We start from the raw sequence: 144,179 nt of genomic DNA, 5'->3' as shown, positions 1-144,179 counted from the left end.
CAGGGGACTGGTGTTGAGGAGGAGGAGGAGAAGAGACTAACAGCATATTAACAACACTAAGAGTAGGTGGGAAGAAGCTTACTGCCTATTTTACAGCAATTAAACACCGCAGTGGTTTCAGCCTAAAGTCTGCCGCACCTCCCCCCTCGCTCTTTGTGTCTCCTTTTCTCTTCATCTCTGTGTCTACCACTTCTCCCTTGTCTCTTTCTTTACTTGCTCGAATTTTCTCTTTCTGTGAATCAACGTTTCGTCTTTGTCTTCCTTCTCTCTCTGTGTTAACGTCTCCCTCACTCCCTACACTTTCTGGCTTTTAGCAGTGATGAATGGAGTTTTGATTTTAAGCTACATGATGATGGATGGGGATTCTTTCTTTTTCTTTGCGCTAAGATGTTGCTCCTATCAACATTTCTATGCCCTGCAGAACATAAGTTGTGTTGAAAAAAATAAAATAAAAATATCAAATGTATGACCTTCATTTTTTTGTTTTGAAATGCATTTTACTGGATTTTTCAATTACAGTTCTGTCTCTCACTGTTCATATAAACCTACCATTGAAATAGACTGACCATTTCTTTGTTAGAAGGCAAACTAACAAAATCAGATGGGGTTCAAATAATTTTTTCCCTGACTGTGTGTTGTTCATGTTATTACTTTAATGACATCTGCCACTGTGTGTAGACTATTGTTGTCACCGAATTTGTTTTTCTAACTCAACGTTTGCTGACGTTTAGCATTTAAATTCATGCACTAACTTTATATGTATCCCTGTGTGATATAATCTCTGGGAGGGCTGCGTCAGAAAGGGCGCGTGGCATAAAAACATGCTAACTAACATAAGCTGTGGCGACTCCTTGTGAATAACAGAGCAGCTAGTAGATGCTTTTGGTTTAACAAATAAAAATTATGGTAACGAGAGAATCTGTAACTATAGCCAATTAATATGGTTGAAGCAGCGACCTGGGCCAGAACTGGTTAAGATGTGACTGGAAAAACTGAACCATGGCTGATGTTGATGTTGTTTCCATGTATACTACAATTTTAATCCAATGACATTTGATTAACAAATAATTCGGTCACTAATTAGTAAACAGGAAGCCGCACAATATCTTCTCTAGTTTTTTTGACCTACTTATTAAGATAAGATAAGATAAGATAAGATAACCTTTATTAGTCCCACACGTGGGAAATTTGTTTTGTCACAGCAGGAAGTGGACAGTGCAAAAGTTATGACGCAAAAATTAGAATACAATAAGAATAAATACAGTACACAACTGTACAGAATAGAATAAAATAAAATACTATATACAGTAGAATAAAATAAAATAAATATACAATAAGATAAAAATAGAATACAAATACAAATACTATATACAACTGAGTAAAAATACAACGATGACAGAAAGGATTATTGCACTTAGTATTATTGCATATGTATGGATGTGTGTGCTTGATCAGTTAAAGTCTTTATTATGGAGTCTGACAGCAGTGGGGAGGAAAGACCTGCGAAATCTCTCCGTCCCACACCGTGGGTGCCGCAGTCTCCCACTGAAGGAGCTGCTCAGTGCTGTCACAGTCTGCTGCATGGGGTGGGAGATGTTGTCCATCAGGGATGACAGCTTAGCCGCCGTTCTCCTGTCACTCACCACCTCCACTGGGTCCAGAGGGCATCCTAGAACAGAGTTGTGTGTGAAACAATTTTTTAATATACCGGTAACCTTTTATTTTCGTGGAAAGTTGAACATGTTTAAGAAATGCTGAAGTTAAGAGATAGCAGTGAATGAAATCTAGAGATCAATACTTTTTGGAACAATTTCTTATAACTCAGATGTCGAGAAAAGACGACCAACGGACCATTATTTAATGCTTAAATGTTTGCTGAATACAAAAACTACAATTACACAATTATATATAATATTATGATATTATATATAATGCATTATTATTATTATTATTATTATTATTATGTACATATACGCAGATGACACATTCGGTTATCAATGCTAGCAAAGCTAGCACTCATTGTTTGCAACATTAGTGTGTGAAACCAAACCAAATTGCTTGTAGATAGTTTTTAACATCATTCAGTATTAATCCAAGCATTTAGTGACAAAATGGAAAGTAGAGAATCTTCCACAGGATATAAAATTTGGTTTGACCTGTTTATCTGAGCCCATATGTTGTATATTAAATATTGTCTCATATTTTAATTTTATTTACTATGTGCCAGACTTCAAAAGTCATTCCAGTGGCTCTGTCATTGCTCCTTACTGCTGATGCTACACCCAAAAATCTCTGAGTCACCACAAAGTCACAAGCTGTGCAGATTTTAGTGGAATTTGATTGATGAATCTACAAAGCAAATGAAATCCTGCAACAACAAAGAGGAAGCTACTTATGACTCACAGGAGTTGGAAGCAGGTGATTCTCATAAAGTTTTTTATTTTGCCTTTTGTCTAAGTTATTTTTTAGTTTGGCATGAGGAGAAGACAAAACTAGCTGTGGAATTTAACATTTTACATACATCATCATTTTAATCTCATATATCATTTAATCTCCTATAAAAGCTCCGTATTGATGATAATTATTGATTCACACAACAAACAAATAAAATTCAGTGCCATACCATATGCTGGTAGTCCAAACAGTAAGTCCAAAGGTCTACAAACACATGTTAATGTACTTTCTGCCACTTATCAAATCATTGCCATTTTGATGCATTTTTTGTCCATCCATCCATCCGCTTCCGCTTATCCTTTTCAGGGTCGCGCCAGTCTGTCGCAGGGCCAACACACAGGGACCGACAACCATTCACACTCACATTCACTCACACATAGTGGCAATTTGGATTATCCAATTAACCTATCCCCACAAGCTGCATGTCTTTTGGACGGTGGGAGGAAGCCGGAGTACCCGGAGGGAACCCACACAAACATGGGGAGAACATGCAAACTCCACACAGAAAGACCCCGGCCTGATGTTGGAATTGAACTCAGGACCTTCTTGCTGTGAGGCAACAGTGCTAACCACCGTACCACCGTGCTGCATTTTTTGTGATCGCATTAAATTAACACACATTGAAATTTGGCTGGATGACATCAAATGAACCAGGTAATCGACCAGCTTCTCTTTGTCCATGCAACACATATGCCTGGGTGATATTTTTTTTTACCATATATCAGTCTAAAATCCAGTTGCGAGTTGGATCCACTTGTGAACTGGATTTTAGCTTAGCAGCTGTGTTGGGGAATAATTCGTAAGATGTTTAAGTGCATTTGTCACGGTTTGCGGGGCAAGCCGTGTGTGAATTATTAAAGGACCCAAGATACAGGCAGCTTCTGAAGTGAGCGAAGTGAGCCTTCTTTTTTAATATGAAGGGCGAAACAAACAGGAATGTAGTGGACAAAAACCAACACCTAACAATAACCTAAACTGGGAAAAGCTAAGCAAAAACAAACCTGAAACCTTGAGACATGAAACAGAGATGCAGGGAGACGTAGAAAGATACAGGAGAAACCACACAGGATGACAGAGGGCGTTACGCAGATGAACCAGCAACTAGCAGAGGCAAACACAAGGCTTAAATACAGAGAGGGATAATGAGGGAATGAGACACAGAAGGAGAACACAGCTGGGAGTAATTGACAAGACGAGACAGGGGAAGCAAAACTCAATGCATTTACATAGGACACAGACTTTCAAAGTAAAACAGGAAACATAACAGACACGGACTTGACTAGGAGGGAACAGCAACCATGGAACACAGAAACAGAAACCAAAAGACTAGAAAAGATAAACAATGACAAAATTTGCCTCATAACAAAGCTACATAGAGCAATTCAAGAATTACTATATATAATGATAAGAATTGGAGAAGGTAAGAATTAAGAATTTCATTACAAGAGTAGCATGCATATTAACAAACTATATGCATGTTTGTAAGTGTGAGTGTGTGTTTTCCAACACTTGATTGTGCCACCGAGACGGCCCAGTGATTCAGTCGTTTCTCACTGTCAGGGAGCCAGACTTTGCACTGATCCAGCATTCCCATCTCTCAAAATCACAAACAGATGAAACACAACACCAGGGGAAATTCCTTAAAGCAGCACCACATGTACATTTTATTAATATGGTATATTAAATTACAGAACAAAACAAGAGAAATTCAATCTGTGCTGCCTGCAATGACTCTGCAGATCAACTTTTTGTGCTCTCTGTTGAGTCAGTTTCCCATACACTGACAATGACGCTTTTCCAGAAAATTAGTCATTTGATGGATTACTGTGCGCAGCTTCTAAATGTTGGCGTCCCCAAACCTTTAAGTACCATGATTTCAGTGGTGAAGGCAAATAAGAAAATGTTCTTTGCAGTAATATCTTAATAATTTATTCATTTGCACTGTTTGGATATCTTGTTGTAAAGCCTAAGGCATGATTCAGTGCTCACAATAGCTGAGGGATGGAGCTGCTGTCTCTCTAAAATGAACTGACAGTTTAGATCATGAAAAATATGGATGCAGTCAAACTCAGTGTGCTTCGCAGTGGGGTAATTTGCAGCCCTGTGTGTTGCCAGACTTGATTGATTGTTTCCATGGTGTTTCTTGATGCACATTCAAGCATGAAACAGCAAAATGCAAAATATCACAAGTTGCTGAATGACATTGATTGCTGCAACTGCTTAATGCTGCAGTTAAAGAGAAAATAACATGTCACGAAAGCATGCGGCTCTTGGTTTATGATGGCTTTTCAATTCACGACTGCCCTCAAAGAGCAAAACTAATTTTTTTTTAAATAAAATATTTTTTATGCTATGTTTTTAAATGTAAATATTTGATTTCATTGATTATGCATACACATTAGGGACAGAGTGTTTCTGGTAGAATTAATGAGCACTCTTTATTTGCACAGCACTTTCGACACATTACTAAAAGCCTTTGCTTTCCAAAATTGATTTTCTCAATGAACAACCAAGTGTTTCTATAAACACTGTATACATAACTATATACTGCAATTATGCGTGTGTACACATAAGAAAGATAATCACTCTACTGAAGCACTAAACTTCACATTAGGCCCAATTATTTTCCACCATGTTGATATTAAACAAAACTGTGTAATGTACAGTAGAGGGCTGCTCATGTTCATGGATGGATTTACGTCAAGCTTTAAATTCACATGATTCTGTATATACTGAAAAAAATGTTCCCTGGGCATTTTAAGGATAATAATAACATTTCCATCAATAGCGAGCTGTAATTATGGCTGTGAAAGGTACAGAAAAGAGAGTTCAATATAGAGTGCTATATTGAACGAGGACTGTATATTTAAACCTCGTATCACTATTCCACAATTACATCTGAATAATACTGCTAATTTCAAGCATTTATAGTATTTTTAGCACTTCATCCTTTAACATTATGTATCTTAGGTAGTATGATCTCCAAAAGTTGATTCTGTTCATCTGGACGTAGCGTTTTGTGGGAGAAACGTTTCATCACTCATCCAAGTGACTTCTTCAGTCTCAGCTGACTGCAGGTTTTCCCAGTCTTATAAACAGTACATTTGCATAATGACTGAAACCAGCCCACTGAAGGAACAATGGAAGGAAGGTGGTCAGTTCCTTAATCTTAATTATGCAAATTCTCATGACCATTGATCAACAACCACTGACCAAAACCCACTGATCAAAGACCACTGATCAATGGCTATGGCTACATTCACAGAGAGTTGGGATGATGTTCTTTGGAGAAAATTTAGCCCAAATGTTTTCTATTCAGTTGTTAGTGTAGGGGCAGTACATCAACGTGCAAGAGTGTGAAGTAAGATTATGGCAGACTCTGACTTGAACTTTGATTTATGAGCTCGAAAAGCTCTGTGACTAATCGGCTCTAGCTAACATGTTAGTTAGCTTGCTAGCTTTAGCCACTGCTGCTCGTAATATGTCACCATTAGGGTTGCCAACCGTCCCTTAAAAAACGGAATCGTCCCGTATTTAGAAACAAAAGTTCACGTCCCGTATTGAGCTAATAAGGGACGCGCTTTGTCCCGTAATACAGTGAGAATCAAAAGTAGTCTATAACTTTTAATGGAATTAACACTTTGTTTGAAAACATAATTCCCAGCCCCTCTCCTGCTTTGTGACCAATGAGCTGACAGCACACTTATGACAATTCGAGTATGACAAGTTAGATTATCGCTTATCTCATTGGTCGAGGAAAGGTCGCTTACGAAGAAAATACCGGCCAACAGGGAAACAAACGCCGACACTGCGGTGCAAGTCTCGGACGGCACACTGTGCCTCCATAAAATGAAGGTTATAACAGAAAATCTGTCGCGCTCTCTCTGTCTGTCTTTCACTCACACAGACACACCACCACCATCAACTTTGCTAAATTGCTAATGAAAAACATTGATCAGGCAGCTGTGATTGAGCAGCATGTAAATCCAACTGTTTTCACGGTTGTTGTGGTCGTGATCATTTTGTGAGGCCACATCGAAAAGGCTCGGATGAGCTTTCCAAAGTTCTACAAGTTGTGCCTCCATCGCTTGTGTCCAGATCACACGCTGCACAGCCGTGCTGCTCCGTCTTTTTCATCGACGTTTACGTGTTTGCGCGCGAGCAGTGTGAGCGCCTGTGGTGACACCCTCACGAGCGATTGATGATCGGGAGCTGGTCGTGAGGTGTTAATCGCTTCTCGTTACCCCACGTATACTACACGATGCACGATGAAGGCCAAAATCGGGCCGATCACCAAATCGGTCGCACGACTCAAAAATCGGCTCAAAATGGGCCAAAAATCGCACAGTGTAAGCCCAGCATTAGAGCAGCAATGTTTGTTCGCTCAGAGAAAGAAAAAAAAGGCTGCAAAAGTACAGGGAGGAATGGGAAAAGGAAAACACCTGGCTGGAAAAGTGCACTATAAAGCGCACTGCACTGTGTGCTGGCGCACTTTTTCCATAGGCATGCTTCTAATGGTGGGCACATGAAGAACACGAGGGGCGTGAAAGCTCGGGGAACCCTTAACCAATTTCTTGTCCACCAGGCATGGCAGAAGCAGATATGGTATGTAAACACTGGTTTGTTGTTTAAACCCTCTGGTTAAGGTTAATATGGGCATGTGCGGTGAATATCAGCGCTATGTGGCCAGAAGTGTGATAATATAATTTATTTTGTGTAATAAACAACTGTAAGGATAGATGATTACAACAAATACATGACTAATACATAAAAGTAATACATAGATGAATAATGATGATGAGTTAAGATGCGTAATCATGGGAACAAGCGGGTTTACAAACAGGAGCAGCTGCTTAGCATTAGAAAAGCTGAAATAATACCTCAGCTGAAGCCAATTGTACTAAATGCACTATATGTGCACTGTTACAAGAATATTTTTGTTCTATTGCTTTCTATTAATTTATATAATTTTAAGTTAAGCAGGACAGAGTTCTTTTAAAGAAAGATTTACTTATATTCTCAAAAGTTAAGCATGACAGGCTTCTGTTTAAGAAAGAGACCTGTTTTACTGTGTTAATGTTGTCATTTTGAGCTAGAAATAAATGGCTAAATGATCATTTGTTTCACATATAGTCATATCACAAAGAATATGCATCTGCTTAAATCAAGTTCAAGTCAAATGGTTAAAAAATTATTTCACACACAAAAAAAGAGCTACCACACTGGGAAGGGTGAAGACAACTGGGTTGCCCAGCCCTGGCCACGAGGTGTCCCTTATTTATTTTTCAGGGAGTTGGCAACCCTAGTCACCATCATCATCATCATCATCAATGATTTCACAAGGTACATGCTTTAGTTTCGCCATGATCCTGTGATAAAAAGAAACAATGCAAAGAAAATTCAACTATAATTCATTTTTTATCTACTCCGTTTTTTGCAAAGACTAGTCAGACAGTAAAGAAAAAAACAAACAATTTTACATTGGTAAATGTTGACACTGACTTGTCAAATAGTCCAGTACTCTGAATAATTCAGTGCTATCTACCAGGATAAATAATTAATTCTTATACTTACAAACCTGTCCGTTTTTGTGGGAGAACAAAATGTCATAATATTGAGGCTTGAATTCATTGAGATGAAATGGTAAATGGTAAATGGCCTGTATTTATATAGCGCTTTACTAGTCCCTAAGGACCCCAAAGCGCTTTACATATCCAGTCATCCACCCATTCACACACACATTCCCACACTGGTGATGGCAAGCTACATTGTAGCCACAGCCGCCCTGGGGCGCACTGACAGAGGCGAGGCTGCCGGACACTGGCGCCACCGGGCCCTCTGACCACCACCAGTAGGCAACGGGTGAAGTGTCTTGCCCAAGGACACAACGACCGAGATTGTCCAAGCCGGGGCTCGAACCGGCAACCTTCCAATTACAAGGCGAACTCCCAACTCTTGAGCCACAAGATGAAATGTAGCGAGGGCCACGTGGGCATGAGCTGATAACATACCGAGCACATGGTTTGGCTCTTTGTCTGACCCATCTGGATACGCTACATATGTCACAGTGGGGCAATGCTCCTGTAAGTATGAGTATATCCTATTTTTATTTAATTACACAACGGCCAAATCGGCCAGTGTATTCTTAAGCCTTTTGTCATCGTGACCTGAGTCATGATGACGATGTTTCTTTTTTTGTTGATGATTATGAGACCGATTATTGTTATAGTGACAATGCTAAATTACACTGATCACTGCCTTTGCTGCCACAGTGTATGGCTGATAATGATAAAATATTCGGTGCTCTTAGACACAGAAAGAGAGAACGAGAGATGAAAAGATACAGGCTGAGAGGGGAGGCTGACTCACCCGAAGGTAAGGAGGTAAGGGAGATGACAAGTGGACAGCTGGTGACTGGTGTCTGGTGGCTGTCATATTAATGACTACGGAGACTCAGAGATACTGGGACGTTCCACCTGCAGTCTTCGTACAGGGGTGTTTGCAAAGCACGACTGTGCACAAGCCATTTCACTTTGGCAGGCACAGCTACAGTGTAACAGAAAGTTACAAACACAGATAATATTAAAAGGAAGCTGTGACTCGCTGTTAAAGTCCAGGGGAATTCAGCCTCGGGTCCTGTAACAGCTCCTCCTGTGAAAGGATGCTGCTGATGCAACTGTCTGCACCTCACTGCGTATTTTTTTGTATCACAGTCTCCAGTCACACTGAACTGCCAGCTATACTGAGTAATATTCAGTAACTACAGTTTTAAGTAAAGCAAAACTATAGTTAAATATAATTAATTAAGTGCATGTGTACTAAATGCATCTTGAATAAAAATTATTTTATGTTTACCAGATGAATATTTTTTCATGCTGATTTGCCTTAAAGGCTAAATGCCACATGGTGAACTTGTTGGTGCTACTTTAAAGTACAAATAAGTACAGGTAAGGTTAAGCGCCCCCCGCGACCCTGAAAAGGATAAGCGGAAGCGAATGGATGGATAAGGGTTAAAAAAGTACACCCTACTCAATTTAGTCCTTAGTCTTAAAAATGGATAAATAGATCCTCAGATGATCAAAAACATAGAACATATTCCACGTTGTCATTACTTATTTAACAAAAACTAGGTATGCTGTTTTCCTAAATATGGTTCAGTCGCTTGCAGCTCAAAGTAATTGTTTTCAGTATGACTTGATCAGCCTGTCACACTGTTGTGGAGGAATTGTGTCCCAGTCTTCGTAACACCTGATTTCATTGAGGTTTATAGGCATCTATACATCGCTTCTCTTAAGACACAATAATATTTCAATGAGGTTGAGGTCTGGAATTTAACTGGGCCATTGCAACACTTTGTTATATTTCTTTTTCACCTTTCTCTGTTGTAGATTTGCAACAGGTCCTGTTGCACAAACCAATTTTGACCAAGTTTTAGCTGTGAGACAGATGGCTACACATTTGATTATAGAATACTTAAGCATAGAGATTTCATGACTGCAAGGCTCCCAGGCCCTCTGGCTGCAAAACAAACCCAAATCATCACCCAAAGATTTTCTCCTGGCAACACTTCCAGACAAACCGCACTCACTGTCTTACTTTTACTTGTCATGATCTTTAACATTTAATGTGCTAACTGAGGTCTACTCTGAAGTGTATCTCTTGTATGTATATATATATATATATATATATATATATAGTGCTGTCAATAGATTAAAAAAAATTAACTAACTAATCTCACAATTTTCTGTTATTAATTGCGATTAATCTCAATTACTTTATTAATAGCCTGGCTCCAATTACATTTTTTTATTCTTTATATTTTAAGTAATTATCGTTGTTCACCGAAGTCCAGTGGTCTCCGGTGAGAGCGACATTCCTTACTTGCACAAGCTTGCTGGACTGCTGAGCCCTCTGGTCCCCATACAAAGTGTGCAGTCTCGACACAATGGTTCCTCTCGAGGGCAGATTGTAACACTCATCTCCTGATGCAGCACAAATGACTTCTCTCAGTCCATCATCTTCTACTATGCTAACTGGTCGGCAGTTTTTAGCTATCCAAACAACCAAGGAATTGGTTACCTTTTCTCTCACATTTTTTGTTATTCGTCCACAAGCACCATACTCCTGAAGCGTAGACTGGCGAGGTCCCGTAGAGGTGGATTCAGTTGGGTGTTTTGCTCTCAGGTGATACGCCAGTGATGAACTGCTTCTGTGGTACTTGAATTCAGCGTTGCAAATTGTGCATCTTACTCTCGTTTTGTCCAACAAGCCATCAGGCAACTTCTTAAAGAGAAACTTTCCACCCAAAAGTCCGCCCTCGTCCATGCTTGCGTGTGTTAGCTAGTGTTAGCTAGATAGTAGCATGGTGTCACTTCTTCTTCTTCTTCTAATCATTTCTGTCAGGCCAAATGCCAGCATAGCACACTGTTGCCCCCTCCTCCAGAGGTGCTCATGAATTTAAAGGTCTTAGATTACAGGAAATTAATAAAAAAAACAAAATCAGCGTTAAATTTTTTTAATGCATTAAACATTTCGTGTTGATCTTAACAATTAACGCGATAATTTTGACAGCACTAATATATATATATATATATATATATATATATATATATATATATATATATATATATATATATATATATATATATATATCCATCTTCATCCGCTTTATCCGGGGCCGGGTCGCGGGGGCAGCAGAGAGGCCCAGACCTCCCTCTCCCCAGCCACCTCCTCCAGCTTATCCGGGGGAATACCAAGGCGTTCCCAGGCCAGCCGAGAGATATAATCTCTCCAGCGTGTCCTGGGTCTGCCCCGGGGCTTCCTCCCGGTGGGACATGCCTGGAACACCTCACCCAGGAGGCACCCAGGGGGCATCCTTGTCAGATGCCCGAACCACCTCAGCTGGCTCCTTTCGATGTGGAGCAGCAGCTGCTCTACTCTGAGCCCCTCCCGGATGGCCGAACTTCTCACCCTATCTCTAAGGGAGAGGCCAGCCACCCTTCGGAGGAAGCTCATTTCTGCCGCTTGTATCCGCGATCTCGTTCTTTCGGTCACTACCCACAGCTCGTGGCCATAGGTGAGGGTAGGGACGTAGATCGACCAGTAAATTGAGAGCTTCGCTTTTACACTCAGCTCCCTCTTCACCACGACGGACCGGTGCAGCGTCCGCATTACTGCAGCTGCAGCCCCAATCCGTCTGTCGATCTCCGGCTCCCTTCTCCCATCACTCGCGAACAAGACCCCGAGATACTTGAACTCCTCCACTTGGGGCAGGAACTCATCCCCGACCCGGAGTGGGCACTCCACCCTTTTCCGGGTGAGAACCATGGCCTCAGATTTGGAGGTGCTGATCCTCATTCCCGCTGCTTCACACTCGGCTGCGAACCGTTCCAGTGCGAGCTGGAGGCCCTCACCCGATGAAGCCAACAGAACCACATCATCTGCAAAAATCAGAAATGAGATTCTGAGGCCACCAAAGTGAAAGCCCTCCGCCACTTGGCTGCGCCTAGAAATTCTGTCCATAAAAATTATGAACAGAACCGGAGACAAAGGGCAGCCCTGGCGGAGCCCATCACCCACCGGGAACGAGTCCGACTTATTGCCGGCAATGCGAACCAAGCTCCTGCAACGGTTGTATAGGGATCGAATGGCCCGTAGCAATGGGCCAGACACCCCATATTCCCGCAATACCTCCCACAGGACACCCCGAGGGACACGGTCGAATGCCTTCTCCAAGTCCACAAAACACATGTAGACTGGTTGGGCAAACTCCCATGCACCCTCAAGTATCCTGGAGAGGATAAAGAGCTGGTCCAGTGTTCCGCGACCAGGACGAAAACCGCATTGTTCCTCCTGTATCCGAGGTTCGACTAACGGATGAACTCTCCTTTCCAGCACCCTGGCATAGACTTTCCCAGGGAGGCTGAGGAGTGTGATCCCCCTGTAGTTGGAACACACCCTCCGGTCCCCCTTCTTAAAGATGGGGACCACCACCCCGGTCTGCCAGTCCACAGGTACTGCCCCTGATCTCCACGCAACATTGCAGAGGCGTGTCAACCAGGACAGCCCTACAACGTCCAGAGCCTTCAGGAACTCGGGGCGGACCTCATCAACACCAGGGACTCTGCCACCAAGGAGTTGTTAAACTGCCTCAGTGACCTCGCCCCCGAAAATTGGCGGGTCATTCCCCTCATCCCCAGACTCTGCTTCCTCCTCGGAAGACGTGTCAGTGGGATTAAGGAGGTCCTCGAAGTATTCCTTCCACCGCCTGACAATTTTCTCAGTCGACGTCAGCAGCGCTCCGCCAGCACTATACACAGTGCAGGTAGAGCACCGCTTTCCCCTCCTGAGACGTCTGACGGTTTGCCAGAATCTCTTCGAGGCAGTCCGAAAGTCTTTTTCCATGGCCTCTCCGAACTCCTCCCACACCCGAGTTTTTGCTTCAGCCACTGCCCGAGCCGCATTCCGCTTGGCCTGTCGATACCTGTCGGCTGCCTCCGGAGTCCCACAGGCTAACCAAGCCTGATAGGACTCCTTCTTCAGCCTGGTGGCTCCCTTCACCTCTGGTGTCCACCATTTGGTTTGGGGATTACCACCACGGCAGGCACCAACCACCGATAACCCTATCCCGGGCAGGGTAAACTGTTCCCTCGGTGTCCTTTTCATAAGGGTCTTATGAATCGCTCCTTGTCTGGTCCCTCACCCAGGGCCAGTTTGCCATGGGAGACCCTACCAGGGGGCAAAAGCCCCCAGACAACATAGCCCCTGGGATCCCTGGGACACACAAACCCCTCCACCACGATAAGGTACATTAAGGTACAAGGAGGGGTATATATATATATATATATATATATATATATATATATAATTTTTTTTTTTTTTTTTTTTTTGGAGGGGGGGGGGGGGTCTCTGAGTATTGCACAGTAGCACACCTGAATGCCTTCAACCAGCTTCTGCTTTTGTTCTTTGCACAGTTGCTGATGATAACTGAAATCCCTTTTCGTAAGCCTGCATAGTCCTGTGATAACTTAGGGCTTCTCTCCACCAGAGATGGGCAGTAACGCGTTACTTGTAACGCGTTACTGTAATCTGATTACTTTTTTCAAGTAACGAGTAAAGTAAGGGATTACTATTGCAAAATCGGTAATTAGATTACCGTTACTTTCCCGTAGGAACGCTGCGTTACTGCGTTACTAAAACCGTGATTTTTTTTGCGAGAATGTCTCATGACAGTGACGTAAGCAAGTGCGACGTTGGTGACAGCAGCTGTGTGCAGATCAACAATGGATAATATATCGAGTGCGGGAGAGAGTATGAGCGTGCAGCGTTTAAAGTGTGGAAGTACTGACCTTACTTTGAGTTTGATTCCATAAAAAGTGACAAAAACATTAGCGTCCATCGTGCGTGGGAAGAAAACTTCTTTTTACAGCGAAAAAAACCCCTAAACTTCCGAGCAAGCACCGAGTAGCTACGACGTGATGGGAAACTCACAGAGACACTCGCGCGGATTCTTCAACTGACCGCAGCACACCTACACCAGGGTAACCCTCCGCCTACCCTGCTCCTGCTTTACAGGTGAAAATAGAGCAAAAGGACCGCTGAGTCTTTGACTTTATTTATTTTCTGCTGTGTTTTACTTGCATCTGTTTGAAAGAGTGAGTGAAAACACAAAAAATATTTTATTTTATGTGCTGGAATGTGTAGAAAATAGGTTTAAATGTTAAACTAATTTATTCAAGTCAGAGAATGTTGCATATAATTAAATGTTTTGCTTGATGCATAAAGTTAAAAGATTAAAACTGATAAAACAAGTTAAAAAAAGAGACTTTTCCATTTGATTACATTTTGTATGATGGATTATGTAGAAAAAGTAGAATTGGGCTGAAAGATCTATCACTTTATCACCTCTTCAGGTTGTAAATCGTGTTTTTAAAAAGTAACGAAGTAACTAAGTAACTAAGTAATTAATTACTTTTGAAAATAAGTAATCAGTAAAGTAACGGGATTACTTTTTGGGGGGAGTAATCAGTAATTAGTTACTGATTACTTTTTTCAAGTAACTTGACCAACACTGCTCTCCACATTTTCATACTTTACTTGAGCGTCACTCTGGATCTGAGGGTGTGTAGCTGCTAGATTTGTGTTAGGATCATAGACAGTGTGTAAAATAGCATGTCTTTTGCAGGTGCTTGTAGATCTTCGATGTTGTGTCCACAGCAGTGAACTATGGATTCTGGACTGAGTAAATGTGCTTTTTATTTGCATATTCTTCTCCCCTTATGGTTGAGAAGTTATCAATAAGTGTCTCACTTGAACTAAAGTCAAGTGGTGGTTGTCTCAGTGTCCATAAAAAGGCAAGCTGAAATATTTATTGTCTATCCATTCATTTGTGCACACATTTGAAGAATATATTTAGCACTGTCAGTTGATGCCAACCATGTGCTTTGATTTTTTTTTTACAGCTCTGCAGGACTATGGTATATTCCAGGGGTCGGCAACCTGCAGCTCCGGAGCCGCTTGCGGCTCTTTAGTCCTTTTAATGCGGCGGTGGTTTGGGAAAATAAATTAGAAGTATTTAGCTGAAGTGTATTTATTTGTGTTTAGTTCTTTTTTTAACTTGTAGTTCTAAATTGGAAGATTATTGTGATTTTGAAATATAAAAATAAAATTATATCTTATTATTTTTTCATCGCTCAAAATAAGCGTCACACTCGCAGAAGCCGGTATACCCGCCGAAACGCCGTGCAATTAATCGAGACTTTCGACCACAGGTAGGCCAATTATGGATCTTCGGATCCACAGTATGTCGGCAGCTCCACTTAGCTGCTGCAGCTGAACTTAAAAACAAACACCGCTCACGCCCCACAGATGACAGCTTACAGTCCCGCGTAAAGATGAAAGCCCCAATTTGCAGACGCTGTGCGCAGAGGTTCGGGACCATAAGTCTTATTGTAAACATATCACGGCAGACCCGACGATGTTTCCATGAACACGCTTTTCAGCATCTCTTTATTGACCACTTTTCACACACGGTTGCTGTACGCACACAGCCGGCTGTAGCTTTTCAGCTCACAGTCTGACAACACAACAGCATAGATAGCACAGACTTTAAGGCGGTGAGGCATGATTGCGGGTGCCGCTCAGGTGCGTCCAACTCCCCTGCAGCGGTGCTGCAGACCACGCCCTGCCACACACATTAACCAGGTAAAATACATATTTAGGCAGAATTTTGCAAATATCTATTTTTTTTTAGCGCCATAGTGCTTTTTTCCAATTATTTTTTAAAAGTCAGGTCAAAGCTCCAAAAGCCCAAAGGCAATATAAGAGTGGCGGCTCACAACAGTTTTTGTTTGCTACTTGGATCATTTTAGTTCAGCTGGGTGCCTTTCCTTTTTTTATATTTCTTTAAGAGTTCAAAATGTGTTAATTACATAAATAAAATGTAATTTTCTCTGTAGCACTTCTTGGATTTCATAAGCAACACACTTTAGTTGCTCTGTGGATTCTTTTAAAAAGCAGTTAAAAACTTTTCTGTTCAAACAAGCCTTTTGTTGATCTACGTATTTTATATTCTTTACATTATTTACATTTGATCTTTTACATTGTGTATAATGTCTATTGATTGCATTGTTTATTTTAATATTTGTGTACAGCGCTTTGTGAATGCATGTCTGTGAAAAGCGCTTAATAAGTAAACTTTACTTACTTACTTTAGTTGTTCACACAAAGCATAAAGGTAAAAAAAACCAAACAAAAAAAAAACAATATATGCAATGTTTTTTTCATTTTAGATGTCAAAAAGTATTTGCGGCTCACAGTGTTTTCTTTTGCGTGGAAACCGGGTCCAAATGGCTCTTTGGGTGTAAAAGGTTGCAGACCCCTGGTATATTCTATCCTGTCCCTTATATGTAATTTTTTTTTCCTATTTAATAATACACTTTGAATTAAACAAAAATGAAATAAATTCCATCTCTAATTCATATTCAGTCAGTAAGATGTAAGATGTCACTGGTACCACCTAGACTGAGTTTGATTATCTGTTATTCATCATGAATAACTACACACCTTCACATTGCCTTCTGCTAGCTTATTCTGCAGCTGCAGCTAAATGTTCCCTGTCTCAGTGCCTCATATCCAGCCATTTCAATACACATTTCCTGATTCACCATTTTGTCTTCCACAGAATAATATGAATATGCTAACATACGTCCACATAGCAGTGGTTTTGGAGATGATGAATTTAGCAAAATACAAAAACATGCAATCTGCCTCACAAAAGAAAGTAATTACAAGTTTAGTGGCTTGTTGCCTGCGGCCATGTTGGTTATGAGACAATCTGAAAACATACAAAGACATCCACTTCATGGTGCTACAGTTTGTCTCTCCTTATCTTTAATTGGTATGCCAGTGGCCTCGACTTTCTGAAACCCCCTACTGGAGCTTTTACAAGTCTTTCTCGTGTGTGTCCTGTATGACTCAGCCACTCTGTAAAAATGTTTTGAAGTGCCTCTTGTAGGTTCATACTCGAGCCCTGATGAATATCAGTGATGAGGTTTTATTTCTGCATATTTTCTCTTTTAACCTCTTGATGTGCAGATGACTATTACCTCAAAACGTGTAATGTGACTCTTCCAGGGTCCCTTTTGAGTGTCAAATTGTGGTCATGACTAGTACTAAAATGTTGCCCAGGTTCGTCCATATTGCTGCTTTGTGTGCAGTCTGTCTCTCCATTTTTATAGTCTAACAAACAGACATAATAAGGCTTTGCTTTACTCACAGCCTCAGTCCTCAGCTTAGAGTCCTTGATATTACTTATTTATCTTCCTTCAGGGAGAATCATGAGAGCTGGCAGCTGTATACAACAAGGACAAACATATAGAACCCTATAAAGAAGGCTCAAAATTAACTTGAGACAAATTCCATCTGATTTTATGTCAGTGTGGTCTCAAATCTAAAAATAATTTGACTTTTAAAATAAGAAATATTAAACATTTCATATCGAAAAATTCAAGACCATAAATCTTTACCCACTGAAAGCCTACCAGGAGTAAAGCTTGAAGCTCTTTTGTTAACTGAGTGTTTTCTGTCATATTTCAGGCCAAAATATCCATCAGAAGTTAGTGAGGGTGGTTTCTGCCTATGCAGCTACCCTTTGAAAAATCCGAAGTTATTCTAATGGTCAGCAAACCATGTCTTTATTGATATCTAATGAAGTATCAAATCTCATCATTAAGGATACTGGAGAGGTTGTCAAATGTTATCTATATGGGGGAAAGACAAAATTTTGTAATCACAACTTTAAGATAATATAATGCACAAAGAAATGCAAGAAGAGAATGCAAAAAAAATACCATTTGTGCTTCCTGTCCTTTATTGTTTTAAATAAGCTTGCAGACTCCTGCACCTTGTAGCACTCTATGTGGAAATTTTCACCTTTCTGCACTCCTTCCTGGCTGAAGAGCTGTAAAATATCATTACTTCTTCAGGTGAATAAATATCTATTATATTACCAAAACAATTTTAGTGGTGGAAGACTATTTAAAACATTCCTACAGGAAAAGAAAACAACATGAAGACACTGAAATATAACTATATTATTGTAAAAAGTGTCAAAAGTAAAACTAAATAATTAATGATGATTACAAATTATTCTGCAGAGAAAAATGTTTACCATTAATGTTAAATAAATTAATATTTGTGCTGCATATCCTTTCAGGCAGAGCTAATTTTGAATGCTTTATACTTTTATACAGCATCAAGTTATATAAATCATATCACAGGCTTGTTGTACTGTCCTGTGAGGACACCATATCTCTGAAATAGAAAGTTGTTCATTAACTCAGAAACACAGGCCAAAATCTTGATTTTAAAAAGTCAGACATTAATTAGCAAAATAATCAGCTAAATCCCCTCCGTGAATCACCACCTTATCACGGTGGAGGGATTTATGTGTTTCAGTAATCTCAGGAGCTTTGTTGTTTGGGGCAGTTTACCTCTGGTAGGGCTCCTGAGGCAAATTGGTCCTGGGCGAGCAGTCAGAGCGTAAAAGTTGTTAGATACATTTACCAGTCAGTCTGTGTTCTTACCCTCACCTGTGGTCACAAGCTTTGGGTAGTCACCGAAAGACTGAGGTTGCAGATGCAAGTAATGAAAATTAGTTTCCTTTAAAGGGTAGCTGGGCTCTCCATTAGAGATGAGAGAAGCTTGGTCATTTAAGAGCAACTAAGAGTAGAGACACTGTTTTTCCACATCGAGAGGAGCCAGTTCTGCTGGTTTGCGCGTCTGATTTGGACACCTCACAGGAGAGGTGTTTCGGGCATGTCCTTCAGAGAGGAGACTCTGGGGCAAGCCCAGAACTTGTCAGAGAGATTATATACCTCAGGTGGCTTGGAACGACTCAGTTTCCTCCCAGAAAATGAGCTGGAAGGGCTGAGTCTGGGCTTCTGCGCTCATCTGCTGCTGCCACGGCCCAAATGAGTGGCAGAAAATGGATGGATCGATGGATCAGCTTAAGCATTGTGCCACAAAGTTAACTGTCAATTTCTTCAGAGAGATTCAAAATATTACTGAAAAATGTAAGTGGAGTGCTAGAAAAACAGACAATTAAATGTATTGTATTTATTCAACTGAGTCATTTCTCATAGTTGCTGATTTGAAAGTGCTGTTGAGCCTGCATCTGGTGAGCTTTTCTGTTTTATTAGACCAGTCAGACATGGTCAGAGCTATCATCCCTTCTCCATCATCGTCAGAGCGTTCTTTCCTAATGTGCTAAAGAAGTTCTAAACAAGTTTTCCAAACCCCACCTTCTCTACATTGCACATGTTGGACAAGGTGAAACACATCTGTCACAATGACAAATCACTGGATCTTGTCTGGTTGAGAGCTGGTTCTCTATTAATCAGAAGGTTGGTAGCTTGGCTGCTCAAGTCTGCATGTCAAAGTACACTAGGGTGATGCCTCTGATGCATTCATCAGTGCGTGTGGTCGTTAGGTAAAGCACTTAGGGACAGAATAACAGTTCTATATAAATGTGTGTAAATGAGATGTGTCGTAAATAAACATACTGAGTGCTCAATTAGAGTAGAAAAGTGCTTTATAACTATTATCCATTTGCATACTGTCACTTGAGCAGAACCCATGTATGGACTGGGTATTAGTCCTGAAACTAAATAAAGCAGAGTCTACACATGAATTTAAAAGTGGTCTAACATAATACTCTAACCCTAGTGCCCTGTATAAAAATCCACTATTTGTCACTTTCACATCCAAATGTGAAGCTTTTGCTTCTTTGCCAAGAGAAAGCCATTCTGTTTCTGTCTTTCTGTAAGAAAATATTTTTCCCATTCAACCTTATTGTATATTGCATGTCCGATTTTGCCAAATAGTTATTCAGTCAGTGTTACTAGGCAGGTAATAACAATTACCCTTTTAGATTAGTATCTTCTACCATAGAGGTAGGATTAACTTGTACAGGTTAGCTAAGAAGGTTGCTAACAGCTAAAACTAACTAAGCATTATATATAAAAATGCATCTGGTGCTGTGCAAATTGGAGTTCCTGCTTTCCATAGTATTTCAATACGAAATGGCAATTGGTGGAATTGTCAGCCAGTACTGTATACAATAAATAAAACTGAATCTAACTGAACTGAACTTACCACCAGTCATTTGTTACAAGGTCAAAATAGAGATTAGAGGACGTGGTTTAAGTTAAGGACAGTTGGCCACTCTTTCTGTCTCTCACACACACTTAAGTTTATAAAGTATGCCACAAAGTTATTGAAAATTAAACTGCATGGCTTAATTGTTCTTAATCATTACATCTGTAATATGACATCTACACACACATATACACATCACATGCAAGATAACTCCAGAAAACTGCATGGCAAGAAATTCTCTCCCTATAGAGGAGATAATCTGATTAGATTTTGGATCACCCTGATGCCTGCATTTGCATATTAATGAGAAAAATTTCCTTCAAAACTACCATACTGATGATGGCTCCATAAGACCAAAGTGGGTTAAATGAAGACAAGAGTGGAAAGATAGAAAGACAGATTTGCTCATTTATATCATTTAATTACCATAGTTTGTTTTGGTTAATAATAATAGTAATTATGTTTTCAAGCACCCATGTTTTTCTCACTCCTCAAGCAAGACAGGTAGGGAAAAAGTCAACTGCATAAACTCACACCAGCAGATGTAAACAGATGTGGAAGGCTCTCTCTAAAAGCAGATATTTTGTGTTTGTCTTTAATGGTACAAATGGTTCTTTTCTATGAAAGAAAGCATTTTACGCTGCACATTGGTAAAGGAAATAAAGCGAGGGTGACCAATTTACCAACACACTTAATTGTTTACTTAAAAGCCACATTTGGAAAATATAAGAAAACCACAAACTCAGCTGTCATTTCAGCATTCACAGAATCTTTCTGCATCTTACTCTTTTCTCCATCCCATTAGCATTGTTGGGTATGATAATATAGCAGCTAGCTTATGTAATCATAACAGACAGAGGAGTGGGTTTACAGCCTCCTAATGGCCTCATCACTGTTAATCTCTTGGATAATAATGAGATGAAATGTGGGTACATGCACAAGCTAATGCACTGCACTGAGAAGAAAATAATTAACGCACATAACTTAATACTTAGACTAGTTTGCTAACATGGACTCATGTACTCTATAGTCTATAATTTGGTTGTAGGTGTCATTTTGGTGTTAATACCCACAAAACTGCTGTGGTGGTTTCATTTTGGTATAGCTGTGTATAGAGGTTGAGCAGTTAAAAAGACAATCTGTTATACTAGCACAGCTTTAATTGTAATTTAAGTGAACTTAATTGGTTCTGCTTTTTTCTAACATTTGTAAAGGTTACAGTTACAGTAACGGAAACTCATATTAAACATGGCTAAATTTCCACTAATGGGGTCACAATATGTACAAGTAATACCTGTAAGCCAAATGCCCAAGTTTGAGATTTCTCTAAACACTCGATTTTAAGTGATTTTTGTTTCATCTCTTGTGCCTGGATGATGCCAACTGGAGGTAATTCACTGTGCTGGTGGAGCACTTCGACCCTCCTGTTAATGTTCAATCAGATTTGGAAATATTTATGCTCTACTTATGAGTACTATTCAAGATTTGGAGGATAACCAAAAAATGTTTGTGGAGTAAATTGAACTTAGTCAGTGGGGATTACAAGCAGGTGCACTTCTAATGTTGGTCCCAAACCAAGATAAATAGGAAGGGTTGCATTAAGAAGGGCAATTGGTATAAAATATTTGAATAAACAACTTTGCAGATTATCTTTTCATACTAGATGGGTGGCGGCTGGAGTTAACAATCACAGCCACAGGTATGACTGACCAGCAGGTTATTGGTGGAAACTCTGCTACTGATAACCAGAAACATTTGGCAATGATAAAGATAATTGACAGGGCTATTACATCAATATAAGACAATACTGAGAGGTCCAAACAAGGATGAGCAATGGTGATACTATGCAGTCACAAAGTAACAGCACTAGCTACGTGCTACATTATCTTCCGAATTTCCTGATAGAAGTTGTGTACTTCGGTCAGCATTTTAGCACATTATTTTCCATGCATAAACTTATTGACTAAGACATGCAGTATACTGACAAAATACAGTTTTTGACTAAAAAGATTACATCCATTGTTATGTCCTTTGCAGATAATGAAAGTAGCATTTACCAGACATGATCATGCAGTAATCATTTTTGCTGTAGGTGTTTTTTTTTTACTGTTTTCCAGTGTCACTCAGCTTTTTTTCCACTAGTACCTACTCAGCTTGACTCAACTTGGTTTCAGTTGTAGGTCACGTAGGTCACTTGACATTACTTGTATGCAAAAGAAACAACGCAACAATAGAAGACATTGAAGCGATGCTATACCTGCCACCTCATCAGTGGACAACACAGGGAAATGGTTTGTCTGCAGCCATTTAACTCATTCCTCGGTTTCAAAAATGGCGGTTTTAATTTTAGTAAAAGAGTCCCTCTCATGTCTCATCGAGTGATGCCACTGACTGGCCAATCAATGGCATGCAGTCTATTGACGTCACATTTTCAGAATGACTCATCCCACGTGGAACCACAGCTGAGCAGGTAAAAAAGTACCTGGTAACAGGTCCTACCAGCTAATGGAAAATGGGTACAAATGGAAACCAATTTACTTCTCTCAAAAAACTATCGGTCTTCTTCCAAAATGTGAAAATTAGTATCACTAAAAGAGTGCAGATGTGTAGCTCAGTCTTGTTCTGGTGAGACGGCTCTGTTTTGTTGTGAAGTGCGCTTGGAGTTGTTTGGTCTCTCCTATGTAGAGTCTAAGCACTCCTCAGTGCGCTCACAGCCTCTGGAATGAGAGGTGAAATGGCTTCACAAACCCAAACCATTTCAAACCCTCAAGAATTCACATGACACATATGTTCTGTTCGAGGTTTAGATTCTGACCTAAGAATGGTCTAGTAATAAAAACCGAGGAAGAGGCTGAGGTATTTATACTGGAATCCTCAGAATTCGGACATCAGAGTTCCAGAAAAAATGAGGAAAACAGGATTTGTATTGGTCCTTACCAAAGTACAGACATTCAGATTACACAATACAAGACAATTACTTTTTTCAAACACTGCTGCATCACAGTTATGGATAGAGCCATGGTAATGCCCTGCATATGCCCAGGCTCTGTCCATGCCAAAGTGCATTTACTCCATCATAAACAAGCAACAATGGCAGTAGAGATGAAAGGTTTTATAGTTTTACTACTGTTTGCATTCAGCATTGTAATCTTGGATTGTTAACTCTGATTACTATCTGTTACACGGCACTAAGTTGGCAGTTTTAGCAACAGTTAACTTCAATGTTTAACCTAATTGAACCTATTTTAGAACTAGTATTTTACTATCAACACAAGAGACAAAAATGTTTATGAGTATGCCAAATTTAATCATTAGCATTAATAACCATTCATTTAAAAATACCTATTAAAAAAACTATGAAAGATTTGTGGACCTGTGACTATTGCTCATGTATAGATATAGACATAAATGCATTACCAAGTCCAGCTCCTCTTAAACAATATGGTGGCTGCTTTGACACATCACTCAAAGGTATAGCAGCGACCAGTGTGCCATCTGTGTGTATATACCTTTGTAACATAAGATAGCTACAAGAAGCTCCACTTAGGGGGGTGGTGCAAAGAACACCAGCTGTTTCAGAATCTGAGAGTGTGCTGCACAGTTCTATAAAGTGCTGTTGTGTTTGTGTGCATGCACATAGTTTGATCATGCAGTTGACCCCACTTTTTCACTTGATGCCGTTTTTGTAGGAGCAACGACTGACATGTGCCATAATGCACCATAATATGCATATTTATGGTGTGTATTGTTCATGTCAGTTTGTATGCAAAGAGAAATATTGCAGTCAGTTGTACACCCCCACTGCTGGAACAATGCGCAGCCTGCATTATTTTTCATATGTTTATGTGAAACTGTTGTATCCAATTAGTGGCAGTGTGGTAATAAGGTTTTTTTCTTTAACAACAACAAAATTAAATATTGTTTAAAAAAATAATTTTCAGAGGAAATAACAACAGCTGATTTTCATATTGCAGACAAAATGAGGATCCCTAAAACTGCCATAGCATGCTCACTATGTGGTGGCAGTGCATGTGCAGATGTGCCACATCTGTTAGCTCAGGAATCAGAATAGCAGACACACCACATCACGTCTGGACGCTCTCATACAATGTTTCGCTTTATGGATATCGTAGACATACAGTGCTGCATACAATACACTTACAACTGGAAGTATACACACTCACGAAATGTCTCAAACACACAACAAACTGTCTGTGGATACGAGCATGAGTGCTTTGTCTCGCTTCTGTCATTCTCCCTGACCGACACACAGGCAGAAGTACAGAACACGACATCAACTGATGCACTCTTGACACAGCTACGTGAAAATGCACATGGATAATAATGTGCACATTAACATAACTGGATGGTACACGTTCTGTCTTATGTTCTTTAAAATGCAGCATAGAAAGATGTTGATATCTGTGCCTGAGCCGCAGCACTTCTTTTGCAACAGAATGTCACAGAGATGCAGTGTGACTGAAATTAAGGCTTTAGAAAAACACTTCACATTTTTGAGTGGCATCTAGCAGCGGCATCCTCCTCAAAGAAGGCTACTTAGCTTAACATGCGGCTCATGAAGCTAAAATAGGTTAATGATACAATTTGTTACACAAGCATAGTGGTTAAAATCGGTTTCCGAGCTGCAAGTTACTCCACATGGCGGCATGTAAATGGGGCAGTGAAGAATATGGCTGCAGCGAGCTCAGCCTTGACTGCAGGGCTTCTTTGTGTACCTGTCAATCATACAGCCTGTCGATATGAGCCCCGGCGCCCATTAGCCTTGCCTTATGGTGCCAGTAACTGCAGGAATCTGCTGTATGCACTTATCTTGTGTGTTGAGTACAACACTGATATATATCTGTAGATAGAATGATAGATAGTTATGCTGTAGGCATAACACATATGCCTACAGCATGCCTACAACATGTCTACTAGCTATGTAGACATGTTTCTAAAACAGAAGGAATTTTCTTTGTTTTCCAGTTGTAGTTCACTGATTTGCCGTTCTGTTTTTAATCATATATGCATTGTTTTGCGGATTGTTTTTCTTCTGAGTGTGTCTGTGTGTTCTTCCGTGTTTGCAGTGTATTCATTTCTTTTTGGCCCTCCTTTTGCTTACTTCCAAAAGGGTTAGTTTCTTATGTGGTTTTCTGTGTTTTACTTCCCTCCTTTGTTGTTTTCCCACCCACATTAGTGTCTGTTCCTTGTGTCTCTACACTTCCTAATGTGTGTATTTAATGTGCATTCTCACTCAGTCTTTGTCAAGTTGCTGTCACTGCATCTCCCTCATGTGAATCCACATTATTTCATCTCCTCTGTCCTTTGTCTGTCTCCTTCTTCTTGCCAAAGGAACTATTATCGAGGGTGCATAAGATGTATCCTTTGCTGATGAGTTTGTTGAGTTTTTTATTATCTTCAGAATGCAAAAGAGCACACCGTTGGAATATACAAACTATGGCAGGAGGAGGCCTCTTTAAATGGCTTTTTATTCATAAGCTGGTTTATTTATTTAAGTTAATCAGACTTTGTACTGTTCCGTGATTCTGCATGTGCGAAATGTAACAGTAATAAACCGCTGTTGTGAATGTTGTCAGTTTTACATTATTATGTTTCAGATCACAAAATACAGCTATAGGTGGGCAACAAGCATAAATGTTTATGATGCAGTTTTGTCAAATGTCATGTTTACAATGATGGACCCCCTCATGCCTCTTCTCCATCTGCTCACTTCTCTGTGGGAGGGACTAAGATGCCAGGAAATGAAGGTGAGCTTTCATGGTTCTTGGATGGTTACTGTTCGACGTTGGATTCTTTTATTGAATTGTCATTGGATTTTCCTCTCTCTGTCTATAGTTAAGGCCACAAGTCCAATATTTTTAACAAAACTGCCGGTCTCTGTTGTCTACAACTTGGCTTTTCTTGAGGTAATATACCCAGTGTTGGTCAAGTTACTTGAAAAAAGTAATCAGTAACTAATTACTGATTACTTCCCCCAAAAAGTAATCCTGTTACTTTACTGATTACTTATTTTCAAAAGTAATTAATTACTTAGTTACTCCGTTACTTTTTAAAAACACGATTTACAACCTGAATAGGTGATAAAGCAATAGATTTTTCAGCCCAATTCTACTTTTTCTGCATAATCCATCATACAAAATGTAATCAAATGGAAAAGTCTCTTTTTAAAACTTGTTTTATTAGTTTTAATCTTTTAACTTTATGCATCAAGCAAAAATTTTATTAAATGCAACATTCTCTGACTGGAAGAAATTTGTTTAATATTTAAACCTATCTTCTGCACATTCCAGCACATAAATTTTTTTTTTTGTGTTTGTGTTTACACTCAGTCTTTCAAATAGATGCAAGTAAAACACAGCAGAAAATAAATAAAGTCAAAGACTAGCGGTCCTGTCGCTCTACTTTCACCTGTAAAGCAGGAGCAGGGTAGGCGGAGGTTTACCCTGGTGCAGGTGTGCCGCAGCGGTCAGTTGAAGAATCCGCGAGTTTCTCTGTGAGTTTCCCATTACGTCGTTGCGCACTCGGTACTTGCTTGGAAGTTTAGGGGGGTTTTTCGCTGTAAAAAGAAGTTTTCTTCCCACGCACAACGGACACTAATGTTTTTGTCACTTTTTATGGAATCAAACTCAAAGTAAGGTCAGTACTTCCACGCTTTAAACGCTGCACGCTCATACTCTCTCCCGCACTCGATATATGATCCACTGTTGATCTGCACACAGCTGTTGTCACGAACGTCGCACTCGCTTACGTCACTGTCATGAGACACTCTTGCAAGAAAATCACGGTTTTTGTAACGCAGTAACGCAGCGTTCCTACGGGTAAGTAACGGTAATCGAATTACCGTTTTTGCAATAGTAATCCCTTACTTTACTCGTTACTTGAAAAAAGTAATCGAATTACAGTAACGCGTTACAAGTAACGCATTACTGCCCATCTCTGAATATACCAATACGGCACAATTGTGTACATCACAGAAAAAAAAATTGTTTTAAAAAAGTCTTCAAAGCTACACAGAATTGTAACCCATTTTAACACATATGGTTAGGAAAGTTTCACAATTGCTTGCAGACATTTAGGCACACATGACTTCATAAGCAAACATGATTAGATTGGTGAATGTGAAATTGGAAATACGTTCAATACTGACATTTATTCAAGTTGTTAAGTACTTTTTTATGGGAATGGCAGGAAAGTTTAATGGACCCAAATGCAGGAATGATCTTTAAACAAGCTTTAGTTCTTTGTGGTCCAAAAATCCAAAATCCCAAACATAGCAAAGACTCCTAACACCCAGAATATGGTTGTCCTTATATGAGGTCCTTGTCAAAACTATTTCACAGACTAAACTTAAGTCTGGTGGCAACAGAGCCTTCTCTGTGGCAGGTCCCAGACTCTGGAATAGCCTTCCTCTTAATATTAGATCTGCACAAACACTCGAACATTTTAAATTATTACTAAAGACACATTTTTAAGGTCTGGCTTTAAACACACTGATAGGTTTGTAGCTTGAACCTATTCGCTGGAACGTTGAAGACAATATAATTACACAGCAAGCAAGACACGAAGTAGGCAAAGTTCTTCATGTTTCTCGTGCACAGGAGAGAACCGGACAAACGCCGTTCCTTCGCTTGACCCCAGTTGCTCTCGTCCGCTCCCCCGTAACGCTGCTGTTTTATTGAGGTTACATGAATATGCATAGGTTCATTAACATACGACGTCTACATACAAACAAAGAGTACCTTGCCTGTGTGTGTGCGTGGTGGTGGTGGTGGTGGGGGGGGGGGGGGGGGGGTCAGAGTGTGACCCCATAAATGACTTCCCTAAACCTGCTGGTCTGGAAGTCCAACAGTTCATCTAAACAAAAGGCACTTAGCCTAAAACAGATATAGATACGTTTATCCTACCATAAAACAATAAAACAAGGTACGACCTCTTCCCATGCTCCCAGGCTGTAGGTGTGCAGAATGCACACCAAGCCTTTGCGGCCTGCTAAAGATCACACATCCTATCACTACACAATTGATTATACACCTCTAAGCATATATGGTTAAATATTTCTAAGCATAAATGACAATCAACAATACAAAACACAAATCTAATTAAGCATGCACTCAGTACCCTAAGAATTATTATGGTAGTTAAACACAGTGATAGTTGTATATCATATTATATCACTTCAAACAGAGGTGACCCAGTAATGCTGCACTAATGAATTAGACTAACTATTCACTTTAGCTAAAGTTATTAAGTTAGCTAAAGAGTTGGGATGCTGTGTAAGACATAAATAAAGCTAAAATACAAAGGTTTGGACACCGTTTTGCATGTTTCCCTACTGTAGGGGTCTCTGCAAGCATACAGAGGGGGTACTCTGAGAGGGTACAAGATGACAACTTTGGAATTCTACTAGAAACAGTCGATCATATTTGTTTGTCAAAGCTGAATCCAGGGCAAACAACGCTAAATTAGCGTTTTTAGCTAACAGCTACAATAAGCATAAAAGTTACCTTACGGCTATCATTTGTTAACATTGACGCTTGTTCTTATACATGTAATACATTTATTACCAACCTGAGAGTTTATCCGCTGGTCATTCGACATGACGAATGACTTCTGAAGTCTTAATTCAGCTCAAGACGCTGTAGATTCCCGTCGGTAACACTTTCGGTCCGCTAGTAAAACGTAGTTCTATTAATCTGCGCTTGAACCGGAACCGGATGTAAGTTCCAAAAAACTGAATTTTGGAACTGAAACTGAATGGTGAGAAGTGAAACTGAAATTATTTGAGAGCTGAATTTTTAAAGGATAAAATGTAGTTTCAAAGAAAATAAATTCATTTTCAAAATTTAAAATGCAATTTGAATTTAGTGATGATCATTTTCAAACCATAAATTCAATTTCAAATTAGACTAATTCAAATTCAGTTTTCAAAAGCATTTATTCAAGTTACAATTCAGATTTAATCTGAGCAATTCAAATTCAAATTTAACTTATTCAAATTCAGTTTCTGATGGCACAGATTTCTGCCCATACTCAAGTAATAAGAGAAATTATGAAGTCTAATATGTATATACAAGGTCTGAATGATGTCAGTTAGTGTGGTGTGGGCTAGGCTCATTTCCCAGTCCATTGTGATTGCATGTGGATGACGATCGATACCTCCTCTCACAGGCATAACTAACTGACTTCATCCATAGCTGAGCATGTGCATCAATCCATAGGTGGCACATAGTTGTGGTGACTGATGTATTTGGGTAAATGAATTGGAATGAGTGTTTTCAAATGGTTGAAGAAAAAAACCCTTCAGTCAAAATGCTGCCTTCATCTTTGCATTCGTCTCTGCTTAAGATGTAAAAGGAGGATGGAGCTGCGGACGCTGGGAGCTTTTTCCTTTTAACCACCATAAAAGTAAACAGCTTTGCTCTAAATAATGTTTGCCTATGTGTTCTCAGCACCATACTGTATCTTACATTCATGGATAATCCCTTTCACTTTCTCGTTCTTAAACAAAAATATATGGTTTTATTGTCTCCTTTTTACATAGTTTGACTATACTTCAGTGTTGTAGTGTTGTCACAGCTTTACGCCTCTGAAAACTATTCATATTTATTATCTTTAAATAATTTATATTAGTAATAATGAGGCATTTGCAATAAATAAGAATTAGATTAGAAAATTTCTTCCAATCCACCCTGGAAGGCTGCTCTTCATTTAGAGAGGAGGTGAACCCTTAGCTGGGCACAGATGTCAAGCCAGCTGTAGAAATACTCCTGCTCAAGACTTTTTATTCAGGCACATGCACACTCTGGTCACCTTCCTTCATGGTTTGGTGGGTATTCATTCAATCAGACCACCTTCCCTCTTCCAAACACACACACATAGTCATTCACACTGTACACATTAGCATGTCTCACCCCAGCAATTAAACCCAGCCTACTGTAACATATAGGCAAAGCTTGGTCATTAACAACTGATTAAAATATGCTTACATGAATTAATACAAGCAGTTACATATCAATGTGAGAATCAGTATTTTAAGGATAAAGCAACACTGAGGACATAATACTATGTTCAAGTGGTCTATGTTCAAAAGAGTGCCTACACAACTGAGATAATTGAGACAACAGGTTGGGTCATTAGAAATATGGTCAAATATATGAGATTAAAATTATATCTAATGGATAAAATTGTCAACTGTCATGTAGTCCAATTTTTATGCCTATTTATAATCACTGTATTCAGTTCTGTCTGAGTAGTCTCGCAAGCAGAATCTGATCAGTGAAGGATAAAGGTATGTGAGAGTTTGGTGAATCATTAAACAATATATGAAACCCTCTTCACAGCTCACATCTTGGACTTTGATGGACAGTGTCTGGTTTTTAAACCTGCTGGAATAAGACCACATATGACATTAAGTCAGGTGCAGCATGAAAAGGAGCAGCTAGGATGGAGGTTGGTTGCAAAGCAGCTTGCAGATGCACAGCAACTGTAGACAGCCCAAAGCAGTTTAATAGCATGTTTCTATACATTTATTCAAGGTGTGACAATTGGATGTGCAAAGGGGTATTAGCTTAGCTAATGTTGGCTTTGGTGAGATCAGCTGTTCTATAGGGATTGAGACTGAGTTACACTTTGTGGTTTGCCACAAGTTAACACTATGGCATTTATCCACCTATCAGTCTGACGTCATTAGCCGTTTCTGGGTCCAAACTCCTCATCAGGTCCCAAAGTGAAACAAACACTGCAGTATCACTGAGAGTTACAAAGTGTCTAAATTCTTTAATCTTTAATAAAATGATCAGTGTGGCTGCTCTACCAGGTGAGTTTAACATCCAGGCATCCATGAGAAAGGGAATTTGTGAAATTTAACTGATTAATAAGTTCGCAGGGAGTTAGCTTGCTAGTTTCCATTTTAAGATAATATAACATATTCTGACTGAGGGATTTCTGTAAAAATTAAAATGTACAGCTCTGCTATTATATAAACACATTAGCTCAGTGAAGCTGGAGGATGAACGCTAACTTGATAAAAATTAACATGAGGGTTCTCGATGGTTAGGGACAAATGCGATCGCCAGGATCCTGTAAATGGACCAAACTTCAGACAGGAGAACAAGTGAGATAATGCATCCACAATACGAGGTTAGTCAGTAAAATACTGCTGCATGCTCTGGACTGTAGTTACAGCGTAAGGTTTTAAAAACTGAGCTTTAAAACATGCTGCTGATGAATATTGGTAATAAAAACCGAGAGATCACTGACCAATGATCACTGACTTTTTTTTAAGGGCTTGTTCCGATTAAATACAATAAGACAAAAACTGAACAGCCTTAATAAATGCAGAGTAGTTTGGACCCGGAAGCAGGGTTCATACACATCACTTAAAGATAATAGATAAGGAAATTTCTCCCCAATTCTGCTCCATAAGTAGCATTAAATGCAGGCATAATGTCCAGGCTCAAAATGGTAGCAGGATCTGGCAAATCTGTCATATCAATCACACTGTAACTGCTGAAGAGCAGCATCTTCCTGAACTGACTGTGGTGAAAGTGAGGATGAATGGACAGCAATTTGACCAACTGCAGGAGAGATGACAGCTCACAGCGAGGCAGACAGTCGCTTAGCCACTGAGTCCTAACCTCTGTCTTTTTCTTTGGCTGTCTTTCTACCGCTCTCTTTCTGCTCATCTGTTTGTTCCTTGCATCACCAAATCATGACTGCTCTCCTTGTTCCCGTTTTATCACACATTTGATTCCTATACTTAAAAAATATCTCCTGAAGAGGCATCATTGATTCAGTCTACAACCCTTCGAGGCATCCCTCTCCCATTCCTTTCCTCTATTCATCAGTATCTTTTCCTCTTCCTTTTCATCCCTCCTTTCATTCCCACACTTCCTTCTACTCCCATTCTCCCTCATCCTTCTTTCCTTCCTTCTTTCCTTCCTTCATCTCCTTCTTAAAACCTCAAACTCGCAGAGAGGATGTAGTGAGGCGAGACCTCGGCGTCGATGGGAAAAAAAAGGGAGAGACCATCAGCTCGCAGACGGAGGGATGCAGAAAAGGTATAGGTTGGAAGGTAGTAGTATAGGCCTTCTAAGTCCTCCCTCACCCCTCCCCTCCCTCTGTGCATCCCATCAGCCCCCCCCCCCCCCCCCCCTTTCCTGTGCCAGGGTGGTATGACCTGCTGGATTACAAAACAGCCCTCCCATGTGTCTGCCTGTTCTCTGTGCCAGCCGAGAGACAAGCGATACCAAGCTCCTGGAGCACTGATGAGGGCGACAGAGAGGAGGAGAAGAAGAGCGGGAGGAAAAAAGAAGGAGATGAGTAAAGAAGAAAGTGAGTGAGAAAGTGAATAAAGAGTTTCCAAATGGAAAGTAAGAGAGTAAGAGAAAGATGAGAAGAAAGAAGAGGAACGTAGTAGAAAAAGAGGCAGGAAGTATGAAGATATAGCACGGGAAGATAAACACTATAGAAACAAAAAAGAGTGTTCAGGAAGCAGAGGAGGGAGTTTTGAGTGATAGCGAACATACTGTAGATGAAAGCTGTCGGAGGAGTGGGACGCTGAGAAGCGTCAGCATTGTCAGAGCATGTTCAGCCCTCAGGGACAGCCAGGGGTAAGTCACACACTACTCTGCTGCACATGCATGCATTCGATATCCACCGCTCTACACGCACGCACACACACACACACACACTTTCACTCAGGCGTTTACACACTACAGCATCTCAGTGTATGGATATGCTCCCCTTTCGGAAAGGCCTAAAGGCTACATTTCATACCTAGTGGACACTTGACAATCTTTCAACAAAGTCTTAAATGCTGTTCCAGTCAGGTTAAACGGTTTTCCAGTCGGTAGGAACATTCTTCTGATGTGGCCAACCCTGCAGGTTAGAAGCTTTATCGCGCGTTTAGCGATAAAGCTTCTAACCTGCTTCTAACCTACTTTTCTTTGTCTTTGTTAGGATACTGTAGCATGTTATCACATAATAGGATTGATCAAGAGCGGAGTCATCAGGGGACAATGGTGTAGAGAGAGTGAGGGGAGCTTTGGCTGCATGGAATCAATTTCATATGATGTCTGACAGGCTGTCATGGAATCATTATGCAACCCCCCGACACAAAGAGATGCTTTAAAAAGCTGTGTGTGTGTGTGTTTGGATTGTAGTTGTAGTGCACTTACACATTCCTGTAGCACACAATCAACCTGTCATTTGAGCTCAGTTTCAAAATAAGCAAGACCCAAACCAGGTTACAGAAGCCATTTAGAAATTTTTCTGGATGGGAGAGTAATCATGGGTAGAGTTTTTCATGTGAGAGAGGCTTGCCAGTTCTAAGGAGTTGTTAGGCTGATAGTTAGCAGCACTGGACATCAAATTGATTCCTATGCTAGCAGGCAATGGGTCACTAAACCCAGTGGAACTGAAGGGTAGAGTGGGTTTTATTGTCTGAATGACTCCTTGGATTGAGTTGCTTTAACCCCCTGGGGTGGAGGAATTACAGGAAAGGAGGAGGAGAGGGCTGGTGCTCTCAGTGTCGCTGGGCGCTCCGCAGCAGCAGCCATATTAGCTCAGTTACAGGCCTCGGGAGGACAGCTGGGTGGCAGAGGTCGTCATGGTGAAAGGGGATGGGGGGGGGAGGCGTCATGGTAAGTGGTTGTCATGGAGACTGTGCATGTGCTTATGATGAAGTTGAGTGGGTGGGGACCCTGTGGACGAGGCTCACCTGGTCTAGTGAGATCATTATGATTGTTTTCTACCTGGAGCAGTTTTCTTTTTTCATTATTCACAATGTAAGCATTCACATTGCTACTTGGTTTAGTATCTCTGAAAGTCTTAATACTTAATGTTTATTATTTATTCACCAAGAGTAAAAGAAACAGGTGTTAACATGGCAGGACTGGAGAGACAAGGCGGGGTCAGTGGTTTTTTGTCTAAGCTCTGGAAACAAGCTTGCAGCTTGTGTTGATATTGACAGAGTATCAATGCAGCTCTGACACCGTGTGCTTCATTCATTAATCCACAGATAAATTCAGCCTTGCACATGCTCAGAGCTGCACATGCAGAGATGCATTCAGAAAGCTGTTTTAAACAAAAAAGTTTTTTTTAAAAACCCCGCAAGGTCTTTTCATCAAAATGACTGCTCTCCGGGGGTCTAAGTGTTAAACTGAGCTGAGTGTCAATTCTGGTGAAGTAAAATATCTCAAAGATGTTTAAATGATCGTGTTCGTGGGCTTGGGATCTCCTTATTTGCATTGAATGGCACAGAGAGGAGTACACAGAGCTGGGTAGCTCATTACTATGCCAAGATAGGGCAGGTACTGTACATGTGGCACCAGCCCACCCTGCCTCATCCTCCCCCACAGGTTCCGTTTATCTAAGCTGATATCACACGCGCAAAAACATATTTTTTCTCTTATCCTGTTTTCTTTTTCATACTCTATCATAGTACGATCAGTTTACACCCCCATCCCCCCATGTATCTAAAAGCTTCTTTTATGTGTTAATAATTGCCCAAAGCATTGATACTGATAGCTTATGAGTTTGTATATTTGGCCAGCTTTTATGCCATGAAGCCTCTGTGCTCTCACATGCCAGCGAGCACAAGCGAGAGATAATTTGAATATCTGAAATACACGGAGCAGTTGCTGTATGCAGCGGTGTACTGCAAAACCCCTCCACTCTTCTGTGAATCACACAAACACTTATTGGAAAACGTTTGAATATTTCTCATTAATTCCTATTGTTTCCCTGCTTTGTCGTGACAGGTGTTTGGAACCAGAGCGGAGCTCCAAGCTGGTTTAAAAACGTTGCATTTCTATTATAAAATCCAATAAAAAATTAATCCATACTAAGCATTTATATTTAAAAAAATCTGATTAGTTTTGTATGTTTTATTTGATCCGATCTGCACTAATTCATGTATATATCTATCCACTTAGCACTTTTAATTCTTATTCTTATTTTTATATTTTTATGACAGTATGTTTGCACTGAAGCACCGCAGCAATTTCCTAATGTTGTAAACCTGCTCAACATTTGGCAATAAAACCCTTTCTGATTCTGATTCTGATTCTGAAATTCAGTCTGCTTGTCTCGCTGACTGTTTGGTCATCCTTGTGCTCTCTTGTCAAGAGGCTGTGAGGCGGCAGCCTCGGTGGCCAGGCCATCTCAGAGAATACAGCGGTGTCATCATACACGGGGAAACTTGTATTTCACTGAGACTGGCCACTGACCCTGCTGCTGTGTGTGTGTGTGTGTTTGTGTGTGTCAGTGAGATGGCCTCTGAAGGAAAAGGAGTGGGTATCCATATACTGTGCTTGAGTGAGGGACCTTGGGTGTGGCATGCACTGACTGAACGCCTTTGTGCCACTCCGATGTGTTTAATCCTGTCGAAATTTGTCTGCATCCTTTTTCTTTTCCTTTAGCTTTGTTAGTTTTATTAAAAGCATTTTCAGAGAATGACATGGAGTGGTGGAAGGGCATGTGTAATAGAACACAGTGTACTATAAAGAGTCATATCTTCCACCGGGATCACATTGAAGCTGAGAAAATGCAGACCATCAAAGAAGCTCTCACATACTCATACATTATTTTAAAGCGCTGCTTGATTATGGTTGCAATTAAAGGCTGTAATATATTTATAATGTTTTTCAGTCTATCAAAGAAGTTCCTGACATTTAACAGTAAATACAGTAAAGTTTTCTGATGTTAATAAATACTATTCATTTAAAACATTTTTACACATTACATATAAACGCCTGCAGGTGAAATGTCTGTGTGACAAACTTTAACTCTTCATGGCTCCAAAGTCAGATCTCATTGTGTTCACATTAAATCCCAGACAGTAGACAAGTGCTTCTGCACTGCTCTCTACAGGTGAAAACACATTATGATATATATATATATATATATATATATATATATATATATATATATATATATATATATATATATATATATATATATATATATATATATATATATATGATATACTGATGAAATCTCACTGCTCACTGGATTTCACCTGCATGTGATCTTTAACAAAAAGGTAATATATGTATGTTAAGTGAAAGAGTACCTACTAGTTAGTAGAAGGACAATTACAATTATATAGATTTTTCAAATCTATCTTGGTTATAAAAAACGGACAATGGTACACATGGGTCAAGTTTCCTTGAGAACAAACTAACATTTGTATCTGTAGTAGAGCGAGCAATAATTATCATATATAAGCTGCACTAAGTGAACTTTGTGAAAATGGCAACTCCTCTACTCCACTTCATTCCCATTCACATCCTTGTCCATAGTTTTGTTTTGTTTTTGTTTCTTTACCATAAACCCAATTCCTACTAATACGTATTTGTTATTTCAAATGTATATAACAAGCTTGACCTAAAAAGAAATAGTAAGTAACGCTAAAATATACAGAAAATATGGTTATGAAATGTAAGCCTTTTTAAAATAGTAAAAATGTTCATTCATTCTTAATGTTTCCATTATTTGCAGAAAATACCTGCAAGAAAAAGTAGTGAAAATTACCAACAGGTAGGTGTAAGTTCTGTACAGTTAACAGAGTAGAAGGCACATCAGACAACGCTTACTTGAGAATGCACGTGTATTCGTGCACGTTGCTGAAATCCTTTGTTCTCCAACACAGAGTCGATAACAAAGACACTTACCCACAAATCCAATTAGAGTTTTTTTTAAATGGGTGTTTCAACACATCTGTACTTGCAGACATGTTGCAAAATTGTCTAAATTTCACTTTCACTGCAGAGTTAATAATTACAAATGTGACTTCATTTGCACCCTTTTATTTTATTTAATTACACTTCATTTGAAAACTTGTTTAACAAAGCTGCTGAGGAAAGTACAAAGGCTTAGGAAGTAAATTAATTTCATCTTATAATTAAAAAAAAGAAATCAAGCCAAAGCAAAAATACAATTTACAAACTTCAGCAGGTGTGTTCTGATTTATTTTAAATAAAAGCCATGAAAAAAAAAAACATAATGCACTTTGGTGCTGGATCAACACAGTATGGTGTGTTCATGGGAGAGCAGAGTGTCTTTTCTTGCATGTGTGTGTGTGTTTTTCTAATTAGTAAGACAGATTGTAAATGTTGCTTGGATAAAATCCTGACCCTCACAACCTGTCTTGTTTCCACAGCAGTGCTGCCTGCTACAAATGCAGCCGGTATGCAGATCAGAACAGGAAGCCAGCTCGGCTTTTTGTCACACACAACCACTTTGCTAAAAGGTAGCCGTCTGCTGTTTTTAAGATTTACGTCTATAACACCCCATGTCTGCACATTCAAAAAATACAGACGGCTAAGTTGACGACTTGGCTGGACTCAAACGCCTCGGTCAGCAGGATATAAACCACAGTGGCTCGGCTCAGACCAGTACTATCACACCAAACTGCCATATCTTAGAACATTAATTAGCTGTCTATCTTTTTTATAAAGGCCTAGAAAATAGCTGAGCTGTGTTAGCGCTTGGACCACCATTCTTTTAGTAACCCTCATTCTCTGTGAAAACACTCCACTCTGCTTCCTGCTCCTCTCCCTTTAAAATGCCAAAGTTGGCCCAGTGGACTTTAATTCCTTAACGCTTCCTCATTAGCCCTGTGTTAAAACATCAGCAGCTTCCTATCCTTGTAACTATCCTTGTAATGGCACCATTACATCCATCAATAATGCAGTGGGGGTAAGTACAGGTAGCTTTACTGCCCCTCAGGACTAATAGAACGGACATGAGAGCAGTTTCCTCGCCCAAGTGGCCTCGCCAAACAAGGGCTTGTAAGGGTGTGTGTTTGTTTATCCTCACCCATAATGCCTTTAGTGGATAACACACAAATACGCGCTTATGTAGTCACATGTTACACAGTGTGTACGTGCGAGGAAAACACACATCCTACATTGCTGTATCACAGCAGGCTGCAAAAAGGAAATGTGCGCAATGTAGACAAAGTAACTGTGGAAATATACCACATGCTCTCACAAGCATAGTGCATCACACGCATCACATGATCACATGGTGTGTGAGTGGGAGTCTTTGTGTGCTGTAAGCATATAGAGTGGAGAAAGTGTGTGTGTGTGTGTTGGAATTCCTAGAGTAAAGAGAGGGTACAAGAAGATAGATTGTTGATGCTGCGTGTTTCTTTTTTACTAGACACTGTGAGAAAGTGTGTGTGTGTGTGTGTGTGTGTGTGTGTGTGTGTGTGTGTGTGTGTGTGTGTGTGTGTGTGTGTGTGTGGGAGAGTGCTACTCCTACATGTATCCATCCAGACAGAGCTACGCAGCCGTGTGGGAGGGGTTATGAGAACAATGATGGGTTCTCGTCTCTCCCTCCCTGCACACAGTGTGTATGAGCGCGTGGGAGCACATGCATGATGACTGTGTGTGTGCATGTGTGTGTGTGAGGGTGATGGACTCTCACATGTGGCTGTGGAACTGAAAGGTAAGCCATTTTTCTTTATCTTGGTGGACTCCTTCAGTCTACGGACTTTAAGAATGTTTTGAAATTAATTTTCATATTCTCTCTATACACCTGGAAGATATTTGACTCCTATCTATCACCCTAACATGTCTTAACTGTATGCTCATCTTTCTTTGTTCACGTTGCCTGCCTCTCCACTTTGAGCACTTAGGTACTTAGTGTGTCTAAGCGGGATTGAACATATTAAAGAGATTATTGGCTCACAGTAACTCCATCATCCACACCTACCATTTGTCATGTGTCAGTTTCATGTGTGCGTATATTAGCTGTGGGCTGCGACAAACCCTCTGAGACAGTTTACCCTCAGTCCCAATTTCTCCAAACGGTTTACGACAGGGTTCCCCGAGGATACACCTTCCATTTTTCATTGTCTTCCCACGCTTGTCTCGCTCTGTCTGACACACATACATACACACACACACACACACACACAGAAGCACACAAATGCAGTGCATATGTGTGCATCGTACATGGTGGCAGTGGTGGCATTTCCATATCAAAGACTGTCTCCCATCAAAGGAGCTGTAATGGGCGGTAAACTTTCCATAATCATTTGTTGCGGGCTAATATTAGCTCCTGGCTGTGTAGTGGAATGACATCTGAGGCACAGACAGGAAGAGGAAGCATGGCGGGAGGTGGGAGAATTAGAAGGGAGTAGAGGGTGAAAGGTAGAGGGGTCGTGGAGATGAGGCGAGCGTGAATGAGATGAAGGAAAAGGACAGTGGAAAGAAAAGAAACAGAGCACAAAGGCGTCAGGAGGAAGAGGAAAGAGACAGGCAGTGTGGAGTAATTTCACACGCCTGGTTGCTCCCCGCAGACAGCACACCCCCCTCCACTCCAAAATCTCACACACATGCACACACACCCACATACTACATCTCTGCCCCCCACCCCCACTGGCTGGCGGGGTGGGGGTGGGGGGCAGGCATAGCGGCCCTTTGTTTGACATATAGCTGCACACAAAGACATTCAGACCTGAAATAGCAATGGAGAGTACACCCCTCCACACACACAGAGTCAGACACTCTCATCAGGACCACTTCTGATTGGCTCAAACTAAACAACGTGCTGATGCTGGAGGTTGCCTCTATAATCAAACAATGCTTCTGGTTGCATTTCTCTTTCCAAACGTCTGCACTCTTCTTCTCTGACATTATAAAATGCACTAATAATGAAGCTGCTTCCAAGAGAAGCTGCAAGAGACCTTTGTCTCCCCTCAGACAAAAGAGGAGCTATTGACTCTACAGAGCACATCAGCTCGCTCTGAGACCATTCCTGTCCTGAGGTGATGCGAGTCGACTGTCACTGGCATCCTCGCAGAAACCCTACATGAATCATTACACTGACTGTACAGTTCTCAGCGATCAATGTTTTTTTTTTCGTCTTCCAGTTTTGTATTCAGAACTGAAGCCAGAGTGTCTGTTGTGGGAAGGATTTTTTTTAAAGGTTTGATGCATATTGATCGTGAGTAAGAGCAGCATTTTGCCTCCATATGGTGCCTGAACGATGGAGGGGCATTCAGTGATAACCCGGCATGAAAGTGATTGTTGCACCAGCGTGCATGTCTGATGAAATCAGCCATAGGTTGTTGCATTGTCGGGGCACGGGAGCAGAAGTGCTGTAGTAAATGAAATGTTAAAGCTTTACTTACACCTGTTAGTGCTACTGTGCCGCGCACAAGGGGGCGGCTGCATACTGCATACAGACTTTATGAAAGATTAACGCCACCATGACAGAGACGCGGCAGCCATCTTTGTTTACTACCAGCTTTTCTTTTTGTGTATTACACTGAAGAAGAAACAAAGGTTCGGTCTCGAGGGTTGTGGTGGGGCTGATTTTGTGGCAGTAAAAGAACATCCTACTTTTTTTCTGTTTTGTAGTTAAGGCTTCTTTCCATATTTCAGGGGGGATCTTTTCAATGAGATGACAAGCTTTCTGCAGGAATCTGTGCTAAATGGATTTCACACCACACTCCTCGCAACAGGGGATTTATGGCGCTGGCGGGCAAGAGAGCAGTATCTGCCACCAGAATGTCAGCACTTTCCAATCCGCCATTTGAACTGCAAAACACTGTGGGAAAACACTGTACAAGATAGTTCACGGCATCAGCCCCCCTTGGAATCCTTTAAAAAAAAAACCAAAAAACCAAACTTGAAACATAAAACGCAGCTGGAGTTTCTCCACAATAAAACCAGAATAAAACCCACAGAGGACACGAAGTCTGTGGGTATATACAAAGTGTAAGGCATTTCTGTTTCTAAGAAGTCTTTGTGAACGTGAGGAAGCCCAACCCTGCATTTTTTTTTCAATATGGAAGTTATTACCACAGTGCTTAATCCTGCACACTGTGTGCAGCTACTTAGAGAGAGTTAAAGAGAGAGAGAAAGTGTGTGCATGAAGGGGAGGGGAGAGAGGGGGGAGAAAGAGGTGAGGCTTTAATTCCAGCTGAGGATGGCAGGTATGTTAAAACCAGATAAAACGAGACATTAATTGAGTGACAGAGTTTGCCAGTGGGTTTTATCACAGGATACGTGAGTGTGTGTGTGTGTGTGTGTGTGTGTGTGTGTGTGTGTGTGTGTGTGTGTGTGTGTGTGTGCAGGCTTGTGAGAAAAAGAGGATTTATGCTTGTGTGGTCTTACTGAGTCTCTCTTTTTTTGGTTTGCTGGTTTTGGGCCATTCCTAGGAGCCCGGTGTGTAGGCAGGAGGTGTGAGAGCGAGGATGGGTGAACCAGGTGCCGCTTCCTTCCTCAGCGTGTGCAGCTGTCTCAAAAGCCTCTTGATCCCAACAGAAACTTGAAATCAGAGAGCTTTGATAGGCCACTCGGAGGGGAGGCTTTAAAAGATGTGAACGTCCTTGCACGTCATTTCTCTTCAGATGCTGTGGTTTGTGTCGAAACCTTCAGATTCTCACACAGTTCGAATCACCTCCAGGAAAGAGCAAAAGTGACCCTTTTCTCATACACGGACATACGTGAGTCCCGAGTTTGTTAATCAGTGCTCAAAATGTTTTTGCCTTGTGTGAGTGCGTCTCCAGCAGCCTCCGTCTGACGCTTTTAGCGGGGCTTTGAGGACACATTTGCTTTCATTTGAGGAGCAGACCGAGGTAATTTTGACCAGACCCTGGAGCCTCTGTGCTCATCTTTTCTATTCCCATCTCTTTTTTAGGCTGCCCTGATTCCATATCCTGGTTTTTTTGTAGAGGAGGTGAGGGACTATTGTAGCACAAAGTACAGCATTCACTCCGATGGTAACAGAGATACATGTGAACATAACGCACCCCTGAGTGCGCCATATGACGCCTCATTATATTTCACTGACTGATACAGTTCAGGCTTTAAAGGAATTAAAGGCTCGGTTTGCCTAAAATACAAACAACACTGTTAGCAAAGTCAGATAAAAGCAACATTATCCACATGGATGCATTAACCTAACCATGGATTTAAGAGTTGTTGATAATTATAAATGGTTTAAACAGCTTCTTGGTTCTTCTTCTTCTTCTTCTTCTTCTTCTTCTTTTTTTTTTTTTTTTTTACAAATACTAATATCAGTTTGTGTGATCAGTCAGATGATCTGCATATGCCTTTGAGCTGACAACGAGCAAAATGGGCCTCATTCATGCATTTGTAAGCCGAATTAATTAAAGCGCAATGTATGGAAGCCTAATAGGTGATTATGTATATGAATGTTATTTGCATAATATATCCAATATATCCATTTTGTTAATGCTGGTAATCGATTTTTGTGATTGCAGCCTATTTCCAAACATACACAAGAATAATAGCAAACAGTCACTTTTTAATGTGCTTACAAACAACGATAAACTACATTAATGACTTTTGTTATTTATTGTTATTGTTATAGTTCATTATTATTATTCACCCTGAATGAATAACTCTGTTGCATAGGATTTTGAATGACATAAACAGAATATGCATAAAACACAATAAAGATAAAAAAGAAATAAATCCCTGCATCAGTGGCATCCAGTACAACATGACATGATGTAAGCATGAAAAAGTGAATCGTATTTATCATTTAACATAAGAATTTATATTTTAGTAGCTCCATAATGTAAAGATTATCCACCATACAGTCTTTTCACTTCATAATGTGAAGCTTAAAATTTAAAATTCTATTTAGACGCTTCTTCCTTCCAAGCAACATTTTCAGATTAGTTTGTTGTTAAAAATGAAATATTAATACTTGATAAAATTGTAAATAGTTATGTAATTATTCTATAGCTTTTGCACAGTTATTGTCTTTTTCCACCTCCGTACAGTTCTGAGTAAATTCATTTGCCAAAAAATTGACAAACACATATTAAAGATGAGTTTTACACAGTATAAGTGTATATATAGTAATTACATTTTCTACTGCCATTTTAAGGAAATCATTATTGTGAGTCATTTTGAATGCAATAATCATGCTGTGGAAATTTGATATCATGACAGTCTGCAGCTGCACCCTGTCACAGAAGCAGGTAATCACCTTTCAGATACCTGTTATGAAGAAATCGTGGAAAAATTCAAATTTTTTACACAATATTTTTTATTGTAGGGTCTACCTTACATTATTAAGCACCTTGAGGCGACTGCTGTTGTGATTTTGCGCTGTATAAATAAGGTTGAATTGAATTGAATTGATGATATTTTTTACCATCTTTAATTCCATGTTGTGGTAAATATATTTTAGCCCTTTGTAATCTGCTATGACAGCACAACTTTTGTTATATTAAAAATTATAATAATAATTAATTCAAACAAAAAAAACAACCAGATGAGGTGTATTATTTTGGAACTTTTCAGTGTAATCAAAGTGATGTTTTACCGCTTTTGCAAGACTGGTTTAGAATCTAATGCATACAATAAAATCAACAGAATTGAATAAGAGTACAAAAACATATTTGCAGGGAATTTTGTGATCAAGCTGTTTAATTATTATAGACTCTTAATTAATATGAAGTTATTATATCCTGAGTGCAAAACTGAATCCATCCTTTTGGGGACTGTGTCTTGCTGACACACCCAGCACCACCAATAACTGTCTCATCTCTGAGGAAAAATATTCAGATTCCATTTAGTCTCCTCTCACACTTAAATCAATAACCATCCACTCTGTTACACCCCAACAACCTCTGCCTCCATTGGTCCAAAGACGGCAGTTGCTTTTTCTCTGAGCCAATTGATGCTGATAATCATAGGTATGGAGCTGCAGGCTGTGCGTGTGCATGATTAACGAGACTGCTATCAACACAAAACGGACCTCAGCGCCGCAGCGCTGCTTGGGACAGACATGGTCAACAGGGAGGTGCATGTATATGTACACACAGATGCAAAGCACATGCATCATATGCCTGTGTGCAGTCGCTGACCATGCTTATGTGATTTATTACAGTTAATTAATACAAAGATTCTATATGTGTGAGGAGTCCCAGTCCAGCCTGTTTAACACACACCACTGGCCCTCTATTATTATTCTTAAAGGAAAACAAATTAATTACTCTGACATTTGCTTTCCTCCCACAGGCCGGCCGTCAGCCTTTATTTGGAGAGCAGAAGCTTTTCCACACTACCTGAAATCAGCTGAGAGGTAGGAATTACTGCAAATGAGTCTGTTTACTGCCTGTTTGCTTCAGCCGTGTGAACATGAAGGTCACTTTCATTTGGCTTTGATTGCACTCAGTTGATTGCAATAAATTTATACTTCAAGTTTCTCCTTTTCAGATGTAATAGTTGCAGTGACACCTTGTAACCAAACTCTGTGTGAGAAAAGAAAAAAACAATGCTGTTCCACCCATGTCGGAATTTAATTGCACCTAATCATGGGTCCAAATTGAATAATAATATTTTTATTATATTTTATTTTTATATATATATATATATATATATATATATATATATATATATATATTGTATTTTAATTGAATAAAATAAATTACATTTAACAAGTATAGCTCCATAAATCAATGAAAAGCATTTGCTTTTTTGTGGTTTCCACTGGTTACTCTGGTTGGCAGTCAGGTCAAGGTCACACTCTGCATGCCTCCTCTGTATAAAACTGCCTGTTTGTTCAGTCGGGCTGGTTCCACTGCTGATTAGGAGGCCACTGTGGCTGATAGTGTGAGGTGGCAGCAGGACGACTCCTCGTCCTGGAAACTTCCATGATTCAGCTGAAATGCATCAAGGCAGCTATTTTAAAGGCGACTCTAACATTCGGAATTATCCATATTTTTCCAAAGACGATGATACAAAGGCAGTTATTTTAATTAGAGTCTCTTATTTTTATGCTAAGGTCTTATAAATTGTGTTTTATATATATACAAAAAAGACATAGTGACACAGTAACAAAGGACCATTATTTCCTAACATGTCTATAAAAATGAGTGGGTGCTCATTTATTTTCATATATGGATAAACTGTTTTTCAATTACTCTGTGATAAGAAATGTAATTACTAACTAAATGGGTTTTTGGAGAATTTTTTTCATGAATGAATGAAGCAACATATTCATAAAGTTCATCACAGTCAGTAGGAGGTGGTTGGGGTGTATGATGGCCATACTAAGTGCTGACTAATTTATGTCCAGCAAAGCATCTTTAAAGAATAAAGATAAATAATAACCTTGTATTTTTATTATTTTTATTTTTTAAATAATATTTTCTCACATTAAAACAACTTTTTATCGCATGTTCTATTTGTAATGATTCACAGGCACACATATTATAATCTACTTGCTCCAGTGTTTTTGGAGCAAGTCGGTTTTGCCTTGCTCCAAAAGCATTAAACCAGACATCAACTGCCTTACTGCACGCTGACGTCTTTTACTTTTTAGAATTTTGATATATTCTGCTACTTTCACTTGTGGTGGAGTAGTTTATTACTTGTACCTGCTGGCAGACATAAATCCAGTTAAATTCTCTTCTGTCAACACACACTGATGTCTACAGTGACAAAATATGATGAATAGGCTCTGGTTCTTTACACAGTGTGAGCTACATAATGCAGTGTTGGTCAGTTCTAACATGTATACTACGAAAATGGTTTCTGCCAGCCGGCTGAGCTTCACGTCAAGCGCTCCTCTGGCGTAGCTGTGTGTCCGCTGTGACAGACCACTTTCATAAAGTCTGCCTGTCAGTCCATTCAGCAAATCATGCCCCACTGGAACTACTCTCCTTCCTCTAGCTCTGTTTTCTTTCTCTCTCACACACACAGATCCCTGGGGAGTTTGGCAGACATCCTACTCAGTTAACTAGAGGGATAAAGCAAACTGTCTGCACAGCTCTTGAGGAACGCCATAGCAACCTTTTCTCTCCTCCGAATAATCCCACACTTTCACTCTTATCCCTGAAAGTTCTTCCTTTGCTTGAAAAATCGACACTAAACACACAACAAACTTGCTCATAAAGACCAGGAGATAATGCTCTTGTGTCTGAGAATGTTTTAATTAGTTTTGAGTTCTGGGTTGGATTCAATCAGATAATCCTGCCTCTGCTCGTCTGCACCTGCTTCGTGGCTGTGAGTCACTGTATTCAATTTGCATTTGCACTCTTCGAAGCATGGAACAAATTACATAATTGCTTAAATGCTTGAATGTATTTTTTTTCTTTTCCTTTCTCTTTTTTGTTACACAACTGGCACATCCAGCTCCTTGCACGATTAATCATTTTCATCCCTGACTTCATTTTTCTTCCATCATTTTCACATTAGGATTAATATGACAAAAGCTGTCTCCTTCACCTGGCTCAATCAGCTAAGCTATATTTCAGCCTTATTACAGATCTTATCATTTAATGTGGCCTGGAAATGACTCCAGCCACGGTGCAGCCTAAAGGTAGTTACCTCCCATTTTAAATTGCTCTGCGGGAAGGATTATAAAAGTGACACACATTCTGGGATGCTGGGCCTTAGAGTTCACACTGGAGCTAATTAGGGAAAGCAACAATTTAATCTGTGATTCGCTACCACAGGCTCTTGCAGATGACAACTCAATTTGGTGCTCTGTACACAGAGAGGAGAGAACCAGATGTGAACATTTCTCACATGTGTGTGTGACAAGAGTGCTTGTCTTCCATTCCTTTCTATCCCTCCTAACCTTCCCTCACCCTCCCTTTCTTCACCTCTGTCTCATAGCTTCCTTCCTGTCTCTTTCTGTTCCCGTCTTTCTAATTGTGGATGCCAGCTGCTTCAGAGCCTCTGCTGCTGCTGCTGTGGTGCCACGCCTGCGAAGTGTCCAGCCCAGAGTCCCTCTCTCTTTTCTCCCCCTCTCTGCAGCTTCAACACAATAGCTCCCCCATCATGAAATTATCAGTGGCTCCATGGCCTCTCCTTGCGACACCGTGACACACCACTTTGTTGCATTGTGCCTCTTACTTGCAGGCACAGATGGCGGTATAGTTGGTGTTCTCTGTCAGAGTGCTGACACACGGTTCCTAAAAAGGAAAAGAAAAACAGCAGGGAGAGGGATGAGAGTGACAGTAAACACTGGTTAGCGCTGTCCTCTTAAGGCAAAAGGTGGGAGTCCCTCAGGTAGTCCAGCTTCCTCCCACATCCCAAAGACATCCACATTAGGCTAACTGGTGATTCTAAATCAGGATGTGCAGTAAAGTTCTGTACAGCCTACAGACTTTTAAGTGGACGCTAAGACTAGAGCAGTATATAAATACAAAGTCCGGTTCCATTTCCACACCCATAAGATGCTTTAAAATTAATTTCATTAAACAGGATGCAGCAGGGTTTAGATTAAAGGTTGCTGATCCTACCAAAAAGGCACTAATATAGGTGACATGTCAAAACATTAAAGCAGCAAAGCTCAAGAAAAGATAACAACATACCAGATTTTTCCAGTTAAATAAAGCTAATACTGCCGTTTACAGTCAGCTACACCGTAAAAAAAAATCCTAAAAAAACAGTAACAGCTCAGGCGCCAAAATAATACCATAAAATAACAGAAAATAACTTGCATGAAAATACGGTTATTTTCAGTAATGACAATACAGTTTGTTGCCCTAACTTTACATGGAATTTTGCCTTTTTCAATTGCTTTTAAACATTAAATTAGGAACAATTTAATGTGATTAAACAATGAAATTACCTATAAACAAGGTCAATGAATGTGGCAATATGAATAATAATACTTAAATGTACAGAAATATACAGTTAACAGTTGGTTTAAATAATAATGGATTGCATTCATATAGCGCTTTATGAGACCCTCAAAGCGCTTTACAATTCCACTTTATAATTCCTCTCTGGCCATCACCAGTAGATAGCAGGTGAAGTGTCTTGCCCAAGGACACAACGACCTAGAGTGTCCAATCCAGGGCTTGAACCGGCAACCTTCTGATTACAAGGCGAACTGCCAACTCTTGAGCCGCGATCGCCCTAAATAATAATAATAAATATATATGTAAACATTTTAGAACACTATATTTATTTAAGTCCACAGTATGCTTATAATTTGCAGAATTTGGAACTGTTTGCATTTCATCTTATATAATTAATTCTGTTGAAGCATATATATTTCACATCTTATTATCCAGTATAATTCCATTTTTATTTTGTTTCCAGTGTTAAAATAGTAAAATATTCCAGGTCTTTTGCATTATCTTAATCTCTTTGTGCTATGCTGCATAGAAACAGCCCTGTTGCTGAGCTATTTTCCTAACTTAAACCAAAATAGTGTCCTCCTCCAGTGTAGCTCTGTAAATTACACTTGAACTGACAGAACAATCAGTATGATATCCACATCAGTTAAATTAATTTTTTTAGAGATGGTAAATGTACTGCGCAACTACAAAATTTAAAACTCAGATAAGATTGCAGGGGTGGGAGTTAAAAAGCTTGTCTTCATCCCACTCCTTTTCGAGCTAAACTTGTTTTTTTTTTTTGTGTGTGTGTGTGTAATTGTACATTACAATAACTTTATTATTTGGTTGCTCGAATAAAGACATTCATTCATTCATTAAAAGGCATTAATATAAATATAATGTGGTGTACAAATTTAAAAACTAAAGATTTGACATGTTTTTGTGAGCTCTCTGGCACAAAATGGAAAAAGACATATTTGTTAGTTGGTTTTGGTTCTTTTCTTGGGATTTGTAGGCACAAAGAAAAAAATCTCAGAGTTTTCAGAGTGCTGTGCACATGTACCTACATTTGAGCATGTGTGTTCCTGTAGCATCCTCTAAACCACAGAGACTTTGATAGCAGCCCATGCAGAGCAACAGACACAGACCAATGGCTTTCTCTAATGAGCAGACTGTTGTTGGTCTGCCGTGGGGACCCTGCTTCAGGGCTGGCACACATTGCAAGATTTTATGAACTAATTAAGCACTAAAAGTTGCCTTCTTTGACAAGAAAGTCCAGATTTTTATGCAAAGTCAAAGAAAACTACTGGGGGATGGGAAAACATAGGAAATTTCATTCCTATGTTTCATTTGCATTTGCAGTTCAAGTTTAGACCAGATCTACGAGCACAGAAAGAGACAGTTTGCTGTTGATAGGTGTTAATGAATCTTCCTGAAGCTCTGCCACTGTCCTGATATGACCTGGCGATACTGCCACATTTACTTTGGAGAGAAAATGAAGGGTTAGGTAAGTATTAAAACCAAACAGCTGCTTAAATTTTAGCATGTATAGCTAATTCTGCTCCATAAAACAGCTTTCTTATGTTTAACTGACTGTTTTAAACAAAGCTGACAGGTGGATGCAAACACAAGTTACCCCTCTATGGGGATTCACCTCTTCTAATTCCAGTCACCGCATTAGGTTGTCACGTTTGTCGTGTGAGTGGCAGTTTTGATGGAATTATCAAGAGTGTGTGTTTATGCTTTGTGTAGTCTTTGTGATGCCTTAAGTGCAACATTCAGAGTTTAATTCTTTATGGTTTTAAATGGTCACTTTTTTCTAATTAGTTAAACATAAAGTAATGAAACCTTTCTGACCTTGAAAACTGATTCTGACTCGAGGAAAAACAAATATCAAAAAGTTCAGTTCGTGTTTTTCAGAGCATTTACATTAATGCTCTTTCCAGGTGTTTCCCACATCAATGTTAAGAGCTCCTTTGTGCTGATGATCTGCAGCACTGAAACATAGTTTAAATGAACAGAAAAGACTAGATAAGGATGCTGAAAATGAACCGCCAGGAAACAGACACATCCACTGGGAGAGGCTAAAAAACAATATAAAGTTTTGCTTAATGCCTGGGGTTTTTTTTCCCCAAGAGTCCCTGCAGATACATTTGTGAATAAAAGCTGAATTACCTTCCCCAAATTCTGGAGCATGAATGTTGTAAAATTAGCTGCGATGTCACAAAATCCTGCTTGCAGATCCACGTGTCAAGCTCGGAGTTGAGGTGAGCACAGAGGAATGTTCCCTTCTTCAGCAGATGAAGATGTGGAAACAGCCCTCTGGTGTCAAACTCTACAACATCATAGTGACAAAAACATATTTTTGGTGAGTATCAAAAGGAATTTCCTCTGAGATCAGGCTCTGTCACTACATTTTGAACATGCGGTACCAGTCACTCAGCCCGGGGATTGTTCCAAATTCCTCGATCCTATTAGATGACGCATGTCAGGAAGTCACATTTTGCATTTCCTAAGCTGTAAATGCAGCTCAATCTGTAGATCAGCTACATTTTTCTGTGACTCATGAGAAGACTGCAACTTTAACTGTGCAGCTCCTTTCAAGCAGCAGTGGAGTTCACCTCCACGTTTCCCTCCTCGCTCTGGGAATCTGGAAAGACGTTAGATTGGCAGGTCGGGCTGCTGTCAGTATCTGTCTCCGTCACCTGTCCTGCTCGGCAGCCAGCTGCTCCGCCTGTGATAAGACTGGAGTTTATTCTGAGGCTGAAAATACCGGACTCAGTCTGGCTGCGTGCCGATCGCCTAGCCTCTCTGTCTTCTCACAAACCAGATTACAGATTTCTCACTGTCATTCAGTCGGCCGTGATGAGGGTGAACGAGCTTGTTTGTAAATTCCTTTTGTGTTTTTTTTCTGGTAATTTTTTTGAATTCATAGCTGAGAAACTGTTTTGTTTCTACACTCTCATCCTGTCACTAAAGTTGAATAATGGATTTGATTCACAGTTAAATCTTAAAATAGGAAAACATCTGCTTGAGCAATGAACAGGCCTTTAATGGCGGTACGCTGGAATCAAAAGATTCTGGTTATGCTTTAAACTGACATATTTATAAAAAAGAATGCGACTTAATGAATGACTGGGTTAATGCAGAATTCCTGCTGCTCTCCTCATTTCTCACAAGTGTCAGCTACCTTCAGCTCCTCGTTCTCCTCCTCCTCCTCCTTCTGAAATGAATGATGTTAAATCAATGATGCCAATGTCAGCCACTGCCTGCATGACTGATCTGAATAAAATGGGCAAGGATCCATTAGGAAACAAAAAGCTTGCTTTTATCCAGCAGGCACTCTCTGTTTCTCCTCTCCATCTTCTGTCTTCCCCACACTCTGCTCTGCGTAATGCAGCGTAAGCACAGCTGTCTAAAAGCAGCATGAAGGATAGACGTCTGTTACAGGAGCTGAGGGAAGAAGGAAGGAGGTGGGGAAGGCTTGGACTCTACCTCTTCAAAGACTATCAGAAGTATCACTTGAAGCTCTTTTCTCAACTGAGTGGTACTGGGGTTAGTGAGGGTGCTTTCTGCCTTTGCAGCTAACGTGCAAACTGTTCTGATGGTTGTCAAACCACATCTTAACTAATACATACGAAGGTGTCACAACTCGTTATTAAAGATACACAGTTGTTGTCTCTGTTGTCTTGTGTTTACAGGGGAAAGAGTTAAGCCCAAACCTTTAATAACAACTTTGATGATAACATGAACCTACGCGGTATTTTTAATAACCAAAGCTTAGGACCTGTACAGCACTCGCTGTCTCAAGAGGGCACGCAGCATCCTACGGGACTGCACACACCCAGGACACCGGGTGTTTAAGCTGCTGCCGTCTGGCAGGAGGTTCAGGCTGCTGAGGTCCCGAACAAATAGACTCAAGGACAGCTTTTACAACAGGGCAATAGCCCTGATCAATGTAAATAGCTGACCTGACTGGATACCTCCCTGGACTTTTTAGGGGGAGGTAACAATGTTTAAAACGATAACAATAATATTTATATTTATAACAAGGTGCAATAATAATTAATGTGCAATAATAACAGTGTGCAATACACATACACTTATTCTTCTTTTTTATACTAAGTTAATATACTGTGTTGTGTTGTTTGTTACATTGTGATGTGTCATATCGTGTCGTGTTGTAGTGCATATGTAGTGCCGACGTAGGACAGTTTTTCCAATTTCATTGTACTACTGTACTATGTATGACTGTGCAATGACAATAAAGAGTTATCTTATCTTATCTTTAATTGTCCTATTAGACAATGGGAAATCTTTCCCTAAATTTAAGTTCAGTCAGGACCACCCATCTGTCAAAGGCAGGTTGTTATTTCTATTCTGGGACCCCTGCCCCCATCCTGCCATGGAAAGCATAAGGCAGAGAGTGCAGCAGATAGACCCCAGCACACAACAGGACTGTCCTTAATTATTCTGATTAAGTCAGGTGCAGCAGAAAGGGAGGAGCTGGGTTGCAAAGTGGTATGCAAACACCTGCTGTAGCAGTGGACAGACTGAGGGAGCTTAAATAACACAGCCACTAGGAGATTTATTAGTAGGATGTCAGTCAGTAGTATTGCATTGTGGGCTGGCACTGAACTGCCAGCCTTGCAGAAGAGAGGCACCAAGAGGGTTTTGTCCTGTACTCAGTGCAGTCAGTGACCACCTCAGGCAGACAGCTGAGGCTTGATACAGAGAGAGAGGTACACTGTAAAAAAAATTGTAATATAAAAGTATTTTACTGTGTATTTTACAGTTTTGTACTGTTCTTCTAGAATATCATTAAATTCACATAAATAGACTGTGATTTTACATTTCAAATGTAAATTAACGTAAAATCACTGTAAATGTAATAAAACATAATATTCTTGTTTTTTAAATGTATCAGTCTGTACATATGCATATTTAGATTGTTAAAATAGATTCACAAATGTATCATAATTTCATAAATATTTGTCCGTTATTTGAAAGATTGAACTGTTAAATTCAATGCTATGGAAAAATATATAAAATGATTTGTATAAACATTTTTTACATCAAATAATAATAATAATTATTGCTATTTAGGGCGAGCGTGGTTCAAGAGTTGGGAGTTCGCCGGTTCGAGCCCCGGCTCGGACACTCTCGGTCGTTGTGTCCTTGGGCAAGACACTTCACCTACCACCTACTGGTGATGGCCAGAGGGGAATTATAAAGTGGAATTGTAAAGCGCTTTGAGGGTCTCATAAAGCGCTATATGAATGCAATCCATTATTATTTAAACCAACTGTTAACTGTATATTTCTGTACATTTAAGTATTATTATTCATATTGCCGCATTGTTTATTAGTAATTTCATTGTTTAATCACATTAAATTGTTCCTAATTTAATGTTTAAAAGCACTTGAAAAAGGCAAAATCCCATACAGTTTGTTGCCCTAAATCCCATGTAAAGTTAGGGCAACAAACTGTTTTGTCATTACTGAAAATAACCGTATTTTCATGGGAAAGTTATTTTCTGTTATTTTCTGGTATTATTTTGGCGCATCAGCTGCCGGAATATTACGTTTTTTTAGGATTTTTTTTTTTTTACGGTGTACGTTGCAATAGGCCTAGGCTGCTGGGGCTTCCCATGATGCACTGAGTGTTTCTTCTTCATTCACTACGTGTCTATACACGTGCAGTTAATCATTAGTTATCAGTAGTCTCTGGCTCTTTTACATAACGTGTCTTTGTCCTGTCCTTCCTCCCATCACCCCCAACAGATCGTGGCAGAAGGCAACCCGTCGTGAGCCTTGTTCTGGTGGCGGTTTCTTCCTGTTTAAGGGGAGTTTTTCCTTCCCACCATTTCCAGGGGTTCTAATTGTTTCATCACTAGAGTTATAGCTCAGATATTTAAGGTCTTAACCTGTCTTAACCAGTAAATTACCTTGGCATTGTTGTCATAAACAGACATTTTTTTAAGACTCCAGTGATTAGCAAATTTTACACCAGGTGGAGGCATAGTGTGCTGCCACAAAAGCCATGATAGAAAAGCTTAATAAATAATGTGAAGAAAAAATATTAGATATATAAAACTAAAGCTGTTTAGATATCTTTACTTTGCATATTAGATATGTAAAGTAAAGAAAACTGTTAAAGAAATGTTCCCATTCTAACCATCAAGCCCCCAGCAAAACGTAATAAGACATGAAAGTCAAAATGATTAAGAAGGTCTGAACATTTAATATTCAAGAATTAAATAAAGCAATGATAAACATATGAGAAGGGGAAAAAAAACCCAAAAAAGCAAGCTTGCGCCCAGACAAACGCAGAGCAGGAGATGAAGCATAGCTAAATATGTTTTCACCTGCACAAGTGCCAAGGTAGGTCTCCCCTGCATAATTGGTCTTTCCTTCGTCGGGAGCATGCGCTGGGCTCTCCAAATCACGGACAAACAGTATCCCACATTCTTGATTTTTAGTTCACAAACACTTCTTATAATGACTAACTACTCCTGACATTTTGGAGATGTTAGCTCTTTATACAGCAAAGTTACAGTGGGATACAAATAATATCAGGCTGATCCTGCCATGATTTGTTGCCCCTGTCTAAATCACGGACAAACAGGATCCCACAGCTGTTTATGTTTTTAAACCCATTTTGCACAGAGAGGCATTTTTTGAAAAATGTATTGATAGCAATGTTGAATATTATTTACACAGGAAAAAAACAACTACACGTAAAATAATCACATCGTGACGTCTCTGCCTTTCTAAACATACCTTTGACGTTGAGTGATGAACCCTGTATTCCTCGTCCATACATAAAAGGAGTTTTAAAAAATCTCAGTTTTCAGTGATTCGAAACGCCGTTTACGTGTGGACGAAACAGCTGCGTTTTCAGAAATACCCGTGTAGGTGTGGACGTAGCGTAAAAGAGTTAGTAGTTTATTTTCTTACTACCTGTAAGTTATTGCAGATTACTTGTATTTGCTTAATTGTTTACTAAATGTTTGAGGTGTGAAATAAACCGCAATGGAGCAAAACATGGTGTGTGTGGTTGGAGGATGTGTTTGTGCGTGAGTGCGTGTGTGTTCTTGTAAAACAAAGGGGGGCCTTGCAAAAAAAGTTTGGGAACCACTGCATTAGAGCAAGTGACCTTTGAGAGGAACCAGAAAAGAGGCTGAGTGGCAGCTCTGTTTGCTGCTCTCTTAATGCATCTGTTGTTTCAATTCTTAGCAGATGTCAAAATATTAGAAGTTCCTAATATTACAACGAAGTATTGGTTTAACACTGGATCATTCACTACAGGGAAACCTCCACCACCCTCACTTTCTGCCTCTGTACACACACTAACAGCATTGGCACTGAAGTCTCTGCAACTGTACACACACTGATGTGTACGGACAAATACATATGAGCCTTTTCTGACAAAGTGCACTGCGATCCACTTTTTCACAAGCTCTGTGCAGTCGTATGTGTGACTCGGTCCAAATGAACTGGTGATGTAAAGGCTGCTGAGAGAGTTGGGTGGTAAAGCTTAAAATCATTCTGGACAGTCAGAGAAGGAAAGAGTTCTGGAGTCATGCACTTGGATGTTTTAAAGGAAAAGGAAAGATCCTGTGAGCTGTGGTAAAATATGAAAGGTTTTCAGACTTGCTGGAACATAAAACAAAACAGAAATCAATGGAAGCTTTTAAAAAAGTCATTGCCCAAAATCTTCAAACTGAAATGCTAGATCTAAACTGCTTTTCCTCCAATAGCGTTTTGTGACTGAACTGTGACTGAGCTTCCCCCTCTATTTCCACACGCACACACACACAGCGTTCTCCGGCTCCTAATCCCTCAGGCTAGTTTTGATTGTTACTTAAATCTTTGTGTTCCTTCCCTCTGAAAAGACAAAAAAATCCCCCCACATTTTCCACTTCTTTTCCTCCTTCCTCACTCAAGTGTTTCTATCCATTATGCGCAGTGACATTCTTTGTCTGAAGGACACTGGCGTTGAGCCAAGAGGCTTCCGCTGGGCTGGCCGAGGCGTTTAATTGAAACCTTAAAAGAACTTTCTTTTGGCACAAAAGCCCTTATGTGTGCTTTGTCACAATTAGATTGACCAGAAAGGCCAGCAGACCTGATAAAAAGGGATTAGAAAAAATGCTGGGATATTATGTTCAGTGTGACATGGCCGCTTGTGGAAGAATTAGTGCAGGCCTGACCCGTCCTGGATTAGTCAGGCAAAAGGACAAACCTGTGATTAATGGAGTGGTCAGAGGCTACAGTTTCACAACACCTCCTGCACACCTCCCATGGTATTGTAAACTGTCCCTCTCGACTGCTGTCCAGCACAGCACCTCAGAACAGCAGGGTGCAAATTCATCCTGTGAGGTCGTCCGCTGTGAGGGTGCAGAGTTTGGCCTAAAGGGGGCGACACAGTCAGGTTGCCAGGAAAATCTGTTACGTCAAACAGCCCAGTGTAGTCAGCCCCAGTCAGCAGGGCCCAAACTGGTGGAGTTAGGTGCCCCCACCCCCAGACCAAAATATGATTTATGCCAACATGGGTGGCCCAGGAAAAGATCAGATTTGACCATCCTCAATAAATCACATTGTTCTATTAGAATTACAATATGGATAAATATACAATATAGATGCAGTGCCCAGGTCTACAGTTACCACACACTGATGGTGACCTAGGCTAATATAATACATTATAATACAACAGCATGTTCTATACTTTGTTATTATTTTGCCACATTATTTTATTATGACTTTTTTTTTTACATGCATTACAGTAACAAATTATTACCTTTTAAATATATAACAATTAGAATACAAAAACAGACATTTCTGAACAGCTATAATTATCATAACAAAGTAAACTTGATATTTATTCCTAAACAGAGAAACAAATTTTCTAAACAATGAAACACATAGTATTTGTAAAATTGATATTTGTTTATTTAATGCATGTCCAACACGTAATTAAAGTAATAACCAAAACATTTTTTACAATGACGCTTTGAGCGTGAATTTAAAACTTTGGTACAGTATTTTGTAAAAGTTTATAGTACCAGGAAATGTGGAGGTTTTGATCAGGTCTTAGGTGCCGTAAAGATTTCATTTAGCTCACATCTTGTTATAAATGTTAGTCCGCTCCAGGAATAAAGGCAACCTGTCTGTTAGGACAGCCAGAGGTTTAAATGACAGTATAGGGGGAAACAATGATTTTAAGAATTCACGTTTATGTTAGCACAATAAACTGATACACTTCAGTTAATGTAGCAACAAGACAATCAGAGCACTTTTTAAACAAGAAATTCTCTCAAGTTGACAGATAAAACAAGACACACAGTTTAATTGAGTGAACACCATCATGAGGACAGATACTTCCTTCCACAGTATGAAGCCTCTGGGTCCCTGTCTGTCCCAGAAGGGTTAGATTGGGGTGAAGTGCCTACTTGGGCGAAATATTTTGGGTAACTGCCAAAGTGCCCAAGTGCCGTTTAAGATGGCAAGCATTTGGATTTTTAACAGAGCTCTGTGGGAGAGCTGACTAAAGGCATCCCATTAATAACAGAAATATAAATAATGCACATGACACATCCCAGATCTGACTAGCTGCTGCCATAAATAAGAAGAATCAAGCACACAGTTATAAAAGAGGAACAAAAGAGCCTGGCACAGCATGACAGACTCACCAAACACCCACATTTTAGTGGTCAGGAGTTCAGGTTTTTCCCTTTGATGCCCGAATGGCTGAACTTTGATTAACAGTAATATTTTTATGTTTTGGATTTTGATACCAAAGTATCAGGACACAAATTGGATGGCATTCTTCATATTTCATAGACTGACAAATTCTTTCTAACTCTATTTTGCTCCTGGCTCTTAAACGTCATGACTCTTTAGGACCTGGCCATTGCACAATTGCACAAAGCCTGTACACAATTCTGTTAACAATTCCAACATACAGACATACCAGGAAACTGATTTTCCAAACATGCCCTGTTATACTGAAGCCCTGCATGCAGATCATTTTCCTGTAAACCTACTTTACAGTGACATTACTCTGAGCTTTGGTACACAGCGGGCCGCTTCAAGGTGGATTAAGGCTTGCCGCTGTGAAACCAAAGTTATTCTCAGCTCCATCATGGCCCTAACCTCAATTCCAAAGCACTTTAAAAATAGGCAATAAATAGAGCACTGTTACATCCAAGGACCCTGCTTAGCATTTCACTTTGCAGTCACACACTTTTGGCTAAAGATGTGTTTATGTAGCTGAGTCCTGTGTGATGTTTAAGGCTGTCCTTGGGTCACAACCTGCTTATTCAACTTTAATTCTCAAACACTACATTTGCATTGAAAGCTAATCCTCCAGCATGAAATTAATGTTCCTGTTTCTGCCTCATTATCTCCAGGTTAAGTCGTGGTGTGTGCAAGCTGCCAGCATCAGATCATCGTCCTCAAAGTGTGGGGGCAAGAAGGAGAGATGTTAGGTGCCCCCCGGTGGAGACTGTTTACTGTGTGCAAAGTGCTCTCCGCTCTCCTTTCAGTGTTTGTTAGTTAATCACCATCTGCTGCTGCTGCAGTTAGTTGTATAGCAAGAGTGGAGAGGAAAGGTGAGTATTCTCAGTCAACCAGCTTCTCATGCAAATAAATGGTTTTAATGGCTCCACAGTGTGATGAACAAAAAAGCTTCAAAAATACTGGTTGACAGTTTGACTTGGTCCTGTCACTGAAGATTAGCTTCCATTAGCTACTACAGCACTGATGGGTGGGGAGGGTCAGCTGGTGTTGTGAATCAGGCCGCTGAAGTGTCACGCACGGCTTTTTCACAACACCAGGGTTCCTCCCTACTACTTCCTGCTAGGACACATCCACCACATGTCTCTGCACAATGCTGTACATTAGAATACAGCAAAACACAAAGTGTAAATGTACGAGTTACTAACAAGTTTTTAAGGAATGTCATTTCATTGTTAAACAGTAAATAACTATTAACTTGTGACTTATTACCAATAGTATCGTGTTACCTACCAGCTTTGGAACAGTTTGCTATTATCACTATCATCTACACTGTTGTGTATGTGTATATTTTCTTGCCATGTTACACACAAAACTATTTAGACTATGGATCGTAATCTACTTTACAACTTTTGGACTTTGCAAAAGTCTTGGGCCACCCTACATTTCATTGCAATTCTAACAAGCTTGAAAGTCAACCCTTGCTTTGAGCACATTTATTCTTCAACACAGCATGAACTCTCTTAGACAAGCTTTCTTGTCATTTGTTGAAGTATTCTTCAGGAATACTTTGATAACTTTAGGCTCATTGAATGACATTACAAGCTCTTCTCTGGATGCTGGCTGTCTTTTGTTCTGCACTCATTCTTTCAACATGATCCCACACTTCAGTGAACAGCAGTGTTGGGTAAGTTACTTTAAATTAGTAACTTAGTTACATTACTAGTTACTTCTATTAAAAGTAACTCAGTTACTTCAAGTTACTCGTTACTTTCAGAGTAACTAGTTACTAGGGAAAGTAACTTTGATTTTACTCAGAATTCTCTTGTTAATGTGTTGCTTCCATAAATGGATACCCATCAAGATTGCCAGTCTTCTAGCTTCCTTACTTGCCACAAGTGCACTGTGCCACCTACCAATAGAAAGGAAAAAATAATGTGCACATTTCCACGAGAGAAATCCCACGCCTGATTCTATCCTAGCCTGCTTTTTACATCCAACACAAAAACTGCAGTCGTGGTGCTTTCGATTGTACTCAGAACTTGGAAATTCTGCCTTCTGAATAGGAAGATGTAGGCAACACCAGACTGAAGATGAGCTGCATACAGGGCTGGACTGGGACAAAAAAATCGTCCCGGGCATTTTGACTAGAGACCGGCCCACTATTATAGGAAAAATCATAAAGCCTTTGAATGAAAATAAACACTGTTGTGACAGTGATGTACACTGTTCTGATGGTATATATGTATCAATCTATCAATTGTTTGTTGTAAGACTCAGATAATTATTTTTTTAAAAGTGAGACATTTTAAATGAGAATAAGTATTTCCTTGTGCCCCCCTTTCCCTTTTAATGCCCTACATGGACCCCTGGCAACACTTTGCTAGACCCGCCCCTGCACAGTTACCAGCTGTCAGCTACATAGAAAAGGATCCTGGTGTTATTTGTCTCTCAGAAACAGTCCATAACTTCCCTTCAACTCATTCATGTTAACTAAAAGGTAAACCTGTTTCTCCATCACAGCTCTGATGATTCAGTAAGGACATCTCCTAGTTTCATCTTCATGTTTCCCTCTCACCAGATAACCAAACCGATATCATGACCAGCAGCTTTACAGCTGTGGCTCCAGCAAACATCAGCTGATACTAGAAACTAGAGCAGGGCGATATGGCCAAAAATATTTATCACGATATATATTTGAAAATTTGCGATAACGATATAACCGACGATATAATTGATGCGAGACAAAATACAACTCCACAACATTACTAGCGCAAAAAGACAACCTTCCATTTATTTTCACTTAAACAAGAAGCTGGTTTTTATGTACATTAAAGCTTTATAAAAATGTAACAGTGCAAATGCAAATTCCTTGCTGAAAGTTTAACCAAAAGGCATTTCCAGTAGAAATGGGCTGACATATCCTGAGCATAACCATGTATAATATCCACTGAAGTTAAAAAGAGGTGCTTTGCAACATTAAACTGCAGTGTGCAGTACGCATTTTTCGGACCATAAGGTGCACAGGATTATAAGGCACATTAAGCGAAACAAAGCAGTCAGATAAATCAAACTTGATTAAACTCATTCTTCTTGCTTCCTCCACTTCTGTACCATTGATTCATTAATGTTGAATTCTCTGGCAGCTGCTCTATTCCCATGTTGCAGTATATTAATGACTAACCTCGTATTGTGGATGGATTATCTCAGTTGTTCTCCTGACTGAAGTTTGGTCCGTTTACAGCATCCTGCCATGCGATTGCATTTGTCTCTAACCATGAAGAACCTTAACGTTAACTTTTATAAGTGGAAAAGTGTTAGTGTTCGTCCTCCAGCTTCACTGTTTATGTTATGCTAATATAGCTGTGTCGCTAGCGATCACGTAGCACATCATTATATACCAGCTAGCCCAACTTCAGTAACCCTACAAACGTCACTGCTGTTTAGTTTCCTGTCTTCATTTATGTTGGAAGTGATAGCAGAGCTGTACGTTTGATTTTTTTCAGAAATCTCTCAGTCAGAACATGCAATATCATGCTTAGGTAACTAGCAAAACTAGCGAGCTAACTTCCGCTAGCTTCCTGCTAACTTCTAACTCCGTTAAATGTAATAACTTTTGTTTTCATGGATGCCTGGAAGTTAAACTTTATAGTTACACCTGGTAAAGCAGCAATGCTGATCGTTTTATTAAAGATGAAAGAATTTAGACAGTTTTTAACGCTCAGTGATGCTGCAGTGTTGTTTGACCTGAAGCATACGGAGTTTAGGACCCAGATTACTCCCAGATTTAAGAGCATCTTAGTCCGACAAATACGACAATAACGACGGCCGCTTGCATGTTCTGCAAAAAAATGTGCTTTGTCGTGTATCTGACAGACAAACACCAAATAAGTTCCACATCACTGAAGTTGCACCATTTTTACAAACCAATTCTGGTTCATCTGTTTCACTCAACAATCGGCCATGTGCGTATGAAAACAAAGGCACTGCGCATGCGCGTTTTACTCCCATTCTATCGCGATATTTCATTTTCCTATCGTTGCCTAACATTATACCGGTATTACCGTGAACGGTATAATATGGCCCAGCCCTACTAGAAACTAATATTAAATAAATTCTAACAACAGCTGATCAAGCTTAAAAGTGCTGCTGTTGTTTAGCGCGACATCCGCTGGTTTCCTCTTTCTGGCGCAAAGTGGACGATAAATAAACAAGAGGGAAAAGCCGATCAGCTGATCATTGATCAGTTTCATGATTGAAGTAGAAACAGGAGAGGGAGGGTGAGAGGATGAGAGAAGAAGAGGCAGCTGTGCAGCGCAAAGACAGAATAACTCCAGCTTTGTGTCTTTTTCATTGTAGCTGAAGTCCGGGACAAACTGTTCCTTTTCACCTAAATACGTAACACGTAATAATTTCTCTGAATACGGGACGATTCCGTTTTTTACGGGCGGTTGGCAACTCTAATAATTAACCTTATGAACAAAATAAAGTTCAACATCAGTAACATAGCACCACCCAGCTGTATAGAAACTCCGTCATGCTAGCTAGCACGCAGTACGAAAAAGTCAGCACAACGAAAATAAACTCCACCTAAACTTGATTCATATCTGACCCAGATAGACTTAAGTAAAAAAAGTAAGTAAAATTTATTTATATAGCACATTTCACAGATAAAAATCACAAAGTGCTTTACAGTAAGATCAGACATACAAGTTAAAATTAATTAAATTAGTTAAAAGCCCGTTTGTATAAAAATGTCTTCAGCTGCTTTTTAAAGGAGTCAGTATAGAGTCTAGACAGCGTAAAGACAACGGCAGAGAGTTCCACAGCCTAGGTGCCAGTGCCTGAAAAGCCCGATCCCCACGTGTTTTAAATCTAGTACGTGGGACCACCAGTAGCCTCTGACCTGAAGACCTAAGTGCTCGGGATGAAGCATGAGGTTTCAACAGGTCAGAGATATACTGGGGAGCTTCACCATGCAGAGCTCTAAAAGTTACAACTAAAATTTTAAAATGAACCCTAAAATTTACAGGCAACCAATGAAGAGAAGCCAAAACTGGAGTAATGTGTGACCTCTTGTTTGTACCAGTTAAAAGTCTTGCCGCTGCATTCTGTACAGACTGAAGGCGATCCAGAGCTGATTTGTTAAGACACGTAAAAAGACCGTTACAATAATCCAAACGAGAAGAGATAAAAGCATGAATAATCATCTCAAGTTCTGCCTTTGACACCAGTAGCCTGAGTTTAGAAATGTTTCTTAGATGATAAAAACAGTTCCGGACAAGTTGTTTAGAGTGTTTCTCAAGAGACATCGAACTGTCAAATATAACACCTAAGTTTCTGAGACTCGACTGAAATGAAGGGTCTAAAAAACTGATATGCTGCCTAATTTCTGAGAGCATGTGATCAGGTGCAATAATCAAAGTTTCTGTTTTATCTGCATTTAACTGAAGGAAATTGTCATTTAACCATTGTTTGATTTCTGACAGACAATTATTTAAACAAGACAATTTATACAACTCAGAAGCTTTGAAAGAACAGTACAACTGAATGTCATCAGCATAGATATGAAGAAAGTTATTGAGAAAGAAATGTTATTGTAACATCTGATAATGTGGCCTAGAGGGAGGATATACAGCAAAAAGAGAATAGGACCTAAAACAGATCCTTGAGGTACCCCAGAAGACAGAACTGATGTTTCCGACAGCACATGATTTATACAGACAGCAAAGGATCTCTCAGATAGATATGACATCAACCATTTTAAAACAACGCCAGTAATCCCAAACAAGTCCTTCAGCCTATTTATCATGATGCTGTGATCAACAGTATCAAAAGCAGAGCTGAGATCCAACATAACCAGAACAGTGTACTCTCCAGAGTCTGCTGCCATCAGAATGTCACTAGACACTTTAAGCAAAGCGGTTTCAGTGGAGTGCAATTTGCGGAAACCAGACTGGAAAATGTCCAGAACATTGTTCTTTTCCAAAAAGTTGTTAAGTTGTTCTGCAGCTGTTTTTTCCAAAATCTTTGACACCAATGGAAGTTTTGATATTGGCCTGTAACTGCTTGGAAGAGATGGATCCAAATTTGGTTTCTTTAATATTGGTTCAACAATAGCTTGTTTAAAATAGCTGGGAACTGAGCCAGTATAAAGAGAAGTATTAATTATTTCCAGAATACAGGGGCCAATAGTATCAAACACACTAATGAAAAATGATGGAGGAAGTACATCAAGGTGGCTTGAAGTCAGTTTCATTCGACCAAGCAGAGCACTGATGTCCTGTAAGGTAACAGGAGTAAAAGAGGACCAGGTATCAGAGGTAAGCAACGTGTCAATGTGATACTGAGAGGATGATGGAGAAATATTAGACCTGACAGCAGCGACCTTATTAACAAAATAGTTTAAAAAGTCATTACAATCAGATTTAGTATAGACTGGTACATGAGGAATATCAGGAGAGACAATGTTTTTAATTGTATCAAACAATACTCTGGGATTTTTCTTTTTTGAAGCTATTAAATTAGCAAAATATTCCATTCTGGCATTTTTTATCATGTTGTTAAGTGAGAAAATTGATTCCTTGAGATGTACCCTATGGACCTCAAGCTTGGAAGCCTTCCATAAACGTTCTAATTTGCGACAATATCTCCTAAAATTTCGAATACTTTCATTTATCCAAGGACAGAAATTTGAAGAATGGACAACATTTAGTTTCAGAGGTGCCACCGTATCTAAAATAGATTTACATTGATTGTTAAAAGACAAAATAAGTGAATCCATATCATTTTGAGCCATGCGAGGGACAAACATGGCAGAAAACCTTCTAGCAGCATCCTGGTTTATAATCCGCCTTTGGATCATCAATTTAGGAGGTGAAGGATCCACGTAAAATGACAAATTAAAGAATATACAACTATGGTCACTCACATGGACATCTTCCACACATACATCATATATATTTAAACCCAGGGAGAAAACAAGATCAAGAGTGTGGCCCTTCGTATGTGTGGGGCCAGAAACATGCTGCTTAAAGTTAAAAGACTCAGTGATAGTGATGAGCTCAGCAGCAGTGTTACAGGAAGCGTCATCAATATGAAGGTTTAAGTCTCCCAATATTACAACCTTCTCCAGTTTAATGATCGATGTCAGAAGGTCGTTAAATTCAGTTAGAAAGACCCCAGCAGGTCCAGGAGGTCGATAGATTAAAATACAATAAAAGGTTTTCAGAGAACCGATCTTCATCATCTGTGACTCAAATGAAGAGAAGAAGTCCGAAGTCACCAGTTTGCATATGAGTCTGTCCTGGTAAACAACAGCAAGTCCTCCACCACGTCCTAAAAGACGCGGAGTTCCAATGACAGAACAGCCAGACGGGCAGATTTCATTCAAGTGGACATAATCCTTATTTTGCTGCCACGTCTCAGTCAGACACATAAAACCTAAAGACTCTTTGATAAAAAGATCATTTAAAATAAATGATTTGTTCGTTATAGAGCGAACGTTAAGCAGGGCGAACCGAATTGATGACGGTTTATCTGCGGAATCTACAGCTGACTGCAGCGGTACTTGAATTAAACACCTGTGCAAACCTGTGGACCTGCCGGGCAGGGCAGCGACTCCAGAGTTGGAAAAAACCTTGATCGATGAGCAGACGTAGCTGTCACCAACAAAACGGGAAATGGGTGACGGACACAGAGTGAGCAAACTGCTTTCGAGCCATGGGGCTCGGGTCCCAGGCGGCAGCGTAACATCCCCAGCAAACGACAGGAGAGGAACTGGTCGCAGACACCGAGAGTCACCCCACAGCAAAGCAGCTAGCCTCCGGTACCTTCTCCGTTTGCAAACGACAAGTGACGGCAGTGAAAAACTACACTGTCGCCTCCAACGAGCTGTAGCAGCAGCGGCAAAGCCAAACACAGGCGCCATTGCTGTGCGGGTCTCTCCTCTTGCCTCCCTTTTCCTTCATCCACCTGCTGGCCTCCACCACTTGCTAATGTTACTGAATCTGTGGAAGCTCCGCGATAGCCACCACACGAAGTAACGAATAACGAGCCTATCTAAATCCCAGTAACGAGTAACGCGTTCATGGTTTTGGCATAATAACTAGTTACCGTGCTCGTTACCACAATACTAACGTAGTTACTGTAACGCGTTACTTAATAACGCGTTAGTCCCAACACTGGTGAACAGTAGATGGATCACCAGGTGTCAGGTGCATCTCTCAGGTTCTGTATTAGGTCTTTGTTGGATTTGTTCCAGTTATTTAAGGGCATGACTTTCAGAATCAGTTTAACTGTTTCAGCCCTGCCACTTGTGTTTTTGTGCTCTGCTTGTCCAGTTTCCTCAGATTTTTACAGGACACACCGCATCTCATGTCAAGCTTTCACCACCTCTGGAAATATTATTTTCTGTCTGTCAAATTGTATTTTATTTGGCATTTTTCATAGTTTTAAATAAAGAAACAGGGTGGGAGGTTCTAATAACAATATGTCTGCGTAAAATAGGTTCATTGCTAAGTTGTCTGTTGTGTGTAGACACAACAATGGTTTTTCACTTGTACCTTTTTAGACAAGTGTCTTAAAAACATTCAAAAAATTCAGAAATCCAAAAATTCAGAAAATGATCCAGTGCAATGTCTGAAGAAAAGCTTTGAGAGACTTTCAGAAAGCCTGGAAAACAAAGAAAGAAAGAAAAAAATTTAAAATAAAAACCAAAAATGGAAGTCTAGCAAATTGAAAGAAAAATATCAGGAAATGAGGGGTGGCTAGAGACTTTTTGTATATATTTTTGTATCTCTTTTTTCTTCTCTAAAATGCTTGTAGGGTTGCTTCATGCAAGACTGTCAGTTTATTCTGAATGTCCTGGTGTAAGTAGTATTGCATAAGAGTGTAAAGAATAAAAGAATGATTTTGAACAAATTCATTTGTTAATTGATCTAAAGTCATTGGGAGTTTCTTTCATTTTCTTCTTTTTTCATTTACTATAATTTCAATTATACTTCAATTTCACATTTAACATTTCTTAGAATAGAGACATGCATGCTCCTCAGCATTTACTTTCATAGCAGTCTTGTATTGTCTTTTCATTTAATTTGTATTGCTACAGTACAGTCATGGCATAAAGAAAGTCAGTTTTAAGAGTTTTCATATCAAGGCACAATAAAAACTCATTTGGTCGTCTATAGACCTCAGTTAACACATTAAATGTTAAAGCTCATGACAGTGCAATTAGAAAAAACTAAACTGACTTGTTAGGAATGGTTTCCAGGATGCTTGTTCTCGCTAAAAATGAAGATCGCAATACAGCTTAGATTTGCAAAGTTACATCTGTTACATCTGCAATTAACAAGATTTCTGGAACACTAATGTTTGGACAGACAAGTGGACGTGGTTGACCATAATGCACAGTGTGGCTACAACCAACCACAACAGTTTTTTTTTTTGTGTGTGTGTGTGTGTGTGTGTGTGTTACTGTTCACTGGGATTGGGAACCACTGGACAGTATAAGGCAAGGGTGGGCAATTCCAGGCCCTGCAGGTTTTAGATCTCACCTTGGGTCAACACACCTGAATCACATGATTAGTTTGTTACCAGGCCTCTGGAGAACTTCAGGACATGTTGAGGACCTAATTTAGCCATTTAAATCAGCTGTGTTGGGTCAAGGACACATCTAAAGCCTGCAGGGACACCGGCCCTCGAGGCCTGGAGTTGCCCACCCCTGGTATAAGGGAAAGAAAGAAAGCGAGTGGCCTTCTTTAAGTTTCTTGAAAACATTTCACCTCTCTGTCTGCTTCTTCAGTTCTAAAACCTTTGATTTTAAAGCCCTCCATGGCCTAGCCCCATCTTATCTCTCTGAACTGCTACAGCCTTATATGCCCACCTGCTCTCTGATCAGCTGTTCCTGAATGTACCCAGGACTGAGTGTAAACTTAGAGGAGATCATGCTTTTGCTGTAGCAGCTCCAAAACTGTGGAATGATCTGCCTGTAGAGATTAGAAAGGCTCTTCTCTGCCTGTTTTTAAATCGCTTCTGAAAACGCATCTCTTCACCTTGGCCTTGGCGCCTTGTGAGATGTTGGTTTTAGTTAATTATTATTTCAACTGTTTAAGTTGATTCCATGCTGTTTTATCTTGTTTTTTAATAAAGGGCTGTTTTAATTTGATATATTATGTGTTTTATTTTTTGCTGTTTTGTTTTATTCTATTGTTCTTAACTTATTTACTGTACAGCCCTTTGGTCCTGTGCTGGGTATTTTATAGCACTTTATAAAAGTTGGATTTGATTGGATTGGATCAGAAACCCAGTGTTGGTGAGTCCCAGGTATTTAATCCCTAGTAGGAGTTGTCCCTTAAGAGGGTCATTGACCCACTATTCACCATGTGCCTCACCACATGCACCAAGGTGTGAAAAAGGGTGTGGGTCATTATCAGCAGAGGCTTTGTGTGAAGAAATTGTGAGACCTTACCTCACCCTATCATATGACCCATTCAGATCACCTGACACAAGATGTGAATGGAAAGGCACCTCAATCCTGATAGCTGGTGTTATTTGTGTCACCTGTGGTTTAATGCTCTGGTGGGCCAGATATGCTGTATATGCACTAGAGATTTAAGACACAAATCCATGTGTCTAATTAATAAAGCCAATCTATTTGACTGGATATTATTGAGTCTATTTTACAGTGAACTACTGACATTAATTTTTTTTAAATTCTAAAACTATAAAGAAAAAAATAGCATAACTGTTTCTTGTGCTAGGAGAAGAACAAACACATTTTAAATGTTACATTTAAGATATAGTCTTAGTCATTAAGCAAATCTGCCGCGATCTTAGTGAACAACGCCAACTGTCAGATGCATGAAGAATTTGCATTTATCTCAACGGGACTCATGGGGAACTTCAGACAATGCCTGGACTGTCAGTCTGCACATCGACTGCTTGGAGCAGAGCATGTGTCTTTGCAGCCACTCTCAATCTAGACCAGGTGCGGGGGAACTCCAGGCCTCAAGGGCCGGTGTCCTGCAGGTTTTAGATGTGTCCTTGATCCAACACAGTTTATTTACAGTTTTTCTCAGTTCCTTTGGTGCTTTTCTCAGATCAGAAAATTCTCAAAACCATTAGTGCAACCTCCACAACATTTATTCATTTGTACACATCATAGTTGCAATTTCTCCTTCCTCTGAACAAGAAAATTCTCAAAACCATTAGTGCAACCTCCACAACATTTATTCATTTGTACACATCATAGTTGCAATTTCTCCTTCCTCTGAACAAATTGCAAATGCTCTTGTATATGTATTAGTTGCTTTCATACAATTCTCTGCCGTTTTATAACATTATCATTTTCTTATGTCATGTCAGTCAAAATGAACTCTACTTTCGGATGCTGAATAGTCGTTCCCAATAAAACTAATAGACTTCATTTCATTGCTGGAGTCATTACATACAAAATTGTTGACTTAGTTATCAAATTCTGCCCAGAAAATTTTATACCTTTTGTTATTATTTTTCCTGGAAATGTCTCCTAAATAGAACAATTTCTCTCAGGTGAACTTCAGCTTTCACTGATGAGGAGGTGTGGAAAGTATTAGTTGTAACCAATGACAAGCCACTCATGGATCAATCATGGATCAATCCCATGAACCCTCAACTGGCAAGCATATATGAACCGAGCAGGACATAGGCTGTATCCCAATTCAGGGTCTACAGCCTTAAAGTACGCAGCCTTAACGATCCTCAAGGGCCGCATACTCAAAGACCGCTAAGGCCGGAAGTGCGAGGCTTGTGAAATGGGACGGTCTAGCCTCCGTTGCGCTGCCCAGGTTGCCCAGCAACCATGATACTAACAGCTGGAAACGTGTCATACAGCTTTGTTTGACAGAAATGAAGGAGAAAATCTTTTGTTCATTTGTTTGTTTGTTTCTACATGAGCTTTGATCATTCTCTGTAAGATTAAGCTCAGCTATTGAACGGCGTATATTTTAAAGTAAAGGCTTTAAAACCAAGTTAGTAAAAACGTCACTAATGTCACATAACTTTGCCAACATGTGGCCAAAAGTAACGTTTTAATGTTCTTCGTCATTAAACATTTGCACATAAATAAGTGACATGATATTTAGTACTTACTTAAAGTTTACTCTTCGGGCGCCCCTCATCCGCCGTTTTTTTTCGGCAAAATTATCCACACCCGCCGCCGCGCTATGCATTCTGGGATATGTTGGGCCACGAAGTCTACACCGCCACAGCCTTAAAATTCAGGGAAATGAAGGACACATTTCAGGGCCGCATTTCGAGCAGCCTTTGAATTGGGAGAGCCTTCGGCGCGCTGCTGTGATGTAATCGGCCTTGAAATGCGTACTTTAAGGCTGCAGACCCTGAATTGGGATACAGCCATAGTGTGTACCATTTCTACAATTCTGTGACACAGAAATGGAAGGTCAGCATCGTGGAAGAGGGTTGAGGATGCGGGGGGGACAAAACAGGGGAAGAGGGAAAAGATGCCAAATACAGGCAGATTCCTAATTAAATTAGGGCAACACTTGTTGATCATGTTGTCAATCACGGCCTGGATGAGGCTGGTCGGAGGGTGTTGGAAGAACCACTGTGAATTTAATCATTTAAACATTTCGTAGGGAGAACAGGTATGTATAGTATTGGACAGTAATCCAACATCTTGTAATATCTCATGTTTAGTGTACATTATTGTAATTTTACTGTAATCTGCACCACAACGGATTGAAAGACAACCTCGCAGAGGTAGAAGAGGGCCCTTTTTTACCCCGCAGCAAGATGAAGCCATTTGTGCAATGGTGATTGCAAACAATGCAATAAAGTTGAAAGAAATTCAAAGCGCTGTAATTAATATACTTTGATGATGCGGGTTTCAATCTGGCCAAAGGCAGAAGGCGTGGAAGAAATCGCATTGGACAGAGAGCAACCACTGATGTCCCAAGCCGGTGCGGAGGGAATGTTACAATGTGTGCAGCCATCTCAGACAATGGCATTCTCCCATATTCCCCTTCTTGGCCCATACAATACACAACATCTCCTGACTTTTTTAGACACTCTTTACAGGGACATAGTCCCTGAGAATGAGAGGGGTGGAGGCCAACTCAACAAGTATGTTGTTGTGTGGGATAATGTCAGTTTTCACTACTCACATCTGGTCAGACAGTGGTTTGCAGCACATGACAGAATGCTGGTTCAATATCTCCCTCCCTACTCCCCATTTCTTAATCCGATAGAGGAGTTTTTCTCTGCCTGGAGGTGGAAGTTTTATGACTGGCATTCACATGTGCAAATGGCCCTGCTAGCAGCCATGGATGCAGCATGTGACAACATCACAGCAGAGTCATGGAGAGGGTGGAGCATTTTCTTGAGCATTTTCAGGTAGTGTCACCAAGTTCTGACCTTCTTTTGCATTGGAATACACTGAGAGAATACTGTACACTGTCATAATGAAAACATGACAAGCCATTTGACTATCTTGTTCATAAAGATGGTGTCACGACTTCTCATTTTGATGACACTGGCAGTTTCATTGACATGAATACTTGCTTTTGAGGAATGGATTATCGATTTTGAGCAAGTGACCTGGTTTTGCAGGTTATCCACTAGGTTTTGCAGTTTGCACCAATTGTTTTGAGAAATACACTAAGTGCTGTGCAAATGTTACTAGTGATGTGAGAAACGCACCAAAGCGACTGTAAATGGCGTAATTACCTCCTCAACATGTTTTGGAGATCTCCAGAGGCCTGGTAATGAACTAATCATTTGATTAAGGAATGACATACTATAAGAGTGAATTTTTCAGGAGTGAATAAATGACTAATGGCTAAAGAAACAGTATTTGTATATGTCTCTCGTATTATTAACATTCATAAAATAACATTTTGTATTTCTCATAAAATAAATGACGTATTCGTAATATTGCATTGTCCAGCTTTTACTACATGACACACATACAAACACACTCACAGTGCTGCCCAAGTTTATGTGAACATAAACACTGGCAAAAGAGATGGAAACAGCCAAAAAACCATGAGATAATGCAAAAATAGATAGACTTGAGGTGCAGATCAGTAAATGCGCCACAAGTTTCAAAACCTTATGAAATAAAGATAAAGGCACAGTAAAAATATCAAAACACACTTTTCTATAGCTGGAATGTTTTTGAAGAGGTCATGTGATCATACCATAAAACATCACACACTAGTCCTCTTAATCTGGGACACTTCATTGAGGTATGCGATGAATAACTTGGTTCCTTCAATATAATTGTACCTAGGAGAGAGAGAAAAACTATGGTTGGCAGAGTTAAAGGTCCTGTTTGTTTGGGTTGCAAATTTCCAAGTTTCCTTAACATAAATACAATAAATTCACATACACTATTATTTGCAGCAGTAGATGGCTACATTACACCTTCTTAGAAGTCCCCAAAGCATTGTTCCACTTTTCTGCTGCCAGCAGCTTGTAAGACTTACAAAGCCCTCTGGAAACAGACCAGTATGTCTTTATATCTGCTGCTTAAGTCTCACAGCATCCACCTTATAATCGGAGAAGTCTGCTTTTAACCATCTTTTCTGATTTCTCCAGAATTTGCCCATTTACCCTTGTTGTCTTATGCTGGATTCCAACAAATCTGCCCCTAAAATTTGTCTACTTGGGTCTGCTTAATGTTTCAGTGTTAAAATAATTTCCTGTGTCCAGGTCCTGTATGGTGTCTCTATGGTAGTTAAATTATTTTTCAGTTGTGGATGGTTCTAACAGACTGCAAAGCTTTCTCCCTCAAGCTTTTCTCTTAAATATTGTGTTGAACACTCAGAAAGACTCAGTACAAGCTAATTTCTTTAAACATTCCTGTGAAATGAATAAAACTGCAGGAGTGTACAGACAGTCTAACCTGCTCATTTTCTCATTCTGAGAGTGCAGACCATCATCAAAGCCTCCGATGGGCATCATGATGATACTTTTTCCCGTCACATCTTGGAAGGTCCTGGCAATTGGGATGGTTCCACCCTCACGGATTAGATCAGGGTCCATGTTGAAAACTAAAGGTAGAGCAAAGACAGAATATTTTCTGCTAGTAAAGTGGACATGAACATTAAGTGGGAACTATTCTGGCATGTTTGAATGACTAATTGTGAAAATTGAAAGACTAACTTGTTTTCTTTACATTGTCTCACATTTTTTTTATATTCCTATAATACTAAACAATTAAGGACAGGTGAAAACATACACTGTTTCTTTGGTAACCTTTCAAAACTCCTGCAGGATATAAATGCAACAAAGCACACTACAAAGGAATGAAGCTATAATAATAATAAAAGGATACAAAAGTTAAAAGTTAGCCAATATCTTAAGGCTGTGTCAAAACCACTGAAAATGCATTTCTTGTGTTTCTACTAAACTAAGAGCTCCAGGTTTTGTATTTTACTGGTGTAAAATACTGGTGGCCTTATAGTGCTACCCCTCAGCCCATGGTATCAATTTCTAAATCCTAAGTCACCTAGGTCCTACGTTGTTGCATTCGCAAGATTTTCGAAAACATGACCTCTGACCTTGGCCTTGAGATCAAGGTCACTGGGATTTGATCTCATCGAAGATTTTTAGTACATACACCTATATCATGTCAGTTTCTAACTCCTGTCGCCTAGTTCTCTGTCATACAACAGACGCTACAATACTTTGTGTATATACTAATGCTGTCAGTGTTAGTCTCGTTAAAATGACGTTAAGGTCATAACTGCATTAATGTGACATATGTCCGTCGGCGACTTAACGCGGCTCGCCCCGTGCGAGGGGCTGCACAGCGCTAACGGATTAACAGGCTAACTGCGCTAACACGTTGACGCCGTGCAGCCCTTGCACGGGGCGATCCGCGTTAACTCATTAACGGAGATTTGCCGTGTTAACGCAGTTATGGCGTTAACATCATTTTAACGAGATTTACGCTGACAGCACTAGTTTATACAATAACTATAACCACCAAGAATCATTTTCAAATATGATGAAAAAGCAGATGACTGCTCCTCCCTGAGACTGGTTCTGGAAGTTTCATCCTATTAAAAAGAGTTCTTCATTCCCACTGTTCCAACCCACTTCTTTGATGTCATCAGTTTTCGTTAATACTCTAGAGTCTTTGCCTTGAGGAGACTGTTATGTAAGGGAAACTGAAGACTGCCATCCAAAACACCAATGTGATCATAATCATAACTAAGAAATCGTTGTTATTATTACTACTAATTCCACTAGGTTTAGGATGTACTCCTGTCAAAACAGAGTGGCCTTATGCCAACAAAAGTCATTTATAACTGCTGTGGGACAGGGAAAATCAGTATCAACACAATGTCCCAATTCTTTATTGTTTCATTAAAGTCTATTCAAATGACCGAAAAATGAAAAAAATTGCCTAGTAATGTTAACATATGAAAATGAAGATTATTTGGGTAAAAACTGTCAGTAATTGTCTGGCTTGTAAGAGCCAGTTTTGGTGAAATTTTATTTGCAGTTTATCAAACCCGAGACCCGACATTCTGATAGCAACATCACCGGTGATTAAAGTAAGGTGAACGGTCAATACCTCTCTTAATAGCAACCTTTCCAGCCTCGTAGAGTGGATGGTGAGTGTCAGCCAGCCAAGGTTTGGCTCCTATCACCATTGTGACTTTGAGCTTGTTGGGACTCTTTCTTTTGGCAAACACAGAGTGAAGGTAGTCTGTTACCTGAAGAAGAGCACATCAAGAAAACAGCAGAAGCAGTTTACAAAAAGTAAATGCAACAGAACAGAGCACGTACATACTTTTCATGTATTTTACCTGTTTCTTGACCATAGCAGGGTCCATGTCAGGAACTTGCCTAATTGAAAACTTAGCAGTAACCTTAGCAGGGATGACAGTCTTAGTCCCAGGGTCTGAAAAGGCCCCCTCAATACCGTGGATGGAGACTGTGGGGTAGCGCCACATGTGAGCCAACAAGTCCACCTTTGGGAGAGGGATATAATTCTTTATTTTCACTAATAATTTTACTTATATATTGTCAATGAAAACAACACTCATTTTAAGGAGCTTTATCCTGTAAAGATCTCACGAGATTGTAAGCGTTGATCTCCTATGACCAAGCACTTTCATGGAGAGAAGCAAATAGATGAACTATTTTTTCAGGATCATCCTAGTTCTGGTAATGTTTTACGTAAGAAATAAAGCCATATGAGAGACTTGTTTAAACAGTAGTTAAAAAGGTTCTTCACAGTAGCATTGGAAGCAAGGGTAATGACAATCTAAATTCTGGATTGTACTCACCTGCTCTTAATGATCTTCTGACACCAAGGATGCCTTACATTACCTTATTGCTGTACATGAGTTGGTTGACACCAATCTTATTCTTGTAGTTGTCCATGTCAAACTGGATATCCTGGTACATTTTCCATTCTTCATCAGAGAGGGGAGCTACAGCCTCTCTGATCCCAGGAATCAGGATCTTGCCACTGGGGCTGATCAGTGTGTCTAATGAAGTAATAATAGGATGATGCTATTGTTAATGGAACTAAACTTAGATTTTCCAAAGATAAGACTGGACTGGTTTATTGCAAATACTTATTTGATGCTTTGCTCAAGGACTTCAGTAGGGAAGATTCTTTCAACGCTGTAAGGACTAAAAAAAATCTCTATTATGATTACTGATTACTGTATATGACATTTGAAAATGTAACAAAATTCTCCCACTCCCAAATCAGCGAACACTTTTAACATTTTTCAACCAAATCTTAGATTTTATTTATATTTATATTACATTTATCTTTGACACTGACTTAGGCCTCACAGGGTTAAACACGTACTGATGAGACCCGATCCTCCTGATGCTTGAGTCCCACTGATTATTACGCATGCCTCTTATGCCTGATCCAAGAGAATGTAGCTTACTGAATGTTTTTATTAAATTTAATGTCAGCTAGAGTTGTCAACAAGGAAGTCTTGCATTGTTGAAAACACACAGGACAAAGATGATAAATATATTGTTAGATGTGACTGGACACCAGCACTGCTTATTGTCACCTGACTTTTGTCAGTTTGACAAAACATGAATTTGCTTGTGAATGTGCTAAATACGATCTAATGAACAAAATTAATGAGTGCATGATAACTGAAATGAAATAAGAGCATTTTCTTACTATTAAAATCCCCATCTTCTTCAATTTAAAATAGCCAACTTAGAGCCAGAGGTTAAAAAATGCATGTTTGTAATTACTAAAGTAAACTTAAACTTCAAACTTCATTGAGATTTAAAGTTGCAGCAGCCCTATGACAGGCCTTGGCTGCAGTAGGCAACCAAGGCCTGTCATAGGGCTACAAAGATTTATCAAACTGTAAATAAAAAACTCTCGTTGCAATTCTTTTGCTCTGATGCTCAAGGACTGAAGTGGGCGCCTGCTCAACGCACTGAGCTAAAACGGCACCCTAAGAAGACAATCTTTCTGGAAATGTGGTCTCATTTCACATTTCTGGCTGGAATAGTGGGATTCCTTATCATAGTGAGTTCAAAATGTTTGAAAGCACCAAGGGTTAACCTTATCACCACTGGGTTCATATAAACCCTGCTGAACAAAATCAATGAAACAGCGACTTGTCAGCAACAGACAGAACGCTTGATTGGCAATCTCTGTTTATCTGAAGGTAGGAAAAAGATTTCTTGTTGCAGAGAGCTCCTCCAGTTTCCATTTGTAGTTATTGCTTCCAGGGAACTGGAAATGCAATGTTGAGAGTACTGGGTATATTTTCTGATAACAATTTAGCTTCTACAATTTCTTTAAGTCTATGTATTGATGCATGCTCAATCATTTAGGTAGGTAAATCCTAAAAAAATGGCTGATTCTGTTAATTTTCAGTGAGGGAAACTTTTTGTCACTCATCCAACTGACTTCTGCAGCTGACTGCAGGTTTCCCCAACCATATAACAGTACATTTGCATGATAACTGAAACTAGTCCACTCAATGAACAATGGGCTGTTAGATCAGTTCCTCGATTATTTAATTTAAGTCTAATTTAATAGAACAGGGCGCTTGGGCGGGGGTGGGGGTGGGGGGTGGGGTGGGGGGATAACTGGTATTCTGCTGATGAGCCAAGAGTACTTTTAAAACAACAGTTTCCTTTACAGTAAGTATATACCCTTACTGGCCACTTCATTAGGTAAATCTTGCTAGTTGGACCCACTTTTGCCTCCAGTTTTGCTTTAATTCTTCATGAATTTCCTGAGATTTTGGGCTGTATTGACATGATGGCATTTCACAGTGTTGTGAATCTTCCACATCCCAGAAAGGTGCTCTATTGGATTGTGATTTAGTGAATTTGGAGGCCATTTGAGTAAAATTCAGTTATTATAATGTCCATGACACCAGTATGAGATGATGTGAGCTTATGACATGGTGCATTATGCAGAAGAGTACAGAAAATCGGCATTTAAACTATGCTCCACTGGTACTAAGGGCAGTATCTACTGAAATACTGTAATGCTGATAACAGGCAGGATTAAGAATCATTTAATGTTGTTAATGCCAAATTCAGACACTTCCATCAATGTCACAGAAGAAATTAAGATTCATCAGAACTGGCAACATTTTTCCAATTTTCTTTGGTTGAAGAGTGGCACCCAGTTCTGCTGCTGTAACCCATCTGCTTCAAGGTCTGATGTGTTGGACATTCAGAGAAGTTCTTCATACATTTGACTGAATTATGCGGTTTATGAACAAAGGCTGCTTGCTTACGCGCATTCAAATATGAGACTCACCGAGAATTCCAATGAGGTCGGTCATTGGTTCAATCACAGTCCCTCCATAAACACCAGAATGCAAGTCCTGCTTCGGTCCTTCTACCTGCAAACATGGCAGCACAAATCAAAGACTGGAGGGTGACTCTTTGAATAAAGGATGGATGGATGCTTCTTAATACACCACCTCAGCAAAGAAGTAGCAGTTGCCTCTGGTGCCATAGGTGAGGGCGGGGCGTCTGCTGAGCCAGCCACAGTCTGATATGATGATGTAATCCACTTCTGAGAAGAAGGTGTCTCGCTGGGCCATGATCATGGCATCCAGGCCGTTAGAGCCCGTCTCCTCCATGCCCTCTATGACAAACTTCACATTCACTGGCAGATCCTGGTGAATGGGGGGAACAGCTCCATGATGTTTGGTAGGAAGCAAACAAACAGGCTTTCTGGGCAGAAAATTATTGTTTCCATAAAAACCTAAATTGTCTTTTTGACATTGTGAGTGATTAGCTTTGTTTGAATCAGTCTTCTCAGCGTCCACACCAACGCATTTCTCCTTCCACAGTGCACTCAGCATGTGGCTGAGGCCTTCTGATGTGTGCATATTGCGCCATATTTTTTAACATGACAGCAAAGCAGCATGGATGGAACAGACTGCTCTAGTGACTCCACACAACTAGCACTGACATGGAAAGTTAGTCTGCCTTAGACTTGGCTCTGCTGTCTCACTAGCCTGAGGGTACGCACTTTGTTCCCCATATATCTGCTGAGTACTCCACTCAACTTAAAAAAGTCTGCTACAGCAATAGAAGTTATCTCTTGAATCTAGCCTGCCGAAGGCATCTCTCTCTGTTCCCACTCTTTGCATTTTAAATGTTTCCATTCAGCTGGGACATGAAAGCCTATCTAACAATATGGTGAACTCAGTCTCTTACCATACTGAGAGCCTGGTAAGCCTCTACAGCATGGATCCAGGCTAAAACTGGGGCCTTGTTGTCTGATGCTCCTCGTCCATACAGATTGCCTAAAAGTATAAAAATTACAATATCACTGTATTTATTAATGATGTACATAAAACTTTTGCATTCTATTTTTCATCCTATTTTGTAAATGTATCTACATGCATCCATGAAGCCTCATATGAAAAAAGCATCACCTTCCAATTCGTTTTGACTCTTTACATAAAACGCCAAAAGTTGATTCTGTTCATCTGGACATTGCATTTTCAGTGGGAGAAGAGTTTCGTAAGCCATCCAAGTGACTTCTTCAGTCTCAGCTCAAGGTTTCACCAAGAAACTCAACTGCTCATTGTTCACCAGGGGTGCTAGTTTCAGCCATTGTGCAAAAGTACTGTATATAAGGTTGGAGAAAGCTGCAGTCAGTTAAGACTGAAGAAGTCACTTAGATGAGTGACAAAACGTTTTTCCCACTGAAAACGCTACATCTAGATGAACAGTCCCAAAGGTGCCCTACGGGTTGATATACTCTACATAGCTTGGTTGTGATGAGTAGTTATTACCCTCCCGACTCACCTCACCAATCTGAGTCATGGTCTGAGTAACCCTCATCACTCAAGCCACTCATATGTGGACTATACTCAGACCAAGTTCTTTGCACTACTTCAACTTTGCACTCCAATGTGTGTCTTTTCTCTTGTTTTGTGTATATTCCTCTAGTTTGTATATATTTCTCTTAACTGCATATATTTATCCTGTTTGTTATTTATTCCTGCTGTCTTACTATTTGTATGTTATCCCTACACAGTTGGCATGGAGCACCCATAATTTCCTTGTACATGCTTCTCTTATGCTTTTTTGGCTGTACCATTTCATCACATGAGAATATTCTAGCTGTTTAGTGTGTAGAAAGTTGGAAATAGCTTTCTATTAAAATCTGGTATCAGAAATAGACTGGGAAAAAGTTTTTTGGTATGATCAGTGATGGGAATATCGGCATTACTTTTTTTTTTTTTTTGCCTGTCCCGTTTGGCTCTTTTGCCATCAGAATTGTTGTCTAAAGGCAAAGAAAGATGCCCAACGGATTTACTTTACCAAATTGACCATCCCAGCCTTGCTGTAATGGTCCATTTGATTCACCTTTTATTGTTTATTTTATTTTCACTTACTGAATACGGGACAGACTTGACTGGGGGAAAGAAGGGGAGAAAGAAAGAGGGAAAGAGAAACAGCTGAGAAGAGGGACGGGGGAGAAGGGCAAAAAACAAAAACCAACAGAACGGGCAGAAAAAAAGAAAAAAAAAATACATATATCGATCACCTGGGTCACCTGCTGAGAAAGAAAAAAGAAAACAAGCAGAAGAGAACAATAGTAATAGAATAAACAACATCACAATGATATATGGGAATATGACAGTAAATACTAAATATTAAACATTATTGTGCAGCACATAAGATCGACAGAACACAGTGTGCTTTGAGGTAGGAGCCAAAAACGGTGTAGTTTGTGGGTGTGATCACCCGTGTGTACACCTGTGAGCATGGACATGCTTGTTTTTTTTAAAAGGTTCCTTCATGTAATGATCTGCTAGAGGGTGTGGGGGGGGGGGGGGGGGGGCCACAGCCCCGTCCTCCAGGGCATGAAGCAGGTATGGAGGAGATCAAAACTCCAGACATCCAGAGGCCCTCAGAACACAAGAGACCAAGGAAGACCAACAGAGGGGCAGCCACGCCACTGTCCCAGAAAGAGCTGAGGAGAGTCCCAGATGAGGGTTCACTCAGCAGCCGCGGAGCAGAAGCCAGGGGGAGTTGCAGTGACGCGCCCGTGAGCTCCGCCGGCAGCCAGCCGTGCCTGAGTGACCGAGCCCCAGGCCGAGAGGCCGGGGGCACCCCACCTCCGAAGTGGCCCGAGCGAGCCCCAGGCTCCAGGCCCCGATAAGCGGCTGCCAAGGAGTGAGCCGGTGTGTACCTGGACGCCCATCCCCGGACACAAAGAACCACCAACGCACCGACACCTGAGGGAGTCCGCCACTGGCAGGGGAAGTTCCCACCCTCATGCTCTCATATGCACTTACTCCACACTCAACCAACGTGGAGACAGACATAAAGAGACGCTGTACACACGATCACACTTCCCAAGCGTACTCTACGAACCGGGTCTAGGTACCCTTGCCCCTGGAGGGGGAACTGCACCCAGACCCAGGTGGTGTTACCCTTTTCCCTGCGGTGGGGGGAGGCAGACCGCCCCGACTCCACAGCAGCAGGGAGGCCCCACACTCCAGACCGCAGTCGGATGGCCAACTCTTCCTCCTAGCCCCCCCGCTCCAGCAGGCCGCAGAGAATGGGGGTGAGAGAAGACTCCAAACCTCCCTCCACCCGCTCATTGTAGTGTTGATGCATGTGTGTTCTAAGGTGCATTTAAAACCCAGGAGGGCATGGAGCTACCTGCCAGAGAGCAGCAGGTAAGCGCATGGTCCCTCCTGCTAGCCCTCAATGTCTACGTGTATTTAAAATTGAGAGGTGGGCAATGACGCCAGGGGTGAGGTGTACACCCTGATGGTAATTTGGATTCCGTGTATCGTGCCCACCCCCAAGATCCTATATGTATGTGTAATGAGAGTGTGAGTAATGTGAATGTCTAAGTTGTGGGATAAAATTGAGGCAGAGGCAGCCAGAAGGGGACGGGGGGGGGGGGGGGGGGGGGGTAGCCTCCTCTGCACCCTGGTGACATACCCCTACTCCAAGGTCCTGCATGTGTGGGTGGTTGTGGTGGAGCGGGAAGGGGGAGGCAGCTGGAGATGGGGAGGGAAGGGAGGGGCAAGTGACCCCTCCCTGGGGCCAGCTCCCCCGCTGACCCCAGTAGTAACGCCGTTAGTAATATCGGCATTACTAACGGCGTTACTTTTTTCAGTGATGAGCAGTGTGAGAGCAGCTGATAAAGGATTCAGAAAGTTTATTCATGCGGGCCCATATGACAGAGAATATACATGTTCTTTTTGTTTTCATATTATAATTTATATTTAATTGTGTTGTGGTTTGCAGTGTTTTGTGTTGTTTCACTTTAAATTTGTAAAAGGAAAAAGCTGAAAATTTAAATAGTTAAAAGTTGAAATGTGAATAGTTGATTTTTGTATTATATGATTTATTTATTACATTTTATGTGGAGTGAATAAATAAAAGTATATTTACGGTGGCCCCTACAGACAAAGCACATACAAACTTAAAATCACGTACGAACTCTGAAGCACGTACAAACCCTGAAGCACGTACAAACTCCAAAACACGTAAAAACTCCAAAACACATAAAAACACGTACAGACTCCGAAGCACGTACAAACTCCAAAACACGTAAAAACTCCAAAACACATAAAAACACGTACAGACTCCGAAGCACGTACAAACTCCAAAACACGTAAAAACTCAGAAGCACATAAAAACTCAAAACACGTACAAAAGACAACAGAAGTGCTCCAGGATGCTAGGGGCAGTGTTGAGCTTTTGTTACGTAGTGGCTACACAAGCCAGCAAGTACCAATGACCGGATTTGGTGTGTGGTAATAACAGGTAAATGAACTTTTTTTTTATTTTTATTATTTGACTATATATGAATGCTTGTGTATAAATACACAAACAATACACATATGCTTTCATGCTTTCAATTGTGTAATTTAAGTGATCTAGGTAGCTCTGTTTTGGAAGTTCAGTTCATGCTAGAAATGTGTTTTGGAGTTTGTACGTGTTTTGTCTCTAGGGGCCACCGCATATATTTATATATAAACATATATAAATAAAACCACTTTTTTTTTACATTAGTAATTCCTTTTGTGCATAATTTTATATTATTGTTAATAATAAATTAAAGCAACAAAACAACCTGAAGAGCCGGTTCAGAGCCGAAAGAACCGGCTCTTTTTAGTGAGCCGAACCGCAACAGCCGGTTCTCTAAAAAGAGCTGGAAATCCCATCACTAATGACCTGCAGTCTATCTGGGTCAGATATAAACCAAGTTTAGGTGGAGTTTATTTTTGTTATACTGACTTTTTCGTACTGGGTACTAGCTAGCATGATGGAGTTTCTATACAGGTGGGTGGGTGCTATGATGTTACTGATGTTGAACTTTATTTTGTTCATACGGTTAATTATTACCAACAATCCCGTAAAAAACGGAATCGTCTCGTGTTCAGAGAAAATATTATGCTATTGAGGTGAAAAGGAACACAGTTTGTCCCATACTTCAGCCACAATGAAAAAGACACAAAGCTGGAGATATTCTGTTTCTTTACCCTGCAGCTGCCTCTTCTTCTCTCATTCTCTCCCCCTCCCTCTCCTGTTTCTACTTCAATCGTGAAACTGATCAATGATTAGCTGATCGGCTTTTCTGTCGCAAGTCCCGTCTCTCTTGTTTGTGTATCGCCCACTTTGCGCCATAAAGAAGAAACCAGTGGAGGTCGCGTTAAACAACAGCGGCACGTTTAAGCTTGATCAGCTGTTGTTAGAATTTATTTAATATTAATTTCTAGTATCAGCTGATGTTTGCTGGAGCCACAGCTGTAAAGCTGCTGGTCATGATGTCGGTTTGGTTATCTGGTGAGAGGGAAACATGAAGATGAAACCAGGAGATGTCCTTACTGAATCATCAGAGCTGAACAGGTGATGGATGACATGAATGAGTTGAAGGGAAGTTATGAACTGTTTCTGAGAGATAAATAACACCAGGATCCTTTTTTACGCTCACAGCTGGTAACTGTGCTGGGGTGGGTCTAGCAAAGTTTTGCCAGCGGGGCCACGTTGGACATTAACAGGAAGAGGGGGGCACAAAGAAATACTTTTCTTTCTTATTCTCATTTAAAATATCTAGCTTTTAATAAATAATTATCTGAATCTTACAACAAACGATTGATAAATTGATACATACAGTGGGGCAAAAAAGTATTTAGTCAGCCACCGATTGTGCAAGTTCCCCCACCTAAAATGATGACAGAGTAATTTGCACCAGAGGTACACTTCAACTGTGAGAGACAGAATGTGAAAAAAAATCCATGAATCCACATGGTAGGATTTGTAAAGAATTTATTCGTAAATTAGGGTGGAAAATAAGTATTTGGTCAATAACAAAGATACAACTCAATACTTTGTAACATAACATTTGTTGGCAATAACAGAGGTCAAACGGTTACTATAGGTCTTTACCAGGTTTGCACACACAGTAGCTGGTATTTTGGCCCATTCCTCCATGCAGATCTTCTCGAGAGCAGTGATGTTTTGGGGCTGTCGCCGAGCAACACGGACTTTCAACTCCCGCCACAGATTTTCTATGGGGTTGAGGTCTGGAGACTGGCTAGGCCACTCCAGGACTTTCAAATGCTTCTTACGGAGCCACTCCTTTGTTGCCCGGGCGGTGTGTTTTGGATCATTGCCATGTTGGAAGACCCAGCCTCGTTTCATCTTCAAAGTTCTCACTGATGGAAGGAGGTTTTGGCTCAAAATCTCACGATACATGGCCCCATTCATTCTGTCCTTAACACGGATCAGTCGTCCTGTCCCCTTGGCAGAAAAACAGCCCCATAGCATGATGTTTCCACCCCCATGCTTCACAGTAGGTATGGTGTTCTTGGGATGCAACTCAGTATTCTTCTTCCTCCAAACACGACGAGTTGAGTTTATACCAAAAAGTTCTACTTTGGTTTCATCTGACCACATGACATTCTCCCAATCCTCTGCTGTATCATCCATGTGCTCTCTGGCAAACTTCAGACGGGCCTGGACATGCACTGGCTTCAGCAGCGGAACACGTCTGGCACTGCGGGATTTGATTCCCTGCCGTTGTAGTGTGTTACTGATGGTGACCTTTGTTACTTTGGTCCCAGCTCTCTGCAGGTCATTCACCAGGTCCCCCCATGTGGTTCTGGGATCTTTGCTCACCGTTCTCTTGATCATTTTGACCCCACGGGATGAGATCTTGCGTGGAGCCCCAGATCGAGGGAGATTATCAGTGGTCTTGTATGTCTTCCATTTTCTGATGATTGCTCCCACAGTTGATTTTTTCACACCAAGCTGCTTGCCTATTGTAGATTCACTCTTCCCAGTCTGGTGCAGGTCTACAATACTTTTCCTGGTGTCCTTCGAAAGCTCTTTGGTCTTGGCCATGGCGGAGTTTGGAGTCTGACTGTTTGAGGCTGTGGACAGGTGTCTTTTATACAGATGATGAGTTCAAACAGGTGGCATTCATACAGGTAACGAGCGGGGGACAGAAAAGCTTCTTACAGAAGACGTTACAGGTCTGTGAGAGCCAGAGATTTTCCTTGTTTGAGGTGACCAAATACTTATTTTCCACCCTAATTTACGAATAAATTCTTTACAAATCCTACCATGTGAATTCATGGATTTTTTTTTCACATTCTGTCTCTCACAGCTGAAGTGTACCTCTGGTGCAAATTACTGACCTCTGTCATCATTTTAAGTGGGGGAACTTGCACAATCAGTGGCTGACTAAATACTTTTTTGCCCCACTGTATATACCATCAAGACAGTGTACATCACTGTCACAACAGCATTTGTTTTCATTCAAAGGCTTCATGATTTTTTCTATAATGGTGGACCGGTCTCTAGTCAAAATGCCCGGGCCGATTTTTTGTCCCAGTCCAGCCCTGTATGCAGCTTATCTGCAGTCTGGTGTTACCTACTCGGAAATTCTGCCTTCTGAATAGGAAGATCTATTCGGAAGGCAGAATTTCCGAGTTCGGAGTACAATCAAAGGACCACGACTGCAGTTTTGTGTTGGATGTAAAAAGCGCACATGAGGCTGTGACGTTGGCTAGAATCATGGCGGCAGTCAACGACGGTCCAGGTGTGGGATTCCTCTCGTGGAAGTATGCACACTATTTTTTCCTTTCTATTGGTAGGTGGCACAATGCACTTGTGGCAAGTAAGCAAGCTAGAAGACTGGCAATCTTGATAGGTGTCCAGTTACGGAAGCAACACATTAACAAGAGAATTCTGAGTAAAACCAAAGTTACTTTCCCTAGTAACTAGTTACTTTGAAAGTAACGAGTAACTTGAAGTAACTGAGTTACTTTTGATAGAAGTAACTAGTAATGTAACTAAGTTACTAATTTAAAGTAACTTACCCAACACTAGTAACGAGTAATCTAACTAATTACTATTCCTATCGTTACAACGCCGTTATGGTTACTGTTAAGGTTCAAAATATTGGGGATGGAGACAAGAGAAAAACCACAATAACAACACTGGTCCGGTCGGGTTGAGTCAAACGATGATTTAATGATCACACACGTGGGAGATGGACACTGATGCAGACAGCCTCAAAATGGTGGAGCATTGCTCAAACTTTTATAGCCTCTGGTGCCTCCACCTTATCATACAAAGCCTAAACATTCACATGCTCTCTCTCACACAGCGCCTAAGCTACGACCTTGGCTCCCTGTTTATCTGCTCCTGCTGAAATAGGGCAGAAAACTCCAGCACACTCTGTTCTCTTCTACTCAGACAAATTAGACAATAACCTTCTGCGAACAGTATTTCTTATAACTCAGCAATATAATGCATCATAAAACAATATCATTCATTCACAACAAGTCAGCAATTTAATGTAATGCAAATCAGTTTAACTAATGCAATAGTTATCAGCTTCTTCTAATTCAGGAGAATAATGCAAACTAAAACTACATAATAATTCACAATCTTTAATTAGGGGTATAACATGGCATAAAATAATATTATAATCTAACATTACTAACAAGAAAATCGGTGCGGTCACGTTACTATTTTTCAACAAACAGACGGTTGAAGTTGTGTTCAGCTTACCGCACCTTACATCAGTTGCACGGAAGTCGCTGAGTGCTACAGCTGTAAGCAGCTGCGCGCGCTCCCGCGGACGGCAATCATGATCACTTTCTGGCACAACACCTGGAGTTAATGGGGATGTCACTACCTGATCCGTACTGGAAACCTGATCGGTACCACGCATGTGCGAAAGGTGTCTACTTCCGGTCATGATAAACAATATATACGCCGTGTGTTTTTTTCTGAATAGTTTCGTCACGTTTATCATCAGTACAGTGGAAATACATTTCACATAAATAATTTAGTGCTGAAACGAGAATTAAAATGTTTAAAAATGACATTTTGTTTATCTTTGTAAAACAAATGTGTTTATTGTGGATGTGATATTGTCAATGGATTTAAGCAGCATTTTGTTCATGCTTTGTCAAAGTTGTGTTGAGAGATTAATACAGTCTCTAGCTCAGGAAACTGTGGCCATGTACTGTAAATTGGACTGAAGCATATGGACATTTCTTTGCAGTTAGTGTGGTGATACCTGAAGCTCTTGTGAAGAATAAACCTTCCTGTTATGAAACCGACATCAGCTCCCTTTTTCTATTCTTTATCACAGCACCACACATTGTTGAACAGGAAACCAGTTGCCCCTCTGGTCATCATCTTAGGAAGGCAACAAGTCCAGCATTTGTACTTCACCAAAGGTTTACTGTCACGGTTCTGGGCCAGTTTGACCCAGTATTTTGAGTTGTTATGTTTTGGTGTGTTTTTGCATAATGGATTGTTTTCTTATTCTCTTGTAGTGATGATGATGATGATTATTAGAGTTCCATGTTTCTGTTTATTCGTGTTTAAGGATTTGTTGTCTCATGTATTGTTTGAGTTCCATGTGTTATATTCTGTCTGCCTCTCAGTCTGTGTCCTTGTTTAGTGGTTTCTTGTTTCCTGTTTTATTGTGAAGGTCTGTGACTCAGGTGAATGTGTTCAGTTTTACTGTGTATGCCCTTAGTGTCGCGTCGTACCCTCAGATTATGCCTGTGTGTTTTTGGTCTCTGCATTCCGTGTTCACTTCATGTTTTGTTTTCATGCCAGCAATAAAGCTGAGGTTTTGAGTTGCATTCTGTTTTCGAGTGCTGCATTTGGATCCTCATATCCACCTGCCCGCACACAGAGCCCTGACATTTACCCAGACATGTTCCTCTTTTTTAGAATCAAATGAAATTTGTGAGTTTGGATAGCATTCCTTTGTATTTTTAATTAGCTTAAAGGCTCTTACCATTGATCTCAGTCAGGTTGTATGGATCTGTTGCCCAGCCGTCTTCCAGTTTTGCTGGCTGGACATCCACGTGGCCGTAGATGCACACTGTGTGTTTGCTGGAGTCATTACCAAACTGAGCCGTCACCACTTTAGGCAACTCTAATGTCTGGCCATCAGGAAGCTGCACATACAGTCGAGATCAGCACACAATTTCTTTTCCATCAATCTATCAATCCTTCTGATTTTAAAGTGTGTTCAAAACGCTTGCAATAGTATTCAGCTGGTCTATGTCTCTCTCACATATCAATGCAATTTCTTTTATAGTCTTGCACTGTGTGTAAGACTATAAAAGGGATACTCCTCCAGGAGGCCAGAAGATCTGCTTTTCTGGAGGCATTATAGTACAGTAACAGTTCACACTGGGTGGCACCTAATTAATGGTTAATGGTGAAAAGCTAGGCCCTCTAGTATGGCCTCTTTCTCGCTCTCTCTCTCTCACACACACACACACACACACACACACACACACACACACACACACACACACACAGTGTGTTTAATGAGTGTGGAAAGCGGCTTTGTTGTGGCCCAGTCAGTAATAAGAAGGCAAAGCTAGTCCTGAGCCCTCTCCTGCTTTTTTTGAAGTTTGCCAATGAGCTGACCTCTGTGAGAAATCCACCACATTTACCAGCCAATTACACTGACAATTAGATACAAAGCTCCAATATCAACAAGCACTTCTAAAGAGCAGGGAGGGGTAATATTGCAAAGATAGGTGGTTCTTTCACTGACTTCTTGTTCTCCGATATCCACCAGCTGTACAGTCCCCCCCATCAACTGGAGTTTCTGAGCCACAGTCTCCATCATACGGTGCAGCTCTGGTCTCTTTTGGACATTGCTGGAGTCGCTTTCGATTGCAACCCAGTCCCTCAGCATCTGAAACACACAACCAAGATCCAAAACATTGTCACTGGACTTGATCTAATCCACCTGCCACTGAGTTTTATGTTATTTAATACTCCTGCCCTCAACTAGTGTCCAGTTCGCAGAATGTGCACTTGATTCTAAAGACATATTTTATTTGCAACACTGACATTCAGAAATAGTCAGTTGCTATATTGCCACTTTTTGACTTTGGCCACCAACACTCATTCATAAGACATTACATATTACATTTCCCCCTGTGGAAAATCACTGCGTTCAATATGTAAAAAAACACACAAAAAGTGTGAAATACTGTTGATGATTTATTCAAGTCTCCTGCAATGTCTTGGAATAAGCTGAATGTGAGAGTTGGCTAATTTCTTCTTCAAACTTGCTTTGTGCCTCAGCGGATGTATTCGTGGATACTAATGGATAGTAAAATTTTTAAAAGTTGTGACTATTCATGATATTTGGAGATTACCTAGGGCTGCTCGATTATGGCAAAAATGATAATCACGATTTTCACTGAAATTGAGATCTCGATTATTTGACGATATTTATTTAACAATAACAATGTATTGAATAATGACTTTAAAGATTGTCAAAAAATAATATAAAATAGTGTGCAAATACTGATAACAGTGCAAATGTTTGCAATATAAAAAATAAATGAAAGTTTACACACTATGTCTACTTGATCCACGTCTGACTCCGCGAACCCATAATGTTTCCACACCACTGAAGTTTTTTTTACCTCTCTTTTCAACCAACGGCAGTCACTCTCCTCTCCAAATAACTTCTGCTTAGCTTTCCGAGCTTCCCTCGGGTCCTCTTAATCAGCGGTCCCCAACCCCCAGGCCTCGGACCGGTACCGGTCCGTGAGTCGTTTGGTACCGGGCCGCGAGAGTTGAGGCTCAGGTGTGAAATGTATAGTTTTCAGGGTTTTTATCGGTTTTCAGCGTTATTTTGTTATCGTTTTTATCGTTTACTCGGTTTTCCTTGGTCTTTTCACGTGTGTTATGAATAAATTTTCTTTTTTTCGGTACCAGTACAAGTTTTATTTTGTTGTATTTATCCGCGACACCTTAAAGGCCGGTCCATGAAAATATTGTTGGGCATAAACTGGTCCGTGGCGCAAAAAAGGTTGGGGACCACTGCTCTTAATTGTTGTGACATGTGTTCGAAATGCAGAGAGGTGCGCTCGATTTGCCACACGGAGCAGCGCGAGAGTAAAGCACAAGGGAGGGGCTAATAATCAGCTCAGTCATTTTTAATGATCGTTGAAAGCCCAGATCGTAATCGAGATTAAAATTCGATTAATTGAGCAGCCCTAACTCTACCCCATTTTTTTCTAACTCCTGAGCCTTTATTTGATGCTTTTGTTTTAAATTTTGTCAAAATTTTGACAAAAATACATTTTAATGTCTCTTTAGTTGGAATAACTGCTTTCATATTCAAGTAGTCAGAGTATTATTATTTTTCTCAACAACAGCTGATATTGTACAGGTAAAAGTTGTGGTTGTTACTTCAGAGTCAACACCTCACCTTACTGTCTTTCCGTGTTGATGCCGAGTAAAGAAAGTGATCCAGAATCATTACAGTGTACTTTTGACCTCAGCCCCGACAATCTTCAAGGAGTCACACTTATATCACATGCAGATTCTTTTGTAGTTTGTGATTATATACAGCACGCTTAGCCTTACTTTTATTTCTTATTTGGTGTCTTATTCTAATGGCCTATCTATTGGTATTAAATTATATTCTTTCTTCTTGTCTAATAATGGTCTAGAGTGAAATATGGAACTATAAGTATGCTCTATTGAGATCAATGGGAGAATTTTGTAACAACATAGATTGCTTTCCACGATTGTTATTATTAGTTACGCTAATTATTACATTTGATTGGAGACTGTGTACATGCAGTTTGTAAGTCCTAGTCTCCACAGAAATTAAGTTAGTTGAAATAATCCATGTAGCTGCCAAATATGCAGCTACATGCATTATATATATATATATATATATATATATATATATATATATATATATATATACACTAGAGGGTCAGTTCAGCCGATTGGTGGTGTTTTTGTTGTTGTTGTTGTTTTAAATAAAAATAATTACATTTTGGTTTGAAGATAATATTGATACATTTATGCATTTGCATGAACTGGGGATGGAGGCCATTTTTGGCCAAGGTCTTTAAGGTTGTCAAACTGTATGACACACTGACAGACAGAAGCCACACTGCAAGACCAACAAATGGACTGTGACAGGCACACACATACACCATTCTCCTCATAAAAACACTTAGCTGATCTAACTGAATCCCTCTCTGAGCTTACCGCTGCTAGCGGAATGAGTGTGATTGTTTTACACTTGAGTTTGCTGAGTATCTCGGCAAGCTGATTGTTATACAGTACTTTTATTTTTTACTGATTATTGCAGTATATAGGCTGCAATAATCATTTAATTTCAGTCTGTGTATTTTTGTAGATACCATACGAAATGACAATAAACCTTGACGACTTGACAGAATAATTTAATAAAACCAAAACTCATATATTTTGAATCTGTGTAGGGTTTAGGATTAGGGCTGGCACTAGGGTCATTATTGATGATGATTGAGATTTTGTTTGACTCACAAGCTCAGATATTAAAGTAAATTGTCTAAACCCAATACACCTAACGGCATAGATTACAACAGTTCTAGCATTCAGAGTTCAGTGCTGCTAGAGTAAGGAGCAGATATTTGTACCTCCACATATTCGTCCTGGTGGCTGTCAACATACTGCGCTAGCTCCGTGTACTGGAAAGCATGGGCAGCAGAAATGAGCAGCAGGATGGAAGGCAGGACTTGAGGGTTCATCTGTTACAAGAGTCAGAAACAAAATCAGCAAAACCACACACACAAAAAGATTATTACTTTATTACACTAGATGTGTGTACTCCGAAAGCTCCCACAGCCAAAACACAACAGATTAAAACTTTCCTATTTTAAATTTTTGTCACATTTTTGTTAATCTCCCCATCAGTTTAGAATATAAGCTGAATGGGAGGACTGTATCCTGAAATCATGCATGTTTTAATTTAGTTTGATATAAAATTCACCTACAAGCATTCTGAAAGTTACTGTCCGCTAACTTGTGTCTTACCTTTTCTCTGCTGGAAATGTGTAAGATAGTTTCCTCAGGCTCGCAGACTGTGGTCCTGTGCTGTTGACTTGATTTTTATACCGAGCCCCAGGGTCAAGCAGTGAAACATTTCTTGACATAAAGCCAGGACAGCTGACAAAGTGATTTTTTTTTTCTGCTGAAAAGTGCAGGAATTAAACTCTGATCTATTGATTTGACTCCAAGTATGTGTACCTGTGGGCGAAGAGTGGACCTTAGGAATGCAGGGTCAGCGGGAACAAAGGAGCATGTGAAAGTCCAGTTGTTTGTGTTTTGGAATCTCCAAGCAAACCCAGCTGTGAGGACAAAAGCAGAGCTCAGCAAAGCTTTTGTTGTTCCATATTAGCCTGGTGTCCCACTGTGGTTAACTTAATGTCAGCCATTTCTACCTGACATTATTAACCTAAGCTGGGATTGTCTGAACATATTTAATCCCGTCACCACCTCCTGTTCATTGGATAAATTGTCCTCGCTCACAACATCCTGTTTCTCTTTGTGTGCCTCAGTGTGAGACAGGAAAAGAGACTCAGGAGTTGTTACACTGAAATAAAAATGTACGGGGGGGTGTTTAAGAAAGCCAAAGACAGCTGCCAACTTCTTAGTTCTTACTTTGTTTACTTATATTCATTAATGCTCTTATGGTCTTTCTTATTTTCCACAATGAGCTGATACAGTCATGTCAAAAAGAAGTTTTTTTTAATGTAGCCCTAAACTAAGCAGACTCCTACTGCTTGCATAGGAATTAAGAGGGTATGTAGAAGCTGCTGCTATGCACTTGGTTTAACTGCTCATTGAAGAAAGTTTTGGCAGTTTGCTGATGTGGAGCACTCAGTAAACACTATACCAACAAGGAAAGACATTACCAGTGACCTTAGATTAGTAATTTTTCCCATCATTGTGGAAAAGGTCATATCGAAAAAATGTGAACTATCTAATTCTACACTGAGAAATTCAATTCACTTTTAAATTCAAGATAGATTACTCACAAGTGAAAAGGATTCAAGACAGAGAAAAACGATCAGAGAAAAAGCAAAAAACCCAGGACCTACATCTCTTAATTATATTTTATGGTTTATTCAATGGGTTACCAGGAGAAAGCCTGTTCTCTTTAAAAAGAATATGACACATTAACACAGCTTGTTGGGCTTGTTTTGCCCCCACAGGATCTGTACAGCCATTCTGTCAACCAACTCCTTTGTATACCACAGTAATGTAGAGTCAAATGTAACACCATCTGTTTCACAGACTAAAACTGTGTCATACATCAGGAAAACAACCCAAGCACATCAATAAATCTACAACAGAATGACTGAAAACGAAAAGAATCAATGTGTTACAGTAGCCCAGTCAAACCTCAACCTGACTGAAATGCTGTGTCAGGAGAGAGCCGAATTAAATGCCAGCAAACCTCAACTGATCTGAACTGAAGCAACATCATAAAGATGAGTGGGCCAAACTTCACCCACAATAATGTGAGAAACAATAAGTAAGTTAAATCAAATTTATGTTTGATCTACGATCACTAAATTGTCAATACTCTTGTCAATACTCTCTCTCCTAAGAGACATGAAAGAAGTCTCCTTGTCTGACAAATTTGGAAGGAAAAGGAAGGTTAGAGATTGGCCTATAATTACCTAAGACAGTCAAGTGATGTGTTTTTAAGTATGTTTAACTCCTGCCAGCTTGAAGATTGACTGTCTGCTTTCCGTTTGAGATCAGACAAAATTGGGTGTGCTCAGGGTGGTATGCTCTAAGCTCACTATAAAATGCATAAAGAGAACTAATAATTTTTTAAATAACCCCTCAGATATCTAAACTCAGTTATTTACATTTTGTATTAATCACAACATAGCGTAAAGCATGCATAGCTTTTTTAGTAAGTACCTGTTCTGCTATCGTGGCTTTTCATAAAACACTGAGCATGTCTAAATGTCTGTGAAGATTCTCCAGGTCATCGTAGTCTAAGGAGCTTGGAAAGAAAAGCGTCTGGACTTCTTTAAGTTGCTTGAAGATGTTTCACCTCTCATCTGAGAAGCTTCTTCAGTTCTAAGAGTCAAATGGTGGAGAGTCCCAGATTTAGGACACGCTGGTGATCCTCTACCTAATCACATGAGCCAAGGTGCGAAAGTGGGTGTGGGTCACAATCAGCCAGGGTTTCGGGTGAGCTCATTGTGAAACCTGGCCCCACCCTATCATGTGATTTCCTGAGGTCAGATGACCCAGGATGTGAGTGGGCCTTAAGGCGTCTGGGAAGGGATCTCAAAACTGGATTATAGATGGCAGACAGTTGGTGTCATAAACCACCGCCTCTGTTCAAAGATGGTCGCTCACAGTGGACATAGATGGCTTCTTTCACTCCTCTTTCAAACCATCTGTCCTCTCTGTCCAAATTGTGAACATTGGCATCCTCGAAAGAGTGACCTTTGTCCTTTAGATCCAGATGGACAGCTGAGTCTTGTCCCGTGGAGGTGGCTCTTCTATGTTGTGCCATGCGCTTGTGAAGTGGCTGTTTGGTCTCTCCGATGTAGAGGTCTGGGCATTCCTCGCTGCACTGTACAGCATACGCCACATTGTTAAGTCTGTGTTTTGGCGTTTTGTCTTTCGGGTGAACCAGTTTCTGTCTGAGCGTGTTGCTGGGTCTGAAATACACTGGGATGTCATGCTTGGAGAGAACCCTCCTGAGTTTCTCTGATACACCGGCTACATAGGGGATGACAATGTTGTTGCGTCTGTCTTTCTTATCCTCCCTCGCTGGTGTCTGATCTTCTTTTCTGTGCCTCTTTGCTGACTTTATAAACGCCCAATTAGGATAGCCGCATGTTTTAAGTGCTTCCTTTATATGTGTGTGTTCCTTCTTTTTCCCTTCAGGCTCAGAGGGAACATGTTCTGCCCGGTGGTGTAGGGTCCTAATTACTCCAAGTTTGAGTTCCAGAGGGTGATGGGAGTCAAAGAGGAGGTACTGGTCCATGTGTGTGGGCTTCCGGTAAACTTCAATGTTGAGGTTGCCATTCTCTTCGATGTGCACAGCGCAGTCCAGGAAAGGCAAACAGTCGTCCTTTGTGTCTTCCCTGGTGAACTTGATGTTTTTATCCACAGCGTTAATGTGCGCAGTGAAGGATTCCACTTCTTGTGTTTTGATTTTGACCCAGGTGTCGTCTACATATCTGTACCAGTGGCTGGTTACTCTTCCTTTGAAAGAGCCAAGAGCCTTCCTTTCCACTTCCTCCATGTAAAGGTTGGCTACAATAGGTGACACGGGGAGCCCATGGCGCAGCCTTGTTTTTGTCTGTAGAAACCCTTGTTGTATTTGAAATATGTAGTGGTGAGGCAGAGGGTAACAGTGTGCAAATCTGATCGGGTGTGAAGTTGGTCCTGTCCTCCAAGGAGCTGTCTTCTTGTTGTCGTTTTCTGACAGTCTCCACGGCCTCCGTGGTGGGTATGCAAGTGAAGAGGGAGACTACATCAAAGGACACCATGGTTTCATCTGGGTCCAGGGTAAGTTTCTAGACCTTGTCGATGAAGTCGGTGGAGTTCTTGATGTGATGTGGGGTGTTCCCCATAAGAGGTGCTAGGATGGTAGCAAGGTGTTTCGAGATGTTGTAAGTGGCTGAGTTTATGCCACCTACAATGGGTCTGAGTGGGACACCTTCTTTGTGGATCTTAGGAAGTCCGTAAATGCAGGGTATGGCATCCCCTGGGTAAAGGCGGTGATATGTAAGGCGGTCAATGATTTTGTCCCTTTCAAGGTCTTGAAGGCAAGCTATAACTTTCTTTTTGTAGCTGCTTGTGGGGTCTCGCTTTAAGGCTTCGTAGGTGTTGTTGTCACTGAGGAGAGTAGTAATCTTTGTGTGGTAATCTGTTGTGTTTAGGACCACGGTGCACCTTCCCTTTGTCCCTCTTGTCTCCCACTGGGTGTCCTAAATCTGGGACTCTCCACCATTTGACCATTAGAACTGAAGAAGCTTCTCGGATGAGAGGTGAAACGTGTTCAAGCAACTTAAAGAAGTCCAGACGCTTTTCTTTCCAAACTCCTTAGACTACGATGACCCGGATGACTGAGAACCTTCACAGACATATTTATTTATTTATAAAGTGCCTTTTAAGACACCCAAGGACACTTAACAATAGAACAAAAATACATAATAGAACAATGGCAAAAGAAGTAATATAGGTGCTCTTTTTTTGCCTGCTAAACAAGAGCACCTATATTACTACTGACAAAATGAAGAACAATGTAAAGGGTTCACGGTAAGTATGCAGATAATAAAATCGCACAGCTCTATCTCTCAGTGCGTTTCTCTATTTTCTGCCTTATTTACTTGCTTATTAGACACCAGTCTAGCGTTGTATACAGCGCTGTCGGCCGCTGTATACCGCTTTTTTTTCCTCCCCCCAAAAAATTACATCTGGCAAAGCCTAATTTCTGCTATTCAATACCAAAAGAAAATCACAATTTATGCAAAATTTTGCAAAACCTTTTAGCTATGTCTCTAATAAAACCTCTCTTACTTTGTGAAAAAAAGAAAAGTTTTTTTTCCCACTTTCTGCTATATAATTCTATTTTTTATGACTACAGTTAAAAAAAAACCAAACTAAAACAACAAAATGGACAGTCTGGGCAACGAGCTACCAGAACTTCTTGTGTAATTTTACACATTTATTTCTTACAATTTAAATTCCAAAGAGTTGTGCTTGACAGATTCTTTTCTTTGTCACAGCAGCTTTTTCTTTAACATGTAGTGTCATGTAATTAATATATCCTTAGTGCTTATTTTGTTTATTATATTGTTTTATGTACTTTAATAATGAAGGTTTGTAAAGCAAGGCCGCTTTTGACTCATAAACTAAGTGCTCAGCCAGACTGAAAAACAGGAAGTTCCTTGTACCTTGTACCTTACATGGTACAAGGAACTTGGGTGAAAGTGGTATGTTGTATTGATTGCTTTGAGTACTCCGGGAGAGCAGAAAAGCGCTATATAAGAATCATTTACCATGGTAACCCTCAATGTAAAGCACCACCAGCAGACTATTGTTGTTATTTGGTGCTATGTAAATGAAAATGAATTGGATGGCCTCTGGATAATCTTTAGTTTTCCCCATTATAATATAAAATGTGGTGGAGCTTAGGGTTGCATATTTCAACAATCTTAATTTAATTTTAATTTTAAGCACTAATAACTGGATATTTCATTGAGCTGAGCAGCAGGCCTTTTTTCACATTTGTTTCCATTTTTCCATTCCATTGAAGTGCAGTACTCAGCTCAATAAGATTGTTTGAATTTGATTTTATTTCATTAATATCCATGTTTTATATTCTCTCTATCCCAACCTACCTCAAATTGCTGAATGGTAAATGGTAAATGGCCTGTATTTGTATAGCACTTTACTAGTCCCTAAGGACCCCAAAGCGCTTTACACATTCAGCCATTCACCCATTCACACACTGCTGAACTGACGCAAAGAATTATATCTTTAAAATTGCTATGATAATAATAATAATAATAATAATACTAATGATAATAATTTAAAAAATATTACTATTATTATTAGTAGTAGTATTGTTGTTATTCATAAAGTCAGAAATATTTCTGTTGTCAACAGTTTTACTGTATGTATTATTGTCACTAATACCGTACAGTATTACTGTCACAATTATACATAGGATGTGACCTCACATTGTAAACTAATTTCAGCAAGTAACCTGTTAATGATGAAAACACATTTTATTCATTGCCATTACACATTTACAGAATTTTCTGTTTCAGAAATCTGAACATCATAAATAAACATGTATTTTCGTTTTTAAACAACACAGACAGCAGACTCGGGGTTGTAATGATTCAGAATCTAAGCTTTTTACTTAAACGTGTTATGGCATCTGTTACACTGGGCTATTTAAAAGGGCCAGTTGCCAGTTCATCCAAACAAACAAAACTAATAATTTTCATAAGAAATTCTGGAAGGAGACTATTGCTCCATTACTGCTTAAAACTGTTAACAAAGTATGCCAATTTAGCAATTAAAAGTTATTACATACAACACTGTTTTTCTTACCCCTTAAAAAAGTGTTTTATAATATAAATGGGAAGCTATAAAATTAATACTATTGCCATAATAAATCAAAATAGCCTTTACAATTCTAATGCAACATCTTATTCTCTCTTATGGCGGCTTAATAAAAGTTGTGCGTGTGTATTATATAAACTACAAAATGGAGTAGATAATATATGTCAACACTGCAAGGTTGCAGGACATCTTACTGCAATGTTTTACTGTACAGAATCAGAAAATGCAAAAATAAAGAATAATTCTTAAGGAATAAAATAAATAATGATGTATAAGAATGTGATATTGTGCCTTTGATATCTGCTGAAGGGCGAAGTGGTTGAAAGCAAAGTGTTAGGTAGGTCTGAGTAGATCTGTTTTTTCAAGGACTTATTTCACATATATACACATATCACTTACATTTCCAGTGTTTGCTGTATTCTCACATAACTTGGTACTGAATACTATATCGGCCTGGATTTTTTGAATGTGTGCCACTTTAGCGCCACAACATTTCAAAAAGATATTGGAGATGACAGTACTTTTCAGTTTTTTTAAATTCAGAACTCTGCAAGTGTATGATTTAAAAAACAAACAAACAAGCAAATCTCTAGCCTCATGTAGTGAACCAAAAACAAACAAAACTGGTGGAAAGTTTGTTATGATCTAAAACGCCACTGGATTTTAACAAGACTCCTAAAAAGTCAATGACGAAGACTCAATAATAAAATTAACTGTAAATACTAGACTTGATAATTTTGTTATTGAGGAAAATATTTCAGTATTGCATATTGGTGAGGGAAAAAAAAAACTATGTGAATTATTCATTATTTATTTTTCTGATGGATTAAAGTGGACAAAGGCTAATTTACACCATGGAGCCCTGCTCTCAAAAACTGATATGGATTTAACACTCCTTGTAGCTGGATTTAAGATACTTGTGCTTGTTTTAAACATGTTTAGCACCATCTTGTGATACAGAATGCTACATCACCGAGTTGGTTGGTTTGTTTGACTTCCGTTTATTTCAGCAAACTAGTAACTCAGTGGAATATGAGGAGGCTAAAACTAAAATTTCATTTAAAGGGTTCACTTTTGTGCTGCCTACTCTGTAGGGTGGCTATAGCTCAGGAGGTAGAGCATCTACTGATCGGAAGGTCGGTGGTTTGATCCCAGTCTGCATGCCAAATATGCAATGTGGCGTGTTGTATAGAGCGCTTTGAGTATTCCGGGAGAGTAGAAAAGGGTTAGGGTTAGTTTTAGTGTCCTTATTTTCACCTGAGTTGGTTGGTTCAGTGCAAGTCTGTTAACAGCAACCAACAAACCAACGAGGTGACATGTTCTGTACTGACACAAGATGGCACTAAACATTTTCTAAAAAACTTTTAAGTGTTTGTGTAGCTGGATTTATCTATATCAGTTTTTGAGAGCAGGCCTTCATGGTGTAAATTACCCTTACTAAGAAATATTATTAAGAACTATTATTCTTCTTTGACCATTTATTAGGAGAACAGCACACAAGCTCATTTTACTTGCAAACCTGTGTCAATACAGAAATACAATTCTTCCTATATGAACAAAAGTAATGGGTTACCTATACATGAAGCTTCTGACAGCTCTGGTATGCAGTTCTGGTATAAATAATAAATTAACTCTGTAGTTATTGAATCAACAGAGCGTTAGCGACTTTTATGTACAACATGCTTCAGAACTCCGTTGTAACTTTACACGGTCTTTCACTTCCTGGATGAGTTGCTGTTTCACTTTGCGATAAAACTGCTTACAGTTGATCACTTCATATCTATGACAAATAAAATTTAACAAAATGACTCGTTGCAATCTTTAAATCTTATTATAGTACCATACTCAGTCAATGAGCTCTTTAGAATGACCAATTCTTTTACAGATCTTTTAAAGGCAGACTTCATGGCTAGGTGAATGTTTATTAACACCTGCAGGAACAAGACTGAACACACATGAATTTACATGAAGGCCCAACATTTTTGTCCATACAGTGCATCGAACTAAAGTTTTTGGTATTATAACTGCTCTGGTCCTGTATGTTGAATATGCATTGAACTCACATTGACTTGTTCCTTTTATTCTCTAATACACCATTCCTGGCCATGCCTGTGTGAAACGACTGCTGTAGGATTGCTAGTAAATGAGTGCAGCGGCACTTTGACGGTACGTTAACTCACTCCACTCTGGATGAAAGAAGAGTATGTATTTTCTAAGGACCTCTAGCTGCACTTGCAGGACTTGACCTTCATATTTGAGAGCTGTTCTATTTTGGGGGTCTTGCCGATGTAGTACAGGATAGTGAGAGGCTCCAGGTCTTGGGAGACACAGCAGGGGGATGCCGATGCTGCAGGGTTGATGGTGTTATACAGACCTAACACCTGGAATATACATATTAGAACCATATCATAAAATAAAATCTGATTTACAGTGCAGTGCGACTGCATTCATGTTTACATTTACTGTGTAGCCTTTCAAACTTCCTCATTCAGTACCTTGGAATGCTGGGTGTCTGCACTCCACAGATATGGACAGGCCCCTGCACAAAAGTTGGCCTCATAGCCTTTGGGCTCATGGATCCACCTCCAGCCCAGGTCCCTCTTAAAATCAATGTAGAGCGATCGTAAGCAGCAGTTATCCTGAACATTTCTGTAAAGACATAAAGTGGAAAAGTGAATAACAGAGCTGTGGGAATCCTCTCGTCACTAGTGTGTGCAGTCTATAAAAAGTCACAGATGGAGAGATGAAGATAGGTGAAGATGCGCTCAGATTAGATTCTTTACTTATTGTGGGCAACCACTGAACCAGAAAAGATAAATATACATAGTTAAACAGATCAGCCAACAAGTTGTCCAGGGTGTTGCCTTTCACTTCTGCTTTCAGCCTGTTTTGAAAGCAGTTTGCAATACCAGTTATTGGTCAACTTGTTGACACTCTCTGCATGCTGCCAAGCATCAGTGCCTTAGTATGTATGCCCCATTGGCTGTCCAGAGAGAGGGACTGTGGGAACTGAACCAATGCACAGTTTTTCATTTTAATTCACCAGGAAAGGGTACATCAAGCGTAGTTCACGAAGAAAAGGAAAGCTATATCCAGAATCTTGTTTTATTTGTTTGTTTGTTTGTTTGTTTTCAAATTGTCAGCATTCTGTTGGAAAAAACTTTGGAAAGCTGTGCTCTTCCTGGCTTCTTCGTTTAACAAAATTGTTCCAGTTTCTTCAGTTGGACTTGAACTGGTACAGACTTTTTTTCTTACAACACTGTTGCTACTTTTTCCCCTTCACCTGGAGGTAAAGATGTTTCCTTATTGAAAATAGGGACTGCATGGCATTATGAAGTATTGCACAGTGGTAAGAAAAATATAGCTTGCGTAGGGGTCATCACTCAAAAGTAACAATGAAACTCATTTGTTACACTATAGTTACATTAATGCATTGTCACATAATTACCAGTTAACAATATAAACCTGAGCACAATCCAACACATCAACACAAAACCCTATCCTAATGAGGATACACATAATATTTTTCCTTTTACACTTATGAACTCAAAGCAAAGATGAAAACAAGCACAAAGAGACTGAAACCAATCACCACGGTGATTCTACTTTAGAAACATGAACATGATCAGTGCCTTTTGTTACTTGTTGAAGTTTAGGCTGTGGTTGATGGGCTGTGGGTTAAAACACGCACTCACCTTTAACATCACTATGGGCTCTAGCCAAGAAGTCAGAGTGTTAACAGTTATTCTATATCTTTGTACCTAATGACAACCAATTCTGTGCAGTGCCTAGTGCTATTAGTGTTGCTTGGCCCCTTTTTACTTGATGACTCATTTCTGAAAATCTCCACAACAGATAGGGACATTGTTATTGCTTTGCATTTGGCAATTTGGTTTTCAGACAAGTACTTGGAGCAGTAGGCAGCATCAAGAGCTCTCTTGGATCGATGGTTCTTATGTTGGGACTGGGACTCCAGGCGGTATGAAGGTAGCAACATGAGGAGAAGATGTGGACCCCGAACACTGTGCTGCCACTTCCTAAAAACCTTTAGGTCACGACCACGGATTAGGTTGTCGTCGATACCTGAAAACATAAGAGATTAATAAGCAGCACTGCAAGGGCTGGTAATGACAGAAAAGTTCATTACAAAAAAAACATTATCAAAGTATTCAGAGTAAAATTATCAGCATAGCTCCAGTGCTTATAGAAAGGTGAAATTTCTGTTAAAGGGAGAGGGGGTCAGACAGAAATAATGACTGCATGTACTCTACTTAACACAGAACACAAAACCTGCATAGATTTGCAATGCCTTGACACAGTGAAAATGGCTAAATAGCACAAAAGAAAATGACAACACCTATTAATTAATGTGTGTGAATAAAAAGATTTTAAATCTGTTATTGAATGTACGCACAGATGTAATTGATCTCACGTCAGCAGGCAGCTTGTTCCAAAGAACAGGACAACAGTAACTGAAATAACCCTCAGCAGACTGAGATCGGATTCTGGGATCATTTAAAAAATCTAAACCTGATGATGTGAGAGGTCTGACTGGGTTGTAGATGGTGATTAATTCTAAGCTGTACTGGGGGGCCAAACCACAACAGCTTTCTAGTGTGAACTATTATTATAGGGTCTACCTTACAATAGGGCTGCCACGATTTGTCGACTAGTCACGATTACGTCGACTATCAAAATCGTCGACGACTGATTTAATAGTCGACGCGTCGTTTGAAGCTTTGTAAGATCACAAAAGACGCAGGAATAAGTGGCAGGATTTAAGAGTGTAATAACGGACTGAAACAGAAGATGGCAGCATTGCATGTACAAGGATGTCAGCTACCGTTAAACCCCGAAGAAGAAGAAGAAGAAGCAGCTGTGTCCCAGAATTCATAGCGCGGCCCAGCGCAGTTTCCAACAATGGCGGCAGCTAGTTAGTTTTAACTTTACTCTTATTATTCTTTCTGGGTCACAAAATAAACCTTTAACATATTTTCAGGCGAGAATGTAGCTGTGTAAACCTCAAATATCTGCTCAGTTTATCAAGACACCACATATTTTCAAAAGCGCTCTGACGTTTTCGGAGACATCTGTTACCCACTAGCTCGTTAGCGAGCCGGGGGGCTAGGCTCACTAGCGCCGTGAGAACACCGGACTCCCCGCAAATCGTTTTCAAACCCACCGCCGTCTTTCACTCCTCAGGTTAAATATATATGAGTCACTTAGATAACTTAAAATGTTATTGTTTGGCTTTTTTTTTTTTTTTGTATTTTATTTGTTCCTGAGTAAATCAGTTTGTCTGAGATTAAAGTTATAGTTTTTACACAGCTGAATAAACGTCAAGCAGACAACTGATTATCAGAAGTGTGAGATGCTCCAGAATATACTCCAGTGTCCTGTTATATTTTAGATAGCAAGGAGTTTATTAAACTTCACCGAAACAATCTGCAAATTTCATTAAAATTTAATAAACTATCATCTTGTCTTTATTTTTAGTTAGCACAGACCTTAAACACTTAAAGCTGTAAGCTAATGATAGTTATATAAGAGCAGATGCTGCTGGTGCAATAAGCTGTAGTTTTACGTCCAATGGATGATGATCTGATTAGTCGACTAATCGCAAAAATAATCGGTGACTAGTCGACTATCAAAATAATCGTTTGTGGCAGCCCTACCTTACAACATAAAAGTGCCTTGAGGCAACATTTTTCAAATAACCTGCAAATCGTGCCTCCAGCTCCTCACTCTTATTAGGAATGATGTAGTTATTTGATGGTACAAAAGTGCAGCATGGGCAGTGCAGGCTGATCTTGAATCCACTGTTTCGGTCTATGGAAAAACAAAAGTAATGAGAAGTTATTTAACACAAAGCATAAACAATTGGGAAAAGGCAATACTGATGGGACAGAATGTACTCACCTCTGTGGTTTAGCCATTCACTAACTGCCTCTGTAACATCAAAGGATAACCACTCCCCCTCTGTTTGTGTTCGTATTACCTTGCTGTCAATATACCGCTGTGTTGGGGATGTCACATCTTTATATCCTAAAATCTGTTGACAAATTAAAGGAATGTGAAGTCAAAGTTCTGATTAATTAAATGTTGAATGTTCAATAGTACTAATTTACACTGTAGATAAAAAGATGGATAAAATACCTGTATTAATACTAAAACTGTGCCAAAATTTAAATAAAATTATTTTGTAGCCTTGTAGTCATGGCCAACAATTTACAAAAAATATTAGTAAATGGTTTCTAAAATTACCTATAAAGGTCTTTTTAGACCTATGTATATCTATAAAGGTTTGCAGATGGCATCTGTGGGGCTAAGGGTTGTTAGAATTAGACACCCTCAAGACATAAATAGTTAAAATTAAAGCTGCAAGCAGCGTTAAGTGGGCCCTCGCACCCTGGCACATCGAGCCATGTCCAACACCTACACCCATCATGTCCGATCTGATGTAGCATTGATGGAATTCATGCGTAGAACCACCAGCTAAAATTTCATCTCGTTCAATGATGAGTATAGTCGTCCCACTAGGTGGTGCTCTAACCATTACTGACGAATGGCATATCAAATATTTCCGAGCTTGACTCTCGACTCATGCCTATGAAGTTTGGGAGAGGTTGGACATTGTGTTTCTTAGTGACAGCAGATTACTGCTTTTTGGCAAGTGATTGAAACTCCCCATGCCGTTGTGACCACCCGTTTCCTTGAACGTAAAAAGCTTTGCAATTTAACATCACAAAGCTCTTTAGATTCCCTGCACTGGAGATCAAGTCAATCTGATGAAATCCCTGGGAGGAGTTCGTCAAAGTACGAGACCTGAAAAGAAGGGAAAATGTCGCCAAAATTACACATTAATGTTAAAATGGCTGACTTCCTGTTGGATTTGGGATATTGCTCCAAGATACTTTTTTGTAAATCTTGATATCCTTCCATAAGCTTCCCAGGTTTCAGACTCGTAGATGAAACAGAGCAGAGGTTGATGTTTTAAAATTTTATAGAGGGCACTGTGGAGCCATTTTGCAATATTCCATGGAAATGATCACATAACAAGAAAGCCTTCACGACATTAGAGGTGTGGGCAAAATTTCAAGACTTTTTAAACTTTCTAAGCCCCTCAAAAGCTACTTCATCTTTCACGGTGAACCGCCATGCCACCAGGGTGCGCCGGTCAGTTTAAACTCACAATTTTCTCACTGAAGCATCATGAGGGACGGATGTTAATATTCACCGCTTTTGAGGTGGCCATCATGAACCTGTGAAAATCAGTATATCAAAGTGAAAGACATGACATTTCCTGTTCCCACTAGGTATTGCTCTGCGTATTCCTGACAATGGGCATATCAAACCTTCGCACTTTTAGTGCTCGGGCCCTAATTAAAAGTTATGGTTTAAAAACATTATGTCAACCTGAATTATCACTTCATTTTATGTCAGATAAAACTATCCATTTTGATGTCATGTTAATATAATTTCTACACAGGTTTTCAGCCATTATTTTGAGTCCTGAATGCATGTAATTATTAAACAAATTTGATTTACTGTTTAGCAATTTTGATTCATTTGTAATTATTAATACAGGATAAATAAGCAGCCAAGGCCTATAGCAACATAATTAAGAGAGGATTCAAGGTAACCTGATCCAGTGCTAACTATATCCTTGAAAAAAGGAAGGTTTTAAATCTAATCTTGAAAAAAACAGAGGGTGTCTGTCTCCAAAATCCAAGGTGGGAGCTGGTTCCACCTTACAGAGGACTGAAAGTTGAAGGCTCTGCCTCCTATTCAATTTTTAATTATCCCAGAAACCACAAGTAAGCCAGCAGTCTGACAGTAAAGTGCTCTGTTGAGTATAATTCACTCTCTGAAATGACTAGATAAGGTATTATGAATTCCTAAAGATGAAATGGGCCCTGATTATTCAAAAACTTGAACGTGAAGAGAAGGATTTTAAACTCAATTCTGGATTTAACGGGCAGCCACTGAAGAGAACACACTACAGTGGTCCCTCGCTATAACGCATTTCAACTTTTGCAGCTTTGTTATTTCACAGATTTTTTTGTGCAATTTTGCATGCTTTTTTTTCTTTTCTTTTTTTTTCACAGCACATTGTGTTCTGTGTCCTGATCAGTGTTGGTCAAGTTACTTGAAAAAAGTAATCAGTAACTAATTACTGATTACTTCCCCAAAAAGTAATCCCGTTACTTTACTGATTACTTATTTTCAAAAGTAATTAATTACCTAGTTACTCAGTTATTTTTTAAAAACACGATTTACAACCTGAATAGGTAATAAAGCAATACATCTTTCAGCCCAATTCTACTTTTTCTGCATAATCCATCATATGAAATGTAATCAAATGGAAAAGTCTCTTTTTAAAGCTTGGTTTTATTAGTTTTAATTTTTTAACTTTATGCATCAAGCAAAAATTTAATTATATGCAACATTCTCTGACAGGAAGAAATTTGTTTAACATTTAGACCTATTTTCTGCACATTCCAGCACATAAAATAAAAAAATTTTGGGGTTTACACTCAGTCTTTCAAATAAATTCAAGTGAAACACAGCAGAAAATAAATAAAATCAAAGACTCAGCGGTCCTGTTGCTCTATTTTCACCTGTATAGCAGGCAGATGTTTGCCCCACACAGTAAACAGCGGACGCTAATGTTTTTCTTTTTACGGAATCAGACTCAAAGTAAGGTCAGTACTTCCATGCTTTAAACGCTCATACTCTCTTCCGCACTCATATATATTATCCATTGTTCATCTGCACACAGCTGTTGCCACGAACGTTGCACTCGCTTACGTTGTCATGAGACACTCTCGCAAAAAAAAAAAATCACGGTTTTAGTTATGGGAAAGTAACAATAATCTAATTACCATTTTTGTAATCCCTTACTTTACTCGTTACTTGAACGAAGTAATCAGATTACAGTAACATGTTACTTGTATTGCGTTACTGCCCAACTCTGGTCCTGATTGGCTGTAGACCATTGTCAGTTAATCTCGTGCTGTGTCTCCTGTACAGTACAGAATGGGTTCAGTTTGTCAAATTTACATAAATCTTCGATCGCTAACAGTGTGACTCTGAAGTGCTGTACTGTATGTTTGTAAGTTTTCTCCCCAACGAACACAACAATGTCAACAAAACGCTTTGCACCATCAACGGCACCTGCGGGTGCCTTTGGTTTCATTCTTTAATACTGGACTTATTTTTCTATGAAGGTTTGAACTTTGAGAGTGTTTAAGCAAGAGAGAAAAGTGTGAAAATGTTCGTGCCTGTCTGAGAAAAGTGTAGAAAGTGTGTAGTGAGGGGTTTACAGCCTTAAAACATCTATAATAATTGTAAAAAATAAAGCTGGCTGCTTCGGTCCGCAGTAAGGTCCCCTTTACTAAAGGGGATAAGAGAGGGGCTCTTTTATCAGCCAGCCTTAATTAACAGTTTTACAGTCCTCACCATAGGTCCATGATTATATACGCTGTTTAAAGTGTTCCTGCAGAAAAATTGAAAGTCTATAGAGAAATTAATTTACATATATTCCTATTATACTTGGCTGCATTCACAGCATTGTAAGATGGTGAATGTTGATGTACCCTTAGGGCCACTCCTCGATACATGTAATAATAAGTTGTTATTCAGCATTATTAGTGGCATCATTACTCCTGCTACACTTACTGCTCCTATATTGTCAAATAAGGAGTGTCAGTGTTTTCTTTCCTTTTTTGTTGACAAGGTCAAAAATGTAAGAAATAATCTCTTCCTCAGCATCTGTGTTGATGGTTCCCACACCAGTCAGCCTGTTATCTTGGTCTAGTGAAGCTTATTGGTACAATGAAAGACTCTTCTTGCTCCCTGGATGTTTCACCTACAGTACATCTTTGTTCAAAAATGTCTTGCAGTGGATTTGTTCCAGTTTGCTCAATATTCTAAATGTGTCCTGGCCTGTGGTAAGTTATCTACTTATTTCAATGCTGTCATCCACCCACTTTTGAAAAAAGACAACTTGGATCCTTCTCTCATTGGCAGTTATAGACCCAGCTCCAAGCTTCCATTTACTGCTAAGGTATTAGAGAAGGTTGCGGTCAACCATTGAACTGCTGCTCTGACTACTTTTAGTCAGGTTTTCTTAGGTCACATTCAACTGAAACAGCACTTCTAAAAGTATGAAATTACATTTTGATGCAGCGTGACAAGAGTAACTGTTCTATGTTGCTCATGTTGGACCTTACGTCAGCTTTTGATACAGTTGACCATCATATTCTGCTTAACAGGCTGAGGTGCTTGATTGGGGTATCAGGAACTGCCTTGGAGTGGTTCTCTTCATACCTATATGACAGATCCCTTTCTGTAGCTACTTTTAAAGTACAGATCTCCCCTTTATCCAGTCCATTTTGGTATAACCCAAGGTTCTGTTTGGGGGCCTCTGTTGTTCTTATTATATTTGCTCCCCCTTGGGCATGTTTTATCAACCTTTAAGGACATCCCTTGCAGATAATATATAATTATAGATAGATTATAGATCAGTGGACAATAAGTAGACAATACAACACTAACCCTAAGTTTTATTTGAATTTAGAAGCAGAAAATTAGAGGATATGAGGGTCTCTAAGTCTTTAAGCCAGAGGTGTCAAACTCATTTTGGTTTGGGCATCTTTCTTTGCCTTTAGACAATAATTCTGATGGCAAAAGAACCAAACAGGACAGGCGGAAAACAAACAAACAAAAAAAAACAACTAATTTTGGTTCAGGGGCCACATAGAGCCGGAGCAGTACAATTATAACATAATTACCTATAAATAATAATAAGTCCATGTTTTTTTTCCTGCAAAGAAGTAGTACATTAAAGAACCTCCATGTTTAATCAAATATCCTTTTACAAAACATATGAAAACAAATAACAACCTCTGATTTCTTAAAGTAAGTGTTTGCACAAGTACAAACATAACTATAAGACAAAAACATTGGGAAATGGAAAATGTAGTATTGTACTTTAAAATTCATGGCATTGCATGAACAATAGGAGTCCACCAAACCAAACTCTTTCGCAGTGAAGCTGTTGACTTACATTAAATTTAATATTTTTTAACTACAGCAAAAATTCATTTTCACAGAACTGTTTTCTTTAAGTGTAATCTGTGTCTGAAGCAACATTTTAAAGGAGTTAGTCATTTCTGGGCTATTTTATTTTTGCTTCTGAAACTTGGCATCTTTTAGTTTGCACATGTGCATCAATATCAGGTGTCATGTCTTGACTAGCAGTCAATCTTAGAATGTCATCTAGATGCTTATGTGTGAGGCTTGAGTGCAATTTTGTTTTATTGATGTTCATTACTGAGAAAACTTCTTCACAAAGGTGGTTGTCCCAAACATGCACAACATTTTTGCAGCCAGGGCTGTTAATTTTGGGTACCCTGGCAAAAGATATTGATAAAATGTGTCCAAACCTATTGAGGCAAACTTGTCCTTTAAATTACATTGCAAATCAACCGTTGGATTTCGACAGGCACATCAGAAGTTTTGAGTGTGAAGGGTAAGCGAAAAACTGCAAATTCTGTCTCGAGTTCATCAAAAATTTGAAACAGTTTCTTAAACTCACACAGCAATCCTGCAATCTTGTCTTTATCCTGTTTAATGTCACCATTAATGCCTGTTGCACATACCTTTCTTAGGCAAGGGAATTGTGCAGGGTCACCACTTGACAGCTGTGTCTCCCACAAGTCAGCTTCAATTTGAATGCACGTATGCTGTCATAAAACTGTGTGACAACTTTTTTGCAGCCTTGGAACATTTTGTTCAGAATATTCAAGTGCTCTGTAATATCCACCAGAAATGCAAGATCCTACAGCTGTTGGCTAATGTTGGCAAATGCTTGTCTCTTCTCAGGACACGAGTTCGGCAGCTTTGGTCATGCATCTTTTAACAAACTCACCGTCGGAATACGGCTTTGATGTTAATGCTATTTCATTAACAATTACATAGGTGGCTTTTACTGCTGCTTCACTGACCTCTCGGCTCCGGGTAATAATTGACCCCTCAGCAATTCATTTTTCCTCTCTCCTCAGTTGTCCTCGCAAGATGTTGTATTTTCTACCATGATGAGTCTTATAGTGAATATATTATATAAATATTATATTCCTTAGGCACAGACACACTTGTTGATTACACTCAAAGCACACAGGTCTGTATGAATAAATAGGAAGCATGTATTTCTCTTGGAAAACCCTACACCCCATTATCCACTTTTCTCCTTTTTGACAAAAACATTTTGGCTAATGAGGGTGTCAAGGTGAGTAGGGAATAAGGTAGCCTACACCAAATTTGCAGAAGTCGTGTTGCTACCATCTGCTGTTCACAGTGGCAGACTTGCTGCTTCTTTTACTCTAATTGTGTGGATGCCTCAAAGACATCCACACTATTGAGTTCCTGTTTCTCTTTATACTTTGTTAAGTGTGCCTATGCCAAGAGGCACACTTACACTGGTGGGCCAGGTTCGAATCCTGCTCAGGGCAACATTTTCTTTTCACCACTTTTCAGCAAAAATTTCTCTGTCTTTACCCTTTCAGTAAAATTTTTTGCTTTTCACCACTTTTCAGCAAAAATTTTCTGCTTCTTCACCTGTTTTCAGCAGAATTCTCAGTTTCTTCACTGCCATACAACTCTTTGCAACTTTTTCAGCTTTTTTCAGCAGACATCTTCAGCGTTAAGGCATCCACACAGCATTTTCGCAGGAAATGCAAATTTTTCTAGTTCTTACTATTATTCTCCATCTTCCGCCTAAATTTCGCCGCGTAACTCGCCCCACAGTTTTGAGACAAGGTTCACATATGTTATATCATTTTGTGCGGCTGGATCTGGAATGGTGTTTATGACTTTTATAGTTTTTTAAATATTTCGATTTTAGTGCAAATTTGACCCATTTCTAGGCCCAATGGGAAAGATTCAACTTTTGGCCCCATAGAAACAGATTTCAAACTTCATTTGTGGTGTGCTGGCTCTCTCTAGTGGTATGTCAGGAGTAGTACGGCCTGTCTACCCTTATTTGGATTACCGTAGTGATGACAATATCAACGGCGCGCACGGCATCGCTGCTTTCAGGAGCCATTGGCATTTTTAAGGTTGCGCGAACCATTGAATAGTTACGGTAAGCGAAAGGGAGTATGCTTGGTGGAAAACTCCATATCCCACAATTCATAGCACGCCTCTACCGAGTGAAAAAATGGCGGCTGCCACCTCGTTTTTATATTCCTCTTATTCGTGTTTCTAGGTCACAAAATAAACATTTAAGATATTTTCAGGCGAGAATGTAATTTTGTAAACTTCAAATATCTGCTCGTTTTATCAAGACTTCCCATATTAGCAACAGTTCTCTCACAATGTTGCTACTAGCCGGCTAGCGCCGCTTCGCTCGAAAGCACCCAGGCTTGGCTTTCAGTGAGGCGGCTTACACTCGTTTCACCCCCCGATCGCTCACAAATAGTCTGTGTCTACGTATATATGGGCCGATGATTCCTTTATTCATTTTAGTAATGGTATAAACAGTGAAAGGTGGTTGTCCAGATGCTGGTCGATGTGGAAAAATTAACTGAGTTGCTTGGTGGTGGCTAACGCAGAGCTACAAGAGAGGGCAGCTAGCCACTGGTGTATGACAGAAAGGGCATGCGGGGAAAGACACATGCGAGGCGGCAAGGCGGCCGCCGATTGACCGGTGGTGGCTAACACGGAGCTCAATCGTGGATAAGGGAAACCGAAGGCAGGAGAAGCAGGCGGCTGCTGGTCGGAGCGTCAGGTTAACTGAATTTCAGGTAAGAACTTATGAACTGCACTCTATTTGGGTCAGATATAAACCGAGTTTAGGTGTAGTTTATTTTCGTTGTGCTGACTTTTTACAATCACTTACTGCTAGCTAGCATGACGGAGTTTCTATACAGCTGTGTGCGCGCTAAGTTACTGATGTTGAACTTTATGACAGCCTCCCCTGTCATTCTCTCGCCTGTTGAAACTTCAATCATGAAACTGATCAATGATCGGCTTTTCTCTCGTTTGTTTATTGCGCTAAACAACAGCAGCACGTTTAAGCTTGATCAGCTGTTGTTAGAATTCATTTGATTTTAATTTCTAGTATCAGCTGATGTTTGCTGGAGCCACAGCTGTAAAAAAGGGCTGGTCGAAACCAGGAGATGTCCTTACTGAATCATCAGAGCTGAACTGGTGATGGAGAAACAGGTTTACCTTTTAGGTGACATGAATGAGTTGAAGGGAAGTTATAAACTGTTTCTGAGAGACAAATAACACCAGGATCCTTTTCTAAGTAGCTGACAGCTGGTAACTGTGAAGGGGCGGCTCTAGCAAAGCTTTTGCCAGGGGACCAGGTAGGGCATTAACAGGGAAAGGGGGACACAAAGATATACTTTTCTTTCTTGCTCTCATATAAAATATTTACCTTTTATTAAATAGTTATCTTAATCTTACAACCAATAATACACAAGATTGGCTGTAGACCATTGTTAATCATTCAGAACACTGTGTAAAAATAACAAAAAATAAAAAGTAAATGCAAAAGTGCATAAATATTTATTTTACGTGTTTGATGTGTGTGGCAGGGCGTGGTCTGCAGTGCCGCTGCAGGGGAGGTGGACCCACAGGCGTAAAGTCTGTGCTCTCTCGGTTGTTTTTGGCAGGAGGCCCGGGTTCAAATCCCGCTTTTGGCAACAATACTTTCAGTTCACAGTTGAACTTTTTTAACTCTTTTCAACACAGATTTTAGCTTCTTCACCCATTTTCAGCACAAATTCCAGTTTTTTCAGCTGTTTTCAGCAAAAACCTCTTTTCAGTAGAAATTATGCTGATTCACCTCTTTTTCAGCAGACATCTTCAGCGTTGAGGCATCCACACAGCATTTTCGCAGGGTATACAAATTTTTCTAGTTAAAACATTGCGCTCCTCCCCTTTGACTAACACAGTGCTCCCCTCTCTTCTGACTAACATCCGTGTGGACGATTTAGGAATGGCATTTTGTTACAAATTCTGAGTTCCTGTCTTTTATGATTTTTTGTTTTTATATTTCAAAATTCATCCAGCAGGCTGGTTTTGGCCCACATGCTGTACGTTTGACACCCCTGCATCAGGCTGTACATGTGTGTAATTTGGCAGCATGAATATATATGGTGGGCATCATCTGCATAGCAGTGAAAATGCTATGTTTTTGATACTGCCTAACTGAAGCACCTATAATGTAAACAGAATTAGTGCAAACACAGAACCTTGTGGAACTCCATAATTAACCTTAGTGTATGAAGAAACCACTGCAGAACATTACTGTTAAATCCTACAGCATGCTCTAATTGTTATAATAAAATTGTCATGGATCGCTGTGTGGCAAGCAGGAGGAGGACCCAAATGCAAAACTCACAGACACGGGGATGAACTCGAGAAACACAGCTTTAATGCTGGCACGGCAGAACACAGGAAATACAAAACTAAACTGGGGAAAAGTAAACTAACACTCGCAGGTAGACACAGGAAGATCCACACAACATGAGGGAGAACGCGACGCCGAACAGAGGGAGACGCAGACAGAAATACACAGAGGGTTAACGAGGAAAGTGGGAACACACGGGGAACACAGCTGACACAGATAACCATAACGAGACAGGGCGGGGTGAACATAACACTGACGGGAGACAGGCAGAGTCAAACAGGAAGTACAGAGGTTCAGACAGGAGGAGAGAGCACGGGGAAAACACAGACATAACGGGCTGGGGAAAACATGGAATAAAACACGAAAGGGGACAAGGGCTCATGAATACATAGAGGGGCACACAGGGGGTGAGAGTCACAAAGGGAAAGCACACAGGGAACAACATAACAGGGTAACTCAGGAAACAGAACCTAAACAGGGAACTGAATACAAAAATACAAGAGAACTAAGAATACTGGGCCAACACGGCCCAGGACATCAAATGCTGCACTAAGGTCTTGTAGGACAAGCACAAAGATGAGTCCACTGTTAGAAGTCATATGAACATCTCTTTGTAAATTTCATTAAAGGTGTTTCTGTACTTTCATGAGCTCTGAAACTCTTTAAATAAACCCTCCTTCTGCAGATCATCAGGCATCTGTTTTACAACTACTCATTTAAGAATTGTTTAGATAAAAGGAAGGTTGGAGATTGGCCTGGTACTGTATATTGGTGGTTTAATTACTACCAGCTTAAATGCCTTTGGTACATAGCCCATTAATTGAGTTATGTTGACCATATTTAAGATTGAAGCATAAATTAAGTCGCCCTCAGGATTACAGGCCTGCATTCAATACCGTCAGGCCGACCCTCTTGGGTGATAAGCTGACAGTGATGCAGCTGGATGCCCCTTGTGTCCTGGATTGTTTGAATACCTGACAGTAAGGCCAAAATATGTGCATGTTCAACACAAGGGACCATCCACTCCCCTTTTCTCTTCATCCTCTACACCATAAGACTTCAGCAGCTGCACAGTGACCTGCCATCTTCAGGAGTTTTCTGCAGACTCTGCAGTTGGATGTTGGATGCATCAGTGAAGGTGATAAGACAGAGTAATTGGCTCTGGTTTACTCTGTAAATGGTGAATGGAATGGTTCTTATGTAGCGCTTTTCTACTCTGAGCACTCAAAGCACTTTATACAACTCGTTCGTTCACTCAATTACACCCATTCACACAAGCACTTTTCTAAGGTTTTAGTGCTAAGGGAGACCCCTTCCCTCCATTGATATTTGCCTTAGTAATAGAGCCCCCTTGCTGAAAGCATATGTAAAGATCCAATTACAACGTTTTTGGTTATAATATTGACACAACTACTAATAAAATCTCACTCTACATGGATAATGTGTTATTATACATCACCCAGCCAGAAAAGACTATTCCTGCTGTATTTGTCAAAATTAAGTTATTTGGGTCCTTCTCTGGATATAGGATGAATCTGAATAAAAGTAAACTAATCCCTATACATGTGAGTAACCCATCTTGGCTACAAAACCTCCCATCCAGCATGGTATAGACAGAGTTTATGAGAAGCTCACTTATCTGGGTACTCAGCTGTTCCTCTCTATTAAAACCTAACTTCTCTCCTTTAATATCTGAGCTTCAGTCAAGTATACAGTTCTGGAACATGCTCCCTATATTACTCATTGGTAGAGTTTATGCTATAAAGATGATAATTTTGCCCAAGTGGTTGTACTTATTATAAAATCTCCCCATGTTCCTTCCTAAATCATTTTTTAAAAACCTGAATTCACTCATCTTACCTTTTTCGTGGAGCAATAAAACACATAGAATTTGCTAGGAAACATCTTTTCAAGTCTAAAATAGAGTGAGGGTTAGTGCTTCCAAATTTCCTGTTCTATTACTGAGCTTCGCATATAAAATTCATGACATTCTGCTTAGCTGACAACAGCAGTCCCCTCACGTGGTTGCAGCTGGAGCTTCTCAGCCTTATTGTATAGGAGCTTTACTGCTGTCTTCCCTGCCCATTGATAAGTCGATGTATGACGGCTACTAAACTATACTTTAATTTGAAGTCTTTATCTTCTATCACACCCACTGTAGGCAATCCATCTTTTCTAGAAAATACATTTAGATTTTGGAAACAGGTGCACAATCAGTTTTGCACAATCAGTAATCTGTACTGGGAGGGTATCTTTGCCTCTTTCAATCAGTTACAAGGGATACACAAGTTACCAGGGAGAGACATTTTCAGATACCTGCAGATACTGTAAGAGACAATGTCAGGAAATGCGTACAGGGTTTTGAGTGTCTATAAGCCACAGTTTAGTTTTTTGCTCTGGTCTCCTGTTAAGACTTGAGTGAGAAACTTTACAGACTAACAATACAAAAAGTAAACAGAGAAAAAATACTTGGCAAAGTTTTCATGATGTGATTTTTTTTACAAACTTTTAAAGATTATATAATTTGCTCTTGACTGTTAATATACACCTTATACGAGACAACAGTAAATGTGAAAGAAGCTAAAAAGAAATTGGTCTTCCACTAATTTAGAAAAATGTTACCTAGCATGGATGTCTTTATGATAAAAAACCTATATATTATTATTATTATCATTATTATTATTATTATTCATGATTAATAAACATTTCCATTCTTTCATCTAGTACAACAACAAGAGGCAACCGTAAGATCTATGACAGTAGATAAATGCTATATATGACCGAATCTATTTACCACCTTTGTCCTATTGACTCCCTCACTAAACTAGCTTTAACTGTCACTTGATCGAAATCATCAACATTTATTTAGCATGTCTAAAACAATTCAATATTTACAGTATTTTCCGCACTAAGGCGGACTTAAAATCCTTTAATTTTCTTAAAAATCCACAGTGCGCCTTATATTGCGGTGCGCCTTATGTATGAATTCTGGTTGTGCTTACGGACGTCGAACCAATTTTATGTGGTACACGGCGCAAAAATCTGTCAAAAATGCTTTAGTATGACTTTGGTATGCCATGAAGCCGCACCGCTTGATGGATTGTTGAGGCATTACAGCTACTGTAGTCAGGAGCCTTGAGTAATCTGGGTTCAAAACTCTGTCCGCTCTAGGTCCCAAAGTCACTGCGGCATCACTGAGAGTTAAAAACTGTCTAAATTCTTTCATCTTTAAATGGTAAATGGCCTGCATTTGTATAGCGCTTTTCTAGTCCCTAAGGACCCCAAAGCGCTACACACTACATTCAGTCATTCACACACTGGTGATGGCAAGCTACATTGTAGCCACAGCTACCCTGGGGCGCACTGACAGAGGCGAGGCTGCCGGACACTGGCGCCACCGGGCCCTCTGACCACCACCAGTAGGCAAACATGGGGTTAGTATCTTGCCCAAGGATATTTGGCATGCAGTCAGGAGGCAGCCTGGGATCGAACCACCGACCTTCTGATTAGTGGCTGACCTGCTCTGCAACCTGAGCTACAGCCACCCCATCTTTAATAGAATGATCAGTGTTGCTGCTTTACCAGGTGTAAGAATTAAGTTAAACATCCAGGCATCCATGACAACAGAATTGATTAAATTTAATAGAGTTAGAAGTTAGCAGGAAGTTAGCTCGCTAGTTTCGACCTAAACATGATATACCATGTTCTGACAGAAAGATTTCTGAAAAAATTAAAACCTACAGCTCTGCTATTGCTTCCGACAGAAAACTTAACAGCAGTGACTTTTGTAGGGTTGGACTAGCTGGTATATAATGCTACGTGATCACTAGCGACACATCATAACGAACACAGTGAAGCTTCAAGATGAATGCTAACTTTTTTCCACTTGATAAAAGTTAATGGGGGGGTTCCAGAAGGTTAGGGACAAATGCAATCACATGGCAGGATGCTTTAAACGGACCAAACTTCAGTCAGGAGAAAACTGAGATAATCCATTCACAACACAACGTTAGTCATTAATATACTGTAACAACATGGGAATAGAGCAGCTGTGAGAGAATTCAACATTAATGAATCAATGGTACAGAAGTGGAGGAAGCAAGAAGAATAAGTTGAGTAAAGTTTGGCTTACCTGACTGTTTTGTTTCGTTTAATGCGCCTTATAATCTGGTGCACCTTATGTATGAAAACAGACCCGTTTATCGACAGTGCGCCTTATAATTCGGTGCGCCTTATGGTCCGAAAAATACGGTAGTAGGGTCATATAGCAGGCTGCACACCACAGGCTTTTAGACCTTCTGTAATCAAATATTTTCACTGAACAAAAATGTGAACGCAACACTTTTGTTTTTGCTCCAATTTTTCATGAGCAGAACTTAAAGATCTGAAACATTTTCTACATACACAAAGGACCCATTACTATCAAATATTGTGCACAAATCTGTCTAAATCTGTGTTAGTGAGAACTTCTCGTTTGCCGAGATAATCCATCCCACCTTACAGGTGTGGCATGTCAAGGTGCTGATTAGGTAGCATGAATATTGCACAGGTGCGCCTTAGGTCACTCTGATATATGCAGTTTGATAACACAGCACAATGCTACAGATGTCGCAAAACCAGTCAGTATCTGGTGTGGCCACCATTTCTCTCACAATGGTGCCTCACACAGTAAGGAAAATGGTGTGCAGTGGGCATAGAGTTGATCAGGTTGTTGATTGTGGGCTGTGGAATGTTGGTGAACTCCTCTTCAATACTTGTACAAAGTTGCTGAATATTGGCAGGAACTGGAACATGCTGTCATATATGCTGAGCTGAGCGTCCCAAACAGTCTGGGGAGTATGCTGGCCATGAAAGAACTGGGATGTTTTCAGCTTCCAAGGAATTGTGTACAGATCCTTGCAATATGGGGCTGTGCATTATCATGCTGTAACATGAGGTTATGATCATGGATAAATGGCACAACAATGGTCCTCAGGATCTCAATAAGGTATCTCTGTGCATTCAAAATGCCAACAATAAAATGCACTTGTGTTCATTGTCCATAACCCCACCGCCATCATGGGCCACTCAATCCACAACGTTGACGTGATCATGCTGGATGTGGAGGTCCTGGGCTGGTGTGGTTACATGTGGTCTGCGATTGTGAGGCCGGTTGGATATACTGCCAAATTCTCTGAAACGCCTTTGAAGATGGCTTATGGCAGAGAAATGAACATTCATTTCACAAACAACAGTTCTGGTAGACATTCCTGCAGTCAGCATGCCAATTGCACACTCCCTCAAAAGCTGCGACATCTGTAGCATTGTGCTGTGTGATCAAACTGCATATTTCAGAGTGGCCTTTGATTTGCGGCAGTCTAAGGCACACCTGTGCCATATTCATGCTTTCTAATCAGCACCTTGACATGCCACATCTGTGAGGTGGGATGGATTATTTCGGCAAACGAGAAGTTCTCACTTACACGGATTTAGACAGATTTCTGAACAATATTTGATAGTAATGGGTCCTTTGTGTATGTCGAAAATGTTTCAGATCTTTAAGTTCAGCTCATGAAAAATTGCAGCAAAAACAGAAGTTGCGTTTATATTTTTGTTGAGTGTAATTGAGTGCTTTAGACCTACAACCAACATTCCTTTTACTGATAAAGTCCTTTAAAATCCCTGTGTCTGTGAAAGGAATCAATTGTTTGAAAAGTTTCAGTTAGCACAAAAACGGATGTCCAGTCAGTTACTAACAATCTCCTAATGGCGCCAGACAATGGACTGTCTCTATGCATGTCCTGCTGGATCATTGTTGCTTTTGACACCAGTAATCGCAAAATTGAATTGCACTGGAACAACTGAGAATAAAAACTATACTACAGTGATTTGAGTCATATTTATTGGATTAATTAATTTTTAAAATTTAAATGATGAGCCTTCCACACACAAAAGTTAGTTATACAATTCCACAGGGCTCCCATTCTGATAATCTCATTATACTAATCATTAAGAATCTTCAAAGTTTATGAAAAAGAACCTACAAAAATCAGAATATATTTTTTTGCAATGTAAAAAATCTTTGCATTTTAAAATTATATTAAGCAATCCTTCCTAGTCTTTATAAAACACAAAGCAACTCATATTTAGGAAATATGGCATAATGAATGTTACTCCAGACAAAAGTGTTTGTACCTGATAGAGCTCAATTCGTTGCTCAGACACTCGGGCCCCAGGGTTTTGAAGACGGAAGATCCTGAGCTCTGCCTTCACCAAGTTGGAGGCATTCTTCTCCATAGAGGACACATCAAAAGTCAGCCGCCGGAAGTAAGGGCTGAAGAGTGTAGGAGAAATAACATCTGCAAAAAAATGTAAAGGAATTGTGTGAATAAGGATTGGATACTTAATGACTGCTAATGGAACGCTTGCTTTGGACTGAGGCAGTCAATTCCAACTACTAAAATGAAACTACAATTAAGGAAAGACATCACAGCCTGAGAGGGTTGTGGGACTGAAGTTCAATGGTCCAATCCCCTACTAGTCAAGCCTGCTTGAGGAGTTCTTCAGCAAGACATTACAAAATTGTCACCACCAATTAGTGTTAGTTTGCATCTGATAAAGTGTTGTAAGGGGTGCTTTCAGTGGTTACCAGACAAGAAAAGTGCTGTATGAATGTTAGTGCATGTACCATTTACAACTGCACCCACAAATTACACATACTTTGTCATTATCTTCTAAACACAAGCAGAAAGGGAGGGGCAGCAGTCTTCCATTGTATTAATCAAAGACACAGCCAAGGCATACCAGTGGCCAAGGGAATAGTGGGTGCTATGGCAGGTTCCTTTGCTCTTACTAACAAGAGCTATCACCTTGTCCACCCCTAATCTTTCAAGATTAATGGATTAGGCAGGATAACTTGGTGGGACAATGCTTAGTGGTGGGCTCACAACAGATAGGGACATGTAGTGTCTGTGCTGCACTCAGTGGTGATGCTAGGTTGATGCTGACTTCGGGGTGGGTCTTCCCTCTAGACTGGTTAGAGAAAATCGGCCACAGATTTTTTTTCTCCCACTTGTGGCACTAGGGGTAGCAGTAGGCTAGGCCAGATGGCTCCCTGGCCTAAATGCTTGATTTAGACTTCTCAGGAAATCTACATCCAAACTTAGATGGTAACCAGAATCGCCTTTTAATCCCTATACTGCAACGTTACATTCCAATTGTTGTGGTATGCATCAAACTGACATGTAGTTACATTTCTCAAGAGTTGCACACCAGGCTACGTAGAAGCTTGTGGCGAAGGGTTAAAATGGGACTCCCAGTTATGGCTTAAGTTATGACGTAGATCTGATGCAGAAATATAATTCACACGTAAATGAAGTGAGGCTGGTTATTGCAGCTGTGGCCAGTTGCTTAATTATGCCTCCCCCTGTCTTTGAGAACAATAGTATAGTAAGCAAATAACCAGCTGAAAATGCAAAGGGAAATACAAAAAGAACTAAAAAGACATGGTGTTGCACCAAGCTGAACACCCCTGTGTTGTGTCAAGTTTCCTCAAATCAGGTGAACCAACACAAAGCCTACTACAGTCATTACAGTGTGTGGCTATTGATAAAGATGTTGACAAGGGCAGCTTCATTAAAACATTTAATTTATTAATAAAGTCAACTGACTTCTCTCAAATATAAATAAACCCATTCATTATTTTAATTACACCTTTCTGGCATACAGAAAATAAACATTTAATAGTACTTCTTCAAATCTTCTTTGCTCCTACCATTTTTTTAAATGTTAGTATTTATATGTGGACTATGTTACTTTTTGAGAAATGTTATTACAATTGATATCAAAAGTGCTGTAACCACATCTAAGAAAGTCATGAACCTATTGTTTACTTGCATTTCATGTACCATTACAGTAGAGGACACCTACCTACAATTCCCACACAAGTCAGCTATCTTGTTGACAGTGCTGCAGCCTCACTGTGTATGACACTCAATACTGTTGGTCCCTTTGAAAAAACAAGCATTGAATCAGAGAAGACCAGATTCTTGGTACAACTCAGAAGAGAATAGAATAGAATAGAGAATAGAAAAACAGTAAAGAGTAGCTGAAAAGCATGGACAGATATATTTTGTGGCTGGGCTTTTTCCATAAGGAGTGTCCCTTTCATGGCACAAAATTTGGGGGGAAGAGTATTTAAATCACATAAATATGATTTATGAAGATTAGTGTTAAATGTACTATTTTTCTGTTTAGTGTTAAACCTACAAAAGTTTTGGTTCCAAGAGTATATGGGGCTTGTGACATTTGAGGTGTTTTATTTATTGGGAATGAGAGTGGGAAATGTTTTCAGAACTAGTGCATAATAGTCCCAGGCAGATGGTGCAATGCTTTGAACATAGTCCAAAAATTCGACCCTGCCCTGTAACTCTTCACTGAGTCCTCACCTTGCATGTTTAAGTCCCTTTCTGTTCCTCTATAGTAATACTCATATTTTACTGAAACCAACCTTAACTGAGATGTTGCAGTTTTTTGTCACATTTCTACACAGAGATCAGTACAAAATTAAAACATATTTCCTCAGCAGAACAATTTTCATGTGGTTTCTTTCTTTTGGTTACTACCTTATTCACAAGCTACTCAGTGTGGAACTACCACACTGGGTAGCTCCACATTTGATATTGCAGAGAGCACGCCCAAACACGCAGATCGTCCCAAGCAGCCAGGAAATCAGATTTTTTCAGACATATCTTAAATTGAACATCATATTGACAACCAGGTTGGGTCATGGTTGGATGTCCAAATTGTGGGCTTAGTTTAGAAAACTTATGTCCAGAATTGGTCATGGAGCAACGGGCCCAATATAGAAATGATCCACGTATCTATCTGACACATCCCATGTTTAGTGGGAACGACCTTGATGACCTCTAATTTTCTGTTTCTGAATTCAGATAAAACTGAGATTATTGTATTAAACTTAGGCATAAAAGATCTCTTAGGAGTATGGCATCTAACCAGATGCTTACTTTGGTTGGCATTATAACCTCCAGTAACAATGAGGAATCTTGAAATTGTTTTTTTTCCTACAATGCGCATATTAAACAAATGCCTAGGAACACTTTCTTCCATTTTTGCAATATCTCTAAAATTAGAAACATCCTGTCTCAGGGATGCTGAAAAACTAGTTTATACATTTATTATTTCTAGGCTGGACTACTGTAATTCATTATTATGAGGCTGCCACAAAAATATCCTGAAAAGGCTTTGGTTCATCCAAAATGTAGCAGCAAGAATACTGACAGACTAGACAGACTGACAGACTAGAGAAAGCATATTTCTCCTATCCTGGCTTTTCTTCATTAGCTCCCTGTTAAATCCAGAATTAGTTTAAAATCCTTCTCCTTGCATACAAGGTCTTGAATAATCAGGACCCATCATATCTTATATTAATCTATTGAAAGTTGGTGCTACTAATTCCTAGAGGTGTTCCAACTCTTGGCTTTATAAAGTGAATTTCCTGATTTAAATCGATTTTAGTTTGAATAATGCTATATTGATTCATTAATTCTAAAAACTAGTGCTGTCAATAGATTTGAAAAAATAAAAAAATAAAAACTAATTAATCTCACAATTTTCTGTAATTAATCACAATTACTTGATCAAGAGCATGGTTGCAGTTACATTTTTTTTAACTTTATATTTAAGCTTGTAACTGACATTTATGCAATATAAGGAAGTAAATGCAGAATAAACACAAAGAATGTATGCTTAAATTCAAAGAGAATTTGAATAGTTTTCTTTAATCTTTTAGCACAGGTTCTCTCCTGTGAAATACAACTTTAAAAAAAAAAAAAGTACACACAAATATATAATATATATTAGTGCTGTCAAACAGTTAAAATGTTTAATCAGATTCATCACAGGGTTACTGTGGATTAATTTTGATTAATCACGATTAAATATCATTCATTTTTATTCTATATTAATCACATTTCATTTTGCATGAGCAAACAGACTGGAGAAAAAAGGGAAAATATATGCACTTAACATGTTTATTGAACATCTTGAACATTCATGTTAACAAAAAACTCTGACAGAGAGAGTGGATAAATGTTTACACTCTTGGGGAGGCACTTCAATGTCCTTGAAACGAGGAACCAAAGATATACTCTGGCTGCAACATTTTGGATTAAATGTTTTTAAGACATCCTTATAATAGTGACATACAATAGTCCAGGCCAGAAGTAATAAACGCATGAACTAGGTTTTCCACTGGTTCTTATATAGCTCTTTTCTATTCTACTTGAGCGCTCAAAGTACTTTATACTTATCTCATTCACACAAGGACTCTTTTCCATGCTTAAGTGCTTTAACATTCAAACTCCAATAGACGTATCAGAGAGAAACTTCATGTTAGTATCTCGCCCATGATTTGACATACAGATTGTAAAGTCAAAAGACACGTCGTAGTCTCACTCCAAGCGCTTTATTCTTTACGCCATCATACACCACGTACACAAAACAACAACTCCTCGCGGGCAACAGTACTCTCGCGATATAACAGAAAATAACAAGTTAACAATCTCCCTCTTTCTTTTTTAAAATAAAAATATAAACACCTCTTTAAAACATTTACATAAATATATATGTAAACAAAAAAATTGTCAACATTGTTGAACATTCAGAAAACATTTCAATGTACTTTACTTAAAGCATACTATCACTGCACAAAATAAACAATAGTGCATTTTAATGCAAAGAAAACTTAGTAAACAAAGGATCACAGTATCCAGAGTCCTTTGTCTAGTGCTTTTAGGAGGGTTAAAGGTGAAACTCCCTTTTTTGTCAGACAATCAGCAAGTTGGGATTTGGAATCTGACCAACAGTCTGATTTCCTTGGCTTGTATGAGCTCTTTTTGCTGCTCATTTCTAGCCTCTGTCTCTTCTCTGTAACCTGCTTAGTGGACTTGAGTGCATCAAACAAGGAATGATTGTCAGTCACACAGATCAACAGAAGAGCATTCAGACTAGTGTTATCAGTTGTAAGCTCAGAAAAAAGTGTTGCCTGGAAGACTGCACTGTCTATTCCATCTGACATGGCAAGAGTTTCTCCTGCCAGTGTACTTCTGACCACACGCCTGATTTTTTTAGACTGTCAAAAGAGAGGACAAAACTTTCCTCCTTTACCCATAAGGGCAATTAATGCCCCTGCTTGAGTACCGCCATCAGGAAGGTTGCCAAATGATGCGACACTGAAAACAACCAATGCCAAATCCTCACTGTTACCCAAGTGCTGAAACTTAAGAGTCACTTTCTCTGCCTTAAGTTTACGGATAACTTTGTTCACATCATGAATGGACTGCACAGTTGCATCTTTAATATTAGATGCCAGGCTGTATATGTCAAACATAACATCTGGCCTCGTTTGTTTGGCAACCCACAAAATCTGTCCTATTTTTGACCTGAATTGCTCCCGTTCTGTTTCACTTAAGGAAGCATCCCCCTGTACAGCCCATGCTGCTTGTAACTGAACCGGTTGTAGGTTGTCAATGTAAAGTTGTTGATGCACCTCTATTACATCATTAACTGTACAAATGTCCATACCAACATAAGAAAAGCTGTCATATAGCCCGTCGGGCTATATGATAACCCAACGGGCGGGGCTGAGACAGATTTTGGTCGCCCGACCGGAGATATCGCTAGCTCCGGGACGTCGGGCTAGCGATTTTGCGAGCCCTGTAGCAAGAAATTAAAGTGTGCAGCAAAAACACTAAAAGGAAAAAGGGTTTGGTATTGTATAGCAACAAGTTACTAGAAGGCAGTATACACACACATCACAGCATGGCAGACAAATATTGGCTCAATAAATTAGGCCATACTTGAGACACAGCCAAAAACAAAGCTCCAACTCCCATGTAGCATGAGAAATGCTCCCCAGCCCAGGCTCAGCCTGAGCATCAAACATCTTCCCCCCCATTTCCCCAGCACTTCTGCAAAAACTATCATCTTACACCAGACTGGTGCCATTGCTGTAAACAATGCATTGTTGGAGGAAAATGTAGTATTCTTAACTCTCTCACTCAATCTCCCCTTTTCTCTCCCTTCTGTTTTGCAATGCTGGCCACCGTGGCTGAGCAGTTCAAATAGCAATAGCATTCACGTCCTGCATGCTAGACCATGACTTAACAAAAATGTAGTACAAAAAAGTATGTGGAGCACACTGCTAGTAATTCCTTACATTTCCATTATGCCTACTAGCCAATTTGTATTACTTGTAGAAAGTTGCTTGTTTTACCAAATATTACAATTCACTTTGTGGTCTGTCAGTATTGGATACTGTAGGGAAAGCAAAACTACAAAGTTGATAGAATTTAGAAAATACATGTGGGTTAGTATTTAAGAAAAATAGCCAAAAGGTGTTGGGTCACAACATCATGGCATAATGGCAAACCTTGGCATTGATTCTCCTAGTATCTGTAACTCTACTCTAGGGATCAAAAAGTATTATTTTAGAAAATAAGATAAGATAACCTTTATTAGTCCCACACGTGGGAAATTTGTTTTATGAGTTTACTCTTGCTTTACTAGATTGTGGGGCTTGCCACCGCTCTTGTGGGACAACCAATTAAAAAATATAAGATGAAACACAGTTTTTGTTTTTAAGGATATGAGGACATGAACCTTTTTCAGCTTCTGAAATGGAACAAGCCAGAAAAAGTTTCCTCTTCATCTTTGTATAACGGTGCATGTGTGTGCATGACCCATAACTATCGTAAAACGCTACGACCGGAAGTAGACACCTTTCGCACATGCGGGGTACCGATCGGGTTTCTGGTACGGATCGGGTAGTGACAGCGCTCAACACCAATGACTGTATAAAAGATGGATGACGCGACAGCTCCCAAAAATGAAGCCAAAACATCTCTATCGCCCCCTGGTGTCTGGCTGCAGTATAGGTCATAAACCCCGTCTCCTCCATGTTAGCGATGGGATTGGGGTCAGACTAAAATTAATTAATTCTCCTCAGAAATTTTTTTTCCAAAGATTCTTTCTTTTGTTTTCAATAGTTCTCATCATGCTGATTTATGTCCAAGGGGTCTCCTCTCACATAAGTTTGATTCTAATTCCTACCGCGGTGATGTTAAATTGGGGTGAAACGTCATCATAACAGCTTTGACTGGCAGCTGCAGTCACGGAGAAACTTGCGTATCTCTGTTCGGGAATAGCAGATAGAGCGTAGGCTCTGAGAGGAGGACCAGCATTTACATTACGAAAACATGACCGACTGTTTTAAACTGACAGCCTGAGGTGTTCTTCAGTAAACTGGACTACCCGACAGAAGGACCCGAGGCCCCGCTGCACTTTTTCGGTAAGTTAAACGTGTTTGTAAGCTAATCCGTAACTACCGTCCTTAGCAAGACCTCACTAGCTAAAATGAGCACTGAGGTTCGTTTAGCTAATCTGTGCAGGTGAATGAATTTACCCTGACTAAAGAAATCAAGAGAAACTTTTATTACAAGTATTATACTGTAAAAGCAACAGGCTGCACTCTGCTTCAGCTCCTGTGCAGAGCTGAATATTAAATATGTGCAAACAACAGTAGATTTTCAGTCTCTTGCCACATCTGTAAAGACAGTAACATTTTTTTAAAAGCTTGTACTTCAGTAACTCCTCATTAATCAGGAACTATGGATTAAAGTACTGTAGTGTACTGTAATACTGAAAAGAATGTAAGAGAAGAACTTCAGATCCTGAGTGTGTGAGGACAGAAGGATCAGCTTTATTTCAATTTTGAGGGATAAAATTTAGATTTGAGTTTGATGATTCTGTTCTCTTTGTGATTACAGGAGCTGCCCTCACATTCAGACCTCAGCACCACCCAGTGACAGCAGACAGATCATCCAACATGTTCACATGTTAACTGCAAAATTAACTGATGAAAACAGTACAAAGGTTAAAGTACCATACAGGGAGTGCAGAATTATTAGGCAAGTTGTATTTTTGAGGAATAATTTTATTATTGAACAACAACCATGTTCTCAATGAACCCAAAAAACTCATTAATATCAAAGCTGAATGTTTTTGGAAGTAGTTTTTAGTTTTAGCTATTTTAGGGGGATATCTGTGTGTGCAGGTGACTATTACTGTGCATAATTATTAGGCAACTTAAAAAAAACCAAATATATACCCATTTCAATTATTTATTTTTACCAGTGAAACCAATATAACATCTCCACATTCACAAATATACATTTCTGACATTCAAAAACAAAACAAAAATCAGCGACCAATATAGCCACCTTTCTTTGCAAGGACACTCAAAAGCCTGCCATCCATGGATTCTGTCAGTGTTTTGATCGGTTCACCATCAACATTGCGTGCAGCAGCAACCACAGCCTCCCAGACACTGTTCAGAGAGGTGTACTGTTTTCCCTCCTTGTAAATCTCACATTTGATGATGGACCACAGGTTCTCAATGGGGTCCAGATCAGGTGAACAAGGTGGCCATGTCATTAGTTTTTCTTCTTTTATACCCTTTCTTGCCAGCCACGCTGTGGAGTACTTGGACACGTGTGATGGAGCATTGTCCTGCATGAAAATCATGTTTTTTCTTGAAGGATGCAGACTTGTTCCTATACCACTGCTTGAAGAAGGTGTCTTCCAGAAACTGGCAGTAGGACTGGGAGTTGAGCTTGACTCCATCCCCAACCCGAAAAGGCCCCACAAGCTCATCTTTGATGATACCAGCCCAAACCAGTACTCCACCTCCACCTTGCTGGCGTCTGAGTCGGACTGGAGCTCTCTGCCCTTTACCAATCCAGCCACGGGCCCATCCATCTGGCCCATCAAGACTCACTCTCATTTCATCAGTCCATAAAACCTTAGAAAAACCAGTCTTGAGATATTTCTTGGCCCAGTCTTGACGTTTCAGCTTGTGTGTCTTGTTCAGTGGTGGTCGTCTTTCAGCCTTTCTTACCTTGCCCATGTCTCTGAGTATTGCACACCTTGTGCTTTTGGGCACTCCAGTGATGTTGCAGCTCTGAAATATGGCCAAACTGGTGGCAAGTGGCATCTTAGCAGCTGCACGCTTGACTTTTCTCAGTTCATGGGCAGTTATTTTGCGCCTTGGTTTTTCCACACGCTTCTTGCGACCCTGTTGACTATTTTGAATGAAACGCTTGATTGTTCGATGATCACGCTTCAGAAGCTTTGCAATTTGGAGACTGCTGCATCCCTCTGCAAGATATCTCACTATTTTTGACTTTTCTGAGCCTGTCAAGTCCTTCTTTTGACCCATTTTGCCAAAGGAAAGGACGTTGCCTAATAATTATGCACACCTGATATAGGGTGTTGATGTCATTAGACCACACCCCTTCTCATTACAGAGATGCACATCACCTAATATGCTTAATTGGTAGTAGGCTTTCGAGCCTATACAGCTTGGAGTAAGACAACATGCATGAAGAGGATGATGTGGACAAAATACTCATTTGCCTAATAATTCTGCACTCCCTTGTATGTGCTGTAGTGAAAACTGCAGCTGCAGTTGCAGAGTTATTCATACCAGAGTAACCAGAGAGGATCATATATTTTTAAATATATAACTTTCTACAGGACTGAATATAATATCTTTATGTAAAAGTCCGGAGCCTCTGGGGAGTATTTACAACATTACACAAACCAAAGGTCTCCATCACAGTGTTCATGAAATGCTGGGTTTATCCATCTCCCAGGGCAGGCCTACGGAGGAGTGCTGAAGATTTCCCTGTGAGGGAGCTGCTGGTGAAGATCATGAGTCCTGCTTGATCAATGCGATGAGCTTCAGTGTTCCTGGTGTTTCTTAAATGAAGCCTCTCTCAGTGGGTTAACAGAACTTCTGGCACAGGACAGCTGTCATGAAAAAAAGGGAAGAAGTTTCTCCAAACCTCTGGACCCAGGAAACCCAGCTTGGTCCTGATGGTCTCCCTCACTAGTTTCTCTCCAGGGTGAATGTAGCTGTTGATATGGACTCTATTATTAAATGAAATGAACAAATTAGACTACACTACTGAAACGTTCTGCTGATGTTTTTAAAGTTTCCATGTTACCAGGATGTAGACGGCTCTGAAGATTTAAACCGTTTTAGATCCATTACACTAACAGTCTTATGTTAATATCTCAAAGGACAGCATTACATTTTTGATATTAACAGTAACTCTGGGCCTCGGGAGAGTGTGCAGCTGAGCTTATCGCTGTCTAAAAATGGATTAATAAAAAAAACATAAGAAGTGCTGAATCCTTCAATAATACAGACTATTAGAGTAACAGGTGTGTAGCATCCTAACTAGCTAGCAACAAGCCTCCAACACAGTGCGTATGCTAGCGGCTAATCTAGCAAAAATTAATAACAGGGTGATTTTAGAACTATAAGATGAAAAGCTGTGTGTCTTTTTTTTTTTATATAACAGTGACATGGTTGTATTTACCTTAATTAAACGAGTCGTCAGTCGCGGTAAACCAGCAAAAAAACTCGAGCCGCCGGGCTACGTAAAAAGTGTAGGGGGGCGTGTTTGCGGTCACGTCCAGCGGGTGTGTGGGCGGGAGCGTTACACAGTCACTCCACCTCAAGTCACTACTGCGCAGACTCTGGCTCCAAATTTGCAAGATGGCAGCCTCCACAAGCGGGATATTTTGGCTTCATTTTTGCACTATGGGAGGAGGCGGTGTCGCGTCGTCCGTCTTTTATACAGTCATTGCTCAACACAGACAGCATCGTCAGAAGAAAAGTTGCTAAAATAAATAAAAAATTTTGTATTGTTCAATACATATGCGTACCGAACCGAAAGCACTGTATCGAAAGGTTCAATATCGATACGAGTATTGTTGCACCCCTAGTAAATGGTGGAGTGATCTAGAGCAGAGTCATGGACATTACTTTTAATTTCTATTTTTATTTGGTTCTGGGCAATCAACATTATCCAGAACCAACAGTTTCTCTATTACTATCAATAACTCGCCGGTCTCCGTTTCTTCTTCTGTGAAGTTTGGGTGTCATCCTCAACAGTACTCTATCTTTTAATTCACACATTAATAATGTCACTCGGTTTGCATATTTTGAATTGCGCAACATTAATTGTCTCCGTCCTTTTCTTACTCCACGTGCCACTGCCATTCTTGTTCACAGCCGTGTTACTTCTTGGATTGATTACTGCAATTCACTTCTTGTTGGTCTTACTCAAAAATCCATGCACAAGCTCCAACGTGTCCAGAACTCTGCTGCCCGTATTATCACCAGGACCCCTTCTAATTACCACATCACCGCTGTCCCACAGCTCATTGTCTCCCGGTCAAATATCGCATCAATTTTAAAATACTTTTGTATACATTTATGGCTATTCATCGTTTCTCTCCTCCATATCTCTCTGATTTGGTTCAGATCACCATTCCATCTCGGGGTCTTAGATCTTCTTCTTCTCTCGCACTCTCTCTTTCCCTTTTCCCTGTCTTGCCACCATGGAGAGCAGGGCTTTCAGCTGCTCTGCTCCTCGACTCTGGAATTCCCTACCTCCTGACATAAGAAATATCACTTCCTTCTCTCTTTTTAAGTCTAGACTCAAAACTCACTTGTTCAAAATAGCTTATCCCACATAACCTCACCACTCTGCTATTTTAAATTTGTTTTATATTTTATGCTCTTATGATTGTGTAAACTGCTTGCTTTTATGCTTGTTTTTATTATTCTGCTGTATACAGTGTCTTTGTGTGTTCTGAAAGGCGCTTTCAAATAAAATGTATTATCATTATCATTATTATTATTATTATTATTATTATTACTACTACATAAGGCCATAAGCATGATGGTAAAGTGAAAACAGCATCCAGGGCAGAAACAACTGCATTATGCTGCTAATACAACCTCGGCTTATGCAAACAAAATGAACAGACAGCATGCTAATGCTAAGCTAGCCAAGAACTCAGAGAACCCAAAGATTTGTGACATTTGGCATGTTTGGTGTGTATGGTTAGTGTGCTGTGTAGTTGCTCTTTCTGTTTGTCAAACAATGAGGCCTACACCTACACCATCCTCCCTATTCTGGTATTTTAAAGAGTACTTAGCATAAATATTAAGCAACCTAACTAATAGGGTTCCAACTCCCAGCAACAACAAAAATAAATAAATAAAAAATAGGGAACCACCCCTCACGCTCCACCTCATGATGCTTAATCGACGTAATCAACCTTAATTTGATGCAGTGTGAAAAAAAATGCACAGAAATCAATTATTTTTCAAGAAATATTAAATAGATTCAACATCTTTCTTCAACAAAATTGCAGACTGCACAGATGGTACCTTCCCAAAGGAAAAAGTACTATAGCTTACTAGGGTATATATATTAGACTTAATAGTTACTATATACAGTAATTGACTTCTATTCATTTTACATCAAATTAAAACTTTGGGTGTCAGATAATTATTTATTAAAAGCTAGACATTTTAAATGAGAATAAGAAAGAAAAGTATGTCTTTGTGCCCCCTTTTCCCTGTTAATGCCCTATCGGCCCCCCTGGCTAAACTTTGCTAGATCCGCCCCTGCACAGTTACCAGCGTCAGCTACGTAGAAAAAGATCCTGGAGTAGAAAGTAATATTAAATACATTCTAACAATAGCTGATCAAGCTTAAACGTGCTGCTGTTGTTCAGCCGCTGGTTTCCTCTTTCTGGTGCAAAGTGGGCCAAAAGCAAACTAGAGACACTGACTCGCGACAGAAAAGCCGATCAGCTGATCGTTAACCAGTTTCATGATTGAAGTAGCAGCAGGAGAGTCAGTCGCTTGTTAAGCTTAACGCAGGAATGCTTTACAAACATTCAGAGATGGACTTACACACTTGCTTTACTTCTCTCGGGATAACTTTGTCGGAGATGAAATGCCGGGTTGCTAGCGAAGCTCCAAATGCTATCCAGACCACCGACAGGTCCCGCATGCCACAGCCGCTCTATCACGTGATGCATACTGCTCCGACGTGCTAACGTTCTGAGGTGAGTTACGGCGTGTTGCAAGTTTTGTGAGGTGCTTTCGTGATATTTAATGGATCGGATTACATTTTTTTTATTTTTCTCCGATATCCGATCCAGTAATTTAGGTCAGTATCGGACCGATACCGATACGTAATATCGGATCGGTCCATCTCTAGTACACATAAAATGGGTTTAAAGAAATTATGTACAGGTAGAACGCAGCAGCAAGCACAACAAAATTTTTGGGCCATTCGTGTCCAGCAAGTGGGGACAGTAGCAGATGCTGTTTCTTACATAAAAGGGTTTTAACAATCCCACCACTGAAGGTGACAGTGCTATCCACAGCACTACTGTGTTACTCCATTTGTACAATTAAACTTGAACGCATAAATGTTATTTTTTTTCAACTAGTCATTAGCACTGACAATTTATATTTATGGGAAAATCTCCTGGGAAGTTGTTACCTTGATAATCCTGTCAATAATAAGTTTAACATACAAAGTATGTTTTTGTTACCCTACTTGACTAAATCATTCGTGTGTGTGACTGAATATAAACTGTAGTGGTCAGAGTAATGCGGGTAACATTCCACCTGGATGGTAAATGCCAAATTAATAAGTTAACAGACTAATCAATTATCACTAATCTATCATGAAATCCTGAGAGAATCTGGTCATATATTTAGTTAATTATTTGTCTCAAATTACAGTTTTAGCCCTAAGATAAAGGAAGGAGGAAGGAAAATAAACTTGCATGTGCAATATGTACATCAGGAAGCAAAACATATCAAGTTCAATTAGCGACATGATGAAGCGAACAAGAAGTCCAGTAATTTGCTTGTTTTTGTGCCACAAGTTCAAGCTCACAAATGTATTGTGGCCAGCTGACTTGGTATCATGTTACTCGGGCAAACAATAAAGCTCACACTTGACGCTGTCGTTCGAGTGAGAGACTAAACTTGTGTCAAGCCAGCCTCCAATTCGAGACTTGCCGTCAAGCCAGCCTCCAGTTTGTTTTACGTTCCCTGTGTATTCAAAGTATTACGGGAATGGATGTGGAAACCGGATTTCAAAATAAAAGCCAACTTCGAGTGAATTAACAGATATGTTAAGAACATAATAACATATAATTTAGGCTTTTTTTTTCTTTTCTTTTTTTAACAAACTCTAATGTTAGATCTATATGACACAGCCTTGTACCCCAATTGTGCCCTGTCACTATCAAGGCCATCTTATTTTGGATTTCAAAGTAAAAGCCCTGTGAATCTTCATTTTTGAACTACTCTTTCAATGACTTAATAATGCTCTTAAAAGCAAAAGTCGTATTTCCAAATACTATTTGAACTTTATATCAACACTTTCCAACCACAGTCTTTTTCACAGTGATACCATATCAATATCAAGTCAGTCTGATTTTGCCTTTCATAGTAATGTCCCTTTGAAATTGCCGATATTTGACTTAATCTTTTAACGATTCAAAATGATCTAAAATGCAAAATTCGTGTTTCCACAGGGTAATTCCACCTTAGATCAACAGTATACAGCCCCACAGTGATACCATATCAATATCAAGTCATTCTGATTATGCCTTCCAAAATAAAAGACTTTTTAAATTGTCCATAATTGACCTACCTTTCAGTGATTTCAAAATGCTCTAAAATGGAAATTTCCTGTTTCCACAAGTTAATTCCACTCCAGATCAACAGTATACAACCTCACGATGTTACCATATCAATATCAAGACATTCTGATTTTGCTTTAAAAAATAAAAGCATTTTCAAACTGCCCATATCTGACTTGATCCTGGAACAATTTCAAAATGCTCTAAAATGGAAAATTCCTGTTTCCACAGGGTAATTCCACTCCAGATCAACAGTATACAGCCCCACAGTGATAACATATCAATATCAAGTCATTCGCATTATGCCTTCCAAAGTAAAAGCCTTTTCAAATTGTCCACAATTGACCTACCTTTCAGTGATTTCAAAATGCTCTAAAATGGAAAATTCCTGTTTCCACAGGGTAATTCCACTCCAGATCAACAGTATACAGCCCCACAGTGATAACATATCAATATCAAGTCATTCTGATTATGCCTTCCAAAATAAAAGACTTTTCAAATTGCCAAGATACGACCTGCTCTTTTAAAGATTTCAAAATGTTCTTAAACAGAATTTTGCTGTTTCCACAGGATAATTTCACTTTAGGTCAACAGTATACAGCCCCACAGTGATACCATATCAATTTCGAGTAATTCTGATTATGCCTTCCAAAATAATGGCCTGTTGAAAATGCCCATAATTTACCTAACTTTCAGTGATTTCAGAATGCTCTAAAAAGGAAGATTTCAGTTTCCACAGGGTAATTCCACTTTAGATCAACAGTATACAACCTCACGATGTTACCATGTCAATTTCAAGTCAGTCTGATTTTGCTTTTCAAAATAAAAGCTTTTTCAATTTGCCCATATATGACTTACTCTTGGAGCGAATTCAAAATGCTCTAAGATGGAAAATTGCTGTTTCCACAGCATAATTCCACTTTAGATCAATAGTATCCAACCCCACAGTGATACCATATCAATATCAAATCAGTCTGATGTTGCCTTCCAAAATAAAAGACTTTTCAAATTGCCGATATACGACCTACTCTTTTAACGATTTCAAAATGCTCTTAAATGAAAAATTCATGTTTCAACAGGACAATTCCACTTTAGATCAACAGTATACAACCCCACAGAGATACGATGTTAAGATCAAGTCACTCTGATTTTGCCTTCCAAAATAAAAGTATTTTTTATTGCCTGTAGACGACCTACTCTTTTAACGATTAGATCAACAGTATCCAACCCGACAGTAAAACCATGTAAATTTCATGGTGGTCTGATTTCGCCTTTCAAATTAATGGCCCGTCGAATTTGTCCATATGTGATATACTCTTTCAATTATTTCAGAATGTTTTAAAAATGAAAATTGCTGTTTCAACACATATTGGGTTTTCATTTTGAAAAGCAAAATCAGACTCAATTGATTATGACAGAATTGAATCATAAAGATGATGTAAAAGGAAGCTGAAAAAGCTTTTATTTTGAAAAACAAAATCAGACTGACTTGAAATTGACATGGTAACATCGTGAGGTTGTATACTGTTGATCTAAAGTGGAATTACCCTGTGGAAACTGAAATCTTCCTTTTTAGAGCATTCTGAAATCACTGAAAGTTAGGTAAATTATGGGCATTTTCAACAGGCCATTATTTTGGAAGGCATAATCAGAATTACTTGAAATTGATATGGTAACATCGTGAGGTTGTATACTGTTGACCTAAAGTGAAATTATCCTGTGGAAACAGCAATTTTCACTTTTAGAGCATTTTGAAATCTTTAAAAGAGTAGGTCGTATCTTGGCAATTTGAAAAGTCTTTTATTTTGGAAGGCATAATCAGAATGACTTGATATTGATATGGTATCACTGTGGGGTTGTATACTGTTGATCTGGAGTGGAATTACCCTGTGGAAACAGGAATTTTCACTTTTAGAGCATTTTGAAATCACTGAAAGGTAGGTCAATTGTGGACAATTTGAAAAGGCTTTTACTTTGGAAGGCATAATGAGAATGACTTGATATTGATATGTTATCACTGTGGGGCTGTATACTGTTGATCTGGAGTGGAATTACCCTGTGGAAACAGGAATTTTCCATTTTAGAGCATTTTGAAATCACTGAAAGGTAGGTCAATTGTGGACAATTTGAAAAGGCTTTTACTTTGGAAGGCATAATGAGAATGACTTGATATTGATATGTTATCACTGTGGGGCTGTATACTGTTGATCTGGAGTGGAATTACCCTGTGGAAACAGGAATTTTCCATTTTAGAGCATTTTGAAATCACTGAAAGGTAGGTCAATTGTGGACAATTTGAAAAGGCTTTTACTTTGGAAGGCATAATCAGAATGACTTGATATTGATATGTTATCACTGTGGGGCTGTATACTGTTGATCTAAAGTGGAATTACCCTGTGGAAACAGGAATTTTCCATTTTAGAGCATTTTGAAATTGTTCCAGGATCAAGTCAGAAATGGGCAGTTTGAAAATGCTTTTATTTTTGAAAGCAAAATCAGAATGACTTGATATTGATATGGTAACATCGTGAGGTTGTATACTGTTGACCTAAAGTGAAATTATCCTGTGGAAACAGCAAAATTCTGTTTAAGAACATTTTGAAATCGTTAAAAAAGTAGGTCGTATATGCTCAATTTGAAAGGGCATTTATTTTGGAAGGCATAATCAGAATGACTTGATATTGATATGGTATCACTGTGGGGCTGTATACTGTTGATCTGGAGTGGAATTACCCTATGGAAACAGGAAATTTCCATTTTAGAGCATTTTGAAATCACTGAAAGGTAGGTCAATTGTGGACAATTTAAAAAGTCTTTTATTTTGGAAGGCATAATCAGAATGACTTGATATTGATATGGTATCACTGTGGGGCTGTATACTGTTGATCTGGAGTGGAATTACCCTATGGAAACAGGAAATTTCCATTTTAGAGCATTTTGAAATCACTGAAAGGTAGGTCAATTGTGGACAATTTAAAAAGTCTTTTATTTTGGAAGGCATAATCAGAATGACTTGATATTAATATGGTATCACTGTGGGGCTGTATACTGTTGATCTGGAGTGGACTTACCCTGTGGAAACAGGAATTTTCCATTTTAGAGCATTTTGAATCGTTAAAAGATTAAGTCAAATATCAGCAATTTCAAAGGGCCTTTACTATGAAAGGCAAAATCAGACTGACTTGATATTGATATGGTATCACTGTGAAAAAGACTGTGGTTGGAAAGTGTTGATATAAAGTTCAAATAGTATTTGGAAATACGACTTTTGCTTTTAAGAGCATTATTAAGTCATTGAAAGAGTAGTTCAAAAATGAAGATTCACAGGGCTTTTACTTTGAAATCCAAAATAAGATGGCCTTGATAGTGACAGGGCACAATTAGGGTACAAGGCTGTGTCATATAGATCTAACATTAGAGTTTGTAAAAAAAAAAAGCCTAAATTATATGTTATTATGTTCTTAACATATCTGTTAATTCACTCGAAGTTGGCTTTTATTTTGAAATCCGGTTTCCACATCCATTCCCGTAATACTTTGAATACACAGGGAACGTAAAACAAACTGGAGGCTGGCTTGACTGCAAGTCTCGAATTGGAGGCTGGCTTGACACCAGTGAGACTAAGTGTGTAATGGTAAAGTTACAAGGCAACACACAGCCTCGTGAAGAGTAGAAGCGACCGATATATAAAAAGTGTAGCTTATTTTTAATATTAGCACTACCTGGTTTTCCTTACACTCTCCCAGCACAGCGTGATGGAGAGGATTTTCCAAAAGAATCACAAACACGCGTAGCAGCGGTATTCGAAGTTGTGCCTTTTGGCCTGAAATGGCATCAGTGCGGGCACACAGACTTACTCTCTGACGGGTAGAAGCGCTGCATGTCGATCTTATGCACCTCTTTGGCGTAGTACTCCTCCTCGCTCCGCTGCCGTTCGCAAGTCGCCGCCCGTTCGTTCGCTTTTTCTTGCAGTAAGTCCCGGGTGCTGTTATAGATAGAGACGATGTCCCGGGACACCTCCTCGGGTTCGGGGAAGTCCTCTGGGGGGGCTGCGAGTTTCAGCTTACTCAGGATCTGCCCTCGGATGGCTTCGATGCGTTTTTTCTTGAATTGATCCATGTCCAGCGTACTGCACGTAGACAGACTGAAAGCCACGGTGGCTATATCCAAAGTAAGGAAAAGGCACACGAGATACACGTTCATTTTCTCCACCAGCGTATTCAAATATCACAATAAATAATCAGGAAACAAAATCAAGAGCACTTTGCCTTTGAATATCGCCAAACAGATATATTCCTTTATCAACGATCAAAGTGGAGCATTTACGAGTAAGCTGGTACCGAAAAATTATTTGAATCTCGAACAGTTCGTTTTAACCAATTTTAGCAGTGTACCGGAAAATCCATTCAACTGCCTCAGTCCAAAAAGGAATCCGTTACTGTGGGACAGCGAGGGTCTGCTCCCGGCTTGTTTAATCGTTTAAGGGGGTGAGGAGTAAATCTGGTACTGAATGTGTCCAGATCGCCAACCAAACGGATCTGCAATAGCCCACACGGATTTAAAAAAAAAAAAAAAAAAAAAAAAAGAGACGAAGGGGAGCCTAAAACTGAAGCGCTATCTTCAGCGAGCCTGAGTATCCGAACGCTCTTCTCATCGCTCTCCTGGAATCCAAACAGTCACTCTGTCACACTTCAGCGCTTTGATGGTCCAGACAGATAAATGGGTTTACACTAGCATCAAAACTCGAACGTGCTCTTAGCAGCGCCACAAACTTAAGCTGCCGCCTCGAAGTCGAATCAAAAATAGCTCCAGTCTTGTTCTCACAACGCTAAAGTCTTCCTGCAAAAGCAGAGCACTTCAAAAAAGAGAGAAAGAAAACAATAAACCAACAGCAAAAAAAACTCGGAGGTTGTTCTTGGTACGACTGCAGAGCGTCTCCCTTCAGCTCATCCAGCTGGAGGAAGGATCGTTTCTTATTTACAAATGCTAAATTGTTAGTAGTGGCTGTTTACTGGACCATTTTAAGGGACTGGTCGTACAGCGTGCTACCCCTTCTACCAGCTTTGAACCACAGTTATCGTCCTCACTTTTCAGAGCAGGATATGCTTTCAATTCCAGGTCAACAGACGATTTGTAGTAAACAGGAGTGTTCGTTTTGCACAGTGGGACAGCGCGGCAACAGTACTCTAATACGCTGGCTCATCACAGGTCATGAATGCGGGGTCTTATACCCGGGGTTCTGTCCTTTCTAATATGGCCTGGGCATGTGTACATGGGTCCACGATCTGTTACAATAGACAAATTGATTTTTTTTTAATTATTATTTTTAACCAGAATTTGACTCTTAAACTTTAGATATTGAAACCATACATTTTCAAAAACACATATTATCTTAATAAAATTGCATAATGAGATTAGTGGTTTTTATTTCCAAAATCAAAAGCAGAAATGGGGTTGCCAAATGACAGGAAAAAAATAAGAGCTGCATAACTTAAGAAAAACATCATGGAAAATTGATTGGTTCTTATATAGTAATTTTCTATTCTACCTGAGCACTCAAACCCTTTGTACAGCATTCACCCATCTGTGCAAGATTTTTTTTTCTTCTATGCTTATTGTTATTAATATTTCTATTTGACTTTCTATTTAAATGTTATAAGGTATAATACTCCCACACTCCAATGGATGCATTGGTAAGCAACGTGGGGTTAGTATATTTAACATGCAAACTAGAGCAGCCAGGGATTGAAACAAAATGACCTGTGTAAGGACAAGAAAGACACTGTGGACAAAACAGGAGCCATAAGCCCAGGCCTAAGTCTCCGTGATATGTTGGAGATTAAAACAGACCTCACCCCCATGCAACTTTGTACCACGCTGAGGGGACACTACAAGGAGGATAGCTCTACTGACCTCTATCATCGGCTGCTAAATATCACTCAAGGAAGTAATGAGTCCCCACAGAACTTTCTATTTAGGGCAACAGAGCTGAAAGAAAGACTCCTAACATCATCAAGGGAGCCAGGGACAGATGAACAATACAGTGTCGAACTGATTCAGAAAAAGTTTCTGCGAGCCGTTGGCACAGGTCTGATCAGTGACAATGTGAAATACCAGATCAATCCCCACCTGGATGATCCAGCAGTCACTGACGATGTGCTGATTGCAAAGACAAATGAAGCGGGCCAGCCTTGAGTGGGAGAGGCAACAAAAATTCAGAAAGACTACCCGAGAAATGAAAGTAAGAGAGATAAAAGCAGAGGCACAGTCAGTGCAAGAGGCAGCAGTTGGTGCAGTGGGTGGGCAAGACCAGCCATTCTCCACCTCGACAAAAGGTAAAGCTGCTAAAGCACCAGCAACAGTGACTCGGAAGGAAACTGAGCTGTTTGAAATCATCAATCAACTAAAAGGGGAAATAGATGAAATAAAAGGAGTTATTTGTGAGTCGCACCGACCTTCTCCCTCACACCGCCCAAGTCTCAAACGTGGCTGCAGGGATTGTCAGGACAGCAATAGAGGAGAAAACTGCGGCCACTGCTTCAAATGTGGACAAAGTGGGCATTTGTCAAGGGGATGCTGCACCCGGAGAAAACTTCCAGACAGGGAAGATCAAATTGGTATGTCAGCTAGCACGGTGAACCCACGCTACTTTTCAGCTACTAAACCAAGGTGAGCAACAACAAGATGTTCACAAACTCTTGACAGACAGTATAAAACATTTGGAGACAAAAGTAGCAGCTGTCACACAAGATAAGAGGAATGAAGCGGTCTCTATCAGCCTCCTCTCCCCAAGACAAAGAGCCCAGCTCCTCAATCTTATTGGGAGGAAGCACATGATCACCTGCCTGCTTGAGGGAGTAAAAAGCACAGCATTGTGGGACACAGGATCACAGGTCTGTCTCATAAATGAAAAATGGAGACAACAGAACATCCCACACCTCAAAGTTAGGAGTTTAACTGAAATCATTGGGCCTGGTATATTAGATGGGAGGGCAGTAAATCAGACACAAATCCCATTTTCTGGGTGGGTTGAAATCAAATTCAGGTTGCCCACAGAAGAGGCTGCGCAGTTAGAGCTTCTCATGCCAGCTCAGGAAGATGGGGTGGCGGAGGAGGCAATAATTGGCTTCAATGTGATTGAACACATGCTAGAGAGGGGAATAGAGTCACCTCGTGCTGTAACAGAAGCTGTTAGCACAGCATTCTCCATTGACTGTAAGAAAGCTGAGGTCTTTATAAAGGTGATGAAGAGTGGAGACGATGAGGTGAGGGCAGAGTGAAAACTGGGAGTGAATTAATGAGCATCCCACCTGGTCAGACAAGAGTTGTCAAGTGTAGTGTGAGAGCAGGCCCACTCCCAGCAGGTCAGGATGTCCTGTTCGAGCCCAGTCCCTACTCCCAGATGCCAGAGGGATTGGAGGTGCAAGAGAGAGTTGCCAGGGCTGGACTGGGACAAAAAATCGGCCCGGGTATTTTGACTAGAGATCGCCCCCCCCCAGGTATTATAGGAAAAGCCATAAAGCCTTTGAATGAAAACAGAGGCTGTTGTGACAGTGATGTACACTTGTTTTGTTGGTATATATATGATTCCTATACATTTTACGTCAGATTAAAACTTTGGTTGTAAGCTTCAGATAATTATTTAATAAAAGCGAGACATTTTAAAGGAGAATAAGAACGTATATCTTTGTGCCCCCTTTTCCCAGTTAATGCCCTACCTGGCCCCCTGGCAAAACTTTGCTAGACCCACCCCTGCACAGTTACCAGCTGTCAGTGTGGATTTTTTCCCCATATTTCTAACATATCAATTAATTTTGTTGTGATTTATTATCAGCCAGACCCATATTTGCTTTAAATGACAAATTTATTTAAGACAGAGTGATTTATGTAAGTCTGGGATGGTACGTGTTAACAGCCGCTCATAGATCCTACCTGCAGGATCTTCTTTTCGTTGATATTGCTGTTATGACTGATGAAGCCGAGCTGGTGAGTTTCTGTGTTAACTAAATAACGTGTTAAAGATACAAATATGACTATTACCAAACTGTACTGTCATTAATAGTGTTGCAGAGGTGTGGACTCGAGTCACATGACTTGGACTCGAGTCAGACTCGAGTCATTAATTTTATGACTTTAGACTTGACTTGAAAAAATGTTCTAAGACTTGTGACTTGACTTGGACTTTTACACCAATGACTTGGGACGTGAATTGGACTTGAACCGGTTTACTTGAAAAGACTTGATATTTTACCCCAAATATAAAATTTAACATGCATATTATATAGAGATTGAAAATGTGACGTCATTCACGGGTAGAACCGCAAAGGATTCTGGGAACTCGTGGCAAGCGGTACTAGCGCACGCAGGCTTTCAATTAAAATCAGTTATACAGCGATAAAAAGAAACACAAAAATGTCAAGAAGCCGTTGTATTATTAACTGCAATAGCCGGTCGCATGACAGCCACGGGAAGCCGACGGGTAAAGAGATCGGTTGTTATCGGATTACGTCGTTGAAGAGAAATTGTTCAAGCCATGTTTCCGAAGTAACAAAGACGCGACGGATGGCCTGGATTTCAGCCATTCAAAGATCAAATATAACGTCCCAGAACACTCCAGCTCACAGGTTAGTCTGCTCCAAGCATTTACACGAAGGTCAGTGTTTTTTAGTAGTTAATACGTCATTTTCATAACATAATTAGTGATATAGGTTACAAGCAAGTCTGGCGCTGAACAGAAATTGTCGCGCTATGCTCCTTTATTTATTGTGCATAAATAGTGAATTGTCCTGACACAATATTGCGTTTCGCTTCTGTTATTATGGTACATTGACAAAAACATATACTTTTATTCACAGGATAAAACAGGTTTTTTGTATCACTAATTGCCCAGTACGATTACAGCATACAATATTGTTGTCACTGCTACATTTCTGTGATGGGTACCAGAAATTATTTCCACTACTAATTAATTACCGTTGAGCTCAAAGGTCCTATTAATAAACGGTTAAGGAATGTGTATTTATGACGACAATTTGTGAGACTGGTAAACTTATGATACGTACGATGGTCTTTCGTTCTACATGGTGCATTTCAAGGTCCTGTACCCATCCGTCGGTAAACTGTACCTGGGCTTGTTGCAGTGACCTGAAGTTACTAAACTTCATGAGTGTATGCGCTCACTCCAAGAACCGTATGATTATAAATATGCATATAAATATGCTAAGATGAGATAGCTGACTTCATCTAACTAGCAAATGTTGTCCAGGCTACGTTGGTGATACAGTTTTTTTTAATGTGTATGATATTTTTGTCATGCGATTTTAAAGCTGGTCCTACAACCGCATCCAAGAATAACATGCAGCTTATCTCAGAACTGTCGGTGAAAATTATTCTTGGAGCTAGGTTTAATTGAGCTGCATTTTAAAGAGGTGCAATTTCACAATTTGTGTATATTTTCTAAGTTCACTATTTTGTCATGTGTTGAGAAAAACACAGATTTTAAAATTACATGGTCTAATATTTACATTTAGCATATAACTGCAACATTATTTTTTCGTTTTTTTTTTTTTTTAAAGACTCGAAAGGACTTGAAATTCAAAGTTTCAGACTTGTGACTTGACTCGGACTTTTACACCAGTGACTTGAGACTCGACTCTGACTTGCCTGACATTACTTGAGACTTGACTTGAGACTTGAGGATAAAGACTTGAGACTTACTTGAGACTTGCAAAACAATGACTTGGTCCCACCTCTGTAGTGTTGCTTTGTTAATGTTTTATTTTGTGTCTTTCAGTTGATTACCTGGCTTCTGTACTGGTGTTAGCTTATGCTTGTGCAGTAAAGCTTATAAAAGGCAGCAATCAGCCTGAGTACGACACAGTTTCATCAGTTAAAACACACCCTTACGGTGGGAGTTTACTATCTTAAAGGTAGTTAGCTTAGTAAAAACTGTACAGTCAGCATAAAAAAGGAACCTGGTGTTGTTTGTCTCTCAGAAACAGTTCATAACGTCCCTTCAACTCATTCATGTCACCTAAAAGGTAAACCAGTTTGTCCATCACCTGTTCAACTCTTATGATTCAGTAAGGACATCTCCTGGTTTCATGTTTCCCTCTCACCACCTATCCAAACCGATATCATGACCAGCAGCTTAACAGCTGTGGCTCCAGCAAACATCAGCTGATACTTGAAATTAATATTAAATAAATTCTAACAACAGCTGATCAAGCTTAAACGTGCAGCTGTTGTTTGTGGTTTCCTCTTTCTGGTGCAAAGTGGGCGATAAACAAACAAGAGAGAAAAGCTGATCAGCTGATCATTGATCAGTTTCATGATCATGTTCATTGAAGTAGAAACAGCAGAGGGAGGGGAAAGAATGAGCAAAGAAGAGGCAGCTGACAGCGTAAAGACAGAATAACTCCAGCTTTGTGTCTTTTTCCATCCTACCTGAAGTACGGGACAAACTGCTCCTTTTCAGCTCAATATGAAACACGTAATATTTTCTCTGAATGCGGGACGATTCCATCTTTTTACGGGACGGTTGGCAACTCTACTAACTAACCTTATGAATAACATAAAGTTCACTATCAGTAACATCATAGCACCCACCCAGCTAGGGTTGCCAACTCCCTGAAAAATAAATAAGGGACACCTCGTGGCCAGGGCCGGGCGACCCAGTTGTCTTCACCCTTCCCAGTGTGGTGAATTTTCTAGCTCTTTTTTTGTGTGTGAAATTATTTTTTTAACCATTTGACTTGAATTTGATTTAAGTAGATGT

General features: G+C 39.8%; 2 protein-coding genes, 1 long non-coding RNA gene and 1 pseudogene across 6 annotated transcripts; 1 reads left to right on the top strand and 3 right to left on the bottom strand.

Annotated features, from left to right (window-relative positions):
• The first annotated feature begins 32,366 nt into the window (after positions 1-32,366).
• On the top strand, positions 32,367-58,486 carry LOC147318397 (uncharacterized). Its single transcript, XR_015131451.1, has 3 exons — positions 32,367-32,744; positions 44,154-44,217; positions 58,125-58,486. It is a non-coding gene; the product is annotated as an uncharacterized LOC147318397 (long non-coding RNA).
• cndp1 (carnosine dipeptidase 1) lies at positions 49,817-91,452 on the bottom strand. 3 transcript variants are annotated; one of them, XM_086310315.1, is made up of 13 exons: positions 91,300-91,452; positions 90,903-91,013; positions 88,016-88,159; positions 87,242-87,404; positions 78,148-78,236; positions 77,403-77,600; positions 77,237-77,321; positions 74,797-74,957; positions 74,271-74,435; positions 74,036-74,177; positions 72,356-72,503; positions 71,649-71,736; positions 49,817-50,048 (listed from the first exon to the last, which is right to left on the bottom strand). In XM_086310315.1, the coding sequence occupies exons 2-12, from the start codon at positions 91,011-91,013 to the stop codon at positions 71,658-71,660; spliced, it is 1,485 nt and encodes a 494-aa protein (XP_086166441.1). In that variant the 5' UTR covers positions 91,300-91,452; the 3' UTR covers positions 49,817-50,048; positions 71,649-71,657. The 3 variants fall into 3 exon arrangements, with proteins under 3 accessions (XP_086166441.1, XP_086166439.1, XP_086166438.1); XM_086310313.1 differs by lacking the exon at positions 49,817-50,048 and adding an exon at positions 56,509-66,123; XM_086310312.1 differs by lacking the exon at positions 49,817-50,048 and having other exon boundaries at positions 66,906-71,736.
• Positions 91,453-93,364: 1,912 nt separating this feature from the next.
• Positions 93,365-99,490, bottom strand: LOC147318395 (uncharacterized; annotated as a pseudogene).
• On the bottom strand, positions 95,358-138,495 carry LOC147318394 (transforming growth factor beta-2 proprotein-like). 2 transcript variants are annotated; one of them, XM_086310311.1, is made up of 8 exons: positions 137,797-138,495; positions 137,260-137,562; positions 118,982-119,145; positions 103,303-103,435; positions 103,102-103,212; positions 101,292-101,466; positions 99,879-100,032; positions 95,358-99,764 (listed from the first exon to the last, which is right to left on the bottom strand). In XM_086310311.1, exons 2-8 carry the CDS (start codon positions 137,519-137,521, stop codon positions 99,606-99,608), a joined length of 1,158 nt encoding a protein of 385 aa, XP_086166437.1. In that variant the 5' UTR covers positions 137,522-137,562; positions 137,797-138,495; the 3' UTR covers positions 95,358-99,605. The 2 variants fall into 2 exon arrangements, with proteins under 2 accessions (XP_086166437.1, XP_086166436.1); XM_086310310.1 differs by having other exon boundaries at positions 137,260-138,495.
• Positions 138,496-144,179: the final 5,684 nt, after the last annotated feature.

This window comes from Aulonocara sp. 'chitande type north' Nkhata Bay, linkage group LG11, assembly GCF_057382095.1.
Source record: "Aulonocara sp. 'chitande type north' Nkhata Bay isolate Kocher_YH1m ecotype deep benthic linkage group LG11, A_spYH_male_GT1.1, whole genome shotgun sequence".
Classification (NCBI taxonomy): domain Eukaryota; kingdom Metazoa; phylum Chordata; class Actinopteri; order Cichliformes; family Cichlidae; genus Aulonocara; species Aulonocara sp. 'chitande type north' Nkhata Bay.
The sequence above is the reverse complement of the archived record's forward strand: the minus strand, read 5'-3'. Positions and strand labels throughout refer to the sequence as shown.

Bases quoted from the DNA above. Each gene is read 5' to 3' on its own strand.
- cndp1 (XM_086310315.1), bottom strand. From the start codon at position 91,013: ATGAACCCTCAAGTCCTGCCTTCCATCCTGCTGCTCATTTCTGCTGCC. The intron at 74,178-74,270 runs GTAAAATACATG...GCTCTTCTTCAG, and splicing joins CTGCTATGGTCAAGAAACAG to GTAACAGACTACCTTCACTC. The intron at 71,737-72,355 runs GTTAGACTGTCT...TCTCTCTCCTAG, and splicing joins CAGAATGAGAAAATGAGCAG to GTACAATTATATTGAAGGAA.
- LOC147318394 (XM_086310310.1), bottom strand. From the start codon at position 137,605: ATGAACGTGTATCTCGTGTGCCTTTTCCTTACTTTGGATATAGCCACC. The intron at 119,146-137,259 runs GTAAGTCTGTGT...ATTTTTTTGCAG, and splicing joins GCGCTTCTACCCGTCAGAGA to ATGTTATTTCTCCTACACTC. The intron at 103,213-103,302 runs GTGAGTACATTC...GTTTTTCCATAG, and splicing joins TGAATGGCTAAACCACAGAG to ACCGAAACAGTGGATTCAAG.